General features: G+C 36.0%; 3 protein-coding genes and 1 pseudogene across 5 annotated transcripts; 2 read left to right on the top strand and 2 right to left on the bottom strand.

Annotated features, from left to right (window-relative positions):
- Positions 1-19496: 19496 nt before the first annotated feature.
- Positions 19497-41811, top strand: LOC137405468 (O-acyltransferase like protein-like). Its single transcript, XM_068091738.1, has 15 exons — positions 19497-19614; positions 21986-22067; positions 23184-23295; positions 24880-25045; positions 26816-26957; positions 27102-27281; positions 28677-28770; positions 28964-29062; positions 29747-29912; positions 30801-30880; positions 33384-33485; positions 34679-34790; positions 36260-36470; positions 40675-40832; positions 41671-41811. Exons 1-15 carry the CDS (start codon positions 19579-19581, stop codon positions 41791-41793), a joined length of 1863 nt encoding a protein of 620 aa, XP_067947839.1. The 5' UTR covers positions 19497-19578; the 3' UTR covers positions 41794-41811.
- A 119-nt stretch (positions 41812-41930) lies between these two features.
- On the bottom strand, positions 41931-62631 carry LOC137405469 (headcase protein homolog). Its single transcript, XM_068091740.1, has 7 exons — positions 62258-62631; positions 57253-57446; positions 55454-55709; positions 54550-54701; positions 49779-49987; positions 47064-47213; positions 41931-42940 (listed from the first exon to the last, which is right to left on the bottom strand). Exons 1-7 carry the CDS (start codon positions 62544-62546, stop codon positions 42853-42855), a joined length of 1338 nt encoding a protein of 445 aa, XP_067947841.1. The 5' UTR covers positions 62547-62631; the 3' UTR covers positions 41931-42852.
- Positions 62632-63044: 413 nt separating this feature from the next.
- On the top strand, positions 63045-96128 carry LOC137403802 (arginine/serine-rich protein PNISR-like). 3 transcript variants are annotated; one of them, XM_068089858.1, is made up of 12 exons: positions 63047-63154; positions 79805-79935; positions 83213-83469; positions 88322-88513; positions 88966-89122; positions 91120-91313; positions 91516-91653; positions 91925-92036; positions 92406-92462; positions 93612-93773; positions 94181-95242; positions 95773-96128. In XM_068089858.1, the coding sequence occupies exons 2-11, from the start codon at positions 79854-79856 to the stop codon at positions 95212-95214; spliced, it is 2385 nt and encodes a 794-aa protein (XP_067945959.1). In that variant the 5' UTR covers positions 63047-63154; positions 79805-79853; the 3' UTR covers positions 95215-95242; positions 95773-96128. The 3 variants fall into 3 exon arrangements, with proteins under 3 accessions (XP_067945958.1, XP_067945959.1, XP_067945957.1); XM_068089857.1 differs by having other exon boundaries at positions 63045-63154; positions 79844-79935; positions 94181-96128; XM_068089856.1 differs by having other exon boundaries at positions 94181-96128.
- Positions 74190-76006, bottom strand: LOC137405011 (uncharacterized; annotated as a pseudogene).
- Positions 96129-102836: the final 6708 nt, after the last annotated feature.

The following is a 102836-nucleotide window of genomic DNA, read 5'->3' as shown; positions in this document are numbered from 1 at the left end:
CATGCGTATAGTCAAAATTGTAGATGAATAGTCTGTAGAAGTGCCTAAAAAGATGAAAAAACTTTTGTTGCAGAAATTATAATTACAGCAGCTCTCCGAGCAAAATTTAGTTTTATTAAATGTATCATGTAGTTTCTACTAATGCACGGTACACAGTAGCTCTTTAGACTAAAACTATTGATAATGTATGTACTACTTAAATGAAAGTGCTCCAGATGTGAAGTGAGCAGGATAAATAATAGATGTAACACAGTTTTACAGAACATCCATCTTCTTTCCATATACCCTACTTACATATCTCCATCTACATACTTACTCTAATGTCATCAGTGTGTACTTGCATATCTCCATCTACATACTTACTCTAATGTCATCAGTGTGTACTTACATATCTCCATCTACTTACTAACTCTAATGTCATCAGTGTGTACTTACATATCTCCATCTAGTTACTAACTCTAATGTCATCAGCCTGTACGAACATATATCCATCTACATACTAACTCTAATGTCATCAGTGTGTACGTACATATCTCTATCTACATACTTACTAACTCTATTGTCATCAGTGTTTACTTACAGAGCTCCATCTACATACATGTATCTACCAATTCTAATTATTCACAGTTTTAAAGGTTACTCAGCAAAACTGAGTTGACTGGTCTTTAAAATAGAGAGTCTGTCTAAAAAAGTTCATCAAATTTGAAACAAACAATTCCTGCACAGTAAAGACACGTTTATTGTAATTATGTAAGTGATTTTAATAAAACTTTTTTATTATATGAACCAGGTCCGTCTGTCCGTAAATCTGAAGTCACGGTTTCAAACTGATGGACATGGTGGTCAACATGGTGGTCAACATTCTAACAGCTGTGCTAATCAACCACCCACCCATTTCCTAGAATAATTATACACACAGCTAGCACACCTGATGATCCTTCACGACACACAAAACTCCAGGGTGCTACATTTAGTATATAAATAAAGAATAGTGACTATCAGAATAAATTAACCTCTAAAATAATAAAGACTATTATATATATATATTATGATATATATAATATATATCATAATATAAATATATATCATTCATAATGCATACATATTAAGATATCTACATCATTATATATATATATATATATATATATATATATATATATATATATATATATATATATTTAGTATTTAGTATTTGCCATGACATAAAATAAACATGGCTAGTAGGCTCTATTAGTGTTTTTATGGAACAAATATATTCTGTGTGAAGAATTCAAACTTAACCAAAGTATATATGTATTTTTTTCATATAACTGACAGCACCGAGTTTAGTTATAAAAAGAACAGGGATGATTCACGGATGTACGAAAGATGTACTGTCAGATCACTTGAGTTGTTAGCCATGTTTAGAATGGCATGATACATACCTTCTACCACTTAAGATTTGAATATGTTATTTCTATGCCATGTGTTTAATTACTTATATTTTCATATTCATGTGATGGAGGGAAACAAATTATAACATTTCCAAATTCTTGAATTTAAAGTAGAGCGGCGACATTCCATCATCATTCCATGCTCATGGACCATTGAATGTCAGACGTAACACAATAACATCAGCTATCAGCATCTGCTTCACATTATATCAGCGCAACCAGTGAGACTAAAGCTAATATGGTTTTGTGATAGCGAGTAAGACAATGAGCTCTTATTTAATCGCACTGATATGAACATGGAATAAATATTTTGAATAAGCAGAAGGTAGGTTGATAATCAAACGATACCATTGCTGCTAGGCAATACGCATCGCCTGATCACATCAGGTGATGTCTATTTTTAACTTTACGCTGAAGGAAATGTTAGTACATCCTTTATGACTAGTTAAGCTTTACCAGCCTTTTATAAAAATGTAAAAGCTGTCAGTTTATAGTATAGTTACTCGGTCTAGAAAGACTACCGGGACTTGTAGCACCTGCCCTCGATCTTACAGTCGTACCTTCAATAAAAACTACTTCAAATAACCAAATCTACAAGTATAGAGTGTCGCTAGTAATTGTTATTCTAAATAGATAAATCAACTGAATTTCCATTCCAAACATGTATATGTACATACTTATACATGTACCTACATAGACATATATATATGTACATACATATACATGCTCAAATTCCAAGGTCTCTGGTATAAGATTCAAGTTTTACTAGACATTACCACCCACTTGGGTTAACCAGGGGAGATGAAAATGTGCTTTTAATAAAACTAGACAGTGTTTTTAGTATGACTAAAACTGGTCATGGCAGTTTCAACACAGATATTATGCATATTATATATATTATATTATATATATTATATATAATATATAATTCAATATACCTATGTTGTTGCAATATAATTAAGTTAAACAAAGCTCTAAACTCTAAGAGTAGAGTATATTAAAATTAGGTGGTGTTTGGTAGGACTAAAATTTGTTGTCACAGCTACAAGGTATTTCAAGCCAAGCAGGGTTTTGATTTGTTTTGATTTGTTTGAGATGTTGAGCGTGTACACGTTTGTGCGTAAACATGTTTGGGATGGAAAATCAGTTGATTTATCTATTTAGAATAATAATTGCTAGCAACACTCTATATTTGCAGATAATTGCTATTATTATACATACAATGTATTATATATAATATGTATAATAATAGCAATAATCTTATACATATACTATTATACATATTATATATAATATGTATAATATTAATACATATTGTACATATTATATATAATATGTATAATACATATAATATACAACATATGTATTATGTATAATATATATAATATGTATAATAGTAATTACTAATTCGTGGCGTGGTACAACTACATGTACATCTTAAAACTGTCTAGAATATATTTAGACTCTTTCTCATGCCTTAAAAAAGCTCGAGCCAGCCAGAAATTCAACATAAGCTAATGAATGTTTATTTTCTGTTTATATCAAACCCCCGCCCCTGTAGCACATCCTGTTTCTGTTATGTAGGTCATATTGGTTAGCTTGCACTTTAGTCGTTATTTTGTGTTTCATAACCCTAAATCTAGCCAATTACAGTAAGTCATCTCTGTGAACTGTGGCTATATTGATCTCAAATTCAACTTTCAACTTTAAACAGGATACGTTAATCTATTGACTCTTCTCTCAGATCATTATATCAGCTACAACTTTAACTAATCCTGCTGCAGAAATATTTTTCCTAATCACTTCAAGCTTGATGTTCACAAGGGTCATGGTCCATATGTAAAGAGAACCGGCAATATATAATTTTATTGTGTCCCATTGTCTGAAGGTCAATATTTAACAGTTGTTAAGTCTGACGCAAGAAGCAGAGCTCACACTAGAGTCTAATCTTAAGAAATTATCCTAAATGTTTATATTTTTGGTCCAACTTGATCGTTGGTTTAAAATAAGCTGGATTTTAACTATTTATAGACACTTGTAGGTTTATAAGTATTTGTAGATTCATAGTTATCTCAATATAGTTAGTTTATAGGTACTTAGATGTGTATATACATGTATATATATATCTGTATATTTATTATACATGTCTATAATAGACATGTAATGTCTAGTAATTAGTTCAACACTCATCTATAAATATTATAGACTCTTATATTGTGGAGATCATGAAGTTGGTCATGTGATATATTCCTGTGTATGTAAATTACATAAGAAATGGACCTTGATATCTAGCAATTATATGATTGGTAGATTTAATCATAGTGTACAAATTTTCCTTACAAATATTTTTTTCAATGCAAGCTGTTTTTGAACCTCATTCAATACTAATTCCGCTGCTCCCTAGGTAAACAGAGTACTCAAATTTAGTGAAACAGTCACCTTCCTTATCACCCGCTGAATGTATACATAATGTTAACTAAGCCTGTTGGTTTCGGCTCTTATCAACGACATTGCCATTTTAATTTACGCTGTCACGTCAGCCTTATCTCCTCAGCAGACTACCCACTAAATGACTTATTGTTCTCGTGGTAGGAAGGCTGAATTTGCTCACGTTCAAATATCAGGGGCAAAGCTCGATTAGGCCAGAACATTTTTTGTCGTCTGGATTATTCAATGCTGACTCTCTCCGTGTTGCTCTCTCAAAATGGCATATTGGATGTACTTTATCTACATTCTTTTGACAGTTTCTGTAAGTTAAATTTTAGCCTCTACACATTAATAAGCAAATATAAATGGTGTGTGGATTATCCTTTTTGATTGAGAAATAGATTTATTTTTAGCAAAAATCTTGTGGATGCTGCAGCCAGGCAGGGATTAGATAAGGGAAGGATACAAAAATATGGGATAATATTCTTTTATTTCTAATTCAGCAAATGTTACAAGAGTTTGTTTTCAATTGTAACTGCTCATTGTTATATTTAGACAGCTACACACACATCAAATGCTACTGAAAACTACTATAGTGTTATTCTTTCTCAACTGAATTGTGATTAGCTCAACTATCAAATCGAGCTCCTAGATCAGCCTATTAGAACTAGCTATTGAAATTAACCACACAAAGTTTGTGATACGTAAACAGGATTTTTAGATTTAATAGCATGCCTCAAACTTTGACAGAACTTCAATGAGTCCTAAACATACAGCCAGTTGTGTAGTTGCAACAGCGTTATGCACTGAATGCTAGATGAAAGGCATACTACTCAAGGCATATTCCAAAGTAAATAATTTCAATTTCAATTTTGACTTTTTGTTTCATCTTCATTGTGTAACAAACCTGTTTATATCCTTGAACCGCAAATAAGGCATTTGGTAGTTTCAGCCCACTACATGCACATGTATTTTATTACAACTAATAACTCGATAATTGTTCTTTACAGAATGCTTCTGGACAATACAACACCACATCAGGTCTTAATTTTTCTACATCCACAGAAGTGTTACCAAACATACATGTACAAGTGGTAAACTCTGACCCGAAAAAAAAAATAGAAGATATCTACAACTTGGACGAATGGCAACAATATCCAGAGTGGTTCGGAAATAGCATTTTAGGCTTGCTCGCTTCAAGGCCATTAGAAAGACGTACCATACAGCATTTGCTAAATATTTACAAGGCCTATTCGATGAATAAGCCATCAAATGCTCCAACATTTGACCTGACATCCCAGGTTTGTATTTTATATTCCAGAATGTCTTGTTCATCAGACGGACATATTAACTGTTGAAAATACCATGTTCTCTTTATGTGTTAATAAAGATTTTAAGGACTGATTTGCTAATTCCTCCGCCATAGTTGAATATTTGTAATAATGTTATAATGCTTACTAATAATGATTGTTACAATCTAGTAACTGTCTGAAGATTTAAATTATTAAAAGAATTTATTAAATCCAAATTTAATGAACTAACCAGACTTAACCAGAGTATAGTATAATTGTTATCAAGCATGTTTAGTACTCTGTGTGTTGCAGCTGATGAGAGGCTATTTCATTGCGTCTCCAAACTATCTGAACAGTACGAGTGGCCAGAACACCTTGCTCGGAATGGGGCTCATCATTGAGAAAGAACTCGAAGACCTCACAGAAGTAAGAACTAATTTTAGATTATATATCTGTTTGGCATTTAACCTTAACCGATCTACTTCCTTTTTCAACTCAACTAGGTAATTTTTTGACGGTTTTCAGAACCTTGCAGAACTTTACCGTTATATCAGCCAATTGTCTTACTTTCCTTCAATAAGTACAGATGTTGTGTGCCTAATGCCCATTTGAAGAAGCTATTCAAAGTTGACGTAAAGTTTACTTTTATCATGTAATCTGGTTGTTTTGTTTCCTTAATTTTATCAAGTTGAGTTTGAGCTAGATCCAACTAAACTGCATACAAGTTTACCATACATATCTTAGGCATCAATAGGCTTTATATTTTCAATAGTAGCCAACTATCACAGCATTTGTATGTGTTTTCCTCTTAACTGTGTCTCCCTACATACTCCTTTCTCTTATTTCATCCATTCACTAAAATTTTCCAGCTTTTAGTACTCTTATTGTTGTTATCATTATTATTATCATTATTATTACTATTATTATTACTATTATTATTACTATTATTATTACTATTATTATTACTATTATTATTACTATTATTATTACTATTATTATTACTATTATTATTACTATTATTATTACTATTATTATTACTATTATTATTACTATTATTATTACTATTATTATTACTATTATTATTACTATTATTATTACTATTATTATTACTATTATCCCACGACCAAACGAGCGGAGCGAAGTTTGAGAGTTTTTATGATAAATGTGTGTGCACACAACTTACGAAAATTATTCATCAACAACGTTGCAAACCCTCGTTTTGAAATCTCATCAACAATATTAACTATCGTTTTGTAGAGTCGTTAAAGTATAATAACGATACAAAACACATATAAGCCTATTTAAATATGTTACCAAGTCTTTGTAAATTGTCGACAGTATCTTAAAACTTACCCATCTGATGGGATTATACACAAATAGACAGATTAATTTGGACGAAAACCGCCACAAAACGCCTGAAAAGCTTGGTTTAATAAAAGTTAAGACCGGCCTACGATACGCCAATAAAGCCGTGCGACAGATAGTAGAACTATTTAGCAGTGCGCATTTCACGAGAAAACCGAGCTTATTTCACCAGTCTATGGCATTGTTTACTTGTAATCGAATTTATCTGAAGGTTTCTGTAATAAACGTAGACTGTTTGAGGCGTAGACCGATTTACAGGTACAAAATTGTGGTACACAGTTTATCAGCCTATGTTTTTTTGTCCAATCACCAAAAGTTTCATTAAATTATTTAAAACGTTAGCCAAAATTCTTTACAACTTAGGTACAAGCTAGGGCCGAACTACAATGCCCCTTTATGACGAGAACATTTGTTTGCACATATCGTTTGTTGCTCTCCCTCGAGCTCGAAACATTAATGACTTACTTGTTAATAATTTCGCTAGGGACCGCATCACTCAATTAGCTATCAATGACCAAATTCTACTACGTAAAAGAGAGGAGACTAGATTGTGTGACCTTTAACAGAACGCTGAATTTATCTAACTTTTCTATATTTGTTGAAATTGTTATTTGCACCTTTTTGAAGTCGTGCTCCCTCAAATTTATTTTATGTCATCTCGAACAGCTTTCATTTACACTATAATCTGCCAATTTCTGCTGACAACTACTTTTTCAACGACCAGCACTGCCATTTCTTTTTCCGTTATCACTTAATCCATTATCAGGTCGTGGGCTGTATGACAGGGGAGTTTCTAGTTAATATTACTATTATTATTGTCATTATTATTGTAATTTTTTTTTATTTTAAATGTTATTGTTAATATTATTTTTGTTTTTATTATTATTAATATTATTTTTAATATTGTTAACATTACTATTGTCATTGTTGTGATTGTTATTGTCACTATTATGGCAATTCCCACTTTCTCCTTATACAGTTGGTAAATGTCTAAAATTTAAATTCTTTAAGGATATAGGTTCACCGAAACATGTATTTCTGGTAATTTTTTCCCTAAGGGTATCTTCAATATTATTGTTAGTGCTATTGTTACTATTATGGTTTCTGAAAGCTGAAGGCTGGATAGGGTGGTATTAGGGTTGAGCATTTGTTCCATGGGGCTTTAAGTTACAGCATTTTGAGAATGACGCAATTCGCTCCGAGCAGTCATGATTTTTGCTGAATATATATGTTGTTTAAAAGTGAACAATTTTTTGAGCATGCCTTGGTCGTTACTACAGGCACTCCAACTACTACAGGCACTCCAACTACTGCGAAAACAAGTATTTCTCGTACTCTCCCCATCTTCTGTCTTTCTTGTTATTAATGTTTGTATTTATAGGCAAACTACATTGACAAATGTGATTTCTCTCTTTCTCTCTCGTGAATAATTATTTATAACCTCTAGTAACTTTCCTTATCTATGTAAATTCTGAAGTCATATAATAGTAACTTGACTCATCAGGTTACGGGCTGTGTTTTTACTGCTACTTTGTTTGTTCTAGTCTGTGTTCTCAACTCACAATCTCATGAGTACATGTGTACTCGCATAAGGTCTTAAGACTGTTTTTTTACAACTCTTGTATATACAAGCTCGTGACATCATGGTATAATGACATCGTCTAGTAATTGTTTTATCTTCTGCCTTGCAAAGTCAGTATTTCCGTTGTCAGTTTTCGTCGTTCCGTCTAAATAGTAGTCAGTATTTATTGCAAAGTTTTGAGTTGTCATCTTCAGTCATACATTTAATATTTTTTATCTAATTGTTGTAAAAAATTGTACAATTTTTACATTTTTACATTTTAAAAATAATTACATTATTTTGTACTTTAACCGTTTTACAGGGTCTTATCTTGTAATTATCTTATACGTTTCTGTCATTGACTCCCTTATTCATTGTCTGGTGTGCAAATTCTATTTACTGTTCCCGTTGTCCAATCATTCTCACTCTCAACCTTGTCTTTATCATGTTGACATTCTGTATCCATCTTATGCCTGTATAGTCTATATACATTAGGTATTTAGCTCCTTCATTGTCTGTTTAGCTCCTGCATTATAAACTCTGTAAGACAGCCAAGTACTGAACCACTGGCGCTGATAACTATTCTGTGACTCCGTTGTTTCCTCATCGCCTGATTGGTGTATTTTTGTCCTGTTTATAAATTCTTTTTTTCACTCATAAGTGGGTCATTCCTTGTTGAATATCGTCCCTCCACTCCAAGGTTGGTCTGTGATTTCTTCTACTTGCTAATTTTTTAGTTCTAAACCTTCTTCCTTAGCTTTCCATGATCAATATTGTTACGATTATTGTTAGTATTATTGTTGCTGTTCTCGTTGAGGCTTTTTAATAACACGGACATTTGTCTAGTAGCCCCAGACTTTGACAGCAGCTTCCTTGAAGCAGTTTGCTGGATGCTGATTTGCTGTTTGTGGTTGCTATAGCAAACCCTCATCTAGGCATTAGCTGGTGGGTAACCCCTACTGCTCTAGTCACCATTGCTCTTGTCTGCCACACGCATCTACTTCTATCATCAGATAATGATAATCCATTATCTTCTGTTTTTTTCTATTATTAATAAATAAATAACTAGCAATAAGTCTGGCGTTGCTAGGATTTCTTTCGGTTTCAATGCAAATTGTTACCAGGGCAGCAATTCATGTACGTGTTTATTGAAGGCAATTATTCTTCAAGTATGCAAAGGTAAATTCTTGAGTTTCTAATCAGATAGACCGTAGCACGTTCATGTAAAAATAAACGTCCTATCGACCTGTTTTTTTCATATTAAATAAGCGGTGAATAACATTCGGAGCCCGGGCAGTCTGCTTTTATACATGTAACTCTTCTCCACCTGAGAATCTTTTCAAATCATGAAACACTATTCTTAAAAAGTGATAGGTGTGCAAATGGCAAGAGCAGGCAAGTTGGTGCAGTTAGTTGAGTGTCCTTATTGTAAGCTTTGAGTTTGAGACCCGAACACAGACTTATTTATAAAGCTCTTTATTTACCGCAAATATTATATCATCAATTCGACATCAAGCCAGATTACAAAACAATCAGAGTTGTTGTTACAGCTATATAGGCAGAGTTAAGAATTCTATTATTACCAAATTGATTCTTGATCTGCTATTAAATGTAGGTCTATTAAAAGGGTCTAATACTTCCTGTGTTATACCTAATTTTTTTTTAGCTTTGGTTTTCCGATAACTTCTGCAGAATGGTAGCTGCTTTTAGCAGAGAAGATTAGTGAACAATCCCCACAAATAGTATTACTCTGGGCATTGCCAGGAACACTTCAATGTGATCAGCTATTGTACGTAGAGCTCCAACTGGAACAAGAGTTGTACTCATTTGCCATACTCTTTAGAACTGCTGTTCCAGATCATGATAAGGGGTTACATGGTCTATTCCATTGCTGCAATTCTTACATCTTCAGAGACAGAAGTACTAAAGTTGTGGCAATTTTTTTTTGTTTCTTAGCCTGAAATCTATCTGATTGTGTTGCTTCAATAAACAGGACCGGCAGAGTTCTCACACTTTCTTTAGTTACAACATCTCAGCTCAGTATTCATATCATCACCCGTGTGTGGGTGGTGCATGCACTATCATGATGCTCTGATCTACTACATCAACAACATTGCCCTGCCCTGTTTTATCGCTTGTAGAGGTCTAAAGATGGCTAATAATTGTCACCATGTACTTTATTGCTATACTAGATGAATGTCCGGAGCTGCCAGGGTAATAAAAAGTCTTTGCACAAAATTTTAGTTTTATTATATCATAACAACAGTTACCATTTTAACTTTCAACACTCATATTATGAGAAAAGCGTTTTCTGAAGATCAACTAAGTTGAGAAAAAATAAAACAATTGTAAAGGTGTTTAAATGTGAAATAATTAGCAAGTAATGACTACACGGAGTATGTTTTGTAACGATTACAACGAAAAATGATTTGGTAATGATACAATTAATACGAATTGAAAAAAGCAAAAATGAAAATCATGGATATGTTAACTTAATAGTAATGACTACATAAAAATGTGTGTATAAAAATGTTACTGTTGTAGCAGAAGCTCGTTGTTTCCAAGTTTTAATAGACAATGCTGGTACCTCTCGATATTGGTACAAACGTAAAAATGAAATATCGAACTGTCTTTGTCTGATCGAACGGAGAGAGAATGTATATGCAATTCCTACTCAAGATAATGCAATTTTCAGCGTGAAAAGTATTTAGCCTTTACAGATTTAGCGATCGAACCTTGGGAAAAACCGGAAATAAAAATGTACCGGCATATTTGAACTTGAAACGGAACATCTAAAAATTATAAATTAAAAAAATAGGTGATGGCAAAAAATCATCTTTTGAAAATTTAAGAAAAAATAACAAAAGGTAATATTAATTAATAATAGAAGGCAAACACTTACGGTGTGCAGTCATGAAAATGATATACAGTAAATGGTAAAAGTAATGGGTGTGATAAGAACGGCCTAGTTTTCTGGTTACGCATGCTTGTTAGTATAGACTTGTAATTTGAATATCGTGAGTTCAAATCCAGTACGCAGGTTATTTTTTATGACTTTATCGCTATAAATCACCAGATGAATGACAAAAAGACAAACACTGAGATTTATATAGGTTAGTACTGGCGGTATTAGACGTGCCATTTAGCTAAAAACTAAAGACACTATTTGCATAGCTCCCTATTACTAAAGCACCTTCCTGAGTATTCTTTCAGCTTCGAACACTAATGATTTTTGCAGTCTAAAAGTACATTGACTCTAACCACGGGTTGGTAAAACTGGTGTCTGTTATATATATTTACAAGTTCTCTAATAACTATTGGTATAACTGCATTCGCGTTATGCAATCAACCATTTTCAAAATCTTGTTTTTTGTGTTTTTTGTTTTCTGAGTGTTTTTTTTAGCTTTTAGGGCTTTGTTTGTGATTTGACACATGCATTTATTCACTAATACAGGTTATCTTGCCTCGATCACAATATATCTGAATATCGAAGTCACATAGCAACCATGTCTTGTTGTTCTGTATGACCACGACTGCATGGTGATCGTACCATCTACATGCATGTAATAGCTCATAGTTGTCGCATACACTCAAGCTATTTTATCATGCCTCTGTTTGTATAATGTTTGTGAAATTTTACAGGGCTCACTGATAAAAGAGCTTCAATCTCATCTTCCTGTTTGCATAATCAACAGAGCTTTTAGTTTTTGGCAAGCTCTATTCTGATCTTTTTTTAGTTAGTTATGAGTAACTGGTCCAGCGGGTCTAGTAAAACGATGAATTGTGAAAGTGATGAATTGCGTGACGCTGCGTGATAGCTAAAATCTTGCCAGATTGTCACAAATTGCTCCCAATGGCTTACCAGATGCATTTTAAGTAATATCTCAACAAACTAGTGATCTTCTTTCCGAGTTTAAATTATTTTCAAGCTAATACAGGTCAAAGTTTTTTTAAGCATGTGTGAATATGACTTCTGACAATTTCTAATAGATTTTTAGGCTAGGTTTTTATTAGGTTGGACAATAGGTTCTTGTTGTTCATCCTTGTTTTCCTTTATTGGTTACATTACTTACATTACTTCAGTGGGTAGCTTTCAATCTCATTCCTCTTGCAAAATCTGAGTGAAAGTCGTAAGACCGTCACTCTCACGGTTCAGAGTTTTCTCTATCTTCCTCAGTGCTTGTTCTCCTTTCTCTCGTTTACGTAAGTCCAGCTTAAATTAGCCTCAAATGCATCTGTTGCAGCAACAGTATCAGCTTCCATGTTTTTCTGTTTCGTCGCTTCAATTGTTCTTATGTCTATTCTACAATGCACTCGTGTATTGATAGCTATAAACAGGTTTCCTGAATTCTGAAATTAACATATACTATACTATCTTTGTTAGGGAGCTTAGATATTCTTCCTTCTTTCTAATCCTCGTCTTGTCTTCCTTGATGTAGTCAGCTTTTGATACCTTTGAGTATTTATAGTCTTTATTTCTTTTTAAATTCAGTTTGTTAACCACGTTAAAATTTTGTTGGCTTATCCGGTTCAAGCTTCTCTCTTCACAGTGGCTTTATTTAGTTAAAGTTCTATTCTCATATTCTCACATTCTCATTGATCATTCTTACAAAGCATAATACATTGTAATTTCATCTTCAATTCTACCGTCTTTATTTCACTGTTGTTCCTGGTGCTATAACATGGTCTCCTCATATTGGCTACAGCTATCAGTGGGAGAAATACCATCACAAACATCACCAACTCCTATAATCTGTAACTTTTCAAGCTGTTGCCCACTTTCTTAAATTGTTTTCGGTTTTACGGCAAGCGGTAAGCTCGTCATTGCCTAGAAGTTCATTTATTTTCCAAGCAGATAGTCCGCAGCAAACGTGTAGATTTGTAACGCGTATCGATACACTGCTTTCGCAACAACAATCTATAAATGTGTTCATTGAGGGCATTTGTCTTTAATGAATGCAAAGGTGCACTCTTGAGATCCTAATACATGTTTGAGAGGCTGATTCTCAGTAACTAGACAGAGTATTACAACCAAATATGTTTGCCAACCTAGAGGAAGGCACAGAGTGTATGTGTGTGAAGGTTGGACAAAATCGGAAAAGTGTTGTTGTGTATTATTGTTTATGTTACTACTAACTGTTTTACAGTTTAGTGTTTTTTGCAGAAGCTGTGAACTACTGTTGAACTTTTGTGTTTCAGCTGGCAAAAGTCAAGTCTCTGATAATATACACAGTTTTATCTTATTTCCAATCACAGGACAATTATTTGCACTGCAAAGAAAGAAAAGAGCTATGTTTTTACGACGGAACAACAACAGAGCTACAGAAGTCTGTCTGGCTTATGGAAAAAGTCAACTGGCCAAAAATAATAATCATGACTTTAGTCAGTCAACCGTAAGTATCAACTTTCAGATACATAATACACCAGAACTCCTTACAAGCCCTAAGTATCAACTGTCAGATATATAATACACCAGAACTCCTTACCAAATTTCCTCTCTTGCCTTTTTAATGTACATTTGACTAAGAGTAGCTGGTAAAGTTTTAGCAACCATATTGTAACAATAAACTGGAGAGTTGTGTAGCAAAAAGTATTTTAATTAACATGGTTGTAATACAGTATTTCCAAAGCATGAATTTGATGCATTGTGAAAATTATGTATTTGAACAGCTATTAATATTAGCGTATAACAGAATTCACTATATGAATATCACGATATCTTAACATACTTTTGTATAAGATGCTTTCTCAGTTCTAGCTGTGATCTCCAAATAATACACACACGATCCATTTTCTATTACACTCATCTCCGTTTTATTACACTCATCTCCTGCCCTATTACAGTTATCTAAGTCTTCTAGTAAGCTATTAAGATCATCTAATGCTTTGTTACAGTTTTCTGACGGCTCACTGCAGTTATATAAAGCCCGAATACTATTTTCTAATAATCTATTACTGTCATCTATAGTTTCTATAACAGCTCTCTAATATTCTAAGACAGTCATGTAACACTCTATTGTAGTTTTGCAATGTTCTGTTTCAGCTATCTACAGAATGATTATAGCTTTCTAATATTCTATTGTAGTTGTCTGAAACTCTTTTAAAAATTTTCTTTGTGGTATTTTAGCAATATATTAAAATTTATAATATCAAAGTGTTAGTAGCCTAATCTAAAAAGCAATTACTCTTTTCTATAGTCAAGTAATTTAAAGGAGGTAAATTTTTTTATTTCAGTCTTTAGATAAAAAATATAACTAAAGAGTAAGCATACAGCGTAAATATTCAGACTTCACATCTAAAATGTAAATTATATACATAGAGTCCTGTCTAATCCCCAAATGTCTATTTTTAGTTGTCTAGATTTCACAAGTCTTTGCTTCTGCCTATTAAATACAGTCATGTGCTACCGCCAGATTATAAGACATGTTTGTTCTCTCAGTCAAAACACATTATTAACCTTGTATTTTATGTTAACCCATTTATTTGCCATCTGCAATGCCTCATGTAGAAATCAGATATGTAACAGCCCATTGGATGAACCCAGGAAAAGTTTTAACCGCAATATCTTAAATAGAAGTGATTATATTTGGTGTGACCAGCAGTCCTAGATACTCGTACGTGTAGTTAACTTTTCACTTTATGAACACATCGCTACCAGGAAAAAAAAAATTTATATGTATATGTAATAATATACATATAAATATTCTAGTATTATCTACATAATATTAGAATATATTTTATATTATGTGATTACAACATTAGTATAAGATATATTATATATAATATAACTATATATAAATCTCAATGTTTGTCTGTCTGTACATCCGTCTGTCCACCTGTAGCAATAAAGTTTTGAATGAGAAATCCACGGCAAACTGGATTTGTACTCAAAACCTCCAGTTTTGCAGACATTCATTTATATATTACATTATTCTGTCCAACTGGCATTACCATGAAAATAATTGGGCGCATATTTGGAACACATGCTAATCTTTCATGGCTTCATGTTAAACACTGCAGCTCGCGCTTTGGGTAAAATCATACCAGAAGAAAAATCCGGGATGCCATACCAGAAAAAGAATGCATGCCCATAAGTGAAGAAAAATGCATAATCTCATACAGCCAACAAGACTATTGCAATCAGTATAGATCTGTAGTAGCCACTGCAGTTGGCACTGTATGAATTACACAAAAATAAACACAGTAAACATAAATAAACCAACACCTTCATTTAAAAGTTAGAATGATGAATGTTTTTGTTGATCGAAAGTAAATTTTCTGTACAAAAACTTTTTTGTTACTCGTGCAACGCTGGGAATTCAACTAGTATATATATAATATATATCATAATATATATATATGTGGTGGTATATATTGTGATATATATTGTGATATATAAAATGTATCATCCTAAACTAATACTGTGTGGTTTTGTAAAAGTTTGATTGAGTTTATAGAGCTGAAACTAGCGAACGATGCAGTGTGACAACAACTTCCTTGGTTGATTTGGCTTCATTTTAAATTTTTATAAAACTTTGTTAGCTGGTTGCAGTCTCTTTTTTACCATCAGATAAACTGTGTCTTGTATCTTTTGTAGCTGTGCTAGCATAGCGACAGTTTCATGTCTATTAACATAAAAACAGAATTTTTTTTCATGTAACTCAAAAACGTCGGTGAAAGTCTGGTCTGTATGTAGTCTTAAGCCTCCCGTACATAAAATTATCCAACATACTCGAGGTTGCTATAACTTTCATGTATTATAGGTATGAACTATATCAGCCTGCTGGGGTGGATGACACGTGCTATGCTGACGCCGTGTATATGCTTCGAAATTTCTACGTGATGAATGAGAGTTGGGCTCAAGAAAGTAAGTGCAACTTGTTTTCACCTACATGTATGTACAAAATAAGTTGTGGTGTAGTGTGTAGCATCTAAATCTGCCAAGAAACAGGTCAGTGGTTCAATCTGCTCTGAAATTGCACCTGCGGCGTGAGATACACTTGTCACGTTGCCAGCTTGGTTGGTAGCTATTTCCACAACTTCGCAAGAGTCATTCCTGCTAGTTGTGTCTTTCATAGGACTAGCTCATTGAATATAAGCTCCAAGTGTCCAAATGTATGGCAAAGAATCATTTTTATCTCCATGATTTATATAGCAACAATTGTTTGATATGGTTAGTTACCTAGTTTTGTCTCTCCTCAAACAGTGTGTTTGTCTTGTCAAGAACTAGTTCTTTAATACTTTGCTGGCAGCCAGTCTAAACCTGCTCTAGTGGTTCGACTAGTCGAGTACTAGCAGAGAAAACAACATTGCCAGAACTCTTTCTCTTCCCCTATAATCTTTCAGCGTATCGTAGGGCTAAAATGAACATGCCATTGAACTCAAAACCCCTGGATTGGCAATCACATGACTTTTACAATAATAGCGATACATAATGCATGCGCCATATTAGAGCGTTAATAGTGTACTAGTTGTGTATGTAAACAAACAGTGAAAATGGCAGAAATGTACATGTTGTATGGTATTTTCCACTTGGGTGTTAATGACAACTCCTCCTACACATGGTTAGAGTGCCCTGATAGAAGAAAACCTATTTATAACATATGGAGTAAGATATAATAAATGATAGCTGGATGTAAAATAGGTTTTAGTTGACCATATTATTTATACAAACTGTTGTACTACAGATGCAAAAACCCAGAAAATGGTGTATTCAGGCAAATAACAACTGTTCCATTATATCACAGATTATATTACAGATGCATAAACCATTTTGGAGAAACTTAGCACTTGAAGTATTTCGATACAAACAACACATATGCGCGAAAACAGAAACTGTTTTCAAAATTTAAGTTGCATTAGCGGAAATTAAAAACAGTTATAATAACAGATAATAAAAATAATGCAAATAAGGAAATGCAGGAAGTAGTGTAATCAGATGATTAAACCTATACATTGTATACCACTGAATAATGAGCCAAGGTGCATCAGAGTCTCTTAGAACTAAATTAGATTAGAAATAGCAGCACAACAACAGCTACAGATGAATATTACAATGATGACATTGTTACTGGTCTTTTAAAAGTACTACTTTAGTATTCTTATGGCGCAAAATGCACCTTGCAGTTTGAACTTAAAATTTTTAGCATAATGATGCTGTCGGAGATCATAGACTGTATGAGGTTTCTCATCATTGAAGCACAGTGGTTAGATATGCCATCTGCCGTATCCGTAAGGTGTTTCCCAAGACATAGCACATCACTAGATCCTACACTACTGATAATACCGTATATATACCGCACAATGGAGTGGAACTGGCTTTACATTAATACGAAAGTATCGATATTTGCATTAATGCCAAAGGATCCTGATGACACCATCTGATGGACGCACCAATCCTCCATTGTTTTGTAGCTCGAGTAAAATATAGAGATGTCGGTACTGGGGACTTGACTTAGTGGTAACTAGCGACTGACAGCAAATGTCCCATGACAGCACTTTAGTTAGCTTTCGCCCAATATATCCAACTATATATAGACTGTACTGATACCTATAACAGAAGTTTTGACGTCTGAAATCATTGCATGCACCACAAACTGATCAACTCCTGGGGTACATGTAGCCTGTATCATGAGAATCTCGTCTTGAGCAGTAACATTACCTGTCTTACCAGCATCTGATTCTGCATCACATTTGCTGATAAGTTTGCAAAATGTAGCCTTAAATTGAGTAACAGTTAGATTATTTTTACAACCACCTAAAAAAAGCATCAATTATAACAATTACATAAAAATCAACAAAAATGAATGTCTTAGTCACATAGAACATAGTACATGTACACTTAAGATATAAAATGCAGCTATGCAAAATATGTCAAAATAAATAGGTGAAAATGCTACCATATCGCTATGTAAAATGAAAATGTGGCAATTTTCACTGGAAATCATTCACACCCATCTTAGGCTTAATACATAATGGAATTTTTTTTATCAAGCATGCAAAATGGATTGCATCCATGAGATTATTTCAATAAAAATAACAACAAACAAATTGCAGAAATACTGCATAAAAGTACTAACCATTGCCAAAGATGCATTACTAGAGAAAGTCACATCAACATCTTCTGTTAAGCTGCCAACATATTCATAAGCACTTGCTGTGGCTGCTGCCGCTGTTATGCACTCTGTTTGAGGTTTATGAAAGAAATGTAGATATACCTACTTCAAGTTGAGTAACCTAGCAGCACTGTGCTTGACAGTATTGTTTTGAATTCATTGAAAAAAAACATTTAAATGACTGGGCAGTGTAAACAGTGTGGGCACAGCATTTGGTTTCAATCGAACATTTTGGCCTGTTCTGTCAAAACATGGATTATTGAAATGTTCGCCGCAGACAAGTGCCCAAAGACCAGGCTTATACACTTTTCTGCGGTTGCGATACCATTGTAAACAGCGAGAGTTGTCAGTTACTTTGTTTAGAAATCTAAAAATTAAAATGGAACTAGTAGTTAGTTAGCAACAGTAGTAATAACAATAGTATTATTACTCTTATCTCCTTACTGCTAGCTATACCCAGGTGCAACAATAAATAATATTATAGGCACTACAAACATTTTTTCAAACATTTATTTAATAATAACGTGATGGTTTGTAGTACCTAAATATTATTATTATAAAAATTTCAAATTTAAATAATAAAAAACCTTTGTTCTAAGCGAAGTTCACTCACTAGCTTATAAATTCATCTAATCACTGACAACATACAGTCAAACTCGTACACTCAGTAGTGACACTGATCGACTCTCACTCACTGACTAGTGTAGTAGAACTAACTAGTAGTAGTCTTAACTAGTAGTATAATAGTAGACTTTAGCAGTAGCAATAGTAATAGAACTAGTAGTAGAAGTGACTCACTTGTGAAATGTTATGCCCATTTCTTTTGAAAGTGCATTCTTGCGGCTTTTGCAGTTGATGGAATAACACTGTGCAGCTACATCCTTCTGTCTCTTGCATAAATTATTAGTAGTAGTCTTAGTAGTCAGTCCCTGCAATTTAGGAGTGTATTCTTGATCTTCCATAGCTGTTAAATGAGAAACTAGATTTCTTTTCTCAGATTGAACTCAATGAAATTTACTTCCTGCTTAACTCAACACGGCACTGGCGGATTTCCGTACCAACAAATGACCTTGGCAATTTCAGGGGTTTCGAGTTCAATGGAACATACCTTCAGACAAACGATGTCCTGTTGGTAAAAATTAGTTGGCTTTCCTGTTAAACACTTCCACAAGAAGAAATTTTGTAGCAGCCTCATGTAGTAGCCTCCTGTAGCAGCCTCCTGTGAGACAACTTCTATTTTCCATGTTTCAGTGGCGGATTCATTTGGTAAACCTCCGATTGGAATTTTCCAAGGAAACCTTAACTGGATAGGTCAGTATGATCAGTGCAACCTTATCAAAGTTAACAGTGTGCGAAGGTTTGATGGCTCCTACTGTGATATTAAAATGAAACTTCCAGACAGCATTAAAGTACCATCGCAGGTAAGTAAGTAATGACAGATAATAACACTGAAGAATTACTGTAAGGAGTGGATAGATAATGAAACTTTAGACATGAAGTACTTAACTGGGTGGATAGAGAATGAAACTTTAGACATGAAGTACTGAACTGGGTGGATAGAGAATGAAACTTTAGACATGAAGTACTGAACTGGGTGGATAGAGAATGAAGCTTTAGACATGAAGTACTGAACTGGGTGGAGAGAGAATGAAACTTTAGACATGAAGTACTGAACTGGGTGGATAGAGAATGAAACTTTAGACATGAAGTACTGAACTGGGTGGAGAGAGAATGAAACTTTAGACATGAAGTACTGAACTGGGTGGATAAAGAATGAAACTTTAGACATGAAGTACTGAACTGGGTGGATAGAGAATGAAACTTTAGACATGAAGTACTGAACTGGGTGGATAGGGAATGAAACTGTAGACATGAAGTACTGAACTGGGTGGATAGAGAATGAAACTTTAGACATGAAGTACTTAACTGGGTGGATAGAGAATGAAACTCTAGACATGAAGTACTGAACTGGGTGGATAGATAATGAAAATTTAGACATGAAGTACTTAACTGGGTGGATAAAGAATGAAACTTTAGACATGAAGTACTTAACTGGGTGGGTAGAGAATGAAACTTTAGACATGAAGTACTGAACTGGGTGGATAGAGAATGAAACTTTAGACATGAAGTACTGAACTGGGTGGATAGAGAATGAAACTTTAGACATGAAGTACTGAACTGGGTGGATAGAGAATGAAACTTTAGACATGAAGTACTGAACTGGGTGGAGAGAGAATGAAACTTTAGACATGAAGTACTGAACTGGGTGGATAGAGAATGAAACTTTAGACATGAAGTACTGAACTGGGTGGATAGGGAATGAAACTGTAGACATGAAGTACTGAACTGGGTGGATAGAGAATGAAACTGTAGACATGAAGTACTGAACTGGGTGAATAGAGAATGAAACTTTAGACATGAAGTACTGAACTGGGTGGATAGGGAATGAAACTTTAGACATGAAGTACTGAACTGGGTGGATAGGGAATGAAACTTTAGACAATAAGTACTGAACTGGGTGGATAGAGAATGAAACTTTAGACATGAAGTACTGAACTGGGTGGATAGAGAATGAAACTTTAGACATGAAGTACTGAACTGGGTGGATAGAGAATGAAACTTTAGACATGAAGTGCTAAATCTGGTGAGTGGAAAACAGAACTGTAGATAAGATGTGTCGAACTGAGTGGGTAGAGAATGAGGATCCCAACCAGAGAAAGTGTGAGAAATGTGTAAAAATATAGCATGTGAATCATAGTTAGACAAGTGTTTTCATAGATGCATATAATGCAGTATAGGCGCATCTTTATCAGTGACACGCTAATTTTTATTATAATAAGAGCCGAGTCCGTCCGACCGGGTCTGTCCGTCCGGGTCCGTCCGGGTCCGTTCGGGTCCATTCGACTGTGGTAGGCATTAGGTGTATATGTAAAATGACAGGTGATTTATATCATAGGTGATGAGGTATTGCGCTGTAAACACCTAATTAGGTTTTGTCCTTTTTTTGGTGAAAACAAGACATTATTAATCACACTGTTATATAAGGCTAACAGTATTTTTGGTTTTTCCGGAATTTCTATCATTTCCAAACAGATAACCTGCAGATGAGAGTTTAGGAGACTATTATTAGGTACCAGATGGAGTTTTAACACCAAATATTTTAGCGTCTTAATGGAAGGCGTGGAGCATATGCATGCGGATTGGATAAAATCGGACAAGAAATATGGAAACAAAAAGCGTTTGCTCAGACTAACAGGTCCGCATGCACGCAGATACACACAATGAAAAAGTAGGACTAATTAATACTGGATATATTTAGCTTCTGAATGTTTTTGACCCACGTACTTACCGACAGGAGTTTCTTGGGCCATAGACATATAGACATAGACGTGTAAAATATAATAGATAAAATAAAATAGCTCTGAGTATAATATTTTTGTTCTAAGGTTTTGTTATTTAAGAATGACTAATCGAGAATTTGATAAGATTTCGATGTATTTGTCAAAAAATCGCAAAGCTAAAAATAAATCGATTTATAAACTCTACCATTGCTTATCACCTTACTGACAGCCAGTACATACTATATAATATCGATTTATAAACTCTACCATTGCTTATCACCTCACTGATAGCCAGTACATACTATATAATATCGATTTATAAACTCTACCATTGCTTATCACCTCACTGACAGCCAGTACATACTATATAATATCGATTTATAAACTCTACCATTGCTTATCACCTCACTGACAGCCAGTACATACTATATAATATCGATTTGTCTTACAGCCTGGGAAAACCCTTTATCTGAGAATGGGACTTTGCTTTCCATCTTCCTGCGGTGCTAGTGATGTTAAGTTAATAATGGCAAGTAAGTATCATTAACATGTTAGCACATATGTTAACATGTGCCTATGGCAGCATCTATGACAGCAGCACCATGAGTGTTAAAGTAGCTCAAGATCGTAATTTTTTGCTCACATTCAAATTATGAAAATAGATTTATTCAGATTCCTAAAAATCAAAACTTTGCTATAATAAGGAGTCTGTGTTTGTCTGTCGGTAACCAGGAGTGTTAGAAAAAAGACTGCACCGCACAAGAGTCAAACCCAGGTATTCCCATGTCAAACACAGCTTACTACCCTTTGCACCACTCAACTGCCTTACCACATCTCAGCATAATTGTGGACATACTTATTACATACTCTGCCAGAGTACTAGCAGTTATAAAACTAGTCCTACACTGTTTACATAATCATGCTGCAAATTATTACATAATCATCATCTTACTAATCATAATCGTCATCGTTGCGCTTGACAATCTTTTGTCAAGCGCAAGCTTCTTGTTGGTCTTTGATATGTAGTCAGCAGCAAATAAGATAACATCAGATTTGTTATAGGAAGAAGCATTTACATGTATTTATACTGTCAGCTGTTGGTAGCCAAAGTAGAACAATTTTTATAGAAACTGAGCTGAGAAAGGCAGGCTCTAAATACAGACGTTTTCTTGACGTTTATATGCAGACATTTGATACAAACATTAGTGGAATGTGTCTTTTAAAACCACACAGCCAGGAAACAGCAATATTAAAGTTTGAGACATCTTCTCATGACCTAAATACTATCTGAGCTTTAAATATTTTTAACTGTTAGCGTGTTTACTATTAACAACTTGAAAGCGAAACAAGCCAAATAAAATACAACTGCGTCTAAGTTTTTGACTGCATGAACCATTGAATAATAGCTTTTAAATAGATAATTGAAGGATAAATTTTCACAAAATAAATTAAAAAAATTAAAAAATGCATTGGTCTATACAAGAAATATATAGATGAAAGTGTCGTATCTGCAGAGGAAAGTTATCTGTCTTTACAAAGCTTTGTTTTAGATGCGGTTCTTAGCTGTAGCTGTGGCTCTCTCTCAAGGACATCGGCTGGCAACTTTTGTGTCAATAAATCTTTTTTATTAATTCTATGTACTTTTTTAGATCTGAATGTGATGGGATTCATGCTGCCTGAAGTGATTGAATCAAGGTGTCATGCTGACGCTCCTGGTTCAACAGGCAAATTTAAAACAGATGCACTGGCCATTACTGCCTCGTGAGTTGGTTTGTTTATATTTAGCCAAAAGTACCATCTCAGAAGTACATGTCAGTTGCACCTAATATTTAAGGTCAAAATTTGGTATAACAATAAAAACTATTAACCTGCAAACACCTGTTATTTAAGGTCAAATTTCGATATTTTAATAAAACTATTAATCTCCAAGCACCTGTTATTTAAAGTCAAAATTTGATATAACAACGAAAACAATTCATCTGCAAAAACCTGTTATTAAATGTCAAAAATTATATGAAAATTAAAACTTTTTATTTGCAAGCACCTGTTATTAAATGTCAGAAGTTGATATAACAATAAAAACTATTGGTTACGCCAGCCACTTATTAACAGATAATGCAAATTAAAAAATACTGCAACAATGCAACAATTAAAAAATTAATCTGACTGATCAACAGACATGATTATCTGAATCTGTCTGTTAGTCAATCCAATCTACATTTTGGTTACATCAATATGCTATTCTGTACAGTACTACAGCTATAACTTGAAATAAAAACTATGTTTACAATGAAATACCATGAATTAAATAAGACAAATATTTTTTACTTTCAAGTTTCTTTAAAGCAATATTCTTTCATGTAATTACAGAAAGATGCTCTGTGTGATATGAAGGTACAGACTAAGCATTTGTCTATTTCAATGATTCCAGTCGTATTTTCTTTAGATAAAACATTGAACCGATTTCAAAAGGTCAAACCTTTTCGAATAATAAATGGATAACAGTCAAACCTTGGCCTCTACAGTAAAACTTTTTAGTATACACCATATAATTTGAGCAAATATTTTTGTTGATGCATTAGTTTTTAATACTTAGGGTTTAAATTTTTTATAATGTTACAATTTTGTGACTGACAATAAAAAAGATTATAACATATTAAAGTAAAAAGTCAAAACAATAAAAACTATAAATTATGGCAATATGTAATATATCTAGTGTAAGTTAGAGTATGTTGCGTCACCCATTTCTATGACTTTCTATCAAACTTTTGTATTTTTGAGCCTTCACTTCTGTCAGCATGTTTTCAAAGTAGTCTCAATAAAATATAATTTTGTTAATTATCATTTTAATAATTTTATTTTATTTTAATTTTGACATATAATTAAGGTTTATAAATTTTATAAATGTGTTTCTTTAACTACATTTACATAATACCTTTGTGCTATTGCTATGTATAACTACTTGAAGCATTTATTCAAGATCTGAAACAAATATAATACTATGTATTCTTATAGGAATTTCTGCTCCGGCATACAGAAATTTCAACATACAAAGCAATTATAGGACTAGATTAAGTTTCTGTGTCAGAATTTAAACAGAGTTAAAAATTGTGTTAAACCCAAGGGTTCATGTCACAATCCAACATTTTCGAGAACCAAAGTACGATGGCAAAGAACGACGTGAAGATGAACAAAAGTGCCCTCAGTATTTGGAAGGCAACCAAGTTCTTTAGCTATTGTTTGACACTTTCAGTTTATTACCTCTTTATCAAAAATGGCAGAAACAGCTTTAATTATATTTAATAGGTCTAGCAAACTTTGATGTATATTCCTCTTGCATTGAAGGGCAGTGATGGGAGCCCTGGTGTTGCTGGTGGTCATTTGTTCGATCATCGATGGAATCTGCTGGTACACACCAGAAGATGGTTTAACATGGTTTTCCAATCGTCATGAACCAAAGATGATAGTAAATATACAGGGGCAAAGTAACAAAGTCATGGAGCTAACAGATGTAAGTATATACAGTATAGCTTGTAAACTGAAACCACATGTACATGAAATCCTGCAAGAAAGTTGCTTCAACTGATTTGATTGATAAATGGCATGTTTTTTCAATTTTGGAATTTGTGGCATTTCCCACTTTTATAACTTCTACTTTTTAATTTTTGAATAAAATCTAAAGAAATAAAAATATAATATAAATTATTTATTGTTATGGTAACTGCATCATAGACCTATATCTACGATATATCATGTATATCTATGTATATCAGTATCATATCTATACAAAACGTAATGAGTGGCTTGTTTCTTAAAAACAATGGCATAATATATTTTTGTTAATAATATTTAGTTAAGGTTAAGTATGGTGAATCATTACCAATATGTTTGGGCTATAAAGTAATAGTAACGTAAAACAAGGGTAGAGACAGCACATACCCAAAAGTGATAAAGACTGATTTAAAAATCTGATTTTACCACATTTAGTTTATTGAATGTGTGCCCTGATGTCAAATGTGTTTAGAGCTTTACAAAATCCATTAGTAGGTAAAAAACTTTTTCAGCTAGCAGTATTCTTGGCTAATCCTTCAAAAGCCCGATGCCTCCAATATCTGATACCCTCCAGCATATATTAGATACTAGCTGTACTACCCGGCGTTCCCCGGGTAATAAAAAAGTTTTTGAACCGAAAATTGATTTGTATTTAACATATAACAACATCTACCATTCTAACTTTTAAACTATATATTATGAGAGAAGTGTTTTCTGTAGTTGAAATAAATTGAGAAATAAAATAAAAACAACTGTAAAGGTTTTCAAACTTTGTCAAACAACTGTAACTTTCAAACTTCATATCATGAAGGAAATTTTTTGTGCAGATCAAGTAAATTTAAAAAAAATAAAACAGTTATAGAAGGGTTTTAATGTAAATGTGAAATAATTAGCAAGTAATAGCTAAATTAAATCGGTTTTGTTACGATTACAATAAAAGATGATTCCATAATGAAACAATTAATACAAACTGAAAAAAACAAAATGGAAATTCTGAATATGTTGAATTAATAATCAGAGTTCTTGCATAGTAGTGTGTGTATAAAGAAGGTTACTGTTCCAGCAGAAGCTATTCATCAGAGTTTTGAATATGACCGATACTGGTACCTCTCAATACTGGTACGAACGAAAAAATGAGATATCATACTGTTTTTGTCTGATTGAATGGAGAGAGAATGTTAAGGCTTTCCTACAGCAATAATACAATTTTCCGTGTAAAAAGAATTGGCATTGACCACGATATTGCAATTTAACCTTTCGAAAAACCAGCAATAGAAGTTCAAAAAAATACAAAAAAGCATCGTGTTTCATAGAGTTAATAGAAATTCATAGAGTTTTAAATAGTACGTCATTTAGCGTGTGCATACACTATACGGTATATAATAGTGTCTTTGATTAATATGCCTTTTATAGCTCAGTGGTAGAGCGCCTGGATTTAAAACTTGCGGTTGCAAGCTCTGTGACTTCAAATCCATCAGAATGTGAAATGTTAATTTCAAGATTTTAATAGATATAGCTGGACATAAACAGACACCTACACAGAGACGCACAAACTTCGAGAAATATATATGTACCGGTAGATGTAGAACAAATCTATTGCATCAGGTGGTGCAGGTTTTCTGTCAAGAAGTGCAACCAGCCATGGATAAAAAACTTGTGATCAGGGTTTTTCAAGCTGTTATTTAGTTGCATTCAATTAATTTTGGTAGTCAATAATTTTTTTATTCAGTTGAGCAAACCAAATTCCTACGAAAACGTTACCAATGAACAAATTGCCAATGGCAATGGACTAGTACACAAAGACCCTGGAATAGAAATGCCACAAACAATGACAGTTGAAACAGTGATGATAGTTGCTCCAGCCCCAGATTGTAAGTTCAGCATATGTCTGTTATGTTACTATGTCTTTGTCTATGTCTATGTCTTTGTAATGTCATAAAATCAGGTAACAGAAAAGTCTTTCGCTTTATTTTGACTGTTAAAAAGTTTTCCAACCAAGGATGTCTATGTTACAGCTTTAGTAAAAAAACTAATCCAAACCTTCAGCTTATACAAGAATGTGACAGCTCTGTTTCAAACAAAGCAGCCCAAAGGTGCTGTTCGCTCGCTTGATGCTCTACGGGTATTCAACATGAACTGGATCATCCTTGGACACACTTATAGTATGGGTGCTGCTTTCATGCAAGAAACACTGTGTGAGTTGAGCAGGTTTGCGTTACTAGTAGACACTCGTAACTAGTGCTCCTACTCATTGGCATGCTTAATGATACTTTCGTTACTAGTTGACATGCCTAACAGGTACTCTTGTTGCTTGTTAGTATGCCTACCGAATACTCTTGTTACCAGTTGACATGCCTAGCAGGTATTTTCATTACTAGTTGACATGCTTAGCTGGTTCTCTTGTTACTGGTTGACATGCCTCACAGGCACTTTTGTTACAATTTGGAGCATGATTATAGGGCATGATTAGGCTATATAGAGTACAGTAGGCGCTCCGATCACGTAAATAATCTGTTCCAGAAACGTTTTCGTTATAGGGAATTTACGTATTAAGAACAGTAAAATACATGTAAATTGCCTAATCCGTTCCAAGATCTTTCCAGACTCACCCCTTTGGCCATTCAAAAAGGAAAAACTTGACTTAGCTCTTTGTACAGTGATTGCAGAATTATGAGTTTGCAACAACAACTTTTCTCCTTTTTCTGATCAATCTCACTAGTTTTATAGACTATGATTGCCGTAAATTTTCAACAAGTTGATAAAGGGACTGCACATTTTTGGCATATATTTACAACTATTTGGTTATTTTTCTAAACAGCAAAGTCTATTCTGCAAAGTAAAACTAAAAACAAATATTTTGTGCGTCTACAATAAGGTAAAACAAGAAAATATTTTTACTATAAAAAGAAATTTTACCTGTTTGTCGTCTGTCACTATTCAGCGGTCAAGGTTATAATAAAAGAGAACTTTAACAATCTACTACGATGAACTAGAATGTCGCAAAAGTTTTATCTAATAGATACAACGCTAAACGCACGGCAGTTTTTCTTCCGCAATTACGGCAAAATAAACTAACAATCAAATCGGTTTTGAAAACTCGCCCGCCTTGACACTTTGAGTAATATGAAATTTTTTACGTAATAAGAAGCAAAAACTTCATATAAATTTTATAAGTTATCTAGAATTTATGTTATAGGAGTGTCTACTGTAATTGATAATATGATTGATGGTGATTAATATTAATATTGTTGCTGGAAACTAAAGCCGTATGGCTAACCATCATAATTGGTATTTCTCTAATTACTATTATCATTTTAAATACCTGTGTTAGCTATTTCATATTACTGTTACATGTATTTATATATTGTTTCTTTATTATGATTATTGTTATTTTTAACGTTACATTATCATTCTGATCTTCATGATATCTTGTTACATATGCTGTTTTTTTATTCGCCCGAGTATTAGTAAACTCTAGGTAGTAGCACCTTTTTAAGTTTGTTATTAATAAATATATGACTCATTTGTAAAACTACTTTTATCTATACCAAAGCTTGGTTAAATAATTTGTTCGTAATTGTATCTTTTAGCTAATGCAAAGCTTGCTGTCGAGAAAGTGAAAGACTACACATTTATGGGTGTGTACAGTGGAATGCTTGCTGTTGATAGCTACTTCTTCATAAGGTTCGTACTTACAAGCTGCCACAGTTGTTACAGCTGTCAGTAGTCACACCTGTAACGACCTGTCACAACCTTGTTACATGTTCTTACAGTTTGTTAAATCGTAAGTTGTTAATTTTGTTGCAAGTCAACTTTTAAGCGAGTTGTGCGATTTATATGACGATGGAAGATTAATACTAAAAACGTCTGGTTGTAGCGGTCTGCTAGTCTCCTATCTCTTTCTCAAGACAAGCGCTAAAAATAAAGGAAGATGGGGTCCACAGCTTTTGATTTACTATATTCACAGGCTCTGGAGGTTAGTTGCTTTTCTATATTTGAGATACATGTATACACAATTCTGTGGTTTTTATTTTTTGATTTTTGATTTATTTTCATCAACAATAGTAATTAAACAAAAGAAAGAAAAGCTGGAAAAGTGATGAAGCCCATAATACGCATTAGCATAGCTAGTCGTGGTGTCGGGCTTGTCGTCTTCACACAATCAAGATCAATTTTTATGAGCAATTAGGTTTTATTCACTTGTTAAAAGATGTGATTTAAGTTTTTTATTGAAACTGGCTACCTTCTTTATGTTTTTATAGTATTAGGAAATTGGTTCCAAAAAATGGCCCGTTGGTAATTCAACCTGCGATGGCTTTTAGATTACCATGAGTTTTTTTACAATGTGGAGACAACTCCATTAATGCTTACAGACAGATGTCCAATAATCGGTGTCTTTGTTTCGTTCATAGATTCAAGTCAAAATTAGACTAGTAAGATTGTTTAGCCATTTATCAACATATTTGCTGATGCAACCATAGCCATCAGCAATTTTTTCTCATTTTGTTCTGATAGTTTATCAAGTATATGCAAACAGCTAAAGCGCTCACTAAAGACTTTTAAAATTATTAGTCGTAAATGTACTAAATAATCAAATTGATTAATTTAGGCAAATGTAAAAAGATGTTTTTGTTTGTGAAAATTGTAATTTATTGTTTAGAATTCTACCGTTATATGGAATACTTATCCTGGTGTACGCGGCATTTGGACAATACTTGGGTTCTGGACCACTCTTTGACTGGCAATCAGAACGAGTCAGAGACTGCAACAACAACTGGTGGGCCAATCTCCTCTTCATCAACAATTTTTATAAGCCCAGAGAAATGGTAAGATGACTCCAAAAGTGTTTCTTAAATAATGCCTAGACTTTTTTCAATGATAAAAATATTTAATGAAAATGTTTAACAAAGTTTTGATGAAAGGCCAAAGTAAAAGAGACCATTTATACTGTGTATATTTTTAACTACATTATATGTATAAAAAACAGTTATTTTATATTGTATAAGAATCCATCATAACATACTGGTGATTCATTTTTAGAACAAATTTTCTGCAAATCATGTAAATAGTTTTGCGCTAAATTAAGCACTGTAGTTAGCTTGAGGCTGTATCAAAACATTTATCATACTTTACTAACAGTCAGTAATTGGCAATCAGGGCTGAAGTTATTATAGCACCGTGGTCTAGTACACCGTGGTCTAACACACCGTGGTCTAACACACTGTGGTCTAGTTCACCGTGGTCTAGTACACCGTGGTCTAGCACACCGTGGTCTAGCACACCGTGGTCTAGTACACCGTGGTCTAGCACACTGTGGTCTAGCACACCGTGGTCTAGCACACCATGGTCTAACGCACCGGGGTCTAGCACACCTATTCTGTGCACAAAAGTTGGTGGTTCAATTCTCGGAAACGTCTCAGGCGGTAAGGAGAAGGGCAGCTGTCCGAGGATTGTTTATTTTGTCAGTTCAAAAATGCAAGATAGTTTGCTGTGGCCACTCTGTAAGGAAATCTTTCACGGAAGGGTGTAGCATAAACACTGAAACAATTTAAAATGTATATATTATTACACTAAAAGATTAGATTTAGATATGAGGTCAACCCTACTATTCTGCTTTTATTTATTTGAGTATAAATTAATGGTTATCATTACAATAAATTCATTCTAAGAAATATTGATGCCAGCCTGACAGCAAACCAACTGTTCTATTGCAGTGCTTGGGATGGAGCTGGTACTTATCAAATGACATGCAGTTCTATGTGATTGCACCAATAATACTCATCCCTCTCTTCTTGTAAGTCGGTTGTCTCCAGACATCATAAAATTGTTTTTTAATTGATAAGGCTCCAAGGCTTAAGTAGAGTATTTGTTATGAAACTTGAATTAAGGCTGCTGTACAGCGGAGTCTTGTGAGTTGCTGGTAGCATCTTTAATCATTAATAAAAACATATCAATGATCTAGGATGATCTACAGTTTGATAAGCTGTAGATCATTGATGCATATCATAAACTGTAGATCATCGGTACGTACTTATCAAACTGTAGATCATTAAAACCTTCAAATTATAATCTCCTTTCAAAAGAGTGCATTCGTGATTTCTTTCAAACAGAATTAACTTGAGTAATTTGTTGTTTCTACAAAATTTATGCTGTTTGTTGGCTGCCAATAACAAAGGCTGACAAGCAATGATTGTTTGCGCTGATAATTGTATTGTGTTTTTATTATATTACTAGATGAATGCTCAGTATTGCACGGGTATATGCTAAACATTCATTCAAAATTTACAACTGCTTATAAACAGTGGCGAGTAATGTAGTTGCCGATTGCTAAGTTTCTTTATGCAATGAATTTGAGTAACTTGAGCTAGTCCAAATCTTTACTATAATAAGAGCCGTGTTTTTTCAATAGTATTTTCACAAGCTCGGCATAAGTACATGTATGTGTACAATTGTCAAGGACAATAGCAAGGACAGTGTTGTGTAATGGATCACGCTCTTTTCTGCAAAACTGGAGATTCTTAGTTCCAATTCAGTGCAATGACGATTTTTGTTACAAAAATTTCCTCGCTATTACTGGACAGGCATCGACATTTATTTATATACATATTTCTCAAAGTTTGTGTCTATTTGTCCAGCTATAGCTATTAAAATCTTAAAATAAAGAACCCATAACAGGAAAAATTTAATCACAGACCCTCCCGTTTGCCAGTTCATTGCCTCACCAATTCAGCCACACAAGCTTGATAGATTCATAAGTCAATATATGTCGTTGTATAGGCGCAAATACGCTACCGTTCTCCATTACGACTCAACGTAATGGATAGCGGTAGCGTAATTTCATGTGTGCTCAATCGTTAGAGCAAGTAGTTAGCTCTTATTAGTAAGCTTACTCGAATTATCCATTTTAAGAAAGTTTCTTAAAAATAGCAATAGTAAAAACTAATATTAATTAATAATAATAAGTGCATATTTAGCGTATGTATTCATGATTAGGATATACCTATATGAGCATTAGCAATGTTATATCTCTATGTAAGAGTAATAGTAATGAGAAGAACAGTTTAGCTTAGTAGTTATGCGCTCTTGTTGGTAGATAGAGGCAAACACAAAAACAGACAAACACGTTTTTTGTTTGTCTTTGTCAGAAACATTTTGCTTATTAAAGGTCAAAGGTCAGAGTCTACAATCTTGGGTATAGGAATAACTGTTGTCTGCAACAGTAAAACAAAAGTGACAGCATCCACAGAAATGTTCGTTGTAACAATTCATCGGAGACATAAGGGTTTTTATTTCCATAGGAGGAATTTCTTGTTCTCAAAAATGTCAGTGCTGACATAATGTGCAAATGCTCTTCACAAGTTGGCGCAATCTCAAACTTTCAGAAATGATACTAACAGAAACTCTATTGGAAGTCAGTAAATGTCTCATTTGTAGAAACTGGCCTTCAAGTTTAAAAATGCAACCTAGTAAAGAGTTTGAAGCAAGTGCCCATGCTCACTACCCTTCTGTTGGAGTAAACCAGGGCCGCATTAGAAATTCTAACTGGAAAACTGTTATCACAATGTAATAGTCGATGTTAAAATTTTCAACCACGAGGAATCGTTAGCAGTTGTTAACTCAAGTCTATGTGTTTACAGAATTGTTAAAAATAGCTAGGGTTTCAGCTTTTACATGAATCGTTTTATTTACCGAAAAACTTGAATAAATTTTTTGCCACGCGGTAGTTACAGATATTCGTAGTTTATCTGTTGCATTAGCATATATAGTCATATAATATTGACATTATAAGGAATTAATTAATAACTTTCAGTTGTATCACATGCGCAGGGCTAATACCTGTTTGAATAAAGGAGGACAACTCCCTAAAAAGCTGTGAAGTGTGACTTGGAGTTCATCAGTGAAAGATGCAAAGTTACCCTTCAGCAAAATTAAGCAGAACACAGGCGTGTGGTAGATAATATTCTACTTGTCAACTAAATTAGGTACAACTTTGAACACTTCATGACTTTTTAGCTGAGCTTTGCATTGATAAAAAACTCTATAAATTATGTTAGCTTCCTGTAATAGATTGCTTCCCACTGCGAAATACACAAGACCACATACACATCCACAGTTCAGTCTGTTAATGCTGCAATGAGTAGCCTATATAATAAGAGCAGGGTGACGTTGAACCTTGAAATGTTAAGTAGTGAAGAACTTTTCCATCTATTGAATATTTAAAAACTACGACTCCAAGAATCTTGTGAGAGTGAGACTAAACTGGTTCGTTATTTTAGCTTCGTTCTGCAACATTTTAGAAACGCGATTGCTGGTGGAATCATCATAGGAATCTGCTTTGTTGCTCACTGGGCCGTTACAGCTATTTTATGGTGGAGGACTGATGGTCAGAGTTACATGCAGTAAGTATGATAGTTACAACTTTGTTACGGAAGGAAACTCAAGGTCAAAGGTGTATGCAGTATGATAGGACAACCACAAATTTGACATATTTTGTAAAAACAGGTACAACAGAGAGATAATTTAGTTACATGATTGTATATTCAGCAGTACTTTCTTCCCAGTAAAGATTGATACATGGCTTACCACGCTAATGCAAAAGCAATAGATTGTCTTAATAACTGTAATAATAGCCGAATAACTAACTTAACACAAACTATTGTCATTATAGCTTTCTCCTCGACCATCTGAAAGTCTTAAGGCTATAGAAAAATAGTTGTCTTTTTTCTGTGACTTGTTGATTTTGGGTTCAGGTGGCTTTATTTCTATTCATCACCAAAATAAATCCTACTAAAATGCAATTTGAGTTATGTATTTCTTTTATGAAATCTAATATTTTATTTAACCATTGATAAATATTTTAATTTTACGTCATAGTTCATTATTACCAGAAATAAAGAAATGCTTTTCAATACTCCGTATGCCAGCAATGCTGGTCATTAAACATTCTTGAGTTTCTCAGCCCGTTCAAGTATTATATGAATGGCACCCATAAAATCTCCTCTCGTAGCTAAAATATGAAGGCAAACGTTTTCCTTCAGTTTTCTGTTAGATAAGCATGTGGGAAGTGTTGCTTAGGCAGCTACACTTAAAATTACCAACATATAGGAAAGACTAAAGAAAACAAATTTTGATTCTGATCTTATTAAATCAGAATACGTAAAAGCCATTACTGCAAAAAAAATTTTAAATTGTCTTTTGGCTCATACTTCTGTACTCATAAGTTCACAGTGAGAATAACAATAATAATAATAGCAGTATTAATAATGATTTTGATATTAGTTATAATAAAAAAAAGATGTTAGAAACAATAGTAATAATAATTAAGATAATAATAAACATTATTATATGGTAAACCAGAATAGTAAATAGACAACAATGATTTGAGTGAGGGAGTTGAGACAAAAACAGAAAAATTGTTTAGCAGAGATTGAATATATTACTATTTAATGAATGACATTCAAATGGTTAACTTATAGCTTAAACACCAAATTGAGTAATAGCAATAATGCATTTGTTAGAGTTGCCTGCTCAATTTCTGTTAAAGATGTGATTGACAGCAGTATAGGAAAAATATGGAATATTTTCGTTTTAGAGACCCCAATATATATTACGAGGCGTACATCACACCATACTGCCGCATAGGTCCCTACCTTGTCGGACTCATGCTCGGCTATATTTTCTACAAAGATTACAAATTGAAACAGGTACACAGACTTACCTTGTTTTTATTTCAGATAGCAATCACTCTATGAATACTTAGTGCATACTCATAGTTTGTATCTATGTTCATCATTATTATTCATTTGTCTATGTTCATCCATATCATTAATTTGTCTATGTTCCTCCATATTATCTATATGTCTATGCTTATCCATATTATCCATATGTTTATGCTTATCCATATTACCCATATGTCTATGTTTACCCATATTATCCATATGTCAATGCTTATCCACATTATCCATATTATCCGTATGTCTATGTTGAGGTTGCTAAACCTCTGCCCATTTCTATCTTTGACTGAAGGAACTCAAATCACAGATGTTAGTAGATATCCTTCTATGGTAAGCATTAAGTATTGCTTGTTAAGCATTTCCTTTTACCACTTCTGCTTGTTTATTGGTCTTTTTTGTTTATTATACTGCTTTCGAAACCGTGAAGGCTAGTACAGGAGCTTTCTAAAAGTAAGTTCATTGAAAGTCGAGTTATTATTGTCGAATAATAGCTCTACAAACTTCTTGGTAGAACTATTACCAGTAAGTAATGAAGACTCAGTTGGTAGCTCTATTACCTATGGTTAAAGAAGACTCAGTTGGTAGCTCTATTACCTATGGTTAAAGAAGACTCAATTGGTAGCTCTATTACCTATGGTTAAAGAAGACTCAGTTGGTAGCTCTATTACCTATGGTTAAAGAAGACTCAGTTGGTAGCTCTATTACCTATGGTTAAAGAAGACTCAGTTGGTAGCTCTATTACCTATGGTTAAAGAAGACTCAGTTGGTAGCTCTATTACCTATGGCTAAAGAAGACTCAGTTAGTAGCTCTATTACCTATGGCTAAAGAAGACTCAGTTGGTAGCTCTATTACCTATGGCTAAAGAAGACTCAGTTGGTAGCTCTATTACCTATGGCTAAAGAAGACTCAGTTGGTAGCTCTATTACCTATGGCTAAAGAAGACTCAGTTGGTAGCTCTATTACCTATGGCTAAAGAAGACTCAGTTGGTAGCTCTATTACCTATGGCTAAAGAAGACTCAGTTGGTAGCTCTATTACCTATGGCTAAAGAAGACTCAGTTGGTAGCTCTATTACCTATGGCTAAAGAAGACTCAGTTGGTAGCTCTATTACCTATGGCTAAAGAAGACTCAGTTGGTAGCTCTATTACCTATGGCTAAAGAAGACTCAGTTGGTAGCTCTATTACCTATGGCTAAAGAAGACTCAGTTGGTAGCTCTATTACCTATGGCTAAAGAAGACTCAGTTGGTAGCTCTATTACCTATGGCTAAAGAAGACTTAGTTGGTAGCTCTATTACCCAAAGCTGATCTCTGATCTAAAGCAATAATAACCAAACACAAACAAGTAATTCATATGCCCTGCTAGTGACTATCGCAAAATTAATTTGCATTATTTACTTTCTTCTGCATTATTGTGAATTAGTTTTGTTTTTACATTAGAAATTAGTGGCGATTGTTCTCTGGATCGTAACAATCTTCCTCATGGGGGTCGTAGTGTATGGGCAATATGGAGACGTGAAAGATTATGGGGTTACTAAACCTGGATGGAATAGAGTTCAGAGGACGTTCTATGAGACTTTCTCAAGAGATGTTTGGGGGCTCTGCATGGCCTGGATTGTCTATGCCTGTAACCAAGGCTATGCTGGTAAGAGTTGTTGAAGTAGTATTGAGAAAATTCTAGAGGTGTAAAATAATATTCAGTAAAATGTTCAATTATTGTCGAGTTGAGTCTTCATGTTAAAGGTTGACTTGCAACAAAATTCACATTACAGTTATTTGGTATCAAAAGATTCACCATGTCTTACTCTGTTGTGTTATAAGTGCCAAATATGTGGAAATGTGATTACAAGCTCTTCAAAGCTCAAAAACGAAAATCCGCCGTAGATTGGAATCTCTTTATTTCGATGATGTAACCACGAAATTTGGTTATCGTCTTGTCACTTATGTTCTCACGTGAATTGAAAGGCCCATAAAAAGCTCAATATAAAACTTATCGTAGTTACTGTACTAGTTTATGACAAACACTTTGGGGTTTTACCGAAGACCCCGTATCAAATATAGATGCTTGCTACTTTACAGTTTTGTTTCGGCTTGGTCTAATCGGCAAGTCGTAATCTGATCATAGGACCCAATACTTCGCAAACAATTTCTGCAGCACTTTTCGATTATCGCAAGTGGCCAACAGGCTCGTCATGATTATCAGACAATAATATGTACTCCTTCGAGGTAAGGATAAAAAATTAAATGAATTTTTACGACAAGTTATAAGATATCACTGTTAAAAGTGACAGCATTACGATGACGATAAAACAGACGCGTAAGAACAATAGACATGGTTTTATTGAATGCGTGAAGTATATTTGTGAAAATATTTCGACGAATAAGGTTGCAAGAAAGTGTAAACAGAAACCATCTCTCACAACTACATCACATTTGAGCCGTTTTGGAAAGAGAATCCAAACTACGGCGGTCTCGTGTGGCTGCGATTTTCTGTTCGTTTTTGAGCTTTTAAAAGCTTGTAATCATTTTTCCACACATTTTGCACCTACTACACAACAGAGTAAGACATGGTGAATCTTTTCATATCAAATAACGGTAATGTGAATTTTGTTGCAAGTCAACCTTTAAAGTTATGCACTGGAGTCATATATTAACAGGCTGGTTATGGTTGTGGGGAGATGAAACTACATTGAAACAGTTTAGCTCTGAAGAAACGTGTAATTAAAAATGTGTAATGTATGTGCTGATTTGCTGACCAATTATAACAAGCTGATTTTCAGGAATATGATTTTTTGTCAGCTGCTTACAGTATCACTCATATCTTTGCATTCCTCAAATTTTTTTAATTTGTTATTGTATATTGTTCCTATTTTATTTTATTTATTTATTTGTATGGTTTAAGTTTTTATGTGTTTTTGCCACAGCTAAACCGATAAAGAGAGCTGAATATACTACGTATAGAGCTACTAATAGAATATGTAAAACAGATTTTATGAAATGAACCCTTGTTACAATCTGGTTCTTGTTTATACAATTGCTAGCTGCTAACTAGATATTGAAGTTTTACACTGCCTTACATTTTACACTCCTGCGTAACCAGTTGGTGACTACATCTGATAGTTTACACTGCTCTAATCGTATGTAGAGCTTTCAGATGTTAATAATGTGCTCCCAGCATGCATATATATCTCTATATATACAGTATATATATACACACATTATACATGCATATATAAATGTATAAGATAAAATATATACCAAAAATAAAAATATAAATACATTTTGTGTATAAAATATATTTATCTTATACATGTACATGTATATGCACGTATATATACATGTATAAGATACAATGTAAAAAATATTTATATTATACATTGTATAAGATAAATATATTTTATCTTATACATGTATATACACATGTATATACATGTACTGTGTGAGATATAATGTAAAACATATTTATCTTATACATGTATATATACATGTATAAGATAAATATATTTTATACTATAGTATAGGCTACTCCATGCCCTACTTAGTGTATCGAGGGCTCTTTTTTTATTCTATATGAAACTAGTGTCGCTAACAATAATATAATATATTATAATTTACATAATATTATAATTATATTATATAATATAATTATACCGGTACTTGCGTGTGTGCATAACTATCAGTCTTGGTGTTTGACTTTTCTTAAATCATCTGTCCAGTTATTGCAATTAAAAAATAGCAACAAAAAATCCACACAGTACTGGATTTGATCTTTGGACCTAAAGATCAAAAAGCAGCAAGCTTAACCATTAAGCTACATGAAATACAACAACAACCATGGGCAAATTGGCATTACGCTGGTCAAGATACTCACACTTAAAGCGCTTCCTTAGAAGTAATAACTAGCGCTGTTGACCGTTACACGTAACAAGTATTAAGCTGACCCAAAATACCGATATTGTTTTAGCAAAGATTTAAGTAAAGATCTAGCTTTCCAGGTAAGTTACTCAAATTCCTTAGGTAATTATTCTATTACCTATGCAATGCTGAGCATTCGGCTCGCATATATATATACACTCACAGGAGATATATATCATTTTATATTATAGTACATAAATATTTCTATATACTAGAAATTCCCCTGTCATACAGCCCACGACCAAAGTGATATTGGAAAAAAGAAAGGGTATTGATGGTTGAGAAATGCAATATTAGCAGTCAAATGGCACTGCAGTGCAATAGGATAACTACAATGGTAGCTGTAATGTACTGGGTGTTATTATGTACAACAAACAGCAATAATGAAGGGAAAAAATTATATGTTTATATCTCTCCCTCGCAATAGGAGAAATGCAATATTAGAAGTAAAATGCACTAGTATTATTAGAATAACCAATATTATTAATATAGTAATACAGTAATAATAGAAAACCAATGCACAATTTTGGTTACATTTCAAAACGTCATAGCTAACAATATCAAGAAGTTGTGATATTTATATAGATTTTTAGAAAGTCTATTTAACAAAACTATTTAGAAAAAATAATAACATTAACATATTGCCCAACATCGGTCACTATATACTTCGATTTTGTAAATTCGAATGCTTATTCTTATAATTAAATCTTATAAAATCGAATAATTATTCTTATAATTAAATATTGTAATAATCTCATAAGAATCGTTAGAAAAAATATCATCGTCATTTCCTTTACTTCCACTGCTTTGGACATCAGTTGGAATACCAAAGTACTCATAAGTGTCCAAAATGTCAGTTACTTTGAAATCGGCAAAAAAGAAACGATTACTTTTCAGTACTTTTACGTTAATTACAGAAACCTTCGGCAATTGGACAATGCTATAGACTGGTGAAATGTGCACGTTTTTTTTCGTGAAATGCGCACGACTTAATGGTTCTATTCTCTGTCGCTCGGCGTTTCGTTGGCCGGTCTTAATTTTGATAAAAATAAGGCTTGGCAAGTTTTAATAACGATTTTGAGACGAACTAATCTGTCTATTTATGTATAATCCAATCAGATGAGAAAGGTTTAGGAAAGGAAATTTTCTACAAATAATAAAGACTTGGTAGCATATTTAAATAGGTTTATATGTGTTTTGTATCGTAATTATACTTAAACGACTCCATTGAAAAATGGTTAAATTTGTTGATGAAATTTCAGTACAAGGGTTTGCGACAGCCGTTGATGAATAATTTTCGTGAGTTGTGTGCACATATGCATTTATCATAAATCTTCCAAACAATCGCTTCGCTCGTGTTTGGTCGTGGGATTATTTTATATTATAGTATGTCAGTTTATATATATTATTAGTTGCACTATACGTCCAAATAGAGGTTTTACGGTACATGTATTTGATAATAGGACATAACTGAATAACAACTAGGTTCTGGGCAGTTTTATTAAAGCAAATACATAACAAAATTGTGAATAACTTTTCTAGCTTGGTCTGTGTTGAGAGGCTACTGGAAAATCGTTATGATTGAGTCAATCGTAATATGACCATAAAAATGATCTATCTCCATCTCTCCTCCTCTCTCCCTTCTTTTCCTCTCTTCCTCTCTCTCTCTCTCTCCCTCTCCTCCTCTCTCCCTCTCCTCCTCTCTCCCTTTCTCTCTCCCTCTCTCCCTCCCTCTCTCACTCCCTCCCTCCCTCACTCCCATCACTGTCTTATGGTTTAGGCTTTATCACTGACTCCAAGCAGATTCCAGCAAATTCAAAATTCTACAAGTAACATGAGAATTTAAAAAATTTACATGAAATAGTAAATTTTAATGTCACTCAAGAGCTCCCCTAAAGCTGGAAAAGATAGTTAGTCTATACGGAATCTAACAACATGAGTTTCAACTTTCACAGGGTTCATTGGACATATATTAAACTGGAAAGGATGGACACCATTAGGCCGAATGACATTCGCAACATACCTTGTTCACCCTATTGTGATATTCATATACGTCGGAAACAGAAGAGACCTGAATCACGTCGATGACTTCTCTGTAGTAAGTGTTAAGTACTATCGCGTTCTGGGCAACCATTGTGTTATGAGAACACCTACCGTAGTAATGTTACACACCTACCGTTTAAAGTTATACACCCACCGTAGTAATGTTACACGTCTACCGTGGTGAGGTTACACACCTACCGTAGTAATGTTACACATCTACTGCGGTGATGTTACACACCTACTGTGGGAGGTTACACACCCATCGTGGTGATGTTACACATTTACTGTGGCGATGTTACACACCCATCGCGGTGAGGTTACACACCTACCGTGGGAGGTTACACATCTACTGTGGGAGGTTACACCAAGGTTGATGAATGAAATTGTCGAATGCAACTCTTTCAGTTGCATCCGACAATTTCATTCATCAGCTTCTAATCTAGTCACTCTGGTATCACACATGGTATCTGTTTAGCACCATATACCCGGCCAATAACAAGAAGTTAATTTTTATTCCACCACGTACTACTTTGATAATTTCTATATTTTACCCACTAAAATATTCCTGCTCATATCGCGCAGTAATATTGTCACTCAATACATATTGAGCTACAATATCTCATGTGAATCTTACAAAGGAGTTGTCTTTTCATGATAAATGTCTCAATGAAGTGGTCTTTATTGTTATAGACAGGCAATTGATTCTTGTAGGAGAAACTCTAAAAGTTAGAATTTTTATATAGAATATATAGACTTTTTATATAGAATATATAGACTTTTTACATAGACTATATAGACTTTTTGATTGTATATAGATCTCTGTTTTATTGTTTCACTTTAGCCAGAAAGCCATTGCGCAAACCTAAATTTACCACAAATGTTGATTTTTGCAGGCATTCCTGTACTCTGGGTATGTCTTACTTGCCTATGTGAGTGGTGCGATACTGAGCATGATATTTGAAGCACCACCTGCTGGACTTGACAGAATTGTCACAAAATCTTTGAATGGGAAATGAACAAATGTTGACAGTGTATCTTATAATACATTCATGTTTTGTATTCATAATCTTCGCTTATTTGTAGTGTTTTATTGCATATTTATTTGTAATAATTTTAACATGCAGAATCTTGTGAAGAAAAAACCCATAAAATATCTGTTTTTAATTATTTTTCATAAAATATATTAGATAAATAACCATGATTTGACATTGCAATGCTTTGATAGCAAACAGTTATGTAATATTGGGGGTAAAGAAAAGGTTTAAACACTAATAGAATACAAAGCGACTTAGATATGTCCTGAACTACCAAAATTATCTAAATTTGAAATACATTGGTTAGCTGTATCTCGACAACCAAAAATCGACAGCGAATGAACTGACCCAGCACAACCATCATTTCCATGGATTACTTTATATACATAATAATTACCTATTAAAACGTAGCTATAATACGAGATCATAATAGAAAATAACATAGCATATGCCAAAGTCAATAACCTGACACTACAATATAAACAAAATACAGGAGTTGTGCACACATGAACTCATTTTGCTAAAGTCGGGGAGGGTTACATAGCTTTGAAAACGCCTAGTTTTAGCGTAAGTGCCATCCATCTTTGCTGAGCTAATATTTTTGCAGAACAATCAATGCTGCTAAGAAAGAACATGTTTACAAATTGTCGAAAAAGAGATAATACTTGACGCTGTATACAGTTTTGCCGTTGGTGATGGACAAACAAGATATCACCGGATAAAAATACATAGTGAGATGAAAATATAAAAATATATTTGCCTCGGTCACGGCAAATGAAACATAGCGATGGCAATAGACATGAGATTAGATAATCCGATCAGCTAAGCGACATATACATTAGAGAAAAGACTAGACCTAAGGCTAGGACTTTAGTCGTAAGGCTAAAGTCAAGTACAATAGACGTGATAGGTCATGACCATCGTGTATTATACAGCATTTACTATGGTCGAGGATTGTCACTGTAGGCTGTAGCTCTTTAGGCTGTAGCTCTTTAGACTGTAGCTCTGTAGGCTGTAGCTATAGTTTCACCTCTACTCGTCTTAACGCCTCTGGATATAGAAGATCTCGCTGAGAGGCCTGACGAAATGGTAGGCAGTCACGTGGCATTGCTGGCAGGCATGAGCCCGACTACAATGAAACGCAAAACAATGTTAATCAGATAACCTCACGACATCACTTCCTGTAATAGAGGTATCTACTAAAGCTGCCTCCGAAAGGCATGAAACTGCCGATAGATCTAGATCTAAAAATAGAAATGATCACAGTGAAACTGAATGATTAGCCACATATGGATTACATAAATTTTAACTTTTGGGTTCTAGAACATATCAACTACCCTAGGACACTTATGTATTCGCCTCATCTAACTTTCACATTTTCGCGGAGTCATCCTCTCTCGAAAATATCATGCGCGAAACTAAACTATCATAACGAACGAGCGAAAACGCGAAATTAAATAGCTTTGTTCATTGATAGTCCAAGAAACAAATGGCAGCAAGCGATCAAATTGCATTATCGATCTTGCCCATACCATTCTACCTACGGTTCACAATTACAAACTAGTCACAAATTGAAATTTTTTTCTTGTCAGTGAACAGAACCTGAGGAATCTAATGTTGGCTCAATTGCATTTATTTTCACATCACTATATTTTCGCATTCATCAGAGCTGCGAAATTAAGTTGCAGCGAAATTTTACTCTGTATGCTACTCACGTAACTAAATACTAGCGAAATATAAGTGTCCTAGGGTAGCCCCATTCCATCTGTCACTGCATGTGTCTAATATCTAAATGCTTTATATGTAATGTTTGCCAGAAACTGGCAAACATCTCTAGCTGGCCACATATGGACACTCTTAGACATCCAGCTTGTTTCTGGGAAGGTATTTATCGGGAAATGATTACAGTCAATATTATCTGCTAGTATGAGCTAGGTCAGCAGATTGTTTCCCAATGCCATATAACACACCATATAAACTTTAGGGCAGGCTATATAAACAGCATTCCTGAAAGCCAAGTCGAATGCTTCTAGAAACAGTGGTAGATCATTCTTGAGCTCGATGCCAAAGGGATTTCCAAAGCTACAGACCACAGGAGAAGAGGCAGCACAGAAAAATAATGTTCGCGTAAATTAATACTTGGTACATTGAGCGAAAAAACATGACCTGTTACTCTGACCTTGAATAATTTAACATCTTAAAATAGTCTGTGAACGTATAACTTACTATCAAAAGCCTTTACTGAGGTCATGTGGCATACTAAAGATAAAATAGCGTATGGAGAAATGGAGAATCAACATGAATGGTTTTGATACAAAATTGTTACCTACCTATGATAGCACACGCGAGTCTATTATAAAACAATTATAAACAGTTCAACGACAACTGTATTTTTATCGCTAACTTTTGATGAAATTTGATGACCAAAAAACCTAATAATATTTAACAACGAACTTAGGATTCAGCTTTTATCTAAAAGCTGAATCCTAAGTTCAAATCCTGTAGAAAGCGAGAAGCAGTATGTTTTCTCAATACTTGACCTTGACAACAGACGAACGAACGCAATTCTTATTGCAGCAAAGATTGCAGCCAAAGTGAACCGATCCGACAAGGTTGGTTCTTCATCTGGACGCCTCCAACTTAATGCAATTTGCTTGACTGGATTTTTGGCTATTCCAAAAACACGAGAGAAATAAATTTAATGCCGGCTGCTGTTAGAAAAACATGACCAATATTTTTCATTTGACCAATAAATGCTCTATGATGGCTTGGAACTGTTGGTAACATCTGCGTGTTTATCACAGCTGAATACATTATTCATATAAAATCATAAGTTTTGACACTCAAAGTGACTTTTGATCAGACATTGGCAGAGACTTGGGCCAGTGACAGAGCGAACACCTGGCCATATAGCATAGCCAGTGCTCCTGGTCTGGCAACAGTAGACTAGGTACCATCTTTCTCATCCTAACCAAATACCATTAGAACAAAAAGGAGTAATCGCGAAATAAGGAAGGAAATCTGAATAAGTTTACCTAAATGATTTTGGCAGTTTTCGTAATAACTACCATTATACAAGCTGCGAACAGTTCAAATTCTATAAGTTGCTACAGCGAAGCTTGTCAGATAGTTCAGTCTGATAGTTCAGTCTGATAGTTGTTAATACTTTTTCTACCAGGAAATGTCTCCAACTTTAAACAGCATTCTGTTAGTCCGGCAGCAAAAATGCTTCACATTTTGATGTATTGGTGTCTCAAATGCTTCTCCAGAGTTTCAAGGAAATTCTTGCAAGCTACATTTTTTAACCAAAATATTGGCGCTCTATTTGTCTGCCATAAATGTAACTTAGGTATTTGTTATGATATATGTATATCTATATACAGTAGGTGCTCCTACAGCTTAAATAATCCATTTCAGCAACATTTACATTAATAAGGATTTTATGTTATACGAACAGTTAATAACTGCAAATTGCCTAATCTGTTCCAAGATCTTTTCAAACTCGCCCTTTGGGCATACAACAAGAAAAAATCAGACTTAACTTTTCAATTTTTTGGCTGTACCATAACTGTAATACTAGTAGTTTTACATCGACAACTTGTCTCACATACTCGAGACAAGTTGCCAATGCAAAACTATGTGTTATTGGGGCACACATATTCGACGTTCATTTACAAAGATTTGTTCATTTTTCCTAAACAGCAAAGACTACTCTGAAAAGTAGAACTAATAACAAATATTTTATACATCAATAATGTAGTAAAACAAAATATATTTTACTATGAAAAGAGTGCTGCTACCTGTTCGTCCTCTACCGGTATTCAGGGGTCAAGGTTGAGATAAAAAATAACTTTTGGCAATACATTCAGCCTGGTAGACCGACGCTGTAACACCGGCACCAACCTATCACCTTTATGTATTTTTTTAACAATTGCACAGCTATCAATTCTCTGTTTTGCGGCGAGATATGTTACTAGTCAAATTGAATTTGAGAAGTTGCCCCTACTTGACGTCTTGTAAATTTTTTACGCAGCATGAAGCAAAAACTTTGTATAATTTTTTATGTTATCTGGAATTTACAGTATAGGAGGTATATGTTATAGGAGGTTCTACTGTACATATACACATAGATGATGAGATGCCACAGTCAATCTATAGATATATTTCTCAAAGTTTGTTGTTTGTAAGATTGATTGTCCGGCAATAGACCTTAAAATCTTGGAATAAATATTCCGTGCTGAAGATTCGACCTCGAACCCTGCCATTCGCCTGCCTGATGCCTTACCCACTAGACTACAGAAATCGAATTGCTAGCTTGCCAATATAAGTCATTATATAAGAGCAATACCTAACTGCTTTGCGTGTGACGCTGGTCATAGCGGGTCATAGCGTAACGTCACGAGAAGCTGTTAGCTCACATTATTAAACTGGCTAATAGGAGCAACTCTCACTACTTCTCATTGTTAATAAGACAAAACACTTTTCTCATGATATGTAGTTTGAAAGTTAGAATGGCAAATGTTGCTATATGTTAAATACAAATCAATTTTCTGTCCAAAGACTCTTCTATTACCTGGGCGACGCCGGGTGGCACAGCTAGTATACTACAAAACCCATTTTAGATGCTTTAAGATCAAATCAGGTTTATAGAATGAACGTGGTTTCCACGAATTTACATACAGTATTTTCTCTAACCCTCATAAAAAATAAACCACGACTGGTGCAAACAAGACACTTGGCATTGCAACAATGTAGTTCAGCAACCTGACATGTGATAACAGGTTGCTCAACTGGCCGGCTCCATATATAGAAGAAAGCAACCACAAGGCGCACTAAATCTGGCACCATACCAAGCTTTTCTGATTTCATTTCCTTGGAGGAAACTAGTGGAGCAGACAGTACTAGCCAATTTACTCTAGTCACACTGAATAACAACAATACATGACTGGATTAAGCCACTGATAAGCTATACACCTGCAAAACAATAGGGGTAAAGCAATTTCCTTCACAAACCTATTACATACACGCTAGACAATGTAAGAAAACAAGATACGTGAAATAAAAAGTAACCATCCAGCCTCCTCATCGAAAAGAGCTAAAAACAAACTTCTAATGGTTGATAAACAATGGCTAAGAACTTGTGCCCGAACACACATCAATGAGCAGCAATTATAACTACATTATCAGAGCGTATAAACGAGCACTCTATGCATTGGGTATGGCAGCACGGCAGCAAACAGATAGGAACATACCTGAACTGGCTGAAGGGCATGTTGCACAACGGATCAATCACTGGCTGCTGACAGCTCCTACATCTCAATCTCTTCTCACAACAGGGAGAGGCAGCGAATATGTCATAGCTGTACATAGTGCCCACCTGCAGGGAGCTGCCGTCCCACTGCCTGCAATGCATTAAGAAGGCTGATACATTTTCGATTAACCGCTTCCAGGAACCCACTGGCTTTATCCGTGCAGCTGCCTAAGTTATACGCTGCTGAAAGGAGACCGGGTGATTGGTCTTGAGAACATTAAATTTCAATAAAAATTGCGAAAAATATTATGTATGATCTTAAAATGTTTTAAACGTTAACTGACAGCCCACAACATTAATGTTTTATCGGCAGTGCGTAACATTACAAATTAGTCATATTTTTATGTAATTTCGATCCAATACCAGGTTTTCCCAACATTTTTATGTTGCGAAAATGGACAAAATGGTTCGCTATATTTGCAAAATGACGACCAGAAACAGCCTGAGAGACTATATACTATATAAAAATGGCTTGCGTTCTTGGCTGGATTATTTAAAAATTGTCCCCTAAAAATTTGTATTTATGAAAGCAGGCTTTTCTAGTTTGTGTACAGAAGAAATTTAGTACTAGTCTAATATACATGATGGGAAGTGCATGCCAATTGGAGTAATTCTATAACCACCACTTCAAAGTTAATGTGGGATGTATAAACACTAAACAGAATTTTTCATTATTTATGCAATCTGCCGCGACCTTACCACAACCTTACCACAACGCATGTGCAGATGATCAATGTGATATGTAAACTACCAGAGTCTGAATTATAGACTGATAGCTTATAGCAGTGCTCTAAGATTATTGCACCGCAATAATCTCATATTTACTGTGAATCTCAATACACAGTCTATTTATAGACTTGGAGTACAACTGTTATAACGCAGTGTGAGGTAATGGTGAAAGTGATGACAAACAGTTACTTTGTCTCCTGTTCACGGATTGGCTAGTTCGCGCCGACATTGGTGATTCATTCCGAGGTTTGTAAAAAAATGGCCTCCTTATGTAACAGCCAAGAACGTGCATCGTTTTTGTTGCAATGGTTTTTGTTTTCATGTTCTACTAGCAACAAAATCATTGAACAAAACTAACGACAATATCGCCATGAATAAACAAATTTTAAAACACCGTCAGTTAAACTTTGGTTTATGTTCATCAAAGTATGCGATTCAAACACTAGTGCTTTGGGCTGCAACTGAATATTGTTCACCCGAATCTTACCTCAATTTAGACGCCTTGCCTATAAAAGGTAAGAGACCTGGAGATGAAAAGGTTTGTTGCCAATGGGAAATACAGTATGATTAATGACTCACACAGTTGTTAGACAGGTAAGCTTGGAACCATGCCAACTAGCCTATTCCGATAAGGAAACCCTGATGCAGTCTGGGCCACCATTAAATTTGAAGGATAGGGTTGTTTACTATACGCGGCAGGCACTGGAGTTTATAAGCCATAGCTTGTTTTCTGTTACAATAATGTAGCATTGTTATTTGACTCTTTCTATTGGCTAATAGAATCTGGATTGTTGACTCCGAGACCAACCTATGACTGGCGCTGACAAATCTGTCTGGTAAGCTAAAGACTACTTTATTTTTCGCAAGAAAGTTTCAGAAAACCTACAGAAAGCGTGTTCAGCAGGCCCACCTCTAGCGGTCCGTGTGGGAATAGTATCACAAGTTGTCCGAATTATCATCTTTAAGACCTCCAAAATTTCAGATCTTTTGGAGGCCCTTTTTAGCCGGTCTATTTACCTCTATTTAAACATTAAATGATAGATAGCGTATAATAATAGAATAACATTTAACTACATAACGTAATTGTATAACCCTTGTGTACCTATATTTAATCTATCATCTTGCATCTCTATAACATGAGGTTAGAGCTAGCATTTACATACATGGTCAGCGTATGGTGATAAAATGTGTAACAATAACAATAGATTTGACAGATATTTAGCAGCTATATATAGCAGATTTTTACATAGAAGCGGGCGCAGCTGTGAGAGCAGGTGCAGTTTATATGTTGCCTCAATAGGAAACCAAATCTCCAATACACCATAGCAGTTGATAGGCTTGCAATAATTTTTAGAACAAGTGATAGAATTTTGTTGTTGTCTTTATTAAGACGTCTCCAAACAGGCCTTAGCATTTTTATTTAAGTTCAACTGGACAAAACCAACTCAGTTTTTCACAAATTTTTTCAACAAAGGTTTTTTGTCCGACCAACAGTAGAACAAATGTCTCAATGATTTTCTACAACTAAATAAGCTTTTTACAAGCGGCTTTTACCAATTATCATACTCTCTCTTTTGCAGTATAAAGCTGAGATACTAAAGATTCCTATATTTCCTTGAAGTATTACAGTTATGGATTGTGATGGCTCTTGGCGTTTAATATTTACCAGCAATGCTCGTAAATAAAGTTACGAAACCATCATTTCTCTTTAAATGTTAACCAGGGAGAGAGCGGTCAGATGCCTTTCTTATCACAATTAGTGACCTTAACGGGTATTGAATCCCCAACCTGGTATTCTAAAAGGTCATGGCCGTTCCAACGCCGCTCTCAATTACTGTGCTGTGACGCTAACATTTTCCAGATGCAGCCCAACGAAATCAGTAATGTATATATGGGTCTACCTTCAATTTTTTTTCAAAGGATCTACCTGTTGCACTGCTTGCAATGCAGTTCCGTGAGCACACCTTCTGCGCACATCATGCAGACGGCGTTCAGATGCTGGGTCTGGTTGTGGTAGCGCACATCAATGTTGGATATGTACCTCTGCGGGGTGAGGAAGAGCGTCCCGTCAATCAGGGGGTAGCGATCAAAGATTTTGAGCTCGTGTCCACACACGACACACGGTAAGCTGGTGATCTAGAAGGTACAAGAGACTTTGCGACAGACTGTTCCACAAAATACATTGAAGGCCTGAATATTATTTGTTATTGAGGAAAGCACTGGTAATATATGTAAATACGGTGCCAGTTTTAACGTTATTAATAGTTAAATAATGACATGAGAAGGCCAACAAATGCAAAGAATAAAATATAAAAACCACCAAGTTATCATAGCGGCTAGGACGACACTCAAGTTTTCAAAGGTTATATAAATTATCTCGACTGCAGAAGCCACCGAAAGGCACGTATAGAAACTGGTTACGCCTCACCGCTCTCATAAGGTATAAACACACTAGGCGATATTTAGAGCGATATCGCGCTGCGTGGCGCTAATCTGCGCTGGAATTCACCCAGCGTGCTCCTCCAGAGCGATAACGCTAGAGTTTCTCTGCACAACTTTATCGCCCGTGAGGTGCATTTTGATTGGTTGTTTTCAATCCCCCATGATGCTTCGATTTTCGCGTACCATATTTCTTCCTTTGTTAACGACTGTCCAAGGTACGACTTTCTGAATACGCGCAAAATGAACATTGAACTTTTCATCGAGTTAATAAGAGAAAATCCTGTATTATATGATACAAAACACAAAAGCTACAAAGATTCACACATGAAAAATAATATTTGGGAAGCAATTGTGCTGAAAGTTGGTCATATTGAGAATGGTAAGTAATTATTGTTTATCATGTAAACGGCTCCGTTGTACTTAACTATACTAAGTATATCGGCTACATGACATATGTGGGATGAATTTAATCAAATAGTTTAAAGTAGCTTTCTTAACGGGATGTAACTAATATTTATTTGTTTTAGTAACAAAAGCAAAACAACAATGGAAGTCGCTGCGTGATCAGTTTCGAAAATGCGTACTTGAAAAGAATAGAGCACAGCGGTCTGGCGCTGCTGCTTGCCCAGATCCAAAATGGAAATGGTTTCCATTTCTGAAATGGCTTAAAGACCATGTTGATCGACCAAGGTTAGTTAATGGACACACGTTTGCAGTTAGTATAAACTTGAATCATAGTCTTATAATCTGATTGCCAATATAAATGAACTAGTTGGATATCTGAACCATTACCTAAAATGAGTGAAGGAAATTTTGATCTACAGCAGCTGTTGTCAACCTCACGTGCATGCTCAGTAATTGCAATAAATTATTATGTGCTTGCAAATAGATGCACATGCATAAATTAACACCAAAAAAATTATTAAAATAAGCTTTGTCGTTTTAGCACTACGAGCACCATCAGTACATTAGAGGAAGTGGCTGCTGTGAGCATAGATGAGGAAGAATGCCCATCTACAAACATCTCCTCACTTGCATCAGCCTCCCAAACATCTCAAGCTCCCTCATCGTCCAAGAGTAAGAAGAGGAAGTGTGCCGAAGTTGACTTTGGCCAGGAATTGCTTAAACGATTTGATTCTATGGATCAAGAGGATAGACTTGACAGTTTTGGAGCAGAGGTGGCCAGAGACATTCGCTCCATTAAAGGAGAACTAGAACAGGAGCTAGTTATTAGAGAGATAAGGGACGTAATATTCAGAGCTAAGTTTACCAGAAGTGCACATGCTGCCCACACTGAGGAGTTGAACGGATAGCTTTATATTATGATTTCATTTTTAATACAAACTTAGTAAATATATATTGTTTGGTAATATAATAATAAATATATATTGCTTGATATTATAATAACAAATATAGTTTGCTTAATAATATAATAATAGTTTGCTTAATAATATTTTGCTTAATAATATATTAGTGTATTTGCTTTTAAAATTGTGACATTAAAATTGTCTACACTAGCCAACAACAGAGCTCATTGCGTTCTGCGTACATGGGCATCTTGCCATTCCACAGCCCCAAGTCCAGTGAAGTATGATTTAAAGTGGTTTCTGATCTCGGCGGCATCTTGACTGTAGTTGCGGTTTGTTTGTCTGCGGTTATGAGCAGGTGTCTCGCGTCGCCAGATGCCTTCCACTATTTCTCCTCCAGGCGCTATGGAGTCAGCAAACCCTGGTGGGCTGTATGGGTTTATGTTCTGTTCTCTCATAACATTGTGGAGAACACAAGTTGCTAGGATTACTCTCTTCGCATTATCTGGTGACATGACTAAAGTATTGTCCCTCAAACATCTCCATCTAAAAAATTTCAAGTGAAGCAAATTGTAAACAGCGTTTAATGAAAATGTCACATAGTGCCTAATATAATAATATTCTTTGCACATGGTGTTTCAAGCAGTAAAGTAGATTGCAGATTTGTGTATTGAGAACACTAACCTAGAGGTCATTATGCCAAAAGCATTTTCAATGGTCCTCCGTGCCCTGCTTAGCCGATAGTTGAAAATCTTCTTGCCATGGCTGTCTACCACTCTCCCTGGGAATGGCCGCATTAACCATGGCTTAAGAGGGAACGCCTCATCTCCTACCATTACAAATGGTAATGGCTGAGAAGTTCCTGAAATAAATACAAAATCATAAAATGACTCCTATTGTACATGTCACTCTGGGAAATTCAGGATGCCGATGAATATTAAGTGATATTTCAGCACTTTGTAAAAATATTTAAAGGCAAGAAATTTGTGATTTGACAAAATTTTTAATTACCTGGCAAGTTTGTTGGGGACGGTATATTGAGCTGGCCAGACTCCATTGCAGCGTTTAATGAAGACTGGCCGAAGGTTCCCCCATCAGAAAATCGTCCGGGAGTGCCAACATCAACATACGTAAATCTGTACTTGGCATCGCACATTGCCATAAGTACAACACTAAAATAATTAAAAAGATGTTTGCCATGTGACAAGTAACGTGCTAGTTTACAAGCAGATTGCCAAGACCCAACACTTGGTTTCAAATGGCAACATGGTTATATTTTGTAACATATTTCACAGGTTGGCTCTTCACTAATAGAAAAATTGCTACTCTAAACAAGAAATGTGTGGAGAGAAGGTGAGGGGGAGGTGAAATAAGAAAAAACCATACTAGAAATGCTTTACAAACATTTTGTTACCTAAAAGTCCTCTTGTAGTTAAAATACATTGAGCCGCTGTTACGTGGTGCCTGGATTTGACAATGCTTCCCGTCTACACTTCCCAAGCAATTGGGAAAATTCCATGTTTGCTCATATCTGTAATACAAATAGAATCAATTGTTGAGACATTATGTTACATGATGTATAAATTGATGTGAACAACTAAAGTATTTGAGATAAAAATCAGTGTTTTCTCATACATGATAATTTAGCAGGTACAAAATAGCTGTTTACTAAACGTTTTTTATTTAACTGAGAAAAATGAACAATTATTTATAAGATCTATATTAATTACCCTTTGGCGATATCGAGCCAGGCATCCTCGGTAGATGGAGTTACCAGATAAGTATGACGCAAACGATCCCAAATAGAATCACAAGTGGTATAAATGATTTCTCTCGCTGTGGACAGCCCTACTCTAAAAAACATGGCTATCAATTTGATGCTGTCCCCGGTGGCTAAGTAGAGTAGAGTGAGTGTGAGTCGCAGTTCTGCTGATATCGCTTTTCTCAACTGGGTGTCCGATTTAACAATGTCTTCTTTAATAGATTCTAAAATGTGGTTGAAGCATTGGGGTGTGACACGGACAGCTTCTCGGTAAAGGTGCTCGTGGGAGTTGATGCGTTGGTAAACTTCGAAAACACTGTTATAACCACCTTGCAATGCTCTATTAAGGTTAGGCATTTGAACCCAAAAACGTTTGTTCTTGTTTCTTTTGGTAATTCGCAATTTATGAATGTGAGATAGTCCTAGTAGAATCAAAAGTCGTTGACGACGGTGTTTTGTAAGCGCCATATTTACTTGTAATTATTAAGAACTCCGGAGTAACTGGTTATACAGAATTCTATTGGCTATTTGCGAGCACGCTCTATTTACTTATCGCTGGTGAATCGCTCAAGTGTGTTTAATCACACGCTTGCGATATTTCCGCCCTCTTCATGACGCTCACGATAAAATCGCCTAGTGTGTTTATACCTATAGGCTAATCGCACGGCAACAGCACGACTGCTTGCAGCCCGCACTACTGGGAAAATCCATTCATCACGTACACAAGCTTTCCTACTATTTATAGTGGTAGAGCATGGATACAGCTAGTAAACAACTTTTAGGTGACACAGTTTCGGCTCCGCTAGCCCAAGGAATCTAACAGCTCAATGCTTACATTGTGCGTGATAAATTCATCAACACGCACGCGCATTTCTTAGCCATGCAACAACAGGACACCGGTCAGAGCCGGTTTTACATGGTCAAGGACCTTAGGAAGCCGGCGAATAGGTCAACATCGCTTCAATCAAAACAACATTAGTCAGTGTCTGTCATCAAGTAAAAAAAGCATTTTAATGGCTAGGAACCAAGGGATTTGGTCTCTTGCCAACAACTGAGCTTTGCACAACAAAGCTTTGCAAACCAATGATGCAGTTGGCATTAACATTATTGTCAAAGAAAGAATGATTCTGGCAGAGCTTGCTAAAGATGTAACATTCCGAGGATACCAGACCCTGGTAATGACTAACCCGCTTAGGACTGAGGGCGGAAAGAACGAAACAACGAATTTCGTCGTTTCCGTATGGGCCTTCGTCTTCCATCTTTATGTGATAGGGGTTGCGCTTCTGGGGCGGGAGCTTATTGAAGGCCTGGAGATCTGGCCTGTGGTAAAAGATGTTACCTACAACGAGCGATGGCTGACTATGAGTTAATGTCGCTATAAAAATCCGAACAACAGCATTTCGTTGCTAGGCTATATCCTTCAATCTTTCAGGCATTTCTCTCTCAATTTAACTAATGGTAACCACAACACCTGTAAAATACTGAGGACAAAGGGGTGAGTATCAGCGTGACATAACTAAATTCGGAGGAACCTAGGCTAAGACTCGGTGGCAGCATTAAACAAACTGCTGTTACCCTTCATGTTGTTGATACCTGTATCTCAGTTTTTATTCGTAACCATGATTTAATAAAGACCAGATTTCCGATGGCGGAATGAAAGGGGTAAACAAACTCATTTATAAATAAGCTTTACCAAATAGTCTATTTCAGTAATTCATACTACTTGCTTAAAATTTAACGATACAACCTACAAGACCCCCTGCTTTGTGACCATGTAATTTGGCCACGTAAGATAGTTTAGATCTAGGAACAGATATAGAAAGATAGTTTAGATCTAGGAATAGATATATTGTATTTGCATGATTTGCATGACTCACTTAAACTCTAGGAGTGCCATATAGAGCTCAGCAAGGAGGCTGTTGGTGGGTACCTACTAGAACATTCCAATTAAAATGGGTAAATCTAAGGCTATGACCCTGGGAGGCAGTTCCTAATGGCTCCTACAGGAACTATAGGTTATGTCAAAACATTACAAAGTGGCACAAGCAGACAACTTGTTCGCTATAATGACCTTTAAGGGCGACGGCTTACCTGACGATGCTTGTTCAGATGTGAGCGCAAACTCAAACCTTCCGTCTGATCTTCCCATGGGCCGGGTTTGTGTTGGACTGCCATCGGGTGAAGAACCACTCGGAGGAGAACTTCCTGTTGAAGAAAGGCTCATGGTGCGCGAACGTATCTGGACACGGGGTCTGCCTGACCCGACCGGTATTGGCTGACTTCTTGCTGACACTGTCGGCATGGGCTTCTCATTTTTCTTATGACCGTGTTTCGGTTTCTTCTGCTCCTGCAAGAGAAGCATATCGATGCAACTAACTAGCGATCATAGCAGGGGGAGTAGCAACCAACATGTGAAAACAAATCACCCTAGTCCAGCAACGGCCCCCCAAACCGGTAAAGCAGACAAACATTTCTACACAATGTAAATTATGAGACACTTGATTTTCACTAAGGGAGCTTTTGGACTCCCCATATGTATCTGCTAGGGCACGCGTGAGATATCTCACGTTGACGAAAGATACGCGATGAGCAGTTGTCAATGGCTACACATATCCATAAACTTAAATTCTCCCAAAGACGATCATGTCTACCATAGACATACTGACTATATACATGTACACTATCTACCATACAATGTATAAACTGAATACACGAACTACTCTTTTGAATTTGATAACATTTTCACATTTTTCAAATTTACTTGATACACCGCAAACAGTCTATTGTCATCTTTACGTATCGTTTAAAACTGAGGGTGATATTTTTAACATGCTCATGCCCCCTTGTCAACAAGGCCTCTGCGGCTTGATGCTAGCATATCACTGGGTAAACATACAGTCGCAAAAATTGCTATCCTTTGTCTACCATTTCGAAGAGTTCAAACTGCATACTCTATAAACATACACCCTATACGCGTGCACCCTATACGCGTACACCCTATATGTGTAATAATAATATATGCATAAGAAATCTGAATGAACCCCAAGTCTCAGGTATTTCAGTATCGCTGCCTATCACAATTTGTGGTTTGGTGTTTTTCAATGCAGCGATAGGAGTTTTTGTACGAGAATTAGGCTTCTAGGAACGGACCCTACAAAAGGTCATCCTGCTGTCATAAGTATGTCTGGATTTCTATTGTGCTGATGTCATTATCATTGCTGCTGATGTCACACATCGTAATAGCCTTACGATGTACATTAAACAACCACAAAGATACAGTACAATGAATGGATGAAGAAAAATGACCTGAATGGGTTACCAAACAATAAATGTTCCGATCTGTTCAATAGTCCTGAGGTAACCTTGACTAAAAACTAAAAACCTTTGCTATAACACCACAGTTGAAGGTTGGGAGAAAAAGATTGCATTGTGTGGAATTCGACCTCACAACACTCTACTTGATAGACTGACACTGTAACTACTATACCAATCAACCGCCCTACAGCATCTCGAATAATTATACATATACTTATTACACCTGAGGATCTCTCACTGCACACTAAACTGCCAGAGTACCAGTCTACTATATTTTGTACAGTTTGGTTACATCCATCTCTGATAGTATGGAAACTACCAGCAATGACTTCTTCCAATGAGGGATATTTTCAAGCCAGCGCTGCTGCTTATTACAGCTCCGCCCCACCTTTTCTTCAGCGGTCTGTTTATCAATTAGATGCCTGAGCCCACACAATACGCTTTCCATTACACAGACTGGACTCGACTGGTATTTACACGCATCATCTGCACTTTCCACTGCGACAAGCAAGCCTTATAGACAACTAACAAACTAGCAAGCTAATGTCGGTGCGGCGCCATTGCTGTTGACTTACTGTCAGCTCCTCCTCAGCGGATGGCATGTAGTTAAGGTCCTTGCGAAGATGCCCCTTTCCGCAGAGACATTCACAGGCTTTGTATGCGAGGTCATAACCTTTCTTTGTCCAAAGGTTTTGCACTCGCTGTTTGTCACTCCAACTTCTTGCCCGGCCAGATGTCCTCAAGAAGACTAGCACATGCTCTTCCCAATCTGCAAACGACCACCATATAAATACATGTAACTAGACGGTCAAACATCAATATGCGAAGTCGAGTCGTTTTGAGACTCGCTTCATACACCATACTTTTCGGACTATTAGCCGCTACTTTATTCTGACGATCTGAGTCATGCGGCTTATATAAGGGTGCGGCTAAGCTGTAGCTTTTTCTTTCACCGCTAGGGCGCATTAACCAGAATCTCCAGTTGGTGCGCCTCGAGTGGTGAAAGAAATTACGAAACAATGCCTAACGGTACTGTTCCGTTAGACACTAGGTTAAAAAGCGTCAGTTAATACGAAACAGTGCCATTGGGCACTGTTTCGTAGTAACCGACGCTTTTTAATTGGCAGAACCAACATCGTTTATCGCCGGCTTTCGTGACTCAATATCGGCACAGCGCTAGTTCCTGAAAACTTATTTGCGAGCCTGCGAATTTCTGTTTTCTTTGGGAATCTTCTAGAAACGTACCGGCGAGGTAGACAAGTTTCATAAACAATAAATAAGAAAAGACAACTCCTAATATTTTTGTGTTTGGACACGATTATCGCCCTTGTATTTTTTTTTCAAGTGAAACGTAACAATAATCAATATCGAGAGAGCATAACTTCAAAGTTTCGATACTGAATGATATAGATAGCTCACAGAGCCAATATATTGTTTTGGTATGTGGTGTCATATCGCACAGCACTATTCATTAGGCGATATATGTCGCTATATGGGAGCAAATATGCTACCCGCACTCCGACACTACGCAATGTGATGGCATAACGGCATGAGAAGCTGTAGCTCTTATTAGTACACTTACTCAAATTTTTCATTGGCAATGTGCCAGGCAACTCTTATTACCTCTCATTGTTTATAAGCTAATTTTTAATACCTGTGCAACACCGGGTAGCACAGCTAGTAACTTATATTATATGTATGACTATTCTGTAACGCCAGTGGAGGGTCGATTGGCTCAGTTGTTAGTCTAGATTTAGCAAACTGAAAGTTGCGAGTTCAAATCCCCTACGATGTCATCTTCTTTTTCAACTTTCAACCGTAGATTCGGACAGAAGAACACGGCTCTTAATATAGTAAAGATTGCTAGTAACTTGTATAGACACAATACCTAAAGCTGTTGTGTTGAGGTGTTTAGTATACATGTATATATACTTCCAGTGGCTTTAGGTTTGTTGGAGCAACTTTTGCGCCCCTCACGCTCATAGGCTAATTATATAGTTAGTAGCCCATACATTTTTTGCTTTTTATGTTACCAAAAATGGTGAGTCGACCAATATAATATATTTTTATAATTATAAGTAGGAAATAATCATAACAAATAGCGTGTAACTACAAAGTAGTTACGTGTAGCTACAAAGTATTGAACGTGTAACTACAAAGTATTGTGTCGATAGAAAATGTAGTGCATGATCGGCTTGTGCTGCCAGTACGCTTTGGTATGATAGTCCTTGGTGAACACCAGCTAAGACAAAAGGGCTTACCATCACTATAAAGCTATGCTGATCAGTCAACTTGTGTTTTCCGCAACACATTGCGAATATTATTCCGACAATTTTAACACTATTCCGACAATGACCAAGATGATTTTAAAATGATCAATGATGGTCATTTTTAGCGATGTTTAAATTTTATAAAAAAAGGGAAATTTTCAAAAACAAAAATTTTACGTAACACCGCTAGAGCGTTCTAGCCAATAAGATATATACAAGCGGAATTGAGTTATGTTGTCGGGAGTTGCCTAACATGTCAACGCAAAACTTCAATCTTCCTTTAATCTCCCAACAGCAATTTGGTACCTGCAACTGTTGAGCTCAACTAGAACCTGTTCCAATTGATTTGGCTCATGCACACGGTACATCAATTATACCAGTTAGGGTCTGAGAACTGGGCACCCGTAAGGAATACTGACTAAAGTGAAACATCTAGTTCAGATTGGCTACCAACGATACTCAGCTTTGATATAAGACGGAAAAGGTGCCTTTTGTACGACTGGCAATGCAGACATTTTTGTTGAAAGCTATAGTTTAGGAAGACCCCATACGTAACAAATATTATAACAGGAACAAGGATCCTAAAGGTCAAACATAGGTTACTGAGCTAATTCTGATTGTAATTCATCGCTGACCTACCAATGAACAAGAATAAATTTACAAGCATTTAGCAGTGTTTACTAGTTACTCTAATTGCTGACTGTTTAGTCGTGATTGGGTAGCCAACTGTCAGCGAATAGGTTTTAAAACAAAATCATAAGAAAATAATTTGGTTTAAAAAAGCCAAGTTACCATAAGACAGCTTCAATAAACTGTTTAACCAATATAATCTACCGATATGCTAAAATTATTGAAATTTTTATAACCAATTTGATAGCTACAAGGCTAGTGTTTGAACATCTCGCCATGCTTCTTATTTCAACAACGTAGATCTACAAATCTTTTGAAAAATGGCACTAAATAAATTTTTACTTATATGATGCTTTATATACATAACATTTCTAATAGTGAACTGAAAGAATTTTCTCATGGCTGTGGAAAATCAAAAATAACTTAATTATCTCCATATTTTATGAAAAGACTACAAAAAGAGATGAACACAACACAGAAGGGACGAATATACCAAAGAAGAGACGATGAACCCACCACAGAAGAAACGAACACACCAAAGATACGATGAACACACCAAAGAAGATACGATGAACACACCAAAGAAGAGATGATGAACACACCCAAGAAGAGACGATGAACACACCACAGAAGAGACGATGAACACACCACAGAAGGAACGAACACACCAAAGAGACAATGAACACACCAAGGAAGAGACGATGAACACACCAAGGAAGAGACGATGAACACACCACAGAAGAGACGATGAACACACCACAGAAGGAACGAACACACCAAAGAGACAATGAACACACCAAGGAAGAGACGATGAACACACCAAGGAAGAGACGATGAACACACCAAAGAAGGAATGAACACACCAAAGAAAGGATGAACACACCACAGAAGGAATGAACACACCAAAGAAGGAATGAACACATCACAGAAGGAATGAACACACCACAGAAAGAATGAACACACCACAGAAGGAATGAACACATCCCAGAAGGAATGAACACACCCCAGAAGGAATGAACACACCACAGAAAGAATGAACACACCACAGAAAGAATGAACACACCACAGAAGGGATGAACACATCACAAAAGGGATGAACACACCACAGAAGGGATGAACACACCACAGAAGCGACGATAAACAGACCACAGAAGCGACGAACGCATCACAGAAGGGATGAACACAACGCAGAAGGAACGAACACACAACAGAAGGGATGAACACACCACAGAAGGAATGAACACACCATAGAAGGAATGAACACATCACAGAAGGGATAAACAGACCACAGAATGGATGAACACATCACAGGCGGGATGGACAGAGAAGAACAATCTAAATACAACATACATCTGATATGTTTACAAAAGACAATCAGTACCTATTGTTATTATTTTATTATTTGAGTCTGGAGACAGGGTTACCTGATACGAGATTCAGCATAAAATACTAAAATGTATACATACCACTTTAGTTCATGTATAGAATATGATCAATTGATGAAATATATTGCTTACAAGTGTTTATTTTTTATTTATGCATTGTATGATATTCTATCAATTCATAGTTCGAATGCTTGCTTCACGATTATAAAACTGTTCCAAATGACTGCATTGAAAGCATTCCCTTGGCGGAAAATTTATGATCGCGATATCATATCGATAGGTATTGATAACTTGGCTTCTCATTGCAAACACAGATTCCATTTGATTCATATTTTATGAAATTTCAGTTTGGGAACAAATTTTGGCTCCACCATTATACATACAAGACCTTCCCAATAGGAGTTTATTCCCAGGATCCTCAATATTGAAAATTAGCAAAGGGCTCATGTAAATTTTAATATTCTAATATGAATATATTTTAATATGAAGTTGTCTGCGCTTGCGCAGATTATTTATTCAATTCATATAGAGGTGATGTTTCAGAAGATGGCATGGATCTCATCGCTGAAGTCTGTTAAATGATTACTGGATAATGCAAGTTGTATACTACAAATATTCATAAATATTTTATTGTTGTAATCAAACAAATTTTATTCAAATTAGCTTGTTTTTCTTATTTTTATTACTTAATGTGAATAAAAAAATTGATTTTAATAATAAAAAAGGATAACTTAATTTGAATCGTTCAAGAATGGCTAGAATGAGACACAATCACAAACCTTTTGGATAACAAATAAATGCCTACTAAGTATAAGCCACTAAACAGTCTGTTCATTTTTTGAACATGTTTTATTTCCACAGCGACCATTTTCACCTTTTTACTTTTTACAGCAAGCGCACAGCGAAAATATGAATAGCATCTCAGAAAATCTCACTAATTCAAGTGCAATCTTTCTACTCTCCCATATAAGCAGGAATTACTGTCCAAACAAAAATTTGCCGTACTATATGTTGACACCAAGAGCCAAATATATCATTTGTTAATAGCTACAAAACCGATATACATGTAGGTAACAAAGGTTTCATAACATCAGTTGTGGTATAGTACTTGGTTGCAGATACACAAAAAGTTAAGTTTACCTTGTATTAGTGTCATTCCCCAATTAAATAAAATGCCGCGATTGAAAAGTATGTCCCCAAAAACACAGCCAAAACTTGATCAAAAAGATGTGACCAACAATCATAGGTCAAATAGGTCAATTACAAATTAAAACATATTTTCACAAATAACCTACCATCAAAGCAATCCTTGTGCATCCAGTCTGACTGGGTGCAGTCTTCATTGTTGCAGCAAACTTTAACCGCGGCGGCGGGATGAGCTTTATTTATTAGACGCAAGGGAGATCGACAATGTCTTGGATTGCAGCAAGACACCATGTTCTCGTTCCCTGTAGGGGATTGTAGGTCGGCTCCTGATAGCTGGCGATCGAGGTCATCTTGTTCAGCAGCAGGCAACTCAAAATCAAACCTATCGCCACTTTGCTGTTTTGCAAGCTTTAGACGATTGCTTTTAGCGTGCGGCATTATTGTTTGTTCAAAACTAAAGTCACTAGTTAGTCAGCAATGGCGATCTTTAGCGTGTGTCTTCGGAAGCAAATGAATGAATGGCTGCGAAAACATGTCGGTTTGTTTACAGCACATATTTAGCGGTCTGGGAAAAAGGGCGGACCCAAATACTTTTATCTTGCACTTCATTGGACTTGAGATATATAGGTTGAAATGTCCTTATATGCGGGAGAAGCAAAAGCAAAACTTTCAAGGTCATTGTACAGCAATACATGAACGTTTTGTATTTTATGATAAAATGAACATTTGAAACTTTGGTACTGTTTTAACAGTATAAAAAATTTATAATTATTTGTAAAATATTATAACTGATGTATTTTTTAATGTTCCTTGATTGTAACGCAGCGTCAGATCAAAATCGCGGTTGTCTACTCTCAACAGAAAATGTGCTGCGGCGACTACAATTTAGAAGATGGCGTAGTAATATTTTGTCTATTTTACAACCACGTGATTACAGTTGTCGCGGTTTATCGCCATTAGCAAAGAAAAGCGCTTAGTTTTACGTTGACATCGCAGATTAAATTTCGTTTTATCGAAGCCGTTTAGCAGTCCATCTCTAGCGTTGGGTAAGAAGTGGCTGATATTTATACCAAAGATATTGCACTGTTGTATTAGTATTATGACACCTATCGAATGAATAGTGGATAGTCAGTTGCGCAGACAAGCGTCAAACTATTTGCCGTTGGTTAACCATTATCTGACATGTTTACTTTATTTCACATAGAAATATGCTTTTAGAACTGTGCTATCGGAAAACAAGTGATAGTATTTAAAATATACACATACCAATTTTTATAATTGGTACGTAGGGATGAGTTGCTTTACCAAAAAATTAAGTTCCAAATGAGTTATTTAAATTATCACAATATCGCAATTACCTTTTGATATGAGTCAGTCGTATTCTTACCTCTAACATCTTATAGTTTTATGTATAAATATTGTTGATTGTTGGAAAGGGGCCACAAGTTTGAATCAAGCACAGAGTTCCCGAAGATAACGCATTTTAAGGCAGCCTCATCGTAATTTGCCTTTTTGTTTGTTGGTACGGTATCGTTATGGTAGGGAGCTGTCTATTTCTTATATTAATTTGATTGCCATAAAACACAGCAATGTGTTAAAATGCACAGATGTCATGATTTTGGGGCGGGTTTTATTATGGTTTTTCATCAGTTTTGGGGAGCTGTAAGCTAATGAGGTTAATATGAAAATATATTCAATGCTAGGAAAAATGTGTTCAGACGGAAGACTGCAAAAAATTCAGTCAACTCTTAATATATAAAGTTAGGCCTTTTCGGTATTTAGTTTCCAATATTCAAACTGTTGTACATTGAAACAAATATTTTTATAGGAACATATTATATTTTGCTTGATACATTCCAGAGTTCTAACTAATAAAAAATATTGACCGTTGGTAATTAGTTCCATATTAACAAACCTAAATTTCATGTAGAAGGTGAAAGAATAAAGTAATAATCAATAAAAAGGTATCTTGATTGTCAAGTTACCATGAAGAGACACGAGACACATGAAGGGAAATGTATGTTTGGTGCTGCTTAGTTTCGATAGTAGAATCGGTGGCAACAATACAGTGTAGTAATTTACTCCAGCTTGCACTAGCTATAGTTTACATCCATTACGTTGATGTAAACTATAGCTAGTGCAATTACAATAATTATTGTAGCCAATTGTTAATGCTTTGCAATCGTTTCATGCAATCCCAAGGAGACTTCATGAAATGGGTGTCACCGCTGTTATTCTTTGCATTGCCGCAAATGGGAGCATCTTACGATTTCCATTCTTGATTCATGCCACTTTAATGTGCTCCTTGCAACTGCTCCCATTATATCACTTCTTTAATTTGGTGAAATCAATAGCATCGGAGACGCTATCGTTAACATGACAACATGTTTTGTCATGGGTTAACCTAAATGAGACATTACACATAATTTCTAATCTTTCCCAAAATGCAATTATGTACTAGAAGTACTAATATTTCTTTATTATTCATGTCATTTACTCTAATGATAATATAGCGTTGTGATGTGCCTTGTTTCACTGAAACCAATTTTGATTTACCAAGTCAGATTAGTTTGCTTTTCACCAATATATCGTTGTCACATAATAGTGCTACTTGCAGCTTTTGCTTTGAATGAAATACATTTTATCGGATTCTTAGCTTCCCGTAGCGGTATAATTTTTCAGGATGATTTGTTTTTGCCATGATCATTGATTCTCTAAACGTTAACTACTCTGAACTTGGCTTATCAGACTTCATTTATAACACAAATTTTAAATTTGAAAAGGGTTCTTGGAGATGTTTTGAAGATATACTTGTTTCACTAGAGCACACTATTTAAAAAAAACAATTTAATTTTCAACTCGTGCTATTCAAGCAAACGGATTAAGACGAAATTTCCTATGCCTTAATTGAAAATTAATTGGAATTGGCAAACTCAAACAGCTGGTCTGAATTAATCTAGGCTTAACAAATGGCTTTTAACAGTAACTCTAAAACTAGTAAACAAAGAGGTTTAGCGTAAGTCTATTGGAAGACTGTTCCATTGTGATGGTACTCTATATTCGATTATTTTTTTACTTGAAGCAGTATAAAATTATGGTAAAGATAGATTAATTTCTAAAAATCTGGTGTTATAGTCTAAATTCTTTATTTGTTTCGTCACGTGAATAAAATTTTTGGATAAGCTATTAAGAGAATTTTATACTGATAAAGTTTATCAACAGGCAACACAGACAACTGAACAAACAGGGATCGAGATGAAGTTAGTGGTGATTTATTAAATATTATGCGCATTAGACGTTGTTGTGTTATTAATTTTTTTTAAATAACAAAATGGAACAATTTTCCATGACTTGAGGCAGTAACAAATTTTTGAGATAATAAGTATATTAGTTTCATACTTCTGGGTAAAAATTTAGAACATCCACCAATCAGGCCTGACACAGATCCTATCTGCTCATATAGTTTATTGATGTGTGTGTGTCCCATATCAGGTGACTGTCCAAATGAATTCTTAAGAATTTGATCGAAGATGTCTCCTTTATCTCGAATCAAATAGTTTTATTGATTTTTCTAATTTAATTTTTTTTGATGATTTCTCATTACAATGTACATTGTTTTGTCTATGTTTACAGTTAATTTATTTGTGTTACACCATTGTTCAATTTTTGTTATGTTCATTATTAATGGTTGACTTGCAACAAAATTCACATTACAGTTATTTGGTATCAAAAGATTCACCATGTCTTACTCTGTTGTGTTATAGGTACAAAATATGTGGGAATGTGATTACAAGCTCTTAAAAACTCAAAAACGAACAGTTGATCGTAGCCACACGAGACCGCCGTAGTTTGGATTCCCTTTCCAAAACGGCTCAAATGTGATGTAGTTGTAGGAGATGGTTTCTGTTTACACTTTCTTGCAACCTCATTCATCAAAATATTTTCACAAATATACTTCACGCATTCAATAAAACCATGTCCATTGTTCTTACGCGTCTGTTTTATCGTCATTGTAATGCTGTCACTTTCAGCACTGATATCTTATAACTTACCATAAAAATTATTTAAACTTTTTAACCTTAACTCGAAGGAGTACATATCATTGTCTGATAAACATGATGAGCTGTTGGTCACCTGTGATAATCAAAAAATGTCGCAGAAATTATTTGCGAAGTATTGGGTCACCTGATCAGATTACGACTTGACGATTAGACCAAGCCGAAACAAAACTGGAGTAACGAGCATCTATACGAGGTCTGATCCAAAAGTTCCCGGAATTGAGTTGTATACTCGTGCATATTCACACGATGGAAAAACCCATTGCAGGGTTGGCTGGGAAACACCTCTGGAGTGTTGTCACAAAATTTCAGGTTGCTATGACAATGCGTTCTCATGTGAGCTAACGATATGTCAAGGTCTGTCCGGTGCTTCCGTCTTTTAAAAAAAAAAATTTATCATCATGTCTAATAAACCAGAGCAGCGCATTTGCATTAAATTTTGTGTGAAATTAGGAAAAACAAGGATATTACAACCTTTAAAATAAAGTTTTGATCATTCTTGAAAGCTTCCTTAAAATCGTTGCAAGCGTGCATCCTGAGCTCGTTTTGGTCATCAGTCAGCAAGCTTGGCACGAACTTTGCTGCGGCTCGTTTAATTTGTTAAAAAATTGTTTAAATTGTCAGTTAAAACTTTTTGAACAGTTTCAAAAATAAGTCCAGTCTCAAGATATCTGTAATGGTTAAACGTCGATCTGGCATGCCTAGGGACCTCACACTGTCAATTTACGAGCAGGTTCTTGCCGACGCTGGTCTGCCAGACCTCGCGTCATCTTCGGTGCTGTCTCTACCTTCACAAAAACGTTTGTACCACTCAAAAATTTGTGTTTTTATAGACCAGCATCTTCAAAAGCAATAGTTAACATTTCAACTGTCTGAGTACTTGTTTTCCCTAATTTCGCACAAAATTTAATGCAAATACGCTGTTCCGATTGATTAGGTATGACGATAATTTGTTAAAAAAAAGACGGAAGCACCGGACAGACCTTGACATATCGTTAGCTCACATGAGAACGCATTGTCATAGCAACCTGAAATTTGTGACAACACTCCAGAGGTGTTTCCCAGCCAACCCTGCAATGGGTTTTTCCATCGTGTGAATATGCACGAGTATACAACTCCATTCCGGGAACTTTTGGATCAGACCTCGTATTTGATACAGGGTCTTCGGTAAAACCCGAAGGGTTTGTCATAAACTAGTGCTACGATAAGTTTTATATTGAGCTTTTTATTCGCCTTTCAATTCACGTGAGAACATGTGACAAGACAATAACCAACTGTAATGACTACGTCATCGAAATGAAGAGATTCCAATCTACGGCGGCTTTTCGTTTTTGAGCTTTTAAGAGCTTGTAATCACATTTCCACATACTTGGCACCTACAACAGAGTAAGACATGGTGAATCTTTTGATACCAAATAACTGTAATGTGAATTTTGTTGCGAGTCAACCTTTAAACCAAGGTTTAACTTACGTGAATAATAGATTGCACTAGTACGAGAAACTACTGAAGTGTGTAGCTAAAGACATGCATTCTTGAAAAGAGTTTACGGTTGTGAAAGATAGAAAGGCATAAAAGATGCTCGCTTTCAAAAAAAATCAAAAGGCTTTAAAGCATGATGGTTTTGGTACATATATGTTGTTAGAAGAAGATACAGATCTATATTTAATTTACATTTGTTCATAAACTAGTGTTTCTTTTTAAAAATTTATTTTTATTATTGAAGCAAATGCTTTGTGGGTCTCTGGAATCTATCAATTGGTCTGAATAGTCAAAGGTCTCATGTAAGAACAGAAGCATCAGTGGTGGTTTTACGTTACAGATTTATTTAGATGAAGGCCTCAGAGGTGATCATCATTTATTTTCACTTACCTTGTACAAGCATTTGGGTGTTTACTGTGGGTGATCATAGTTGGATCAGTTTAAACCAGCTGAAAAAAACAGTTTTTATAGTTTTTCATTATTTTTTGTGTGAAAAACAATATTTCAAGCTCCTAGTGGTTCCTGTGTGGTAGAAATGCAATTCAATGTAATTATCAGCTGTAGAAGTTCAGTTAGCGCATAGTAGTAGGGTGCTAGTAGAGCCCAAGTTGCAACTACCCTAGGACACTTATATTTCGCTAGTATTTAGTTTCGTGAGTAGCTCACAGAGTAAAATTTCGAAGCAACTTAATTTCGCAGCTCTGATGAGTGCAAAAATATAGTGATGTGAAAATAAATGCAGTGGAACAAACATAATTAGATTCCTCAGGTTCAGTTCACCGATGAAAAAAATTTCAATTTGCGACTAGTTTGTAATTGTGAACCGCAGGTAGAATGGTGTGGGCAAGGTCGATAATGCAATTTGATCGCTTGCTGCCATTTGTTTCTTGGACTATCAACAGGCCCGTTTTTACTGGGGCAGCTGGCCGACTGAGCCGCCCCAACTTTTTGGGAATTTTTTTACGGTAAGTACAGTCCAACTCGGATAACTCGCCCTCAGATAAAATGTAACATTTCATCTCAAACACAAGGTCAACTCAAACGGATTTGTTTGGTCAGTTCCAACGCAATGATAAATTCCTTCAGATAACTCGACCTCAACATCATTTAATCGAAAAGTTATTTGCCCAACGGCCATGGACGCGGTTTTTATCGCTGTAGAATATCACTTCATTCCAAGCCATAGAGACAAACATCAACTTCTAGTAGTTCTTAGGCATCATTATTATCATCATCAGAGGCAAAATAATTTTGTTAACGACTTTTATAAAGGTTTGCAGAAAATTAAGTTTTATCAAACACCCGCTTGGCCATGTCCCATCGAGAGCGTAAAAGCCTCCGAATGAACTTAAAATAAAATCCGCAAAATTGATCTTTGTTATAACACTCAAAAGAAAAAAGATGTCTTTTTTTCTGAACGTTTTAACTGCGGTCATGTTTTGCCTATTTTAATTTAAAAACGTTTCGTCAGTCACATCACTTAAAAAAACAAATCTCAAAAAATTACAAGTTATTGAAGAGGTGTCAGTGGTGAATCCAAACCTTTCCAGAGCCATGCTGCTTGTGTAGTACTGCGAGTGTCAGTGCATGTGTCTTATTTTCTTTCAACACACGGTGCTCACTGCATTGATTGATGTCCCCAGCAAACGATAATCTACTAATGCGTGTGCATTGACATCGAATTCCTATCATTATAAATCATTCTTAATGGGAAAATAATCATAATTGCAAAATAATAACGTAATAAATTTTGACAGTCAAATTATTTTGTTGGTTTATATTTTAACGAAGCTATAGTGGTCATTAAAAACGTTAAAATAAATGTCGTTATAAAATTCCATTCTACGGTATCAAAGAACAAAGCTATTTAGTTTCGCTTTTTCGCTCGTTTGTTATGATAGTTTAGTTTCGCACATGAAACTTTCGCGAGAGGATGACACCGCGAAAACGCGAAAGTTAGATGCCGCGAATACATAAGTGTCCTAGGGTACATGAACTCTTAGCACAACAATGAAGACAAACTCTTAGCAAACAACTCTCATGAACAATGAAGTAATGAATTTAATTTTTGATTTCTGTTATCAAGCGATATGATGATCCCTTTACTGATGAAATATGAAAACCATGTAAAGAGACTAATCCTATCATAGTCTCTAATAATGAATGAAAACTTTCAAGTTTGGCCAGTGAGAGAGGATTGCTTATAATTGGAAATTAAAACAATAAATTCCTTTTGGACAAAAAGCTTCAAGTTTGTAAACTAGTATTTCATTTATTGGGCACAAGCCAAAATAGTTGGATTGTTAGATTTTAGTTTATCAAGTTTCTTTGTGTTTTGAAAAGTTAAAGTTGTGTCTCAAATTTCCAACATGCCTGCAAACAGGATCCCGTTTGGCAGTTTTTCACTCGAACTGCAGAAGGCAAAGGTTTTAAAGCACATAAATTACATAATCTTTTTATTGTATATTTCAATACATCAGTCTTAGCTTTCGAATGAGCTATTGTTTGCCATGGTGAGACAGACATTGGTTGGTGTTTATAGGATTTCCCCAGAGCTCTACCGCAGAAATGTTTACTGGCATAGGCTCGGAAATTGTGACATCACAATTTTCTTATGCGGTGTTGTGTGCTTTTACTGCCTATTTTATTGCTTACCGCTTATATTTATCAACTACGATAACAACGCTAGTGTCAGGCGAAGATAGGACAACTCCAGAGAACCAATGAAGATGACAAAGAATTCAGTGGCATTAGCTCTCCATGTACAGATTATTTCTATGATAAATAACTCAGATTCCAAGCGCCATACTATGTTTTCCCATGATATTATGCACTAGTCCTCTCAATTTATTGTGATGTTGAGGGTCGCGGCTGAGACTAATTAGTTTCAAGCATTGCGTGATCTCACGAAAGTGCGATCGACATGTAGTCCTAGGGCCACGCAATTGCAGGTCACAATTTAATCGATATAATTTCATTACCTTTATCAACGACAGTACATTTATTGAAGCATAATTAATTAACCCAGAACATGTGTTTGTATTGCTCGGGCGTTAGCACGATCCCGGGGATTGTTGATTATCTAGAATCCCAGTTTATTATTACCGCTCTCTGGGTTTAATAGCACCGATTGTCACAGAAAAGCGCAGCCTCAATGGCAGCAAAAGGGATCGACTACCTAAGGCTAAATAATAATTGTAACATCATATTTTTGAGAACCTGAACCAAGTGCTTTTTTTTGCAGGACATACTTTTGACACCCTGTTTTTCATAGTTGTATTATTCTTTGTGTATTGAATGTAGGCTCATTCGAAAGCCAAGACTCTGATGTATTGAAATATATTAAAAAAATTATGTAATTTATGTGCTTAAAGGCAAAATGTAATAAATGTGGTGTTGTACTGCTAGGTCACGGGAATAGGTTTTAACGCACATAGCAAAATGTCAAGCTGATTTTTACTACCTCACAATTAATCACTGGGATTAAAATTCCTACTTATACATAGAGCTGTATGTGATATACCGTAAAACCTCTAATTGAATGCCATGACGCTCTATTTTTCAATCTCCTTTATAGTGGCAGTCAATTGGAGGCGGTGTTCAAATAGAGGCTGGCGGTTTATTTTTCCAATAGCTCGTCAAAATCTTTGGACGATAAATTTAGCCCTATTACGGGCGAAGCGTATGTGGCCTATATTTTGCCCTCTTCTTTCATGTGGACAGATATTAAACATTTTGAATGCGATAAATATGCTAACTTACCTCTAATTTGTCAAATATCTCTTAACCCTTTGACCGGGTATAAGCCCCCCCAAAAACAACCGAGACTCGTGTAATTTATTTTCGAAAATTCAAAAAAATCGATATTTTATGAACATGCATAGCTCAAATCTTAAATTTAGTTCAATGAACAAAATTTTTTGTACATATACATTCATTCACATATCTACTACTCAAAAAAAATACAACCATGTGCAATTGTCCCTGTATGAAATGCTTGGAAGCATCTTTTTCGGTAGAGTCAAACGCTATAACGTAGCCGTGCGAGCCACCATAACGATCGTTTTCTCTTAATATTCCAAGTATATTAAAAGTTCAAAAAAGTTTACATCACTTCTATCATTTGAATTAATTTTATTCTGATCAGACAAAAAATCACTAACGATCGCAGGATAAAATAATCTTTTATTTTACCGTTTTGAAAGTCGAGCCGATGTTGACTGGTTTTTCCAACTTTTAATCTTTTCCAAGGAATCGCGATTTGTTTAGCTTTTAGCACAAAGCAACGCCTCTCAGATAATCGTTTCATATTGTAAATCATCGACTGATATCTTGTTGATGATATTTAAAACTTACTAGTGTTCATATCCTTTGTTTAACGTTACTAGACGACAGCTTTATAAACGTCTACCGAAATAGACATAAATGTCGTTTCCCCACGCAACCGGTAAACGACATTCTGGTCGTTTCCCCTGTCAAAGGGTTAATAAATATGCATCAAGAAACAGCGAAATATCTCTACCAGTTGATATCTATTGCTTGCAATTGACCTGCGATGATATTATAGCCTGTGTCCTTTTTTGCAATTTGTTGGCATTTTCAATTTTTATTTCATTCTAAAGTTGACATATTTTAATTTTATATCTATATTTAGCAATCTTGCATAAAAGCTCATTACACTCACTGATATGTTTGCTACAGTTTGCAGCCAAAACTAGCTTTTAATGTGCAATAGAAGTGGAGCTGTGAGCATCGATTCATTGTAACGGTAGGGCCACGCGAGACAAAATTTTCACGAAATCGGCGAAATTTGGACGAAACTATTCGGACGAATTGACATTTGGATGAATTCGTCCATCGTTGGTTGCGCACGATGAACGAATCCTGAATTGGACGAAACGTCAGAAATTCCTACGAATCGTTGTTTGATTGGTCGGTTGAAAATGGAAGACAACCATCTGGAACTGTTTATAGACTTGGTTAGGGAGAGAAAAGTTATATGGTGCAAACGGGAGAATGGCTATAAGGACTCAAGAGGGGTGAAACTGAACAATTTTAAGGACATTGTCAGTGAATTGGAGAGGGCTTTTCCAAACTCCAAAGTGAAGTTTACTGGTATGTTTATTTATTTCTAGTAGTTGGTGGTTGCTAGCTAGTAGTGTGGTAGCTAGTACTACTGATATCATTGGGTTTTGGGTCATGCTTGTTTTGGACTGATTTTTTTTTATTTGAGAAAGAGTGAGTAGATCATCTCAAAAATTGTATCAATCAATTAATTACTTCAGTCTCAGTCATGTTGTCTTGTCTTGTTCCACATATTCTACTGCTGCTACTCTCTACATGTACACATAAAGTTAATTAAGTTGTTTGTTTGCAGTCGATGTGGTGATGAAGAAATGGACCAACCTTGGGGACACTTTTAACAGCAACAGAAGGGCGTATGATGCAGCTTGTGCAAGTGGGGCAGCAGCAGTCCAAGAGCCGCAGTGGAAGTGGTGGCCACTTTTTAAATGGCTACTCACAGCTCATCGAGAGCAGGCGTAAGTTGGCTTTTAAGAGGTTTTTGCACACAAATACTGATTTGTTGGAATACTAACTGGTTAGTTACTAGTAATTTATTCTACTAGACTTCATAGCTGTGGTGTTGGCATTGGCGGTTTTACCAGAAAATTGAAAACATATATCTATGTATGTGTGTGGAACAGATTAAATAATTCAATTCAGTCTCTTTTTTTTTCAGAACTACTTCTTCCACCAACCTACCACCTCCCTCACAAGCCTGCGCACCCTGTCCATTGTCACCTGCTAGACCATCTTCTCCAGTTCCTGCATGCATCACACCGGTCATCTCGCCAACCGCAGAAGCCCATGCACATGCGTCTACACTTGCTCGGCCACCAGCAGCTATCCCACCAACTCCACCGACACTACCACCACCCACTGAACCACAGACGAGCAAAAAGGCATCTCGAGGCATCAAGCGCAAAAAGATCATCGAAGACCACTCCATCGACATCGAGCTGGAATCCGTAAATGACCAGATCAGAGAACTGAGTAGACCCGCCCCAAAATCGGAACGCCAGCTGTTTGCGGACTCAATTGTGCATGGACTCGAGCGACTCACACCCTACCAATTCGCAGTTGCCAAGAATAGAATTAACAACATGTTGTTTGAGTTGGAGTATGCAGAGCCTGTCCCGCGACCAAGTAGCTCTCTCACAGACAGACCTCCCAGCTCCATGTCATCCGTGTCGTCTCAGAGTACTGACAGGCCCACGAGTGAAAGACGAGATACACCAACGTTCACAGAGATGTTGTCGCCCTCCTGGGATGATTCCTGGCACTAGATTAGCTACAAGTATCTTTCTGTTTGTTTCATCATAATACACATATTGTATTTTATTCCTGCTTATCTGTGTTTTTATCATAATATTATCTGCGTGTATTTTTTATTTATTTTTTTTGAGCGAACAATCAATCCAGACTCTCTCATCAGTTTGATATTTTTGTACAATCTAAAAATAATATTTGTTGACTTGCCAATCTTGTTTAGCCGATCAGAATTTATTTTATCAACCAGAATAAATACATTTGCACATAGCGTTGAAAAAAAATATTTGGAACTAAAATTTCTAATCTACATAAACTTAACGCACATAAATTTAAAGCATTGATCTTAAATCAAAAATCAAATCCCCGATAATTCTGTAAAACGTAAAACAAACTACGACTAGTAGAGTTCCGAGCAGAGTGGTTGACATTGGTTCGTTTACCTTTGGTTAATATGGGCATCTTGCCATGGGACCGAGCCCTGTGGGCTTGACAAATACTGCACAAGTCTGTCTCTGATTCCTGCTGCCTTTGCAGTCACACCTCTTTGTAGCTGCGTTCGGTTTGGCTGGTCGGAGGGTGGGTGTGTTTGTGAACGCCAGAAACCAGGTGTGATGGAGCCGTCTGGGTTTGGAATGTTCAGGTAACCGGGTGGTGTGTAGCTGGTGTCAGTCACCGTGCGCAGAAAGTTGTATAACACACACATGGCGCGAACTAGGTTTGTTGCCTTCTCTTGGTCTGCCTGAATCATCTTAAACAAGATTTGCCATCGACGAGATAGGACTCCTGCGAAACAAAAATATTTTCAAATTAATACATGACATTCCTCCACGTGCGAAGTGAAAAGACCCAAAACACATCACTTACCAAACGTGTTTTCTATGATGCGCCGTGCACGAGAGAGTCTGTAGTTGAAGATTCTCTTGGGCACCGAATCGAGGGCTCGACCTGGAAATGGCCTCATAATATATGGTTTCAGAGGGAATGCCTCATCTGCCACAAACATGCAGGGAAAGTCTCCAGCTTCTTCATAACCCACCAACGGCTCGCTCTCTGGCAGATTAACTTGATCGGTAAAAGGAGAGAGCAAATGTAGTGAACCCAGCTGTGAAGCTGATTGGTGTTGGTTGCGGCATGTACAGATAATAAAAAAAAAAATTAATTAAAGATAATATTTTTCTAACCATTATCCAAGCCTCTTCCAAACTCGGATGACTCCCATACTCCCCCATCACTATTACTTCCTGGTTGACCAATGTCGATGAGGGTGAATCTGTATGAAGCATCACATACAGCTAGTAGGACGATACTGTCTCTCTGTTTGTAGTTCCAGAACATGGAGCCAGAGTGCTTTGGCTTCTGAATGATGATGTGCTTCCCGTCAATACTACCAAGGCAGTGAGGGAAGTTCCATCTTTCAAAACTACAAAATAAAAATGAAAGTTCGTTTTAGTAACAATGGAAAAAGAATATTATGAAGAAAATTAATAAAAATAAATATTAAGCACAATAAAAAGAAAACAACAGACCCTTCAGCAATTGCCCTCCATTCATCTGGCCCTGAGGGAGGTTTGAGGTATATGGGCTGCAGCACAGTCCACAGTGCGACACATGTGTCATCAATTATCTGGGAGACTGTTGATCTGCCCAAGCGGTAGTAAGCTGAGATGGCTGCGTGAGAACTTCCTTCAGCTAGGTGGTGAAGTATGGCTGCCAGCTTCAGTCCTGGCTCTATTGACTTCCTCATCACTGTGTCCTGCTTTGTTATGAGAGGTTTTATTGCCTCAAGAATATAGTCAAAATTCTCAGGTGATATTCTTAGGTATTTTGTGTCTTCTTAAATCCTCATCTTCTCTCAACTCCTTGATCAGATTTGCATAAACTCCCAGTTAATCTCTTTTCTCATTTATGGGTTGGACCCAATACCTTCTGTCTGAGTTTGTAGTGAGAGTCCTCTTTTTCTGTTTGAGTAGCAGATATTTTTTCTTTAGCAGCAGCAAAGCAATTCTTCTCTTTTGATTGTCATCCATGTTTGTACTGAAGCAAATGATTGAAATGGAATCGGCTTCAATTTATCACCGCGTTCTGATTGGCTAGTTGAAAATTAGTTTCGTACAAATCCGTGGTGGGGAAACTCCGTGTGGCAGGTCAGAAATTTCGTACGAATGGAATTTCCCAGATTAGTTGAAATTACACGATACGTGTGGCCCTACCTTAAGTCGTGTTAAGATAGCCGCTAAAAATAGCTAAAGATAAAATGCTAGTAAATAACATGCTATAAATCTGCGTATTAATAAGTTATACAACAATAATCTATCAAATGATACAAATATATATTCATGAACAAGTGACAAACAAACCACACTTGTATTACATGCTGAAACAAGAATTAACGTTTTTAAAACAAATTCTTTCCATTGCTTGCTCGGATAGCTGCTTTCTGATTGTTGCTTTTGATGGAATGAACATCTTCTAGTTGTCCAATACCTTCTACAATATCTTTTGGCTTCAATTCTTCTTCTGCACTGCTGAACTAGTCGATATTAGCATCCAAACAATTTTTCGGCAGAGCAAAGCTTTCACGTGCTGCATTTAGCACTGACGAAGTTCTAAAAGTTTACCCACTAAACGTATAACCTTTGGTCCAAAACTTGCGAACCGGTTTTTATATGCATGTCCTTCAAAATATTAAGACCGCGTTAAACAAGGAATTACTATTAGCCTGGGATAGCAGTTATTTCTATGGCGTTGCTTTCCAATTCCCATCTACCATCATAAATTAAAGCTGTTTTTTTATTATATATGTAAGCTAATTTGAAGTGAAAAACAGTGTTAAACAGAGAGCTACTACTAGCCTGAGACCGTTATTGATTATTGCTACGGTGCTGCTTTCAAAGTTTCAACAACAAAAAACGAAAAGCTTTGGAATTGGACAACGAGATAATTAACTGCTATTGATATAAACGATTCATTAATAATACGATATTTTGTACACTTTTCTACTGATCAGTTGATAATATGGGCTCGGGAATATCAAATAATGTCAAAGTGGCGGTCAAATGGAAGTGGTGTTCAATTGGAGAGTGGCGATCTATTTTTCAACCTTCTCACAGAGTGGCGGTCAATTGGAGCTGGCGGTCAATTGGAGCTGGCGTTCAAATAGAGGTGGCGTTCAATTAGAGGTTTTACAGTATTCGCTTTATGTGATAAGATTTCTGCTCTGTATTTCTTTATTTATGTTTGTTTAAAAGTTCATTCTGAAATTTCCATATTTTCTCTCCTTTTTCTCATAACTCCCACCGTACCATCCTTAACAGATGATTCATATGTATGTTCAATACTCAATCAGGCAGCTATAGTAAGTAATGTTAATTAGACTTGAAATTGCAAAACCTTGGTCAAATGATATAAACCATAGAAACGAGTTTAAGCCATAAAAACCAGTTTAAACCATAAAAACCAGTTTAAACCATAAAAACCAGTTTGAACAAAAAACCTGGTTTATTCGGTTTTTCCATATAAACCGTGGCTTCCCCAACCCTGTGGGCAGGGTTGGAAAAAGCCACGGTTTTTATGAAAAAACCGGTTTTTTTTGTTCTAACTGATTTTTATAGTTTAAACCGGTTTTTATGGTTTGAACCGATTTTTTATAATTTTACTAAGGTTTTTGCAATTTTAAGTCTAATTAACATCACTTGCTTTAGCTGCATGATTGAGTATTGCATATACTCATGTGAAATCATCTGTTAAAGATGGTACTGTGGGAGTTGTTATGGGAAAAAAGAGAGAAAACATGGAAATTGCGGAATGGGTCTTTAATCAAACATGATTGATGAAGTACAGAGCAGAAATCTTATCACATAAAGAGAATATTTTACATACAGCTCTATGTATAAGTCGAAATTTTAATCCAAGTGATTAGTCGTGTGGTAGTGTAGAGCAGGGCAAAATGCAGATGCATTGCTAGTGTTTGGAGCAGCGGCAGATGACTCAACTTCTATCACCTGAATACTAGCATCACTGTCAAAGTTTGGGTTTTCAGCTTGACACTTTGCTACGTGAACTTTAGGTCAATCTGCGTGACCTCGCGTTACGACCGCACACCTATTACATTTACCTTAAAACCTTTGCCTTTTGCAGTTTGAGTGAAAAACTGCCAAATGGGATCCTGTTTGCGAGGCGTGTTGAAAGTTTGAGACACAACTTTAACTTATCAAAACACAAAAAACTCGATAAACTGAATTCTAACAATCCAACTACTTTGGCTTGCACCCAATAAATGAAATATTAGTTTGCAAACTTGAAGCTTTTGCCTAAAAGGAATTTATTGTTTTAATTTCTAATTGTAAGTAATCCTCTCTCACTTGCCAGACTTGAGAAAGTATTCATTCATCATTAGAGACGATGATTGGATTAGTATTTTTCACATGGTTTTTATATTTCATCATTAAAGAGGTCATTATATCACTTAATAAAAGCAATTGAAAATGAAATTCACCAATTCATCGCCATGCTAGGATTTCATGTAGTTTCAACTTGAGCTCTGCCTTCAATTTACTGCTGTGTCCTAAATAAACTTCCACAGCTGATAATTACATATAATTGCAATTCTATCGCACATGAACCACTAGGAGCTTAAAATTATGTTTTTCACAAAAATAATGAAAAAAGCCATAAAAACCGATTTTTTTCAGCTGGTTTAAACCGCTTGGTTTAAACCGAGTCAACCCTGCATGTGAGTGATATTATCTTTATCAAGTAGTTCAGGGCTTATTCGTTGTTGTAAAATATGTGTAATTATTATTGTCACACTTTGGCTATTAGTATTATTTACAATGTGTATGAGTCCAATTGACCAGGGTTGGTACGAAAAACTCAAATGATTTAAATAATGATTTTTAGAAAAATAATCACAATTTTTTGTTTCTCATTAATTTGCGAAAACCAGTGTTTCTTAGCAAACAATTTTCTGAACACTCCTTGATCATGAATCAGCAAGTGTGATGGAGGGGATAACTGACTGCATTTGTAGTACTATGCTACAGAAGGTCCTTTCAAGTTAGGACCTATGAGTTTATTTAGTAACCATCCACCAAATACATTTGTAATTTGAAAATAGCTTAAAACAAAGTTACAATATGTACTTACTGCTGCTGAGTTACAATATGTACTTACTGCTGCTGAGTTACAATATGTACTTACTGCTGCTGAGTTACAATATGTACTTACTGCTGCTGAGTTACAATATGTACTTACTGCTGCTGAGTTACAATATGTACTTACTGCTGCTGAGTTACAATAGGCCTATGTACTTACTGCTGCCGAGTTGAAAGAGTATTCTCCACTTTTGGTTTTGCTCATTAATAAATAAGTAACCTGTCAGATACTAAAAAGCTGGCATGACGGTATTTTTATTTCGCATGAACCTCAGCATCGATCACACAGGAAGAACGTGCTTAAATATTTCATAGTGTCTTTTTATATCGTTGGCTTTTATTTGTAGTTTTTTGTGCAAATTGTCTGTGTATTGCATCGAGCATGAGCAAAATGATTGAAAAAATCCATTTTGTCACAAAACTTCTAAACAATAGAAAAATCGATCTACAAATGATTTTCTCCAACCCTGAAGTTGGCCAATAAACTCATGTTGCTTTCTTTATGATTTCAGTTTTTAGAATGTCTTCTTACATGCTTTTCTTACCAGAGTAGTAGCCTCAATAATTTTAGGCCGATACTGATTTGGCTTCTACATAGGAAAGTGTGCGGTGTTGTATTGAAAGCAAGTAAGTTATATGAATAATGTTATATTTTTATTTGAATCATTTCAGAACTGCGGAAGACACGTTCTTTTGTCTGTGTTTACCTAGGGCTGGAAAGATGTGGCAACAGCCAGGAGGCTGGGGTCAGCAACAATGGCCAATGCAGCAAAGTGCTTATGCCAATATGGCACATGATCAAGGTACATGTATTAACAAATGTGTCCCGGGTTCATCAATATTATATTGCTGCGGCCAGTATCTATTTAAAGCTATGTTCAAACCAATCATTTTCATGCTGATTGTCTGGATCATTTGGTCCACTGACCGAGAATCGACTTAAACAAAAAGAGCAAATGAGTCTGAGACGGATTTTGGCCAAAAATAAATTTGGTCAGGCTGTGCCTGATTGGTGGCAGATTTTTAATTTAAGTAGCCAATAAAATCACTTTCACAGCAAACGACACATTGTCATGTTATATTGCACAATGCCATTTTTCTTTTCACATTCATGCACATTGTTTGTTATAAGCTAAGAATTCAGTAATAATTCTGTTGATAGCACCCCTGAAGGGTGCTATCAACAGAATTATTGCTCAGGTTCAATTATCATAGCAACAGCATGCTTATTGAAACATCTGCTTCAATTATTATGCTGTTGCTATAACAATTGAAGCAAATGACATTAACGAAAAATTGTCCTCCCTCTAGTTATCCATTATTAGTATTGAACTGGACAGTGCAAAATAATTGTTGAACTTGCTAAAAACGTCCACGAAAAATTTTGTGGGAAACATTCAACAAAAGGTAAAAACGTCCACCGAAAACTTTGTTGGAAACGGTTAACAAAATTTAAATTTTGACCCACTAAAGATATCTCAGCTAAAGTTATCTGACCCTGCAAATAAAAAATAATCACCCACTCTCTGTCCATACTTGTTCTGGTGTGAACGAGAAAAATTGAGCCGATAACTCTCATGAAATCGTTCAGATATTGGCCACAAAAACTCTGTTTACAAATTGGCTGGTGAGAACGCAACTCTATCAAGTAGCGACTTCTAACCGTGCTTATTCTTGAACAAACAGTTTTTTTAAACATAATTTAGTCTCGTTGTGGTTTTTTCGGTACCATTGTCGTGTTCAGTAAACAAACCACTCAACTTGCATTAAATGTTATGTTCTGACAACTAACCAGCATTTAAGAAATTTGCCACCCGGTTGTTGGAAATGAGGTAGTTCTGGATTCACTTTGGCAGCAGTACCTAAGCTTATTTTACTGTTTGACCTTGCGACCGTTGACATGCTATTTCTTATTAGAAACTATAGCTCTCGTTTTTGGGTGCTGCTGTGATCTGTTTACAGAGTACAGTTTTTAAATAAGAAACATCTTTGAAGACTTCACAGGTTAACTGACATCATTTTAAAATTACATTTATTTACAACAATATCATGAAATTTCATTTTTCTTGTATGTTTTTTTATGCTAGTTAAACCAAAAACCAGTTTTAGAAACGGAACCCTTTGGCAGGCAAGCTCTTGGCTGTTATGTAAGCAGGCTATTTTTTCAGAAAAAACATCGGCATGTGAATCGCTGATATCAATGTTAGGGATTAGCCAATTTGTGAATTTTGGACACATCAGCTTATCTCAACCATTGCCTGTAATACATCATAGCAAGTATTTTAATACATAATAGCAAGTATTTTATAAGCTTATAAATAGAAAAAATGATGCAAATTCACTATTCTTGAAAAACCATATCCTTGGTAATAGTTGCATAGCGCTGTTGTGAGCTATCAGTTTATAGGTAATGTTTTGGTGGTTAGTTTACATCTCACAACATAAATCTTCTGTGCATGCTGGGCAGGGTCGGAGCAGATGTCATAAGCACTAGAAAAGGCTGATATTGTATTTATACATCCAGCGTTAGTTTCGGAGTGGTAGTTATAGAATTACACCAATCGGCTTGCTCGTCTCATCTTGCAGAGCGTGCTATCACAAAATTCCTCTTTTACACAGAATGAAAATTTAAAACATTGTTCGTAATAATTAGTTGTTCTTGAAAGTCACTTTGTAAAAGCCTATCAGCTCAGGCTCTGTTCTCATGAATAAATATTTTTAATGGACAATTCACAGAATCCAGTTGAAAAACTGAATTATTTTAGTATATTTATATATACTAAAATATATCTCAAATCTTTATTTTCATTTCAAAATGTTGATCAAACAGTATTTTACGTAATTAAACCAAAATATTATGAAAACCTATTTTGTAATGTTGTGTGCTAGTGGTAATGCATTAATTCTGTGAGCTGGCAGTTAACTCTTAAGTAAGTGTAGACATCCCCTGAAGGCTTCCTGTTGATTTGTCAGAAGGTTTTTCATTTTAAAAATGATATCATTGCTATAGAATTTTATCTTTCATCATGAGATCATACACATTCCAGGCCAAATGATTGAACATGATGCATTCATCTCCAGCAATCCAATCATACTTAAATTATGTTGATTCCGAAATCTTGCATGATCCCACCTCTATCTATACATGGAGTACCCACCTCTATCTATACATGGAGTACCCACCTCTATCTATACATGGAGTACCCACCTCTATCTATACATGGAGTACCCACCTCTATCTATACATGGAGTACCCACCTCTATCTATACATGGAGTACCCACCTCTATCTATACATGGAGTACCCACCTCTATCTATACATGGAGTACCCACCTCTATCTATACATGGAGTACCCACCTCTATCTATACATGGAGTACCCACCTCTATCTATACATGGAGTACCCACCTCTATCTATACATGGAGTACCCACCTCTATCTATACATGGAGTACCCACCTCTATCTATACATGGAGCACCCACCTCTATCTATACATGGAGTACCCACCTCTATCTATACATGGAGTACCCACCTCTATCTATACACGGAGTACCCACCTCTATCTATACATGGAGTACCCACCTCTATCTATACATGGAGTACCCACCTCTATCTATACATGGAGTACCCACCTCTATCTATACATGGAGTACCCACCTCTATCTATACATGGAGTACCCACCTCTATCTATACATGGAGTACCCACCTCTATCTATACATGGAGTACCCACCTCTATCTATACATGGAGCACCCACCTCTATCTATACATGGAGTACCCACCTCTATCTATACATGGAGTACCCACCTCTATCTATACATGGAGTACCCACCTCTATCTATACATGGAGTACCCACCTCTATCTATACATGGAGTACCCACCTCTATCTATACATGGAGTACCCACCTCTATCTATACATGGAGTACCCACCTCTATCTATACATGGAGTACCCACCTCTATCTATACATGGAGTACCCACCTCTATCTATACATGGAGTACCCACCTCTATCTATACATGGAGTATGGGTTGTTTTGAATGTTATACTTGAACACGTTTTTGTTTATAAATTTTTAGTGGACTGGGCAGCCTTAGCCAAACAATGGATGCAATTTAAGGATGTCGGAGATGTTGCTCAAACTACTACACCACCTCCTCCACCACCACCGATTCCTGGCCCTGAGTCTTCAAGTCAGCTGGATATGCAGCCTCCTATCAACATTGGTTCCCATGCTAAAAATAACTGGTCTGAAGGTTTCAGTGTTCCTAAGACGGAAAACCAAGCCTGGGATAGTACAACTAGCACAGATTGGACTGGTGGTGTAAATACAGAGGTATATAAGTCAGTTGAGTGCTCATTCGCTGGTTAGATATTTCAGTACAGTAGACGCTCCTAATAATGTAAATAACCCGTTCTAGGAACGTTTACGTTATAGGAATTTTACGTTATAAGAACATTAAAGCGCATGTAAATTGCCTAATCCGTTCCAAGATCTTTCCAAACTCTCCCCATTGGCCATCCAAAAAGGAAAAACTTTCATTGACTCTTTTCATCTGTAGGCTGTACCGTAACTGCAGAATTATTGGTTTGCATCAACAACTTTTCTCCCTTTTATGATTAATCTCACTGGTTTTATTGACCACGATATGGGTAAATTTACAACAAGTTGATAGGGAGAGAAAGAGATAGCACATTTTCGACATCCATTTACAACTATTTGTTTATTTTTTTAAACAGCAGTCAATTCTTCAAAGTAAAGCTAATAACAAATATTTTGTACCTCTACAATAAGGCAAAACAACGAAAGCCGTTCTACATGTTCGCCCGCCGTCTAGCACTATCCAGGGGTCAAGGTTAGGATAAAGATAATTTTCGACGGTACTCCAGCTTATAACATTAAGACTGATAGACCGACGCTGTAACACCTGCACCAATCAATTGTATTTGTATTTATGAACAATTGCCCATCTATCCTATTTGCCTTTTTTCGACACATTTAATGATCCGTTACGACGAACTAGAATGTTGCGAACCTTATTTATAATAGATACACGTATAATGATAAACGAACGGCGTTTTTTCTTTTGCAAGTGCGGCGAAATAAACTAACATTCAAATCGATTTTGAAAAACTCGCCCGACTTGACACCTTACGTTATATGGAATTTTTTATGTATTAAGAAACAAAAACTTCACATAAATTTTTTAGGTTATTTGGAGTTTACTTTATAGGAGGTATAGGTTGTAGGAGCATCTACTGTATTCAGAAAACATACTAAGCCAAGTGAGGACCTTTAGCCGATTAAGTGCATCAGGGAACGAGCTTTCGCTGTTAAGGCCATATTTTTGTATATTGGCAGTTTCAAATTTAGCCCTATTGTTTTGTTATGAGATGTTTAAATATTCGGTAAATACTAAAATAAAAAATACACTCAAACCTTAACATACCAATGTAATGCATTCCAATAATCGCATCATATGTTTAAATTGTTGGATTTTTCAGCAAGAAGATACAAGATATAAATTATAAATATTATAAACATGAAGATTTATAAAGATCGCAATATATTTTATTTAATTTCTTGTAGAATCTGAGAAACAATAATGAATACGTCAAGAAATTATAGGATTAATATAAATGATATATTGCTAAGTTATATAGGATTAAAACAAGAGCATTGTATAAAACTGGATGAAATATAAATGTAAAAGCTATTTGTAAAAAAACAATTAATAATGCAGTAATCACTAAAAAGAATTTGTTACAATTACCTTTCCTTAGAGACAAGTTAACATAGGTGTAGGCTTAGTAATACACAGTCTGTTAGACCCTTAGAGATATGTTAACATGGGTGTAGGCTTAGTAATACACAGTCTGTTAGACCCTTAGAGATATGTTAACATAGGTGTAGGCTTAGTAATACACAGTCTGTTAGACCCTTAGAGATATGTTAACATAGGTGTAGGCTTAGTAATACACAGTCTGTTAGACCCTTAGAGACATGTTAACATACAGTGCCGTCAGAAATTATGAGACCACCTCACATTTTAAGAGACAATTGGTGGTAGCAATGATTTACTGACTTAGTTTTACAAAAAACTATCATAAACCATATACCATTAGATGCGGAATTTTCTACTGATTAATATGAAGCAAATTTCCATCACATAACAATCCATACTTATTTTTTATCTCAATCGAAAGGCATATGTAACTGATATGAATAAAAAAACGAAAATTTGCTTATCTATTTCTATTGAATTTTCAGCTCGTTCAGCTTTTGATATTCCTGAAATATAATTTGAACAACTCTTGTAAATAGATGGTGGCCCTGAAAAGGGCCGTTGGGGTTGTCAATTTGCTGGGGTTACCATTAATATTTGGTAGGCCAGATAACTTGATGACACTAATTCTATCACCAATGCTGTAAAAGAAGAATGAAAGACTCCTGATTTACTTTACTAGAACAAGGGGAAATTTCTGCATCTAATGATGTACAATATGTGGCAAATGAATGAATTAATATGGTGCCAGAAGAGGTGCAAAGTTGAACAAAGGCGAGAATTATTGGGTGGTCTCATAATTTCTGACAGCACTGTAGGTGTAGGCTTAGTAATACACAGTCTGTTAGACCCTTAGAGATATGTTAACATGGGTGTAGGCTTAGTAATACACAGTCTGTTAGACCCTTAGAGATATGTTAACATAGGTGTAGGCTTAGTAATACACAGTCTGTTAGACCCTTAGAGATATGTTAACATAGGTGTAGGCTTAGTAATACACAGTTTGTTAGACCCTTAGAGATATGTTAACATAGGTGTAGGCTTAGTAATACACAGTCTGGTAGACCCTTAGAGATATGTTAACATAGGTGTAGGCTTAGTAATACACAGTCTGTTAGACCCTTAGAGATATGTTAACATAGGTGTAGGCTTAGTAATACACAGTCTGTTAGACCCTTAGAGACATGTTAACATAGGTGTAGGCTTAGTAATACACAGTCTGTTAGACCCTTACAGATATGTTAACATAGGTGTAGGCTTAGTAATACACAGTCTGTTAGACCCTTAGAGATATGTTAACATAGGTGTAGGCTTAGTAATACACAGTCTGTTAGACCCTTAGAGACATGTTAACATAGGTGTAGGCTTAGTAATACACAGTCTGTTAGACCCTTAGAGATATGTTAACATAGGTGTAGGCTTAGTAATACACAGTCTGTTAGACCCTTAGAGATATGTTAACATAGGTGTAGGCTTAGTAATACACAGTCTGGTAGACCCTTAGAGATATGTTAACATAGGTGTAGGCTTAGTAATACACACAGTCTGTTAGACCCTTACAGATATGTTAACATAGGTGTAGGCTTAGTAATACACAGTCTGTTAGACCCTTAGAGATATGTTAACATAGGTGTAGGCTTAGTAATACACAGTCTGTTAGACCCTTAGAGACATGTTAACATAGGTGTAGGCTTAGTAATACACAGTCTGTTAGACCCTTAGAGATATGTTAACATAGGTGTAGGCTTAGTAATACACACAGTCTGTTAGACTTGCTTAGTCTTTACACAGTCTTTATATATACATGTAGTTGTATTATTTTTACTGTCACTTAGAAACCTGTCACATTTTGATGAACGTCGGACGTCGTATATCAGAAATTAATGGTTGTGTTGAGATGAATGTCAAGACATTCATATGCAGAGGAGTTTTGACTGTAAAAAACAAAAGCGAATAAAACCTCATCCACACCGCAGTCAGCGGTGAGGCCAGTTGTGCCTCTGTGACTGCCAGCCTAGATGTTAGAAGATGCGTGTGCAAGTTTGTCATACGTTAGGTTATGAGCTTGATGATTCTGTCCTACTCGAGGGAGTGATTAGTTACTAGCAGTTGGTTCAGGTTTGATTTGACTAATTGATCTTCTAACAGGTGTATGAAGTTGTAGGAAGGTGTAGGAAGTCTATTGCTGTGTCATCTTTTGCCTACTCTTAATGAATTTACGCAATTGCTTCCATAGCCATCTTTGGTGTTCTCTTTTATTCTCGAAAAATCATATTCTGCTCATTTCAAACTTATATTAGCTTTTTCATGACTTCAGCGGTTTTGTAAAATTTTGAAACTGCTAATGAATGTGTGAACCCATGACATCCATTTAAAGGTTGACTGGCAACAAAATTCACATTACAGTTATTTGATATTAAAAGATTCACCATGTCTTACTCTGTTTTGTTGTAGGTGCAAAATATGTGGAAAGGTGATTACAAGCTCTTAAAAGCTCAAAACCGAACAGAAAATCGCAGCCACACGAGACCGCCGTAGTTTGGATTCTCTTTCCAAAACGGTTCAAATGGGATTTAGTTGTGAGAGATGGTTTCTGTTTACACTTTCATGCAACCTTATTCGTCGAAGTATTTTCACAAATATACTTCACGCATTCAATAAAACTATGTCTATTGTTCTTACACGCCTGTTTTATCATCATCGTAATACTGTCACTTTTAGCAGGGATATCTTATAACTTAACCGTAAAAATTTGTTCAATTTTTTAGCCATAGCTTAAAGAAGTACATATCATTGTCTGATAATCATGACCAGCCTGTTGGTCACTTGTGATAATCGAAAAGTGCTGCAGAAATTATTTGCGAAGTATTGGGTCACATGATTAGATTACGACTTGCCGATTAGACCAAACCGAAACAAAACTGTAAAGTAGCGAGCATCTATATTTGATACGAGGTCTTCGGTAAAACCCGAAGTGTTTGTCATAAACTAGTGCTACGATAAGTTTGATATTGAGCTTTTTATTGGCGTTTCAATTCACGTGAGAACATCACGTGACAAGACAATAAATAGATTTCACGACTACGTCATCGAAATAAAGAGCTTCCAATTTCCAAGCTTCCAAGGCGGCTTTTCGTTTTTGAGCTTTAAAGAACTTGTAATCACAATTCCACATATTTGGCACCTACAACACAACAGAGTAAGACATGGTGAATCTTTTAATACCAAATAACTGTAATGTGAATTTTGTTGCAAGTCAACCTTTAAGTATTCATGTTTGTGCCAGCATCGGTCATTGTGAGTTATTTCTGTTCGTATTATAGAGTTTAGGTATTCCAAAATCTTGTTCCGTGGGTTTTCATTGAATCTGTTAGTCATCATGCTACATTCTGATTGTTGCAGGGCACGAGTGAACCCACTCCTTCTCAATCCAACTCGATGCAGGCGTTTGACTACAACCATGGAACTACCCAGACATATGATGCTCCGTACCACTCAACGATGCCAGCTCATGAGGCTCCGAACAACACGGCTCTGTCAGACGCACCTGGCACCATTGGACAATACAATCAAGGGTATGAGTATAATCAACAGGTCAGTTGGTTTGTTGGTGCTCAGTGAATGGTTCAGACGGAGCAGCTTGCTCTCAATTCATTTCTCTTCATTTTTAAATGAAGCTTGCACCAGAAACGCTTGGTTTCTCAATATGCTTTCAGTTCACCGTGAGTGGTGCAAACATTGCTGCTCTTCTGGTCTTCACACTGACCTATATTGCGCTAGTTGATATCCATCATTGCTTTTTTACCGCAAGCTCAGGTCTGGCAGTACTTCTTGAAGCTATTGCAAAACTTTTTGATCAATTGTAGTCTAATACGCGTATATTGGAAAAGGAATACTATATTTCATCCAAGTAATTAATTGAAACTTGTTTTATGCTGTCAGACCCTAGTCTGAATACATCTGATCACCTAACCTAATGATTGTGCTGTTCCTTATTGGTAAAAATGGATATTACTTTTCATCTCATTAATATCTTTGTCTTTTAGGACTATCAAAAACAGCCGTACTGGCCAAACCACAACCAAGGCTATGGTCATTCTGGAGCTTATAATGATGTTGTCGTATCACATGCAAAAGGTCACCAACCGCGACCTCACTTTCATGATGCCGATCTTACAGAACCCTCCCCTAGCGTTCCAATGGGTAAACAATCTGCTTCACTGTTGCTATGTGTTGAGTGTTCATGCGCTTAATGGTTATATAGTTAAAAATTTTCAGGAATTTAGTTTTTCAGCTCTCTCTAGTACAATATACAGAAAGTTTAATCCTCATGCTACCAGTTGCGTTGTGCGCAAGTTTTTCGTTATGATTGACTTATAGAAGCTAATTCAGTAGCCAAACAGTCGGCTTCCAAAACAGTCAACTGTTAAGGAATGCATAAGTTTTACTAGAAACCTGTTACAAATGTTGTCTAGTTCATTTCCTGTTTCGCAATTAATGCAAACCGAAGTGTGCAAAAGAAACCACACTAACCTTCCAACTTTGTATGTGAATAAATTATGATGCATTGATATTCACAGTAATTCTGTGATAAATTCTCATGAACATATTACAAGGTCTTTTTAACCTATGCACTCTTTTAGATCACCATTTAAACCAGAATCGGTCATAACTCAATAACTGATCAGACAAGCCTCATGAAGCTAAAGATGTGTATTGTTTTTATTTAAAAAAAATTCTTCAGTCAGATTAATCTGTTTACCATTCTTTAATAATAAATAAGATAAAGTAAGTTTTGGTTTTATGGTCAATTGTTCTATTTTAGCTAGAATTATTTTCCCAGAGGATGACAGTTTGTCATAACGTCTGCAAATCGAATACTGTTGCTATTAACAGTTTCATAATGAGTCTTATCACATTCAACTGTGATTAGTGAAGATAGGAAGCGCATTTGTGTTAAATGTGTGTTTCCTGGTTCACATTGGTCTCTATCTATGTGTAAAGACATGATGGAAGTATCTATCTTAGTCTAACACATTTGTCTGTATCACAAATCTGTCTTTATCACATCATTTATGAACGCATGATGAATAATCTAAACTGGACTTCAGGAAGGTCTAGACTTGCAACCCCCTTGTATTTATTACTATTATATTTTTAACTTTTGTATCTGTTACAAACAGTAAAATAATAGTAAATGGCCTAATCCATTCCAAGATCTTTCTAAACTCGCCCTTTTGGCATACAAAAAAAAAAACTTGACTTAACCTTTTTTTAATTTGTGGGCTGTACCGTAACTGCAGCATTATTAGCTTGCATTTGCATTGCAAATTTTCTCCTTTTTATATCAATCTCACTGGTTTTATAGACCATGATTACGGTAATTCTACAATAAGTTGAGGGGGAGTGCATATCTCCGACATTCATTAATGTTCAATTACGATTTCCATATTTTTTCTGAACATCAAAGTGTACTCTTCAAAGTAAAACTAATAACAACTATCTTATACGTCCACAAGAAAGCAAAACAACAAAATATTTTACAACAACGCTGGACTACCTGTTCGTCATCTACCTGTATCCAGGAGTCAAGGTTAGGATAAAAGAAGACTTTCGACAAATACTCTAACTCGGGACATACGGATTGGTGAACCGACGTATTAACTTGTGCACCAGTTGATCGCCTTGGTATTTATGAGTAATTGCACCACTACCCTATTTCCTGTTTTGTTGACACATTTAATGATCTATCGCGGCGAAATAGATTGTTGTGGAAGTTGTTTATGTAATAGGTATAACGCTATATGCACGTCATTTTTTCTTTTGCAAATGCGGGGAGATAAATTAATGTCCAAATCGAATTTGAGAACTCATCTGACTTGACACTTTACAATGTATGAAATTTTTTACGTAGTAGGAAGCAAAAACTTACAATAAATACTTGACGTTATCTGGGGTTTACGTTATAGGAGGTATACGGTACAGGAGGTATATGTTATAAGAGCGTCTACTGTATTTTTTTTCTGTTGCAGGCAGTCTGTTCAAATGTTGCAACAATGTTTTTAAATTTGTGTGATTTGCTTAAACACGGAGATGATTACTTGGCAGTTCTGGTATTATTATAGTGCACAGTAGTTTAGGCTCAGTAGTGCGTTCATGTCGTTTGGCTCAGCTACCAATATGTTATGCGTGTCTTACAGATGCTGCCAAGCGGAAAACACTCCCTGTTTGGATACGGGAAGGACTGGAGAAGATGGAACGAGAAAAAATGAAGAAGGAAGAAAAGGAACGACTTGAAAAGGAAAGAGAAGAGGAAAAGCTGTTGAAGGAGGAACAACAGAGAAAAGCGGAAGAAGAAGCTGTTAGAACTGGCATTCCAGTTAAGAGCAAATTTGTGAGTTAACTGAATGGGAGATTATATTGGTTGTGCCAGATTTCTGAGGAAATGTTTCAGTAACGATTGTTGTTAGAGATAATTTGCTGTTTGCTATACCCTGTCGATAGTTCTTTGGCAGGGTTCTTCATTCATGAACCTCGTGAAATTCTGCTTGTTGTTCGGTTAGTAACCATTGGTTCTACCTTCTGCTTGTGTCAAGGAGGACGATGAGGTTGAGATGCCTGCAAGCAAGTCAGAAGGAAGGCAGAAGTCGGTAACTCCTGAACGAGGGTCTATTTCAAGGTCTCCTTCCCCTGAAAGTAAATACCTCACTCCAGAAGAACGACAGGCGCAGCTGGTACGTAACAACTTCTGATCTGGTTCATGTTAAACCTAGGTTCGTAACTTTAGAAACTACTGTTTGAGTTACCCGGGTAAAGAGTAGCGTTAGCATAGCCTGTGGCCCAGTTTATTTAGCAATTCATCACCTCAGAACTATAAAGCTGTGACTTTACAATAAAGGATTGTTGGTTACAATTTACAACCTTTCTGAGGGACAAATGATTGCAAGCTTTGTAATATACTGGGTTATTAATTGGCCAGGTTTGGTGGTTGCTTTCTCATTGCAGATGCTGAAAGTGAAGACGATGCTCACGGAAGTGCTCCTTTCCGTAACCAATGAGGAAATAGAGTCGGTGTGCAAGAGTGTCTATAACAAGTGTAAAAAGCGCGAATTCTCAGGTAGAAATATCACGCATTTGTGGCGTGTTTTCAGTCTAGTCTTGGAGACAATACGAGACAATATCTGTTATAAACAGTGCTACATAACTTCGTATGACTGCATGACAGTCAGTTTTATGAGTATGTTCCCTTCATGGGTCTCACAATTTCATCACTCTATGGACAAGATTGGCTATGCCCTCGAGTTATCTTTCACTCATGAAATATACCATTTGGCTATATCAATTAATTGTGGACTCTTTTGCTACATGTTTGCTCTGCACATTCATATGTGAGTAATATTTGATGCTTATCTATTTGTGTGCTGTCTTTCTCTCGACTGCACGACTGCCATCCACTCACTGATAATCTGTACCAATCTTATAATAGCTCCAGCCAAGATGATCGGCAGGTCTAGTGCATTAACCTCTCTCAAAAGCTCATTCGGTAAGACTCTATTGTTCATATATTCGTGACTGATTTGATCTTTGCACTAGACTGCGATTTTGTCACGCCATTCTTTTGCAGCTTATTTCAGGCCAGTTTTTCGTATTAGGGTTGCGTGGGGCATAAGCAGACATTTTGCCGTATAGTTGTTGGGTAATATAATTATTGCACACTTGGTTACTATGTAGTAGATCGGTAGTAAGTTTAACTATTAGAGAAAAGGCTAGAAGTTAGACTACCCTTCCCCTTTTACTAATGGAAGAATGCGCAGATTATGTAAAATGTGTCATTAATTATGACTCTTGAAATTCTTAATCGTGAAGTGCTCCTGTCTAATCAAGTGTTGTTGAAGTCGAGCTTTCTGATTGATGTTGTTTCCATGCTATGATATACATATAAAGGAGTGTGGACCGTAGGCATAAATATGTTAAGTCCAAAATATCGACCTCTGCAGTCGAGGCTTTTGCGATTTTATGAAATTTTTCGAAATTTAAAAATTTGAATCTATCACTGCTAATAGGTACAATCTAGTTATTATTTCATTTTTTGAGTTTTATTGTTATTGGTAGCTGAAGTCTTATACGGAGAACATTATTTTTCGGTCTCATCAGGTTTAGGTATGAACATTTGACTGTGTTCTTCCTCAAGCACCTGACATTCTGACAATCAAATAATGTTGGCTTGTTGAATAATCAAGTACATTTCTCCTCAATTTTACCACCAAATAAATTTGGTTTCTGGAAACAGGTTCATAAAAGGATGGGCTCATTCTACAGGCTCAGTTTACATTTGCGATTAAATATTTAGGCAGTGTTGTTACTCACTCTATTTAGACTCTTGTATCAATCATTCAAGTGTTAGTGTTTGTACTTAGTAATTGTTAGTACTTAGTAATTGTTAGTACTTAGTAATTGTTAGTACTTGGTAATTGTTAGTACTTAGTAATTGTTAGTACTTAGTAATTGTTAGTACTTAGTAATTGTTAGTACCTAGTAACACAACTCAGATGGCAAGTTGTCTTCTTAGTCCTTTTGTTGTTAGAGAGAAAGCTTAAAATTTGATGCAGTTTCAAAGCATGTGCTGAATACAATGATTACTTTATTGACAGTTCGTGCTCTATGAGTATTGCATATGTAGTGTATGGTACAGGAGGATACGACTCCGAGATATCTGATGGGGATTCAGAAGGACAGGATGATGAATCAAGCAGCGGTGAAGACAGTGATGTGGCAGAGAGGCGACATCGAGAGTTCAGCAGGAAACAGCGAGACAGGCTTAAACAGGTAGAACTTGAAGAAAAACAGGCGATGGGTAAGTGCTCAATTTTGATGGGCGATTGGCCTTTTTAATTCTGGATAGTGCGGCTGGCCCAGTTTGCCTGTTTCATGAAAGTCATTGACTTTTTTCGCAAAATAGATTTATGCGCATGCTGGTTTTATGAGTGAATTTGAAAGTAACTGTGTTGGGTTGGTAACTGCCTCAGTTACGTTGGTTTCTTAATAGATCGTGCAAGGGTGACTTGGTCATTCTATTTTTTTACGGTGTATAAGATTTCATTACTTCATTTGTGTTGGTAGGTCTGCATACGGAAGTACCATTTCAACAATTGTGTGATGGACCTAATAATTTTTGTGAAGTTTTAGCAGATGAACTCCCTAATTAGCTTCAATGCGGTAAGATGTCAGATAGCATTTAATATTCTATTCTGGTCATTCTAGATTGGTTCAACAACACCGGGAGGGTGAAAGAAGCATATCACTTTGAAAACAAGTCTACCAGCATACCCGGTATTGACAATGACCAGAGCGATGAAGACACAACAGCAAAATCTTCAGAAAGCAGACTATCGATATCCAGGGCAAGTAGAAGCGTAGATGATAAGCAAGGGGTAGATGATCGTTGTGACTCTGAGAATGATTCTGATGGTCACCGGGCAAGGTTGAAACGAAAACACAGCAGTCATTCCGGAAGTCAGGACCGGGATCCTAAAAGACACAAAGATAAAAAAATTGATCATCGTAAAGGTAGTAAACACAGGCGTAGTTCTCGGAGTCGTGACAGAAAACGTGAACATCGGTCTCGTAGCCGAGACAGAAAACGTCGGTCACGCAGTCAAGAAAGGAAACACAAAAGAAGATCGCGAAGCCGTGAAAGACGACATAAGGGACGTTCTGGCAGTCGAGAAAGGAAACGTAAGGACAGTGAGCGAAGACGGAGAGAACGATCTGTTAGTGCTGAAAGCAGCTCTCGCAGGCGTGAAAAAGGACGTGATAGGAGGCGTTCGTATAGCGATGAGCGACAACAAAGAAAAAGGAATGCCTCACGGGAAAGACATAGGCATCGAAGTCGATCCCCCGACTATCATTCGCGTAAGGCTGAGTCAAAGGACAGGCGCTCTTCTCGACATAGCAAGTATGAGCATAAGTCCCCTCGTCATGATAAGTCTCACCGGCGCAGTCGTACTTCAGATTCTGCAAGTGAGAGTGAATCTAGTAAGGTAGGAGACAGTGGGGCTAGATCTGCAGAGCACAGGGCTAGAGCGAGCCACGATGAGAGCCGAAACAGCTCGAAGAAGGGTGGTAAGGAGCCGTCTCAATCTCTAGACAAAGATTCTCACTCGACCAACAAGGCTAAGCTATCATCCAGAGCATCCGTCAAATCAACAATATCTAGAGGCTCACCCACATCTAGCAAGAGTTCCTCTAGTAGCGGCAGCAGTTCAGAGAGCAGTGACAGCGAGGGTACAGAGTAGGTAAAGGGTTCTGTTTACTTTCACCTGGGTAAGTAAGCTCCTGCAATACTGATTGTTGGTTTATCAGCTTGCTCATTGTATTCCTGACCTGAAACACTAGTTGTTAATAGGTAGTCTTATTCATAGAGCTCTCATTATGCCTACAATTTAATAGATGTATCCGAGGAATCAAGTTGCGTGTATCTATGAAGACTGTTTAGGCTTGATTCTTATATTAATGCTATGCGTTTAATGGGTATTCATCTGTAAGCTCCTTGAGGATATGTAAAATCTCTATTTTCAAGTTGTTTTGTAAAGTTCACGAATTTTTTTCATATATCAGCCTGGAAATGTTATAGTCTCTATCATTTCTATTTGTTTCCTGTCAAGCTATAACTGATTTAACAAGCGCATAAAAAACAAAACAGATCTCGCAAATGTTTAGAGCATTAGATTGTTTGTAGTTTGAAAAAATTTTAACAGGATCAAAGGAAAAATGGTGAAGAAACATTGTTCTTTTTTACAGTTGGCCTATGTGAACCATGTGTTGTCGTATTATAGTATTTTTGTTGTTTTTAGCGCAATGGAGTATACAGTCAGCCGCAAATGCAACTATCAGATGTTGAAGCTTGTCGCTGAACTGCTGGATTTCTTTCTATCACCCGCCAGCCCTGGTGTCAGTTAGCTATAATATGCGCATTGCTATCGACTTTGAGTTTTAACACTGTTATGCTGTTTGAAATGCTACTATGCTGTTTTAAATGCCCGTTATGTGAGTAAAAATTTTCATTCGGTAAGATATTGTTACTAGGGAATGATGACATGTTGTTGATTTTATTTCATGTACATAGTTTATAGTCAGTCTAGGGTGACTTGAGAAATCGCCATGAAACTATAATATTTCTTATTTCTCAATAATACCAATAATTAAATTACAACAAGTTTTATCTATATACGCAGATCATGTTTAAAGTTCATGTGAAAAGTTGATGCTTATACTTGCCCTATTTCAAATACCATCCAAGTTTAAATCTGGTTACAAAAATGACCAACGAGTCTCAATGGTTGGTTAGATTCATGAGAACCTCGTGTAGGCCACTCTGCTAATGGAAGCTTATCCTAGTAGTCCACAGCATGTGCTAAAATAAATATCCTGCACTTAATTTCGTCACCATCATTTCCACTTATAGTGTTCGGCACTTCGCTTCAGTGGCAGTTTCTTGCAGTTGGATAAATTTGATGGTGTGGAGTTCATACACTGTTAGTTGCCAAGCCTACCATACCCACTAGTGGAGAAACTTATTTTGTTTGATAAATGTTAAGGAGTTATCTCCTTTTGCATCGAGATATGATTGGCTCTGCAGAGTGAATAACAATTTGTTCATTTATTACTATGGTCAAAGCACGTTAACCAAGAGAAACATTTTTCAGTTTGATCTTTGACATGGCTTGTATGACCATGGCTTTGACATGACCACACAGACGGTGTTAAGGAGAGAATTTGGTAACAATGATTATGAACAATGAACACAAGTCAAACACTTACTCTCTACAAAGCTGGAAAATACTTTCTAAAGAGCTTAAAAAGGCTCTTCCCAATGGTGCACATCTTCAAATTGGCTCCCAGCATCACAAAGGATACTATCGAAGGCTGGCTAACAAAATTTGGATCGAGCTAGCTAGGAAAAAACATAGGTGAGTACTTTTTGAGGTGGTAGGTGAGGTGCCTACCGCTCAGGCATTTAATATGAGATAGTGCGATGTAAAATCTATATATATATTTCTCAAAGTTGGTCATTTGTATGTGTATGTATGTATATGCGTGTCCAACTATAGCTATTAAAATCTTGGAATTAAAATTGATTTGAATTCATGACGATGGCGAATGCATCTGCAAGTTTTTATCCAAGCGCTCTACAACTGAGCTACATAAAGCATATTGATCAATGATGTTATCAGTATATCAAATGCACATGATAACTATTTTAGCATTGCGCCCACACATTACGATGCCACTGTTAAAGATACTTTTTGTAAGGCTCAATTACTATATCTGGGGTCAAGGCCAATTCTTTTAACGTGGACAATTATGTTATCTCCGTGGGAAAAGCCTCGACATTATTTCTTTCTTCGGTCAGACAAAGACAGTACGATATCTCATTTTTACATTTGTACCGGTATCGATAAGTACCAGTATCATCGTATTCAAAGTTTTGATGGATAGCTTCTGGTGGAACAGTAACCTTTTTTATACACCCACACAAGCGCTTCTATGCAAGAATTGTTATTATTAATTCAACTTGTTCAGGATTTTTATTATGATTTCTCAGTTCGTATTAATTGTATCATTACCGAATCATCTTTTGTTGTAATCATAGCAAAACTGACTTAATTTAGCTATTACTTGCTAATTATCTCACATTTATATGTAAACCTTTTTATAATTGTTTTATTTTTTTCAATTTATTTGACCTGTACAGAACGTTTTTCTCGTGATATGAAGTTTGAAGGTTATAGTTGTTTGAGAAAGTTTGAAAACCTTAACAGTTGTTTATATTTTCTCTTAAATTATTTCAACTTCACAAAACGCTTTTTTCATAATATGTAGTTTGAAAGTTAGAATGGCAAATGTTGTTATATGTTAAATACAAATCAATTTTCTGTGCAAAGACTTTTATTACCCGGGCAATGCCGGGTAAAACAGCTAGTTGTTTTATAAAATGATTATGTAATTTAATATATAATTAAATATCATTAAAAGAACCGAGACACTGATATGGTATTCTGCTCAAAACCACATTGGCAGCTTCTGTTCAGGGTGTTTGGGTTGAGATTAAAAAAGAATTATATTTGGCTCCAGCCAGGCATATACCACTAGTTTTCTCCTCGATTGTCAAAAGAACAAAGCGTGTATGTGTTCACTCTAGATTTATCCATTTTATATGACCAATTGATTGCAATTTCCTAGGTCATTCATTTTGGACTGACATTCATTTAGCCACATGAAAAGGGTCGAAAATGAGATTTATTTCTACTGTTCATTCCTCAATGTCAAGACCTTTACTTGAATGTATATGCGTGGAAAGGAAGTGCTGACACAAATAAACTATTTGTGAAGTTGTCCTTCATGTAGCTAAAACAGGCTGCTAGTATGCCCATCAATCCTATAAAATGACCGGAGGCATGATTTCTTCAGTTGCTTTGACTATGATAAGTAATTTACATGTGGTGTTGTGTATTGTTTTGTAGTCCAGCTTGAAGTAATACAGTACCGATGATTGGCCCAATATCACCCTGGAAGCAGTTATGACTCCACAGCTGCTGTGACCTCACAGCTGTTGTGACCCCACAGCTGTTGTGACCCCACAGCTATGACACCCATTTATCAACTTGTTCAAGCATGGTTCAGTGTGAACATCTTGATAATTTTGCGAGCAGTTGACCTGCATACTTATGCAGGTCCGCTGCTGTCTTCAACCCACCTGCATACTTATGCAGGTGGGTTGAAGAATGCTGCTACCATCAAACAATAAAAACAGACACCCATGCATTTTGATCAAGATGTGGTTGTTCTAGAGATCGCTTATCATAGCAAGTGTTACGACTAATATATCTATATCCTGCTCGATACACGACTGCCTAAGTGGTAAGTATATTAATATATCTTACCTCGATAGAATCAATTACGAAGATAGTCCAACACTTACCTATGGTACCTTAGAACTCTTCATGTAAAGGGATAAACAGTTAGCTGCGCCTCTACCTGTAGTTTCTCTACATCTTAGCCCAGATCACCTGAGGACAACTGAGTTAGAAACTCTCTCACCTGAATTCTGCAGTGAGTTTAAATGTTGCGTACCTATTTGAAGAGGACCAGTTCATATCTATGGCAGACATAATCAGACTGTACTATAAATGCAGGGACTCCAAGCTATTGAGGATGTGGGGGTCATCATTGTGGATGCCATGGCGCTTATCCAAGCTTTGCCTACAAATGCTTTTCCTTCAACATCCGGACAACTTGCTGATACCATTCTTGATGGGCTTATTGCTCATGCTAAGAAGTGAAAGGCTGTTCGCGAGGAGTTTGTGATCGACAACTATTACAAGAAGGGAAGCAAGGGAAGTGAGTGAAGCAAAAGGTGATAAGAGTTTACAAAGCAACCTTCATACTACTAACAGAGCTGTGAAGATACCAACTGACTGAAAAGCTTCTCTAAAGTCTGGAAGCAACCAGGAAGTGATTTTGGCATTCATTGTTTTACACTGGAAGACTAGAGACAGACCTGATACTCTGATACGCTGACTCTATACTACAACAAGATCATTCTACCGGCTGAGTATTAACCCTTATTACGCTCAACTCACCACAGAGTAACCTACTTTGGCTTGTGATTATGAGGAGGCAGAAGCCCGCCTTGTGCTGCATGCGTGCCATGCTGCTGGTAACTAATCATAGGGGGTGATGGAATCTTTTGACACAGACATTGCTATCATAGCACTTGCCCATGATCAGAATATCAATTGCCAACTTTGTTTTTCTTATTAAACGGAGGGACGAGAAGTGACTATGGGATGTTAGTTTAATGGCTACTACGCTCGTAGATAATCTATGTGAGAGTCTCATAGGTTTGCGTGCTTTGGTGCAGTTTTGTACTTTGCAGGCAAAGGGCAAAAGAATTATCGGAAATTCATCAAAACAGATGTCTATTGTCAGCAGGCATGTCATCAGGCAATGAAAGACCTCAATAAGTAGGCAGTGAAGGGTCATATCAGCATTATTGCCCCAAGTGATATTCTGCAAGCAGTTCTTTTGGTGTCAAAAATCCAACTGTCGAGGGAACAATGTGCCTGTATCACGGTAAAGCTGCCTTACACAGAGCTTTGCACGTGCGTGCACTGAAACAACAATGAAAGAACGGTAGCAAAAGATGTCGACGGTGAGGACAATGACTAAAAATTCAACGTGTTGAGCAAAATCAACAAATAATTAGGATGTGTGATATTTTGAAGCAACCCAGCTAGTTTTTGTAAGACTTGATATTAACCTTAGCAGAAATAATCATCATGTTCCCAGTGCTTGCCCTTTGATATTTTTTATGATTCATCAGTGTCAGGTCATAGAACAAAATTATTTGATTTTGTGTAAAATAAAGCTATTAAACCATACATATGTATATATATGTATATATATGTATATTTATATATATATAGTTTATATATATAAACATATATATATATATATATAGTTTATATATATATAAACTATATATACATGTAGTTTACAGTGTTTATAGTTTACAGTTTATATAGTGTAAATTATATGTAGGCCCCTATATAGTTTACATGTAACAATCGTGGGATATTAGAAAGAAATAGAAAATGAATTTTGACATCACCACTGACATCCTACACCACTACAAAATAATTACAAAAAAAGTTGAAAATTCGCTGCTTCTAGAAAGAATCTAATCTACAGGGTAGATAAATCCTAAAGCAGGATTTATCTACTCTACAGGGTAGATAAATCCTAAAGCAGGATTTTCATTAGATTTCTCATAGAAGTATATATGGCAGCTGTGGCAATTCTTCAGTTTTGAATTCTCCATACCCAAACTGATCTAAATAACAGCAGAGATTGCCACTGAAAGGGGGTGCCAACGGAACTTCATTTCTAGAGCTCTTAGGTCTTGGGGGGAGGGGGGGGGGGGGCGTTCTGGTTGCCTTGATGGGCTCACAGGGCTGGACAGACATGCTCCACCAACCATCCTTTTACAGGTACTACCTTCCCGGGTCAAACCCAACTCTTGAGTGTTCATGCAACAAATGGCTGACAGTATTTCACTAGACAGTTGAATACTAAATGAATGAATTATTATTATAATGAAAGTACAAATTTGCGTTGCCACAACTCAAGTATAGGATGAGTTCTTGCACTCGCATGGGTGTGTAAAGACACAAAGATGATGAGCAAAGTGCCAGACACCCAGGCACATATTGATAGGGAATGCGCTGTTCGGTTCTGCGGGCATACCTCGAGTTCACCTCCTGTCCCTGTGCTTGGTTGGTTCTGCGGCGCATTTCGCTGGTTTGTCTGTGATGATTGGGCTACAAGAGAGGGTACCGGTATTTAACTCTATTTACATGCTGTTTAAATTATCTTGCCTGCAAATAAAGGCTTTTTATTGGGAATGTGTTGTAATTTTAGAATACTTTTTCCAATAAAGCAGAATAATTATGTAACTAAGAGCTCTTTGTCTGATCGGACCACAGCCTATTTTACGTTCTAAGGCAGTGGTTCCCAACTGGTGGTCCATGGACGCCTAGGGGTCCACAGGAGGTTTTGAGGGGGTCCACAGGCTGAAGCCAGTAATGGTTTTTCTAGCTAGATATTTACAGCTATTTCTGTCATAGTGGTTGGATCAATGATATAAAACCCTAAAAGGATAGACGACGGCTATCATATGGGCGCGGTTTAATGATCGAAGTCTGTTGGGATTGTGCTAGCCTGGGTTTCCGGACTAATGCAATTCCTGTGGGGTGGTCGTGTTTTGTTGTTAGGTTTTTGGGCCTAAACTTTTATCACCTATGTGCGTCAATCGCTGGATAGTACCTGATTTCCGGTTAGTAGTACAAAACAACATAACCTGTAACCAGCAAACACATAATTCTCTCTTTCCCTCTTCAATTTCAGCGATATACTAAGATCCATGGAAAATAAAACATTTCAACTTACTTATTTTTACCAATTTTCAGATTGGTAGGAGTCTTAGTATATGCTCAAATTTAAATATAATTTACCCGAAATCGTCCAAACAACGGCAAAGTTTTTTTGTCGTTGTCACATTGTTTGACCTGACCAATAAGATGGGACAGCAGCAAAGCTGCGCAGTTTAGTTTTCATACTCAAAATCTAAATGTAAAACCAAATTTGGGTCATTTCACAATGGCGACTATTAATATTACTAGAAATTCCCCTGTCATACAGCCCACGACCAAAGTGATATTGGAAAAAAAAGGGTACTGATGGTTGAGAAACGCAATATTCGCAGTCAAATGGCACTGCAGTGCAATAGGATAACTGCAATGGTAGCTGTAATGTACTGGGTGTGGGTGTTATTATGTACAACAAACAGCAATAATGAAAGGAAAGGATTATATGTTTATATCTCTCCCCCTGCAATAGGAGAAATACAATATTAGAAGTAAAATGCCCTGATATTATTAGAATAACCAATACTATTAATATAGTAATACAGTAATAATAGAAAACCAATTCACAATTTTGTTTACATTTCAAAACGTAATAGCTAACAATATCAAGAAATTGTGATATTCATATAGATTTTTAGAAAATCTATTTAACAAAACTATTTAGAAAAAATAATAACTAACATATTGCCCATCATCGATGTTGTTAGTGTTACTATAACACTTCAATAGTCATCCAAACTTATAATTACATATTGTAATAATCTCATAAGAATCGTTAGAAAAAAATATCATCGTCATTTCCTTTACTTTGACTGCGCTGGACATCAGTTAGAATCAGACCTGCCAACCCAAGAGTGGGGCAATGCGTGAGATTTGGTTTTGGGGCAATTGATGTATCAATGATAGTATATATAAAATTGTAGAAATTG

This window comes from Watersipora subatra, chromosome 9, assembly GCF_963576615.1.
Source record: "Watersipora subatra chromosome 9, tzWatSuba1.1, whole genome shotgun sequence".
Taxonomy (NCBI): domain Eukaryota; kingdom Metazoa; phylum Bryozoa; class Gymnolaemata; order Cheilostomatida; family Watersiporidae; genus Watersipora; species Watersipora subatra.
Note: the sequence above shows the minus strand (reverse complement) of the source record. Positions and strands in the feature narration are given on the sequence as shown.

Bases quoted from the DNA above. Each gene is read 5' to 3' on its own strand.
- LOC137405469 (XM_068091740.1), bottom strand. From the start codon at position 62,546: ATGCCGCACGCTAAAAGCAATCGTCTAAAGCTTGCAAAACAGCAAAGT. The intron at 55,710-57,252 runs GTAAGTCAACAG...CTTCTCTTGCAG, and splicing joins CCGCTGAGGAGGAGCTGACA to GAGCAGAAGAAACCGAAACA. The intron at 54,702-55,453 runs GTAAGCCGTCGC...CGCTCGTTGTAG, and splicing joins ATCTGAACAAGCATCGTCAG to GTAACATCTTTTACCACAGG.
- LOC137405468 (XM_068091738.1), top strand. From the start codon at position 19,579: ATGAAACTTCCAGACAGCATTAAAGTACCATCGCAG. The intron at 25,046-26,815 runs GTAAGTATATAC...TTTTTTATTCAG, and splicing joins AAGTCATGGAGCTAACAGAT to TTGAGCAAACCAAATTCCTA. The intron at 27,282-28,676 runs GTGAGTTGAGCA...TGTATCTTTTAG, and splicing joins TTTCATGCAAGAAACACTGT to CTAATGCAAAGCTTGCTGTC.
- LOC137403802 (XM_068089857.1), top strand. From the start codon at position 79,854: ATGTGGCAACAGCCAGGAGGCTGGGGTCAGCAACAATGGCCAATGCAG. The intron at 83,470-88,321 runs GTATATAAGTCA...TGATTGTTGCAG, and splicing joins CTGGTGGTGTAAATACAGAG to GGCACGAGTGAACCCACTCC. The intron at 91,654-91,924 runs GTACGTAACAAC...TTCTCATTGCAG, and splicing joins AAGAACGACAGGCGCAGCTG to ATGCTGAAAGTGAAGACGAT.